The 139,082-nt window shown below is 53.5% G+C and overlaps 4 protein-coding genes across 17 annotated transcripts in view; 1 reads left to right on the plus strand and 3 right to left on the minus strand.

Annotated features, from left to right (window-relative positions):
- The first annotated feature begins 1,174 nt into the window (after positions 1-1,174).
- CPNE5 (copine 5) lies at positions 1,175-85,195 on the plus strand. Of its 8 annotated transcripts, none has more exons than XM_079148344.1 (22): positions 1,175-1,935; positions 15,936-15,976; positions 16,767-16,813; positions 36,421-36,524; positions 37,448-37,487; positions 37,696-37,772; positions 40,421-40,480; positions 42,441-42,491; positions 42,755-42,818; positions 53,067-53,170; positions 57,455-57,559; positions 65,218-65,259; positions 67,541-67,616; positions 73,203-73,256; positions 75,749-75,810; positions 79,917-79,963; positions 80,725-80,906; positions 81,942-82,069; positions 82,276-82,378; positions 83,077-83,134; positions 83,587-83,660; positions 84,773-85,195. In XM_079148344.1, the coding sequence occupies exons 1-22, from the start codon at positions 1,841-1,843 to the stop codon at positions 84,989-84,991; spliced, it is 1,833 nt and encodes a 610-aa protein (XP_079004470.1). In that variant the 5' UTR covers positions 1,175-1,840; the 3' UTR covers positions 84,992-85,195. The 8 variants fall into 8 exon arrangements, with proteins under 8 accessions (XP_079004470.1, XP_079004471.1, XP_079004472.1 ...); XM_079148345.1 differs by having other exon boundaries at positions 42,444-42,491; XM_079148347.1 differs by lacking the exon at positions 1,175-1,935 and adding an exon at positions 11,871-11,898.
- Positions 85,149-90,410, minus strand: LOC306665760 (galanin receptor type 2-like; the record flags this gene model as incomplete). The annotated part of the gene is made up of 2 exons (XM_079147383.1): positions 85,149-85,253; positions 89,550-90,410. The coding sequence occupies 2 exons, from the start codon at positions 90,408-90,410 to the stop codon at positions 85,149-85,151; spliced, it is 966 nt and encodes a 321-aa protein (XP_079003509.1).
- A 3,898-nt stretch (positions 90,411-94,308) lies between these two features.
- Positions 94,309-125,520, minus strand: RAB44 (RAB44, member RAS oncogene family). Of its 7 annotated transcripts, none has more exons than XM_079146350.1 (14): positions 125,419-125,520; positions 117,689-117,907; positions 109,846-109,957; positions 108,895-109,066; positions 107,596-107,742; positions 107,119-107,209; positions 106,763-106,858; positions 105,267-105,454; positions 103,264-104,726; positions 100,480-100,561; positions 98,812-98,926; positions 97,658-97,759; positions 95,711-95,787; positions 94,309-94,621 (listed from the first exon to the last, which is right to left on the minus strand). In XM_079146350.1, the coding sequence occupies exons 2-14, from the start codon at positions 117,893-117,895 to the stop codon at positions 94,531-94,533; spliced, it is 2,943 nt and encodes a 980-aa protein (XP_079002476.1). In that variant the 5' UTR covers positions 117,896-117,907; positions 125,419-125,520; the 3' UTR covers positions 94,309-94,530. The 7 variants fall into 7 exon arrangements, 5 of the variants coding, with proteins under 5 accessions (XP_079002476.1, XP_079002475.1, XP_079002477.1 ...); XM_079146349.1 differs by lacking the exon at positions 125,419-125,520 and adding an exon at positions 121,965-122,074; XM_079146351.1 differs by lacking the exons at positions 107,596-107,742; positions 125,419-125,520 and adding an exon at positions 121,965-122,074.
- Positions 125,521-135,636: 10,116 nt separating this feature from the next.
- CDKN1A (cyclin dependent kinase inhibitor 1A) overlaps positions 135,637-139,082 on the minus strand; it is an 8,163-nt gene continuing 4,717 nt past the window's right edge. Inside the window, exons 2-3 of the mRNA XM_079148782.1 lie at positions 138,640-139,082; positions 135,637-137,103 (exon numbers count right to left, since the gene is read on the minus strand). The exon at positions 138,640-139,082 is cut by the window's right edge and continues 13 nt beyond it. Of these exons, the coding sequence (XP_079004908.1) occupies positions 137,054-137,103; positions 138,640-139,082 (493 nt within the window). The 3' untranslated portion in view covers positions 135,637-137,053. The remainder of the gene's footprint in view (positions 137,104-138,639) is intronic.

Below are 139,082 nucleotides of genomic sequence, written 5' to 3' on the forward strand. Positions count from 1 at the left end.
GGTAAACAAAATCACTTGTCCCAGTAGAAGGAACGCATTCTTAGGCTTATCTTCTACTCTGGCTGTCCCTGATGTATTATGCTTATCTTCTATTCTGGCTGTATCTGATGTATACGGAATTGACTTCAAACAGGATATGGGCGCGTCCCCGCACAGTCCAGCTGCCAAAGGCAGGTCCAGAGGTGCGACGCTTCGGTCCTGCCTCAGACTCTTGGCCTCCTGTGCATCAGGTTTGGACAAGGTGGGGCGGTGGGCGCAGAAGTGGAGCTCCCTGTCAGCAGAGCTTAGACTGAGCCTGAGGAGGGGCCGCGGGTGGATTTCGTGAGGCAAGACTACGTGCGCAGTCTCTAGGAGACGTCTCAGCGCTGCCACCCCAGGCCCGGGAGGGCGGACTGGGACCGCGAGAGGCTCCCCTGGGCTGGGGGCCGCTGAAAGGCGCTCCAACTCTGTAGCTCCCTAGGGCAGGGCCTGGAGCCCCCCACACAGCAGGCGCTTTCTCGGTGGTGGCTGCACAGAAGCCGGGGAGCTCAGGCCATCCTCCCAGTCTAGTGGCAGAAGCTTCCAGACCCGGGGGCTGGCTCGGCCGTGTGGTCACGACGGGCGGGGGAGGAGAAGGGCGCTGGCGCATGGTTTAGGTGGCTGACTCCGCGAGGCCAGGGCCCGAGGGAACCGAGGTGGGATGGGGAAGCACCTACGAACCGCCCGAGGGCCCAAAGGCCCTAACTGGGAAATCAAGGCGCCCTCTCCCGGCACTGAGGTCCGCTCCCCACACACCTGCCCAGTAGAAAGTAAGTCCGCTTCTGGGAGAGACCCTGTGACCCTGTAACCCTGTAACCCAACCCGCCTTATGCACACGTTCCCCTCACCCCCGCCACCTGCCTGGACCCTTTTCAAACAGGCGCCCCTTGGCTCCCAAGACCCTCTCCCTCCCGCAGTACCGAGACCCTTGACCGAGATGGGGGACCCAAGCAGGTGAAGGCGCGCGCAACCCGGCCCATCTCTGGCTGTAGCTACCCATGCCCGCAAGATCTGGAGACGCGTCCCCACGCCCACCACGCACACAGACACACACAGGCTCACCCGCTCACACGCACTCACACCGCGCGCAGACCCCGCCCGCGGCCCCGCCCCGGCCCCTGCGGGCGGCCCCTCCGGCGCTCACGGCCCCGGCACGCAGCCCGCCCTGGGTGGCGGGAGGCGGCGGCTCCGGGCAGATTTGATTTTCCCGCAGTCCGGGCGCCCCGGAGCCGGAGCCCCAGCCGAGGAGGTGGCGCTCGCTGCCGCGTCCCAGCCCCGCCGCCGCCCGCGCGGAGATCCAGGGAGAGGCAGCGGCGCAGTCCGGGCGCTCGGGGCTCCGCGCTGCCCGCGCCCTGCCACCCCCGCCGCCCGCACCCCGCCACCCCCGCCGCCCGCACCCCCTCCCGCGCCGCGGTCCCCCACGACCCCCTCCCGGTCTCCTGCACCCTCCTGCCCCCGCCCACAGCCGCACGCCCCGCCACCCGCGCCCCTGTCTGCGACTCCGCGCGTCCCTCCCGGTGCCCTCTCCCCGGAGCCCCTCTCCGTCTCTCCCCGCTGCGCCCTGGCTCCCCGGGCTCCTGGCCCCTCTCCGCTGGGCCCCCAGCCTCGGCGCAGCGTCACCCGCGCCCCCTCCCCTCTCCGCGGCCCCCGCTCCCCCGCCCCCTTCCCTCTCACTTCCCACGCCCCCTCTTCGCGCTCTTCTCCTCCCCTGGCCGCCCAGCCCCGGCTCCGGAGTTGGGGGAGAGCCCAGGGCTCCAGTCGCTCGGAGGAGGCGTGAATCGCGCAGGAATTGACTAATTTGGGGTGGGGGGTTCGGTGGGGGATGGAGCAGCCCGAGGACATGGCGTCGCTGAGCGAGTTCGACTCCTTGGCGGGCAGCATCCCCGCCACCAAGGTGGAGATCACCGTGTCCTGCAGGTGAGCCGCCCGCTGGCCGGGTCCCCCTGCCCCGCCCCTGGACCTGAGCCCCGCGACCCCTGCCGCTGCGGCCCTCTCTCTGCGCGAGCCCCTTACCCAGAGTGTCCTCGCCTCCAGGATGCCCCCCATCCCACCCCGCCGGTCTGCCAAGAGCCCCTGCCCAGCTGTGGGTAGCGATGGCAGAATGGGAAGCCAGGCTGGGGTCCTAGCCCGGAAAGTTTGCACTCCAGGCTGTTGCTTCGAGGACAGCAGGAAGACATAGAAACGGGGGTCCAGGCACCCGAGTGGGGAAGGGGAGATACACCAGGGTCCCCGCTCAGGCTGCCTCTGACCGACACCTCCATAAATGGAGAAGTGAGAGATTTGCCCCATCCCTCGCAGGCATACCACCCTTCCCCTTCTTTGCTCCCTCGTGCCTCTCCTCCGGCGCTGCCCCAGCGTCCTTATCCTCTCCTCCCACCTCCTCACTGCCCTAGAACCCAGGATTCCAAAGCTTTCCTTCAGCTCAACAACAAGGAAAAAGGACCAGACTGACTCATTCATACTGAGGTGTGGATAACCCATAACAACTCGAAGTGACACCATTTAAAAAACAACAAAAAAATAATAACCTGGGTCAGAAACCTTAAGCCAAAGGCTTGGAACACCACGGTGAAATTTTAGAATGAGCAGGAGACGAGGAGGAGTATTTTTGTGGGCTACCACCCCCAAATCCTCCAGTCCTATCACACAGGGTTTGTGTTAACTTCCCTAAGAGCTGGGTCTCTCCCAGGTTCTTGTAGTTGTGGCGGTGGCTGCCCCAGGCAGTAAGAGGGTAGAGGTAGAGAAGGGGGATTTTTCCTAGTGCAGCCGCTCCATGGTTGGCTTAGAGTTACTGCCTTGCTGGGACAGTGAGAGGCACTGTGGCCCAGGCCCAGCCCACCTAGAGGTTCCACCAGTGTGGCATCCCCACCCCCAATAACCAATGGCATGGGAAGCTCTGGCTGCACCCTTGTTCCAAATCACCCATCCCATCTCCTATGTCACTATAGCCAGAGTGGCCCTGACCCATCCTTGTGGCCCCCCACCCCAGCCCTGCATTGCAAATTGAGATACTGATTGGCGAAGTGTAGGTAGAGCCGGAGACTCTGGTCTGGGGCTTGCCAGGGGGAGAGTCTCAGGGGACTTTCCTGAATTCTCAAAGGTGAGGGGAGTGAGGGCTGGTGAGGTAGAACAACGCAACACTCCTGCAGCCATGCCCTCCAGGGGGCTGCTGTGACAGCTTCCAGATGTCCCCACTACCTCCACAGCTGTCAGCTCATCTCCCAGGGCCTTTGCCTCTTGCCATTGCTGTGCTGGGGGATTCCAAATGGCCCATGAGCTCCAGTCTCACCTCCTCACCCATGAACACTTCCCCCTCCTGCATGTACAGCCCTTGGCCTTCAGTCTGCCCCTCGCCTCGGAGTCCTCCTGAGATCTTTCCCATCTCCAGGCCCTGGAACAGACTTTGTGTCCCCCATCCTGAAAAGCCCGGCCTTGTGCTCCCACTTGGAGGCATCCTCTCACCCGTTGGTTACGCAGCTCAAATCACTGCCTTCTGTGTTCCCTGGGCCCTGAGTACTCATACGTACTTGGGTACCTCAGGTGTGTGGATTTATCCCTGATGCAAAGCATCAGCCTGAGCATCGGAGGGCAGGGGTTCCCAACCTGCCTCCCTCACCTGAACCACCTCCCCAGTGGAGAGGAAAGGAGGCAGAAAGCAGAGGATAATGTGCTCGTGGAGTCACATCTTGTCATGGAACCTCTGATTCACTGCGTGGAGCAAACTTTAAGCCTCAGTTTCCCCATTTGTCAAGTCTGTATGTTCGTGGAGAAACCTTGCTCACAAAGGCAGCTCATTGCTTAGAACAGTGCCTGGCACATAGTAGGCCCAAGTGCTGTTGGTGGAACTAACTGGCAGGAGTAGAGGAGCGTGATGCACCCAGCATGGCGCATGTCAGTGCTCAGGAAGTAGCTACAGAGATCACTCAAGGCGATAACACTTGGTCCCTCCTGCCTGCTTTCTGGAAGTGGAGGTGTCCCGGGGATGCCAGTCTCTTGCATGAGAGGTACCTGGGATGCATCTGAGTTCCTGGAGTTTGTGGTTCTAGGCTTCATCCAGTGTCCATTCCCTCTTATGGGACACGATCTCTTGACCTGAGGAGGGCCTGACCAGGGCCCCGTTCCTGCTCTCCAAAAAGAGAGAGAATGGGGTCATGGGTTTTGGCAAGGAGAAATGAGGAGGGAGGAGTCATTTGGAACAGAGAAAAGGGGAAAAAAAATTCTTGGTGGCCTTGAAATTGTAGATCATCACTTTGCTTCACAGAGACCAACTATTCAGGTTCTAGAATGGAGAGAGACAGACAGGCAGACATAGGAAGAGGAAAAGGAGTGGAGAGGAGGAGGGAGAGATGCACAGAGTGGATTTCTCTAGCATATTCTTTACTCTGTGGTCACCTGCTAAAGGGTCAAGTCCCTCTCCCCTGCACCCTGTGGTCATCATCAGTGGGACCCAGGAGAGGAGGCTATGGGATGCCCCCTTGTGAGCATCTAGGTGACACCTGCTGAGTGTCAGGGAGCAGTAGAACAGGCAGAGGGGCTGGTGGGTGTGCACTCCAGGGGTTTAGAATGGGCATCTGGGGGACGGTGTTTCAGGGAAGGTATGAGTTGCCATCTCTAGTCCCCAGGAATCCCTCTCTCTGTTCCTTTCCCTCTCTGCTCTTTATAAATTCCTGCTTTCTGCTCAGTGCTGAGAGGAGGTCCTAAAGCGCCCCTAGCTAAGCAATGCTACCTGGTGTGGGGACTCACTCTGAGCCCCAGCACGGAGTCACCATGAGGCCCAGCCAAGTCTCTGCAGACAGCAGATGACCCTGGGATGGACTTGTTTGGGCCTTTGTTCAGGCAGAGAGCATCTCAGAATCAGCTCTAGTCCACTCCCAGACAATGATGTTTGTTCGACTTTGGTTGACTCCAGGCTGAAGATTAGAACGCCTTGGGTTATTTGGCACAGAGATTAAGAATGTGGAGCTAGGGATGTAGCTCAGTTTGTAGAGTGCTTACCTCGCATGCACAAGGCCCTGGGTTCAATCTCCAGCAACACACACACACACACACACACACACACACACACACACACAAAAGAATGTGGTTCCAGGCCGAGTGTGGTGGTGCACACCTGTAATCCCAGCAGCTCTAGAGGCTAAGGTAGGAGGATCACAAGTTTAAGACCAGCCTCAGCAACTTAGCAAGACCCTAAGCAACTTATTTAGTGAGATCCTGTCTCAAAATAAAAAAATAAAAAGGGCTGGTGATATGGCTCAGTGGTGAAGTACTTCTGGATTCAGTCTCTGTACAAAAAAAAAAAAAGATTGATGTAGATCCACCTGGGTTCCCCCTAGTGTTGTTCCTGTGGTCTTGGGTAAGCCACTTAACCTGTCTGTACCTGTTCCCTTCTCTGTAAAGGAAGCATACATATCAGTTATGGGGACTCACCGGATTAATCCATGAATACTGATTTGTGTCCATCTATTATTTGACACCTGGCATACCTAAAGATCTGCTTGATAGCTGGGTCCCAGGATGTGCGATTCTGGACACTGATCTAGAGATTTTTAGAGATGATTTGGGGAGTGGGTATGGCAGATGGTTTATGGAAGTAGATATCAGCAGACATTGTGGGAAATGTGACTTTAAAGACCCTTTTCCTTTGAGCCAAAAGCTGGTACTTCTCCTGATAGTTTGTTGCGAGGCTTTTTCTGATTTCATTGGCCACTCACAGATCCAGGTGAAATTTACTTGTCCACTGTTGGTTCCCTAAAGGCCCCATTATTTTTCAAGTCTCTTTGCATCCTGGACCAGCATGTGATATGTTGGTTAAAAAGAACGATTTGCTTTTTGTCCCCCATACTGGGCATTAAACCCAGGGCTACTCTACCACTGAGCCTCAGCCCCAGCTCCCAGCTTCCCTTTTTGAGTCAGGGTCTCACTGAGTTATCCAGGTTGACCTTGGCCTTAAACTTGCGATCCTCCTGCCTCAGCCTCCTGGGTAGCTGGGATTACAGGGATGTGCCACCCATGCCTGGCCAATTTGCTTTTTTTTTTTTTTTTTAATGTAACGGGAAACCTTTGCAGTTGGACTGGGTCCTGCGAGAAGCAATGCACAGTTCCACATGGTGGGCTCCTGAGCCCCAGGGAAGGGAAGAGCCGGGAGGCCAGAAGCAGCCTGGTCACATAGCCCAGCTGGCGTCTCTCACAGCTGCTCTCTCCCCACGGCTGGTCTGAGCTGGTGGGCAGCTGTTGTCTCTGCCCCAGAGATACATTTGCTGTCTGGACAGGTTGGAGTTTGGCCACCCTGGGGCTGAGAGGTGGCCTAGCTCTGGAGCTGCATCCCGGGCCTCTGGCCGGGGGTGGGGGTGGGGAGGGTGTTCTACTCAGAGTGTTTTCTTCTGACAGGCGAGGGGAGGTGGCATCGGGGATGGAGGGGCCTGGGGACATTGTGGCAGCTGTCAAAGCCATCTGGAAGGAAAGGGTCCATTTAACCACTGAGTATGCCCAGGCGCTCGTGCAGCAGAGCCAGGGAATAGTGAGTGCTTCCTACCACCGAGGTGCGTCTCGGGTTCATTAGGCTGCACCCCACGCAGCAGCCTGTACGCAAACAGCATTTTCATATGGTTCAAACTAAGATCATTACATTAGTTCTCAATTGCTGCAGAACAAATGACCACAAACCTAGTGGCTTCACACAACACGGACTTCTGCAGGTCCCAGGTGCAGGCTCAGCCGGGCCCTGGGGCTCACTGGGCTGAGGGCAGGGTGCGGGCGGGGCCGCGCTCTCATCTGGGCGCCAGGTCCTCTTCCAGGCTCACCAGTGGGAGCAGGATTCACTTCCTTGCATCTGTGAGGTTGGAGTCCTGTTGCCTTGCTGGTTACTGGGCCAGAGCCACTCCTCAGGCTGTCCTCAGTCACTGCCGAGTACCCACCCAACCACCTTTTTTTTTTTTTTTTTTTGACATGTGGTCTCACTGAGTCACTGAGGCGGGCCTGGAACTTGCAGTCCTCCTGCCTCAGGCTGCGGAGTCGCTGGATCACAGGTGTGCATCTCTGCACCCAGTGCCCAGTGCCTCTCGTACAGTATGGTGGCTTACCTCCTCAAAGCAGGGGAAACCTCTCCCAGGCTGCCTTGGCAGTTGTATCTAAGTTTACTGTAACCGCAAGGCAAGCATCAGATCACCTTTCCTATGTCATAACCCAGCCACATGAGTGACTGACCCACGTCCTGCCCACACACAAGAGGAAAGGGTTATTCAGGCATGTTCACGGAGAGCAGGAATTTGGGGGACATGTTACATTGCCTACCACAACTACTATATCTTTTTATCCTTGCAACAGTCCTAGGAAATCCATAGTAGAATTTCTCTTTTTGTTGACAAGTAAATCAAGGCTCAGAGAAGTTAAGGGACCTGCCCAAGGTGACTTAGCCAGGACATTTTTGGAGAAGGGGATCCGAATTCAGTTCCCTCAGACTTCAAAGCCATGATACCTTCCTGAGTTGGGGACGGGGTCTCTGTGGAGATCATGGCAGAGGCATGAGTACCAAATATGTAGGCATGATCAAGAGGCAGGCAGATTCTCACCAGGGACGGAGAGGCCTTCCTGGCTTAGGGATGCCTCTGACTCTGAGAGGCAAACCCAGAACTTGGAAATCCACAGGGGGCAGACACCAGCAAAAGTCACAGAATGGAAGCCAGCGACCTGTGGCGTCCAGACCATAAGGGGATAGCTTACCATCCCTCTTCTTCCAGCACACGGCCCTCCCTGCTCAGACCTAAGGTCCCTGATGGAGATGACCCACCACTGGGAATAGAGGGTAGGAAGCAAGTAGGGATATGAGACTGGAAAACTCAGAGAGGAGTCATTTCAGTTAGGTTAGGGATGCTTCAGCTGTAGATAACAAAATCTAACCTATAGTTGTTTGAGATATATTTGTCTTTTGTGGATTACAATGAGCCCGGTGGTAAGTTATCTAAGGGCTGGTTTTTCACTTTGCCATGAAGGATTCAACTAATGTTCTACTTTGCTATCAACCAAATAGTGGGCCTCATTGTTACAAAATGACCACCTCTGCCCAAGGCAATGCAATCACTTCCAGAGACAGAAAACAAGGCATAGTGCGGAAGGTTTCCCTGAAGAGTTGTTTTTATTTGAAAAGCACGGTCCCCCCAAAACCTCTTAGCAGACTTTCTATTTCAGTGGCCAAAGCTGGGTCTGTGTCTGCACCTAGACTTAAGACAAGGGTCTCCCTTCCCCAAATTAAGGAGGTGTCCTTCAGATCTGAACCAGTGTCACTTCTGTTAGGAAGAGGGTGGGGAATACTTGCTGGATGGGCAGCCTTGGCTTCTGCCTCAAAGAGGCTTTCCAAATGGTCCCGTAGGGCTGGGGTTGTGGCTCAGTGGTAGAGCACTTGCCTGGCATGTGTGAGACACTGGGTTGGATCCTCAGCACCGCATATAAATAAAGGTATTGTGTCTGTCTACAACAACAACAACAACAACAAAAAACCCCACAAGAACAAAAAACCACAAATGGTCCCATAGGCTGCCTGAGCTCCTGGGAGCTCAAAGGGCCCTGGAGCTGGCGTCCTGGAGGACTGAGGTTAGGGTTAGGGTTAGGGTTAGCAGACATACTGAGCCCCCAAGTGGGGTTGGACTGAAACCCCGACTCCACTCTTCTTTCTAGCCTGGTGTGACTGCAAAGCACCTCAGGTGCCTCTGTCCCTAACGCCACCTGTGCTGGCCCAGCTCAGAATCCAGAAAGCGTTATGCCTTTGGCTATTAAAGGACCCCAGACCAGACATTGAAAGCCGACACGTGTCCTGGCTTCCCTTCCCTGAGACCTCAGCTAGGTCATTTTTCTCTCTGTCTACAAAGTGGTGGAAAATCCTGGTCCTGCCCACATCCTCTAGGATTGTTATAAAGGTAAAAGAGATTAAGTGTGTGGAGTTTTGTGTAAACTAGAATATGCCAAATAAAGCCTAATAGTGATAACAGGTGTCAATACAGAACGTGACAGGCGCATTCCTTCACGTGATGATCAACACGGTCTGCGTTAGTTCCAGACACAGGTCTAAGTGCTGGGAATGATAGATAAACTCCCCTCACAGGACTCCCATGGAGGTGGAGTGTAAATACACATTTCTTATCAAGCTGCTGGACACGTGGTACACACCTATAATCCAGCAAGCGGGAAGGCTGGGGTCGGAGAATTGCAGTTTGAGGCCAGTCTTGGCAATTTAATGAGACCCTGTCTCAAAAAATAAGAAATGTTGGGGATGTAGCTCAGTGGTGAAGCACCCCTGGTTTCCATCCCAAGTATCACAAAGGGAAAAACATCTTACTAGTTAAATAATGTTTGATAGGGATAAGAGCTCTTAAATTTGTTGCCGTTGGTGATGCTTTAGACAGGACAGACAGGTGACGTTTGAACTTAGATCCAAAGGGAAGAACTAAAGAAAGGGTGATTTGAGTAAGGAGAATAGCAAGGTCAAAGGCCCTGGGGCAGAAAAGACCTTGATAGTCTTGCGGAACTTCAGGGAGCCCACTGTGACTGAAACAGTGGGAGCAATGGGGGAATGGAGGACGGTGAGGTCGGAGAGGGACTAGGGGATGCAGATCATGACCTTGCACTTATCAAGCATTTCGTTTATTATTCCAACAGCATCAGGAGTTCTGACTAACCTTTGAAGAAACCACTCTGGTTGCTGTAAGGAGAATGGACCGGTGAAGGGTGGGAGTGGTATGTCACTAGGCAGGCCGCGGGGGTCTCCATGTGAGAGGTGGCGGCAGGCGATGGCATGGGAAAGAGTGGATAGAGGTGGCGTGTGTCCTGGAACTAGAAATCTACAAGACTTGAAGAGTGGGACAGGAGGAGGCCCAAGGGACAGAGAGGAAGGAGCATGCTTCCCACATTCCTGTTTTAAGCTACTGGCGTCACATTCGCTCCATGAGGCCCCCATGGGCCGGTAAGGACACAGGCGAAGCAGCTTGTCCAGGGTGGCATGATTCCCTCCTGTGTGGCACCTGTTCCAGCTGGGACACGTCTGAGGCCAGAGCTCACGCTCTCTTACCTCGGGAGAGCCGGGGCCTCGCAGCTCGGGAGGGACAGATACTACAGGAGTTAATGATAAAAATGCAGATACCCCAGGAAGAGGCCGCTCAAGCCATGTGAAAACTGCTCTCAGGCCCTGGCGGGGTCACTGGCCCAGACGGTGCATGTGGGTGAGGAGCCAGCTGCAAGGATCTGGAAGTGGTGCTGGCCAGTGCCAGGGCTTCCTGCCTGTTGGGGAGCAGGGCCCATGGGAGCCGCAGCTCTGCCCTGTGGTCATCCACGGGCAGGACCCTGGGCGGTGGTGGGCTGCTGGCCTGCGTGGCTCGGGAGGGCCTGGTGTTTGGTAATGCACGTGCTCCCGGCACCTCGGAAAGGCCGGAGCTTCAGAGACGAACCTGCCCGGCCTGGGGGACAGGAGCGACACTCCTTCCTGGCGTTGCTGTGTAGGGGAAACAGGGTGTCCCGGGCTAAGTACCCAAAAGGGGACTCGGCACAGACCCATGGCTCCATAGAGAAGTGGGGTGATGCTGGTGGGCCTCAGGTCTGGGGGTCTCTGTAGGGTCTGTTGTGATTCCTGCTTCTGCCTGACACTGGCTCACCTGTCCCCAGTCTGCTACCCTAAAGAAAGGCTGTACAGCCAGGTGGGCAAGGGCACCAGGGCACTCAGGTCCTGTTCCAGCTGGGCACTAGGGAGCACCGAGGGGAGGACATAGGACTTCCCTAGTCACCGTATTTATTTTCCATAGGCCTTTATTGAGCACTTACTATATACTAGTGCTAGTTTACGACTTCTTATGTGCCAGACTCTGTTCAAAGACTATTGGTTTCAGAAAACCCCCAGAGGCCAGGATTGTGACTACGCCTTCTTTACAGATGGGGATGCTGAAGTGCAGAGAGGCTAATGACTTGTGGAGTGTACAACTCATGAGGGACAGAGCTGGTGTCGGCCCCAGCAACCAGTCTCCAAATCTATGGCCTTCCCCCAGAAGTTCGAGGGGTGTTTAGGGCGGGTCGCTGTGGGTTGTTTTCTTAACCTTTGCGACCTCTTGAATCTTTTTGGGACTCTGATGAGAACTCTGTGTGTGTGTCAATATGCCGCCCGCTTACAGCTCCAAGGGCTCCAGGACCCCCACTAAGGACCCCTGGTCCAGGCAAAGCCAAGGTTGTAGACTCCGCGTGCTCCTTCCTGTGTGGTAGCTAGGTCTTTGTGCATCAACCCAGCGCTTAGGGCTTTGTTTGGAGATGACCAGGAGGTGTGATGGCCACTTGGCCCAGCATCTCAGGTCAAGGGCAAACGTGTCTCCCCTCAGACTGGAGCAGCCCGGCCTCCCACCCCCACCCGCCCCCGCCAGCCAAGCCTCTCCCGTGAGAGTGCCCCTCTCCTTTTGGCATCAAAGACTCTGGTTCGCCTTCCAGGGCTTTCTCTCCCCTTGCTTGGGCCTCGGGGACTTCTGACCTCACGGCCTGGTGGGTGACATTTTCCCGCTGCCTCTATGTTGGAAATGACTCCTTGGGGGTGAATGTGGAGCGAAGGGAAGGCTCTGCTTTCCCAACCTCGATTTAGGGAACAAAAGAAGCCAAACTCCAGGCTGCCGAGCGGACAGCTGAAGGGTTTTATGCTCTTTCAGGGAAAAAAAATACACTTTGCCTGTTGGAAAAAAAAAATTTCTCTTTGAGCTCTCCAAAAACAGAAAGCAGAGAAAAAGCACTTGTGGTCTGGTCTCGTCTGTGCCTGGGGCTTGGGCCAGACTTGGGGCAGAAGGCCTGCTTTCCCCTCCTCCCCCAGGCTGTTTCTGACTGTGTGTCTCTGGGCAAGTCACTGCCAGTCTCCGAGTGGATCAGGTGAGGTTCACTGCGAAATCTTCTTTATCTTGAGGGTCTTCCAGGGCTGCTTGGGTGTGTGTTGTGGTCCTTGACTTAGCAGAGGCCCCAAGACACAGCATCTCAACATGTGGCATTTGGGTTGCTGCTGTCACTCACGGGCCACTGACGTGGAGCGCCTGTTTAAACATGACCTCCAGCCCCTGTTCCAGACCTGCAAAACCAGCTCTGAGAATGGGCCCCAAGAATCTGGGGGCAGAGGTGAGGCCAGGAAGTGTGACACTCTTGACGGCGGGGGAAGCCGCAGTCTCAAGCCCAGGTCCTGTCCGTGGGGTAACAAGTGTGTGGGGGCAAGTGTGGAGGCAAAGGGGCAGAGGATGTAGGGCACAGGGACCCTGGTGAGGGCCAGAGGGTCCTCCAGGAGAGACGGGGACGGGATGGAGGCTGAGGACCTCAAGCTGGGGTTCTGCTCCCAGCCAGGGGCACAGATTCAGCACCCACTCAGGTCAGTGCTGGAGTGTGGGTGGGGGTTGGGCTTCCTTGGACCAGCAAGGTGGCTTGTGTCACACTTGTCACCAGGTAAGTGTGAGCATCCACCAGAAGCCTGACCACGCTACTTAGCACCAGCCAGTGATGACCTCCAGGCCTTGCTAGGTCCCAGGTGCTGTGCATGGCCAATCTCCACAGCATCCCTGACCTGTGCTCAGCCCCACATTGCAGATGGGGATACCAAGGCTCAGGGAACAAGTCATCCATCCAGAACTGGGAGTGGACCCAACTAGTCCGCTGCAGAGTCCATGCACTTAGCCGTTACACGCCACAGCTAGGATGAAGTCCAAGGAGCTGTCCCTGAGCACGGCCCTGCACTGTCCGGGAGGGGACATTGACCCCTGGGCCATTCCTGGGTCTTCCCTCATCTACCCAGTGTTCCAAGCCACTCCTCTGTGCCCATACTAGGCTGGCCTGTGGCAGAGATGGGTCCTGCCCTGGAGGGGTGCGGAGCAAGGCAGGAGACCGAAGCGCCTGTGACCCCACAGCCCAGTGTGTGCTGAGCACCGTACAGGGGCTGCAAGTCCAAGGGTGGCCCCTCAGGCCAGGAAGGGCTCAGGGGAGAGCTGAGGAATGGCGTGGGTCAGTGACCAGAAGGGCAAAGCCAGGGCGAAAGGAGGAGAGGAACAGACCAGCAGAGGGCAGGAGAGAGGGTTGGTGTCACCCCTGGGTGCTGGTGGCTGGGGTGACCCAGGCCCCAGGACCACTGAGAGTCCAGAAGTCACTGGACAGGGAGCCAGAGAAACCAGGAGACAGGATTGTTTCTTAGTCCAGCCATGTGCCTCTGACCCACCTGAGAAGTGGGCAGGGCCAAGAAAAGCCCCTGTTTGTCTTTGAAGGCAAAACTCCATGTCTCCCCCCCATCCCACTCCCGGCTGAGATCCAGGGCCTGCACTCTCTCCCACTAGCTGAGACATGATGCAAACTGAGTTCCACACCCAAACTCGGAGGAGACACAGACCTTGGAGGAGTCTGTTGCCGTCTCTCTCAGACTCACATTCTTGATTTTTTTGGGTGGGCGAGGGATCCTGGGGATGAAACCCAGGGGCCCTTAACCACTGAGCCACATCCCCACCCCTGTTTATTATTTTTTATTTTGGGACGGGGCTCACTAAATTGCTGAAGCTGGCCTCCAACGCAATCCTCCTACCTCAGCCTCCCAAGTCTCTGGAATCACAGGCCTCATGCCTAGCTCACATTCCTGATTTGTAAAAGAGGTGAGAAAGGTGACTTTGGAGGTCTTTTCCAGCTTGAGCATTCTAGGATTTTATGTAGTTACAGAATTTCATTATAGAATTCAAAGAGAGCTGGGCACAGTGGTGCCGGCCTGTGGTCCCCGCTGCTCAGGGATCTGAGGCAAGTGAATGACAAGTTCAAGGCCATCCTGAGCAACTCAGTGAGACCCTCTCTGAAAATAAAAAGGCTGGGAATGCAGCCCAGTGGTAGAGCACCCCTGGTTCAATTCAGTCAGTCCACTGCATATAGAGACAGACAGACACACATAGCCAGCACTGGCTTAGTAGGGAAGTCCCCCCCAATAGCTCTTTATCAGCTCCTCACTCTGCCTGAGGTTCCCCCACAGCAGAGTCAGCTCTGTGTTAAGGCGGCGTTTGTCTTTCATTTGAATCAAGACAGACGCCCCTCCCCCAGCTTGCACACCACACTTGTGAGCGAGCGAGCCCCTGGCTGGAAATGACCAGGTGTGAGCATGACATCTTCCTTCAGACTCTGCCTTTGGGGAGAGGCCCCCAAAGGCAGAGACTGGAGCCGGGGATGGTGGCAGAGTTCTCCAGGGGCTGGTTTCCCACAGGCATTTGGGGATACCGCTGAGCATCTGCTCCAGGACTAAGCTGGGGTGACTCACAAGCACAGTCTGGGACCTCCCCTGGCATCAGGGTTTGTTGTATGATGGCACCAGGCTGCCGCAGCTCTCCTATCAGGTGCTTTTGACTTGTGCCTCAGGGTTGGGGATGGGTGGTGGGGTCGACTAGGGGTCAAGTTGCCTGACAGTCACCAGGCGTCTTTGGGGGTGGTGACTCGGGGTAAGGCCTTCTTCTAGGCCTTTCTGGCTCTGCCACTGTTGTGGGGCCTGGCAACTGCCTGCCCCTCCCTGGGCCTCAGTCTGCCGCTGGTCCCTGGGAAGGTGAAGGGATGACCACAGGGCCTCTGGGCTCTGGCATTGGGAGCAGGCTGTCATGGAGTGATAAGGACCAGGGCAGTGTCCAGGGTCACGGACACCCAGGGGAATTGTGGGAGTGGAGGGGAAGGCCCTCTTTCGACAGCTGAGAAGGAGGTGGGGCAGGGTTGGTAGGGCGGGGAAGAGACGGGGGACTGGCGCAGTGTCGGCAGGCCCTCAGCGGCTGCCCCTCAGCAGGAGGGCTCCCGGGTAGCTCCCAGGGAGCAGGGGTTGGAAGACTGACAGGACAGGCTGCTGGAAAGTGGGACTGAGCGGGTCTCGACCCTGGGGCTCGTCCCACAGGGCCTCTGGGAGACTGTGAGCTCCCTCAATGCTGTTCCTGGAGCCCCAGGCAGCTGGGTATCCCTCCCTTGGATCCTGCCCGTCTGGCTGAGCGCCACCCCTGGGAGCATAGACCTGCTGGCCCTTGCAGTCTGGCCTGCCAGGGAGAGCCCTCTGGAGAGAAGCAGGTGCGGGGAAGCCCTGCTGTGTCCAGGAGCTGGGAAGGCCCAGGAGGCAGAAGCTGCGTATTCAGGGCCCTCCAGGCTGAGGGGACAGGCTTGGAGAGAGGTTGGATGGTTCCCAGTCAGAGACGGAGTTTCCACCGGGCTGTGTTGCTCCCTGGTAGTATCAGATCCCCGTGGAATGAGGGACAGCAGATGTGTAGGACATAGTCGGACACAGCCTGCCCCATCTCTGCAGCCTGTGCTTCTACATCTGGAAGATGGGGCAATACCCACCCAGCACCCACCTCGAAGCGCAGCCTGAGAATGGGGGGCTGATACTTGACAACTCTTCTCCTAACCCATCCCTGGGGACTGGGGATAGGGGCTACTGGTGCATAAGGCAGGGCAGGTGGGCTCGGCCCATTCAAAGGCCTTTCTGTCCCCATCTGTCATCTTACTGCGGGGCCTTCCAGTCTGATCACGAGGGCCCATGTGCTAGGATCCTCTTGGAATGAGCCTGCGTCCCCTGGGAGGTGTCCTTCACTAATTCCTGAGCACAGATGGGAGGGTAGAATGAACTGGCTGAGGTGGAGACCTGAGGGACGGGAGGCCGGATGGACGCGTTTTGATTGCTTGGATTTAGTTATTTAGAGACCCAGAAGTGATGAAAGGAGGGGTTCTAGACAGGGCTGTGCATAGGGCTGATTGGCACGTGGCCAGGAAGAGATCTGCTCCCCTCAGGAGGGTGAGGCCGCCCAGCGCCTGGCTCTGGATGAAGGTTGGTCAAAGTTGACTGAAGGAGCCGCCCCCTGTTTTGTCTAAGAACAGGCCAGAGGCACCACCCGCCCTCCGACCCTGCTGACTCCTCCTCTCTCCCCCTCTTTCAGGAACCTCTTGGACAAAGACATGTTTTCCAAGTCTGACCCACGTAAGTCCTGCCCTGACAGCAACGATGGTCCCAATGACAGCGATAACCTATGCCTGATGTCAGCGTCCCGCGTAGCCCTGAGGGAGCGCTCAGCATGTGCCAGGCGCTGCTGTTGAGTGCTTCCCTGATGGAGGTGGAGAACTGGGGACCCTGCCCAGCCCCCAATACCTGTGAAGCCTCAACACCACCCAGCAGTTGGGAGGTGTTAGGTGTCTGGAGCCAGAAGGTCCCGGCCCCAGGGGAACCCCTACATTTACCAGCCCCTGTTTGCTGGGATCTGGTGGGACAGGCACTGATTTTAGAGAGCAGGGTTCTGGTACTGAGCATGGCTGCCCACGTATGTGACCTTGGATAAGGTCTTTGGCCTCCTCTGAGCCTCAGTTTCCCCATCAGTAAAGAGCGGCTGATGATAATCGGCTCCTGGGACCGGGCCAGGCGATTCGGGTTACCTCACCAGGCCTCGGCCACCCAGGCCTCCATCACGCTCACCTGCCCACCTGCCGTGCACCTCAAACCCTCGCTGTGGCCTAGGAAGGAATGGCTCCTGACCCCTGCCCAAACAGTGGCCCTTCCAGACTCGCTCTGGTCCAGGCCCCTCCCCCGTCCCTCTGAATTAGTGCACCACGAACCAACTGTGGCCCAGGCTGGGAGGCCAAGGCATTCCTCTCCTGCCCCGGCCCACCAAGCAGTCCAGCTGGAGCCTCCTGAGCACCCCGTCCAGCCAGGGCCCTCCCCGTCTGGGGTCCCCCCGGCCTGGTGTGTTAACCCACTGTTTTTCTCTTCTCTGCAGTGTGTGTCATGTATACTCAGGGGATGGAGAACAAGCAATGGCGGGAGGTAGGTGCAGACCCTGTCCCAGCCTGGAAGTGCGGCGTGGCCCCGATTGCCGTCTTTGTGGTTTCTCGCTCTGCAGAAAGCCCCCTGATACCTGCGGGACTGAAGCGCCGGGCAGGCTAGCCAGGCGAGCCGGGTGGTCTTGTCCCTGCTGCTATAGAGTGAGGCTGGAGGTGGCCCAGTCAGCTCCTGTCCTGGGGGACCCCAATCCGAGGGTGACAGAGGGAGTCCAGGTTCATCATGACCTCATTGGTGGTCCAGGACACGAGTTGCTCGCGGAGCCCTGTGTCTTGTTCACAGCGGGTCCTCTCCCCATGCTTCTGACTACTGTGAGCTGGCTTCAGTGAGTGGTTCCCAGCCCAGGAGCCTCTGGTGGCTCCCTCTGCTCTGAGGAGTCCCCACTGCGCAGCCTGGCTTCCAAGCACCCACAGGACACATTTTTGCCCCCTTTTCTCATTTCCCTTGCCCAGATCCAGGGCTCCCCATGCCTTTGCCCCTTGTCACCGACATATGAGCAGAGGGCAGACTTGAAGAACCACCAAGCCCTCAAGAGGGCACGGGGTCTCCTCGGTGCCGGAGGGATCCTGCTGAGTCATATTCTGCCCCTTCTCTGCCCGGAGCTGTGCATGGCTCCCATGTGGCACACCTGAAGTCCTGTGCTGGCCCATCTGACTTCCTCTGCCTGGCTGACCTCACCTCCCACTCCCAGCCCCTCCATGTTACCACCCCTCTAGTTCAGCCATGCAGGCCTCCTCCTGCCTCAGGGCCTTTTCACTTGCCTTCTTTCCTGAGTGGTTTTTTCCCACAGGTCCCTGTGGCCCCTCCATACTTTCCTGAGAGCTGGACTCCCATGTGGCCCTCCGGAGGCCTCCCCTGGCCCCCTGGCCTAACACCTCAGGCTCCCACTCTTGATTCCTCTCCCTTTTTTTCCTTTCTCCTTATCACTGTTCTCAGTCCACCGGGCCCTCGTTCGTCCACCTGCTTCATTCACGGCTTCATTTCGAGCCCCTAGAACAGTGCCCAGCACACCACAGGTGCTTCGCAATGGCTATCAAGGAAATTAGTGGGTCAGGGAAGGAAGCGGGTTCTCCCAGGCCCACAGGACGAGGCAGCTGCCCTCTCCCCCTTGCCTCCACCGCTTTTCCCCTCACCCAGTGGGAGATTGTTCTCAGGAAAAGACCGGGGGGTTGAGATGAGGGGTCCTGGAAGCCCCGGCCCCTGTTTGAATAATGGAAAGTGCTGCCCCTCCTTCCTGTCCCCTGGCCCAGCAAGCACGAGGTCTGGCCTGGGAGCTGAGCTGGCTTCCGTGGCCTTCCCAGTGACGGCTGCTTCTGGTGACCAGAAGAGGCGCATGCATGGGACAAGAAGGGCATTGATGGGACAGTGGCTGGCTCACCCGGGGTGCTCCTTCACCCTCACCTGGGAGGGAGGTCTGTGGGCTCTGGTAGAGAGGCTGCTTTGGGCCTCCACTGAGAGAGGGAGGGCACGCCAGGCGGGTGGCTGTGAGGAGCAGGTGCAGTCGCCAGGCTCAGGAAGCTCCAGAGAGGAGCGCTCCAGAAGAGCGTCCTGAGGAGATCCCCGCAAGAGGAGCAGCTCGGCTCGGGACAGGCGGGGTCCTTGACATGGGGCAGAAAAGGACTTCAGCACTTGTGAGTGAAGGCACAGATTCACTCAGGAAAGCAAGGGTAGCAAGGGGTGGGGGCTTGGAAGGGAGCGCCACGCTTCCAGGGCTCTCGCCCCGCTTTCCAAGGTACGTGAGGGTGACATCAGTCTGATGACCTCACGATGGTTGGTGGCTGTCTGGCAATTCTCAGGATTCTTAGGCTTACGTGGTCTCCATTTTCTGATCAATAGATAACGCTGGAAAGTCCCCTAAATTATAGGTTTCTTAAACTATTGACTCTCTTTGATTAATCTATTAGTTGGGAGATTAATTAACAGTGTTAAAAGTGAATTAATCTATTTATTTGGGGGGTTAATTAACAGTGTTAAAAGTGAATTTATGGTCAACTTCAAGATTTATAGATTTTTCAAAAACTTAGTGACAGGCCTGGGGGCCTGGGAGGGTATATGGGAACTCAGGCTAAAGTTATATTTCCCAAAAAAAAAAAAAAAAAAAAGTTATATTTCCCTGACCTTCCTTTATGTCTCCTTTCTACCTCTGGATTTTTTGGGGGAGGGGGGTGTTTATTTGTTTTTTTGGTACTATGGATTGAACTCAGGGGCAGTTAACTACTGAGCCACAACCCCAGCCCTTTTTTGTGTTTTATTTAGAGACAGGGTCTTGCTGTCTTGCTAAGTTGCTGAGGCTGACTTTGAACCTGCGATCTTCCTGCCTCGGCCTCCCAAGCCACGGTGATTACAGACATGCGCCACCAACTCCTGGCTTATGATACACAGGACGTTTTAGGAAAGACTTTGTTTCCCTCCCTCACAGGGATCGGGGAATAGTATACAAAGTGACCCACGCCCAGGTCCACGGGTGGGGCGCCCTCCCAGATGACATGAGAATAGCTAGTAAAGCTGCAGTAACTCAGATTTTATTACCAACCTCCCCTTCCTCAACGGTGACCTGGCTGGAACATCACCTGCTCTGCTCCATCCCATGCCCAGACTTGGCAGGAGCAAGTATCCGAGAGGGGGAATTTTATCTAGAAAACGTGGGAAATATTTCCACAGAGGCTGGGCTGAAGTTACTGTTTTACCCTGGCCAAGATGCCAGGCCCACCGAAGCATAGACCAGATCACTAGGGAAACATTTAGCCTACTTAAGTGAACTAATTACTTCTGAGGCCTTTTGGCTGAGCTTCTAGAAACCAGGAATGTGCTAATGTCTTGATGATTCATTAAGGAAAGTCTGGAAGGGCCTCTTCAGCAGGGCACGGCGTGGCGGACCGTTAATTACATTCTGTAATTGAAACTTGTCTCCTTTTGGTTCAGGGTCCCCAGGTGTCCCAGTCTTGTTGCTACGCCCACCTGTATGTGGATGTAGGGATGTCAGGAACACCTGTGCCTTGCTCCTGGCTCCAGCCCTGTCTGAAAGTGGCACCTGGAACCATTGGCTTAACTCTCTGAGCCTCAGTTTCCACGTGTAAGATGGGGTGCATCTGTGGCAGGGGAACCAGAGGCTGGAGGCAGTGCCTGGCTCCGGTCAGTGCTCCATCAACGCCATTCGCCACAGAATGTCAACCAGAGGGCCTGGGGCCTAGCCAGTCCCTCTCCCCCTCAGTCAGTATTCGCAACAGAAAGCATTTGCAGGGTGCCAGGCAGGGCTGGGCAAAGAGGGGGCTGGGTCCAAGGGATAGAGCTTCCCTGAAAGCGCAAGTGGGAACCAGGAGGTTTTCCTGCCCGAGTGGAATAATCTAAGAGGAAACCATGGAGGGGCGTATGGATGGAAAGAAATGGAGTTCAGGGGTGGCAGCGTTACCACATTCCGCTAAAGTGTTTTGACAGCTCATTTGGATGTTTTAAAATGGCATTTAAATCTGAACACAAGCATTGGCTCAGGGGCTAATGATGCAGAGCAAGGACAGTGGGGTTGGAAGGACTTCCCGCCTCCAATGGCTCAGCTTCCTGGTCCTCCTGAGGCAGGACTAGCTTGAGGGAACGGAGTCAGGATGCTGGACCTTGGCCGTCGCAGCATGTCCCCGGAAGAAGCTGAGGCATGCTGGGACACATAACACAAAGGCATTTAGCAAAAATGGTGGCATCTGCAAAGACACAGAGAGCGACCAGAATGTGCTCGTCAGCCCAGGTCCCGTGTCACTGGGGAGGTAAGAAAGGAGCGAGTGGGTGTGTTAGTCAGCTATCACTATAATGAAATACTGGAGATAATGAATTTATAAAGAGATCAGGCTTATTTTGGCTCAGTTTTAGAGGGTCTATCTGTGGTCAGTTGGCAGTTGCTTTGAGCCTGTGATGAGGGCGCTTGGCAGAGAAAACTACCCACAGGGCACACAAAGAGAAAAAAGAGACAGGTCCCACAGTCCCCTCCAAGGACATATCTCTGGTAACCTAAGCATCTCCCTCTGGCCCCACCTCCCAAAGGTTCCAGCACCTCCCCAGCAGCATCACCCTGGGGACCAAGCCTTCAGCCCATGAACCCTCGGGGCTCACTCAAGATCTAAACTACAGGAGTCAGGTTTAAGGAAACCACTGAGGGGAGAAGATCACAGGGTGGCAGAAGTGGGAGCCATGATTACTCCAAGCCTGGGGACACAGGAGGGGCAGCCCCATGGTGGCCTCTGGACAGGAGCAGGAGCCCTCGTGGAGGGACGGCCCAGGCTGCCTCATTTCTTCCCAGCCTCTGATCTCTGGCCAGTGCCCGCCTGGGTGGCACCTCACTAGAAGACCTCTGGCCACCACTGTGATCCACTCGATCAGCCTCCCCTGAATACAGTGGTGTGGCGAAAGGGTGGAAGCCGAACCAGAGGGACGGGAGAAGGGTGTCCAGTGCAGACCTCCAGCAGGTGAGCAGAGCTGGCCTGCAGCCGGCGAGGCCTCGAGACGGGAGGAGCCCGCTGAAGGTGGCCCTCCAGCCAGACTGTCAGAGCAGGAGGTGCCTGGCGCTCAGGAGGCTGACCCCACTCAGGGGAGGTGGTCAGGACCAGCCTCAGCCTCGCAGGCCACCCCTTGGGCACAGGCATCCAGCTGTATCTGGGAAACGTCCTGGGTAAGAGGGGGCTTCTTCCTTGTCTGGTTCTCTGTGGGAACCACAGAGGAAAGTATATCAGGAATGGAGACTTGAAAGAAAACTCCAGATTCATCTGTGACGGCCCCTGGAATGAAGGCTGCCCTTGCCAGTCATGGGCCATTCCCTCCACACTTGCTGGTTCATTGCCTTTTAGGAGCAGATCGGCTCTCTGATCTTGCCTGAGATGATCCTCCTGTGACCCGGGGAGTCAAGTACAGGCACAGCTCTCCAGGCTGGGAACAGACCCGAATTTGCACGAGGCCACAGACGAGCTGACCCTGATGGTGTGGACACGGCTCTGTGGCCCCTGGCTGCTGGGTTTCGGCTGATTTTAACCATTTGGGTCATTTTTATGCCTTCTGAGAAGGCTCCATCTTCCCAGCACCTAAATCTGTCACCACATTTTATGAAAATTGACTCAAGATGTAATTTTAGCCCAGGAAATCGAGCACTATTTGCATCAACCCCTGGCTGGGCCTTCTGCGTGTCCTGGGGAAGGCAGGATGGCCAGGCAGGAAGAGTCCAGGGAACACCCACTGGGAAGAGGGACATAAGAGGGAGACCCTCTAGGTTCTCCACGTGACAGTGGGATGGCAACCCCTGCCCCTCCTTTGCCAGGTGGCTGTCCTGACTGAGGACCCCTTGGAAAGGAGGGGGATGGGAATCTTGGAAACTTGGGTGTCTGGCTGATGGTCCCACACCACCCGGAGTGCCTGGGTCTCCAGCTTCCACGCCCACCCGTCCCTGCCAGAGCGCTGGGTGTGTCTCTGAGCAATCCCAGCTTATTGACCATTTTTACTCCACCCAGGAAGGATGGTTCATTTCTAAGCACTTGGAAGGTTGTCCTTGGGTCAGCCTGACACAGGCCTCCGCACAGCCTTGCTTCAGCAAGCATGTGCCAGGCACCGTCTTATTCTGTCCGGGCTGCTGGAACAGAAATGCTTAGAAGTGGCTTAGAAGTAACAGAAATTTATTTCTCACAGTTCCAAGGCTGGGAAGTCCAATGTCAAGGCATCCATAGATTGAGTGTGTGGAGAGGCCTGTTCCTCACATGGTAGAAGGGACATGAGCTCCCTTGGGCCTCTTATATGAGCACCAGTCCATCCACGAGAGTGCCACCCATGCCACCTAAGCACCTCCAAAGGCCCCACCTCTGACCTCATCACCTTGGGGATTAGGGATTCCATGTGAATTTGGGGAGGATACAAACACCCACGCCACAGCAGACATCTACTGGTCCTGGGGACACAAAGGGACCAGAGGCTCTGCAACCACAGGAGCTCATAGGTAATAACAAGACAGCAATAATCATGGCAGTGTATTGTGCCAGACTGTCCTGGCATGTCCCCTGTACTGACTCACACCAACCAGTGGGGGCGGGGGTGCAGTTCAGTGACACAGCCCTTGCCTAACACGCAAGAGGCCCTGGATTTGATCCCCAGCGCCACAAAACAACAGCAACAACAACCCACCTGGGAAGGGGTATTATTATTATTGGCCCCATTTCACAGAGAAGGAAATTGAAGTTCTTTATATCATCGTTTCCTGTCCCTTTACCAACCTGGGCATTCTGCCCAGAGCACACGTCTGTCAGGGTTCTTTCCAAAGTGTGTGTCCTGCACCGTCCCCTTCCCTAGCCCAGAGCATCATCGGCTGGCTCTCTCCTCACTGGGAGTGAGCTAGACAGTCGCCGTCCTCGCTTCTGGGGGCTGAGCATTCCTTCTGTGTGTCTGTTTCTGAGCATTACAGATGCTCCTCAATTTACAACAGGATCACACCCCAGGAACCCATTGTACATTGAGAAGATCATAAATTGAAAATGCTTTGGCCAGGCACGGTGGTACATGCCTATAATCTTAGCATCTCAGGAGGCTGAAGCAGGAGGATCGTACGACCAAAGCCAGCCTCAGCTATTTGGTGAGGCCCTGAACAGCTTAGTGATACCCTGTCTCAAAATAAAAAATAAAAAGGGCTGGGGATGTGGTTTAGTGATTAAGCACCCCTGGGTTCAATCCTTAGTACCAAAAACAAAAACAAAAACAAAAACAAAAAAAAAAAACAAGAAAATGCTTTGAATACACCTAACCTACAGAAGGTCCGGCTCAGCAACAGGCTGCCTTGCAGCGTCTTGTGCAGCGTCTCGTGGCTCGCCCTGGCGGTCACATGGCTGACGGAGAGCTGTGGCCGCTGCCTCTGCCCCCACTCCCCCTGGAGAGTCTTAGGCCAGGTAGTGCTAGCTCAGGAAAAGATCAAAATCCAAAAGGTGAAGCAGGGTTTCTACTGAACGCCTATCTTTTTTTTTTTTTTTTTTTTTTTTTGTGGTGCTAGGGATCGAACCCAGGGCCTTGTGCTTACAAGGCAAGCACTCTACCGACTGAGCTATCTCCCCAGCCCCACGCCTATCATTTTGCACCGTCATAAAGTAGAAAGATTGTAAGTCAGACTGTCACTACATAAGGGTTCAGGGAAGTGGAGGGAGAAGGGGACCTCAACTCAGCCTTGGCAGTTCTTGAGTTTTACCACAAAAAGGAGTTTCAGGATGTGTCAAAAGAGACACAAAGATTTGTTTAGGAAGCAGGGAGACTTATTCAGGAAGGCAGACGACAGGGAAGGATACACCCTCGAAGGGAGAAGGCGAGGTGGCCCTTGAGAAGAGACACATTTTTGGGGGCTTGGGCTTTTCTTTTAGAGAAAACTTTCTAAAGGCGAACGTGAGACGCAAGTGGGGTGACCTCAGCCTGGTGAGCTCAGTTCTCCCGGTCTCGGCACACAGGGCGTGTCAGGGTGGTCTGGTTCTCTTTAGGATGTCTAGGCTGATGTCATCCTCTCCACAGATAAGGTTCGGAGCGTATCACATCCTAAGCCTCTAACGATGTTTCCCTTGGCTTCATTTAGTCTAAAGAAAACGTGTTGCACCAGACGTGGTGGCGCACACCTGGAATCCCAGCAACTCAGGAGACCGAGGCAGGGGGATCAGAAGTTTGAGGCCAGCCTGGGCAAGGCAGTGGGACCCTCAGAGACGCCTCACTAAGTTGTTGAGGCTGGCTTTGAACTCGAGATCCTCCTGTCTCAGCCTCCCAAGCCGCTGGGATTACAGGCGTGGGCCACTGCGCCCTGCTGAGATGGAGTGTTTTGCTGGCAGTTTGGCAGCCAGGCTCATTGGCAAAAGCGCTATTCCCCTAGGAGCTGGGACCATTTTACAGATTATCTGGAACAATGGCTAATTAGGAGCCAAGATTTTTGGCAGGAAGTCTTCCATTGTAAGCTTGGTAAAGTTTCGTAGGCTGCTGCTGGCCTCTGGTGCTAGAGACCGAGCCTCGACTGTCCAGGTCTGAGAACCAGGTAGGCCTTTGGAACCTGGGTGTTCTCATTCGCTCGGCACTGACGCCCTCCCCACCCTTCCTCACCTAGAGGAGTTAATCATACCGGAAGAGGCCGTGGAGGTGACCAGGCCCCAGAGGCTGAGTGCCCAGGATATCACCTCTCACTGTTGGGTTTAGACAAGCCTCTTCCTCTCTCTGGGCCTGGTTTTCCTCCATCTATGAAGGGGTGTGGCCACAGAATTTTGGACTCTTGTGAAAGAAACTGAGAGACCTTTCCTGACCACGATGGTGGCAGGCCTGGTGTGAAACCAGACCCTGGGTCCCTCCCCACTCCCCAGGTTCAGACCAGTCTCCTCCCCAGTTACTAGGTACACACAGGTCCCTGTTTCCAGGGCCAACCTTGGAGAGCACATCCCTTTCCATTTTCTGTTGGAGTCACATGTACTCTCTCTGGTCTCTGATTTTAATCCCGGTGAACATGATTCATAGGGCCAGGGCTGGGCTCTGCAGCCAGGCTTTTAGAATCCCCAATTAGGGAGTCATCAGTAATATGTGGAAATTAATGGGGGAGTTTTGGCTGGGGAAGGGTGAATGGCTTGGGAGGTAGGGCCCAGTCTGTCAGCTCCGGCCTCCTCCTGTCCCAGCCAGCACAGCCACCAGGGGCTTTGCACCTGGGAGGATGGCTCAGAAGTTCCCTCCAGCTGTAATTTGTAAAAAGGCAAGAGCTGCCTAAATCTGGGGCCATTAAGAGGTTCAGGCTTGCAGAGAGCCACCTACTCATTACTGAGGCAGGCAGCCCAGGCGAGCACCACAGGACACTGTGCCTCGTCACTCCTGGGAGCCTGGGTCCTCCCTCCCCCATCTGCTGGGTGCAGGGCCCTTGCGACCTCCTGGAGGTTGGCTCCTTATCTTTAAAATGGGGACGATCGCATTATCATCTCCACGGGGTCACTGGGGGATTAAATGAGATCATGGATGTGTAGAAGTATTTTGAAGATGAGAAGTCACGATACAAAGCGGAAGGAGGAGGAGGATTTGGTGAAAGAAAGCAAGCTGAGGGAGGGGGCGTTGACAGGCTTCTGGAGAACTAGGGCGAAGCTTGGGCCAGGAGTCCCACCGACCCGGGCTTCTGTCACTGTCACGCCTGCTTCCTAATTAGGTGTGACCTTGGTGGGAACTCCCCACCCGCCCTCCCTGCCTCTGATTTCTCACTGGTTAAGTGAGAGGATCTGGGTCCTTCCAGCTCTGAGATCTTCAGGTCCTACGTCAAGGACTGCACATGCGGCCAGTTGGACAGAGGTGGAGACCAGGGACACTCCCCTGTAGACTGCAGAACCATCTAGACCCAAGGAAGAGTTAGCAAGATAGAAGGGACAATAGAGGCCTCAGGCTGGGGCTTAGAGAACTGTAGGAGTGACGACTGGCAGACAGGTCCCTTCCTCTTTCACACTGTCAGTCACTTATTGATTTGGAGCTCCCTGCCTGGGTTCAAAGCCTGTTCCTACCACCCCCAGATGTGTGGCCTTGGCAAGCTCCTCAGTCTCTTGGAGCCTTTGTTTAGTTTACTGGTCTGTGAAATGGGGACAATAACAATACTGCCTCATAAGGTTGTGATGAAGGTTAAATGGCTGGGCACAGTGGTGCATGCCTGTAATCCCAGCGGCTCAGGAGGCTGAAGCAGGAGGATCGACAGTTCAAAGCCAGCCTCAGCAACTTAGCGAGGCCCTGTCTCTGAATAAAAATTGAAAAAGAGCTGGGGATGTGGCTCAGAGGCTAAGCACCCCTGTGCTCAATCCCCAGTACCAATATATATATAAAATGAATTACTGTGTGGAAAACATGTAGTGCCATGCACACAGTAGGGCCACATGAGGGTTATTATCAGTACCGAAGACCAACTGGGCAGCAGGCTCTCCAGGCAGTGCTGCCTGCCATTCCCTTCCACCCTTGCCCTGAAGGAAGGAATGGTTCTTTTCTAGCAATGGGAAGATGCACCCCCTGGGGAGTTATCTAGATTGTCTCACCCAGATAATAAGCAAGAGAATCCAGGCCAGGGGCATCCACCTGGGTTCATGACCTGGCCACTACTATACAACCCTGGCTCCAGGGCTCAGTGCCTTTATAGCCCATAAGCATCTCTGGGGTGCTGTCCCCGATGCTGAGAAATGTCCGTGAGCTGTCTTCTGTTGCTGCCCCCAGCAGGTGGGTTGTGAGGAAGAAGAGAGGGCTTCATTCTAGAAATCTGGAAGCAGCTCTTCCCCAGCTGCTTTCTCTGATCTCCTAGCTTGTTTGAGCAGGAGCTGAGTGGCAGTGGTTTCTTCTGTAGGCCCCAGATCTCAAAGTAAACCTTAAACATATTACTTTCTTCTTGCTAACTGAGGCCTGGGTCATCGGGGACCTAAGTGTCGTGGGGTGCCCATCGGGGGGGTAGGACCTGGATCTTAATGGAGCTGGTTTATGGGAACAAGGGTCAGCTCTGCATTTCCTTCTCAGCAACACTCCACATGCTGAGAAAGGCTGAAGAGAATCCACTCACTTGGGCTCTGAGGGACCAAGCACAGGGAACCTTTTTTTGGAGGACAGAAACTTTTCAGGTAAGCAGGGAAGAGTAGGAGCTTATCACAAATGTTAGCAGTTAGGTCCAGGAGCATCTTAGGGACATGGTCGAGTTCAGAGACCTGTATCTGGGCCAGGGTTTGGGCTTTAGGAAGAACCAGGGTGTTCTCAGGGGTGGTGGCCCACATCTGTAATCCCAGTGACTCAGGAGGCTGAGGCAGGAGGATCACAAGTTCCAGGCTAACTTTAGCACTTTAGCAAGGCCCTAGGAAACTTAGCAAGACCATCTCAAAATTTACAAACATAAAGGACTGGGGCTGTGGCTCAGTGGTAAAGCATCCCTGGGTTCATTTCCCAGTACCAAAAAAATAAATCAAAATTAAAAATAAAAAAGGACCAGAATTAGCTCAGTGGTAGAGCACTTGCCTAGCATGCACAAGCCCTGGGCTCAATCACCAGGACTGAAAACAAAGCAAAACAAAATATAAACTAGAGTGCAATCACTAATTCACAGAGCTCATTTGATATCCCAGACTTTCTCTTCTGAGAATACCTTATAAATAAAATCATTTAAGCCTCCAACAACCCTACAACGTATGGATTAATTGTTGTTCCCATTTATAGAAGAGGAACCTGAGGAGTAGGTGAAGGGACTCAGCTGAAGTCATACAACCCGTGAGTAGCAGAGCCAGAACCCGTGAAGCCTGTTCCCGGTCCCCATGCTATGAACAGCTTCACTTTACTACTGTGTGTGGGAGACCCTAAGATCTGCCTTCAAAGCCAGAATCAGTGTGTTTTTTTTAAGCTTTTTGAAGTCATGCTTCTCTTTGAGACACTGATCAAAACCTCCTCTCCCCAGAAAATGCAGGCATGTACAGACAGACATTTGCATTTAATTTCAGCGTGGCACAAGCCTACTTAAAGCCCAGCTGCAGAGCCGCAAACCCTGCCTCTCATTTGCAGTTGACCCTCCACACCAGTCCACACTCTGGCCCCTGTGTGGATGGGGCCATGAGAGCCATTTTCTATAAAGTGAAAAAGGCTGGGCTGGTCCCTGGGGCCCTGGTCCCTGAATGTCTCCACTGAGGCCCTTAGAGACAGGCCCTTAGGCGGGACAGCAGTGCTGAGACCCTGCTCCCAGAGGGCTATCACGGGACTTTGGTTTCATGGCTGCATGAGCGGGAGCCCTGCACTATCTTGGTGACATGAATATTATAGGGTGGATCCGAGCAGAAAGGGGCGGGAGCCGGCACTCAGTTTATGTTCAGTTGAGCCGTAAACTATGTGTGCGGACGCGTTTGTGAGAGAGACCTGTCAGTCAGAGTCCCGCGAGAAAGAGAATTCTCGGGTGATTTCACTGGGGGAAGTTAATGAAGCGACTACATTCAAAGGCATGAGTGAGGCCGAAGATGACAGGACAGTGCAGCACCTGGATCTCGCAAGGGCAGGACATCTAGCAGGACAACAGGGACAATGGCTGGCAGGGACAGTGGAGGAGGGGGTGCTGCTGTCGTGGGTGGGAGGGAGGGCCTGCGTGAGCTGTAGTTCAAAGCTGCCCCTCCCAGAACCACCATGCTGGGCCAGCAGGAGTGGGGAGAAACCCCCACTGTCCCCTCCCAGCCTCCATGTACCTGTGCCTCCCAGTGGCCAAACCCAACTGGAGGCCACAGAGCAGGGACAGCAGGGTGATGCTGCTGGAGGGATGCCAGGACCCTCGGTGTGCAGCAGGGCAAAGCTGGGGTGGGACAAGGTGGGGTGCTGCAGCATCCATATCAGCCCGGGCCTGGTCGCCAGCCCCAGGACCCCTAGGTTGAGGAAAGGCCCAGGTCAGGACAGAGGCCACCCTCCTAGTCTCGGAGAGGGATGTGGGGCAGGAGGACCTTGCTTGCCTGGCCTAGATTTTCAATCTCAGCCCTGCTCCCGTCCTGAGGGCAGCTTGTCGTGACAGCCACCCACCTGCCCCTATAAATTCCAACTCTTTGGTGTAACAGAGCCCCTGGGAGCCACTTAATCCAGTTCCCCAAAGAAGTTTGGAGTCTGCCTCCCCTTGCAGGGTGGGCTGGAGGGGATGATGTGAATGAGCGCAGCTTCCTTGGTATTCAGGGCTTCATCAGACGGTAGGAGCCCCTGGGAGCACCTTTTGTGCATATCAGAAGCTTTCCCACTGGATTTTGTTGCCAGTGACAAGAAGCAGGGCTTTCCAGGCTTCCCTCCGTGTGTTTAGTCTTTTCTGGAGTCAGGGAGGTCCACACCTCAGCCTGCCCAGCCCGCAGCTGCCCACCTTCCCTGACAGTTCCCTAGGGTCAGAGCCCTGGGTTTCCCTCAGCCTTTGTTCATCAGAGATCCTGTGCTTCCCTGCGCCCCACATTGTGAGCCATGTGGATCCTGCACTCCAGCCTCAGATCCTGGAGTTAAAACAGGGGTTATTCCAAATGGATGGGAACGATGGCCAGGCATTTCCAGGGAGCTGGCAGAGTGAACAGGGCTTGTTGGGCTCCAGATCCAGGTGGTGAGAAGTTGACGCCCCTCTTCTTCCCCAAGCCGGACTTGGCGCCCATCAATTAGAGTGCGTGTCTTCCTGTGGGTCCCACTGCTGAGTGCTAATTCTTCATCCCTCCCAGTCCCTTCTGGCTTGAAAACAATACTTCTATGTAAAACAATGTAAAACAAGATATGCAGCCAAATTGATTTTTTTTTTTCTTTCTTAACATCAGTTCAGTTGTATTCTGGCCATCATTAATAGGTCCTGACACAGACCTGGTGGCTTCTTGTATTTTTAAAACCCAAGTTTTAGAATTTCTTCCCCTTCATTATTAGTCCAAGTAATGAAGGCCATAAAACACCTTTAGGGAGTCCCTAGGTTGTAGATTTAGCAGTTGTTTGTGATGTGCATATGTTAATTACCTCTGTGTCCTGGGAATGGAGCACTCTGCCCACCCTGGCTCACCTGCCCCCTGCCTGCTCCAGGAGATGTTCCAGGGGCCTCCCGGACCCCTCCCCTCCGGTTTCCAGGGGAACTCCATTTTCTTCTCAGGCAGAGATCAATCTCCAGGGAATTCCCCTCTGCTGAAGCTTCAAGTGCTATTTAAAAAGCCGCATCATTATCTTCTCTAATGGGTATTTTCCTCAGAGTCTGTGCTGGACTGGGCAGGGCTAGGTGGGGGGCTGCAGAATGGGGTGTTATCTCAGTGCTACCAGGTTTCCTGCCAGAGGTACTGGAGGAGGGTAGTGCATTGAGGAGAAGGCAGGGCTGTTCCTTAAGGGAGATTTCTTTGAAACCTGAGTATTTACCTAGAATTTTCCTCAAGAAAGCCATTAGGAGAATTTTTCCTTTTGTTTGAAGATAGGAAGCATTAAGAATTAGAGGCTGGCGCAATGGCACACACCTATAATCCCAGTGATTTGGGAGACTGAGGAAGGAGGATCACAAGTTCAAGGCCAGCCTGGGCAACTTAGTGAGACCCTGTCTCAAAATAAAAATATAAAAAGGGCTGGAGATGTGGCTCAGTGGTAGAGTGCCCCTAGGTTCAATTCCCAGTACCAGGAAGAAAAGAGAGAGAGAGAGAGAGAGAGAGAGAGAGAGAGGGAGGGAGAGAGAGAGAGAGAGAGAGAGAGGGAAGGAAAGGAGAACACAGGAACAGAGGAACAGAGGCTGTAACTTTGTAAGATTATTATGGAATTGAGGGATATGTTAGTCAGCTGTGACCAAAACACCTGACAAGAACAACTTAGAGGAGGAAGCCTTTATTTGGGGCTCATGGTTTCAGAGGTTCAGTTCATGGTTGGCCAACTTCATTGCTCTGGGCCTGAGATGAGACCGAGCATCATGAAATTCCAGGAGGGGCCTGGAGGAGGAGCCACTGAGCTCAGGACAGCTGGGATGGGGGCAGTGGGGACAGGAAGAGCAAGTAAGAGAGAAAAGAAAAAGAGGAATAAGAAGAAGAAAGAGGAGGAGGAGGAGGAGGAGGAGGAGGAAATGGCAGAAGAAGGAGCTGGTGGGGACAAAATACAATCCCCAAGGGCACAACCCCCAGCAGCCTACTCCCCCAGCCAGGCCCCACCTGCCTATCATTACCACCCAGTAACCCATCCAGATTATTGATCCATCAAATGGATTAATCCTCCTGATCATCGCTCTCATAATCTAACCATGTCACCTCTGGACGTTCCCACTTGCCTAACACATGAGAAGACACCTCCTATCTAAACCATAATGGGGTGAGACAGGAACTCATTCTTATCCCACCTGATGCCCTCCCCACTGCCTTGCACACAGTAGGCCATCTATAAATGCTTATGAAGTACAACTCATCTTTATTTGATTTTTACCGTGTGTGATGACTCCTGGCCCTTGGATGACGTAAAGTATAATGGGCTTTGGGGGGTCTAGCGGTGTGACCATGGGCAAGTTACTTAGCCTTGCGGATTCTCCGTCTCCTCCCCTGCTTAATAGGTAATAACCGTTGGGATTTTTGAAAAAATTGAATGAGAGAACTTGATGCACTTGATGTAGCGAGCGTTCAGTAGGGGCTCAGTACGGGTTAGTTTCCTTCCTTCCTCTTGCTGTATTCTCGCTCATTAGTGGCTCACAACTCCATCTGCTCATTGGAATCACCGAGGGAACTTTAAGGAAGCACCATTGTTCCCACTGAGATTCACATTTCATTGGTCTGTGGTGGGGCTTGAACATAGGTATTTTTAGGTCTTTTATTCATTTATTTTGGTATCAGGGATTGAACTCAGGTGCTCTTAACCACTGAGCCGCATCCCCAGTCTTTTTTATATTTTGTTTAGAGATGGGGTCTTGCTAAGTTGCTAGGGCCTCACTACATTACTGAGGCTGGCTCTGAACTCCTGCTCTTCCTGCCTCAGCCTCCTGAGCCGCTGGGATTACAGGAGTACGTGGGATTACCACACCTGACTGGGCATAGGTATTTTTAAAAAGCACCTGTCAAAGGATGTCTTTTTTACGAAGGTAAAATCTGACTCTCATACAAACATAATATGAACACATGACAAAGAGTTATTAAACTTGTTAATTAATAAGGAAACCAGTAAGATATAACCAGTTGAAATAAACCACACTCACACATATAGACAAGCAGGAATTCTGAAATCGATTTAGAATAGATCAGATCTGTCAATATCTATACATTCCACTGTGCAAAATGAACTTGTATTCACTTGATCAGAATCACTTTGTCCGTTTTACAGTGTTGCAGAGTAGCTCAAAGATCAAAGGTGCTCAAAGACGGAATCAAACTCCTAGAGCAGTATGCTAGGAAGGGCACACTCACCCTCTGCTTTTTTTCTGTGTCTTTCACACTTTCCCAGGAACTCCAACATGCAGTGAGGGGTGAGGGGCCGCCATGTACCTTTCTGGGTAGCTCTTTTGTCGTGGCCATCGTCCTAGGTTCAGGTTAATGTTCTAGTTATTAGTTTATGAGTTGTCCCATCTTGATAAAGAACTCTTCAGGTGCAGGGTTCACATGCCATTTATTTGCGCAACTTGGTACCAAGCACACAACCTGGTCTACAATGCGTGCTTAAAACTGTCATATAGTAATTGATTTGAATGACGACTAGGAACTAAGTAGGACAAGCTGTATCGTTCTGCACTTCTGATGAAGGAACTGGTTCTGAAAAGCTCTGATCTGATCACACAATTAGAGTGTGAAGTTGAGTCTTGAAGCCATTCATCCATTTCCTGGTTCAACCTTGATTCATTCCCCTGTTCATGTGTGCCTGGAAGCTGGGAGCAGAAGTAGCATCCCACAGGGAAGGGAAGAACGGAAGTTCAATGCATTAGACGAAGGGGAATGGAGGGAAGGGAGGGGGGAGGGGTGGGAAAAACAGCAAAATGAATCAGAACTTTCCTATGTTCATATATGAACCCATGACCAGTGTAACTCCACATGGTGTTCATCCACAAGAATGGGATCCTAATTAGAATAAGCTACATCCATGTTGTATAATATGTCAAAGTTCACTCTGCTGTCATGTATATTTAAAGAACAACAACAGCAAAAAAGAGTAGCTGCCAGTTCTTACCCTCCCACCCTATATCATGTGGCTTGAGGTCAGCAGTTGTTAGCCTGGTGACCCTGACAAGTCACTTAACTTTTCTGTCTTACTTTTGCTTGAGGTCAGCAGTTGTTAGCCTGGTGACCCTGACAAGTCACTTAACTTTTCTGTCTTACTTTTGCTCATCTCAAAGATGGGGGCATCTGCCATAAAAGCAAAAAGTGTGTAGTCGTTCCCGGAGCGTTGTATGTGTGCAATAAACATCAGTTCTTATCACCCAGAAGCAAGCCAGTGACTGGATTAGACAGTGTCGGGTCTTGGGCTGCAAAGATAATGAGAACCTGGATTCTCCTGCTGCCTGAGCAGCTCACAGGCCGGTTGGGTAAAAAGAGACTCCACAGGTCATCATCAGGCAGTGTGGTGAGTGCAGAGTCAGAGATTCTCAAGAGATGCTGGGGACTTGGGGCTGGGGAGCAGCACTTTCGGGAGGAGTCGGCCCATGCGGAGGAACTGAGAGGTGGGGATAGGAGGGAGATGCCTGCGATGACCTCAACTGGAGCCAGAGTGTAGTTCAGTGAGGGGTGAGGGACAAGAAGGCACTGAATCTAGTGCTGACCCCACACTGCCTTGAGTGGGAGGCTCCTTCTGTAGGTTTCTAACTTAATCTAGGGCAGAAGGGGACACTCAAGATAAGTTCCAGCTGCCCATGACCACCATGTGCACAAGGATCCTGTGTGCTGGCATTTTTATGGACTGCAAAGCCCCATTAAGGGACACTGATACTCAGGATTATTTGTTTATTGTGACAATTATTTCCCAGTTCCAAAAGGAAAAAAAAAAAAAAGCATGGTAATATATTTAGAAAGACTCACAATCTTTTAAAAATATTTTGTCTTGTACCTGCTTGTCTCTTTCATTTTGAGACTCTGGGGTACGATAATGAGTGAGGCCCCTGCCTTCCTGGGGCATAGAGTACGCTGGTATTCACTGTCTTTTTAGTGGTGAGAAAAACATCATGTACGATTTGGCATCGTAATCATTTTAGGTGTACGGTTCCGTCGTGGTAAGTGTGTTCACAGTGTTGTGAAATCAGGTCTCTGGGTCTTTCTCATCTTTCAAAACTGAAACTCATACCCACCAAACTGCCACTACTTAACCCTCCACTGGGTCCCTAGGAACACCATTCTACTCTCTTTTTCTATGAATTTGCTACTTAAGATACCTCAAATAAGTGGGATCATAAAGTGTTTGTCCTTCTGTCACTGTTTTCTTTCACTTAGAATAATGTCCTCAAGGTTTATCCACATCGTATGAATGTATGTGAGAGGATATTAGACAGCCCTTGTAGGGCTGACTAATATTCCATTGAAAGTATAGTGGTTTTATACTTTACTTTTTAATCCCATACATGTTTTTTGGAAATAAAATCTTGCCTAAAACGTCCTGTGTATCATAAGCCAGGCGTGGTGGCACACACCTGTAATCCCAGTGGCTCAGGAGGTTGAGGCAGGAAGATTGCAAGTTCAAAGCCAGCCTCAGCAACTTATCAAGGCCCTAAGCAACTCAGTGAGACCCTGTCTCTAAATAAAATACATAAAAGGGCTGGGGATGTGGCTCAGTGGTTAAGCACCTCTGGATTCAATCCCTGGTACCAAAAAAAAAGAAAGTCCAGTGCATCAAACAGAGAGCTACCTTGATGGAATTGTGGGCCTAGACTCATGCCCACTGCCCTGCTCTATGGCATGGGAAGCGTCCAAGAAACTTGGAGTCCAGTAGACCAAGTCTAGTCCAGCAATTCTCAAAGTAGGTCCACTAGCAGCATCAGCATCACCTGGGGACTTTACACAATGCAGATTCTCAGGACCCCCTCCAGACCTACTAAACGGGAACCTCGGGGAGTGAAGTCCAGCATCTATATTTAACGAGTCCTCTTGAAGTTTCTGATCTCCAGAGATGGAGTGTGACTTGCCCAAAGCCATTGGGGAGTTGAATGGGATTCTATTATTAAGTGTCTTCTGTGTACAAAATACTAAAGTGTCTACTCAAGGAAATCAAGAAAATCAAATCTCTGTATAGTAAAAATCCACTGCCAAGTAAATGACTTCAGAACTGTGGTGTAAACAACAGGGTCGGGAATCTGGGTGCAGCTTTGCTGGGTCCTACAGTTTCGGGTCTCTCACAAGGCCACAGCCAAGGTGTTGGCAGGTTAGAAGTGACCTGGCTTTGCCTGCCAGCTGAGTGGTTGGCTCAGTCTCTTGCTGATGAGCGGACTGACAGCCCCAATTCCCCACTGGCTGTTGGCCTGAGGCTTCCCTCATTTCTTTGCCATCCCTTCTATAGGGCAGCTCACGACTTGGCAGTTGGCTCATCAAAGTGACAGAACCAGAGAGGGCACCCAAGATGGAAGTCATAGTCATTTATAATATAAACTCACAAGTGACATCCTATGACTTGTGCAATGGTCTGTTCATAGAAGTGTGTCACCAGGTCCAGCCCACATGCAAAAGAGGGGGTTCCCGGGAGGCGGGGATCTTTCAGGAGACGGCCTCCTGCCAGCTGCTGCCTCGATCCTAGTGCTGACAGTCAGGGCATCACATATACACACTTAGGCGTGAAATCCTTTGGAGAAGAATGGCGGTCATAGGGTGGGCCCAAGTTCACTGGAGACTCAGAGAAGTAAAACTCTCTGTTTGGAGGAATCAGGAAGGCTTCCTGGAGGAGGTGACATTAGCAATGGGCCTTGAAGGAAAAGGGGACATGGCATGGGAAGGGAAGGGAAGGGCATGACCTGGGAGAGGGCAGGAGGCAGGTTTGTGCAGGGCCTGCTGAGGTATCCCCCACGGTCCGACTAGAGAGAGAAGGAAGCCACCTCGAGCTTGGAGCCCTAATGCAGATGGTTTCCTTGACTGGGAGTGGGTGGGGCAGGAGCCCAGGGAGGCAGGACTGGGACCACAGTCCAGTGCTCCTGGCCCAACAGCCAGGCCCCTGAGTCCCGCGCGCATCTTCTCCTGCAGTTTGGGCGCACTGAAGTCATCGACAACACGCTCAACCCTGACTTTGTGCGCAAGTTCATCGTGGATTACTTCTTTGAGGAGAAGCAGAACCTCCGTTTCGACCTGTAAGTGGAAAGGGGAGCCGGAGCCGGGGCTGGTGCTGGGGGAAGGGCCCAAGGCTGGGTGGTGGGCTACAGGACCTGGCTGAGCAGGAGTCCCTTACCTGGGGAGGTGGGAGGAGCTTTGGGGAAACCCAAGATTGGCAGGTTAAAAGTGACACTTGCCTGAAGTCCATCTCCAGTCTCACCAGGACATGGAAAGGGGGTAGAGCAGCAGGAACAAAGGCACCCCTCCCCCAAATTATCTCACCTGACTGGGGGAAAACACAGGAAGCCGCCTGGCTCCTGGGGGCTGTCCACTGAGGAAAGATCTTGGGGAGTCTTCTAGGCTCCTCCTCGTGCCCTTCCCCCCTCTGGAAGCTGAGCGATACTCACACCTCTTGCTCTGTGAGAGCATGTTCTGCAGCCCATTGCAGAGAAGTCACCTGGTGACATTTTGGAGGAGAGTGCTCAGAACGGTGGACTGTGAGTGCTTCGGCAGGAGCCTAGCACGGCTGTCTGGCTGCAGGTGGGATGGTTATGCCTCCCTCCTTCATGAGTGGGCAGGCTGGGCAGGCTGGGCAGGCCTGGGCGAGGAGAAATCATAGGGAAGGTCAAAGGCAAGGTCTGGAGCTTCCCTTGCCTGGGAAGACGGGGAGCAGCCACCTGTGAATCAGCGGGAGTGGCAGAACTCATCTATTTTATTTTTGCAGTTTTTAACTGGATTTAACATATTTACAGCCAAGTGTGCAGATCTCAAGCGTCTGCCCCAGGGTATGCTTTGACCCCCAGGGCAAGAGACAGGACATGTGCACCCGCTTCCAGCCCTCGCTCCTAGAAATAGCCACAGTGTCCCAGCCTGTTGGGGGCTTGGGGATGTGCTGATTCTACTCGGGCAGGTGTGGGCAGGACGTCCCCACCTGCTTCACCTCTCTCTGTCTTCCTTGTAGATACGACGTTGACTCCAAAAGCCCTGATTTGTCCAAACACGTGAGTTCTGCTGTCAGGGCCCTGACAGTCCATATTTCTTATGTGCGGTGTCCTGGGTCGGCCTCAGGCTTCACTGTGACAGTGTGTGTCTGATGCTGTGTCTTGTCACTTCAGAGCCCCCTCACTTCCATGGGCCAGCCGATGGGGATGGTGGCATAGCTGTGAGCAGGGCAAGTGACACTGGTCTTTTTGTCCCCTGGATACACAGGATTTCCTGGGCCAGGCCTTCTGCACCCTTGGAGAGATCGTGGGGTCGTCTGGAAGCCGCCTGGAGAAGCCCCTCACGTAAGTGTAGAAGGGGTACAGCCTTCTGGGGTGCTTACCCAGGCACGGTCCAACTTCCTGCCGCTTGCTGAGGGCTGGCGGAGGGTGGTGACGAAGCAGCCAGGCAATCACAGGGGCATTAGCAGGGTGATCAGGAATAAGGAGACCCGCGGGCTCTGCTCTCAGACAGAGGGTTTCTGGGGCAGTTATCCTGGAGAGAACCCAGGCGGGATTGTTCAAATCCCAAACTCCCGGAAGACACTGTCTCATCCACTTTCAGCCTCACCCCTATCATTGCACTGGTGGCGGGTGGGGGTGGGGGAGACTGAACCCCAGAGCTAGGAAGTGACTCGCCCAAGGCCATACAGGAAGTGGGAGAGCTCTCGAATTGGAACCCAGGGCTCTACTCACATAGTGGTTTCCTCAGATTGTTCGCCACTCACCCTAGGCTAGAGCTGAGGGCGGGAAGGCCCTTCCTGTCCTGCCCCGCTTCTGACAGCGTATGATGGGACTACAGGTGCTTTTAGGGGAAAGCAGTTGCTCTGAGCAGGCTCTGGGACGAGGAAGCCCAAAACTTTTCCTGGTGGAACCTGAGAGTGGTTTCAGGGACCTGCCTGGGCTAGCCAGGCGGGAGAGGTCACCTCTCTGTCTCTATTTCTGAGGAAGCCCCAGGGGCAGGGCCCAGGCAAGAACAGCCTGTAGACTGGGACAAGTGTCCAGGCCACAGGGGGAAACCTAGGTTTGGGGAGTTCTGAAACTTCAAGATTTGGGAACCTCTTTAAAAAAAAAAAGATACAAAATTCCCACCTGCTACCACTTGCCTGGAACATATCCTTAGCCATTTTTAATTATGATTTTATGTTCTTTCTCTTCCGGGGAAGGGGCTCGTGAGAGTGAGAGCAAGGGGCTCGGGACCATCTGCCCATCTGTTTCAGTGTGGACCTAGTGCTGAGTCTGCCTTGGGCCTTTGACCTTTACCACAGCCCCTTCTACCTGCACCCCCCCAGCCCCATGACTCTACTGGCATGGCCCAGTGTTGATGCCAAGGCATGAGTGTTTCTGTGCCCACTTGTCCATTCAGGTCTGTCTCCCTCCTGCTGCCACCTGGTCATAGCTTCTGGGGTAGGGCTGAGGGAGCCAGTCCTATAAGAGATGGCTTGGGAGCTGAGCCTTAAAGGGCTTGCAGATCAGAAACACAGAGGTTGATGGAGATGCTGGTGGAGGAGGTAGACCTTTTATCCCACTGAAGGCTCCAAGTTTGGTTGTCTCCATGACTAAATCTATTACCAGCTGCTGTTTACTGGGCCTCTATTCTGGGCCAGACACCGGGGTCAGTGTTTTGCTTCTGAAATCTGTACAGTTGGTGCTCAGTATCCATGGATTTCACATCTATGGATTCAATGAACTGCAAATGGAAAATAATCAGGAGAAAAAGTTGTATCAGTACTACATACAGACTTTTTAAAATTTCCCTTTCTTTCTTTTGGTACTGGGGAACAAACCTAGTCATATCCCTAGCTCTTTTTTTATTTTTAAATTTTGAGACAGGGTCTCATTTAGTTGCCCAGACTGACCTTGAACTTGAGATCCTCCTGCCTCAGCCTCCTGAGTTGCTGGGATTACAGGTGTGCACCACCACACCCGGCTCATACTACTTCTTGTCATTTTCCCCTAAGCAATATCAGGATGACAACTACATCCATAGCGGTAGCGGGTATCATAAGTAACGTAGAGATGAGTTAAAGCACCCAAGTGGATGTGTGCAAGGTAAATGCAAAAGCTACGTCGCTTTATATAAGGCACTCGAGCATCCGAAGATTTTGTTATGCAGGGGGGCCTGGAACCAACTCCTTTTAGACACTGAGGGACAGACCACCGTACTGGTTTACCATTGCAGTAAAAACTTCAGGCTAGGTGAATTAAATAACAGAAATTTAGTTTCTCACAATTCTTAAGGCTAGAAGTCCAAGGTGAGATGGGACAGGGTTGGCCTCTTCAGAAGCCCTGCTCCTTGGCTTGTGGATGGTTGCGACTTTCTCTTTGTCTTTTTGTGGTCCCTCCAAATCTGCAGCCTCCTTTCTCCTTAAAAGAACATCCGTCTTCTGCTTTAGGGCCCATCCACATGACCTCATTTTACCTGAATCACCTCTTTAAAGGCCCCATCTCAGTCATATTCTGAAGCGCTGGGGGTTAAAGGTTTTAATGTATAAATTTGCCAGGGACACAGTTCAACCCATATCATGATCTCATGTGACTCTTTCAGCAGCAGTGTCCCCATTTCACAGCCTGGACACTGAGGTTCAATGATGTACAACAGTGATTCTCAACCGTAGCAGGCATCAGGGTCACCTGGGACATAGATTGTGGGCTCCATGCCCCAGTTTCTGACCCAGTAGGTCTGGGTGGGCCTGAGCATTTCCGTTTGTGGCCTATTCCCAGGAAATAACTGGGGCTGGTTGTTCGGGGGTCCCCACTTTAAGACTAACTTGCCTGGGGCTTCACACCAAAGTTTGGGGAAAAGACCTCTCCTTCCCTGGTCTGTGGCTTTTGGTCTTGTTTTAATAACCTCCAGGCAGAAACTTGTCTTTAAGCATCCAATGTCAAGGGTTCTGGCCTCTCTGAAGCGGGATACTGGGCTCATGGCAGGCACTCTCTCCCTCTCTCCACAGGATAGGAGCTTTTAGCCTGAATTCCAGGACGGGCAAGCCCATGCCAGCTGTATCCAACGGGTAGGTCACCAGACCCTGTAGTCCTCTGATATTCAGCCTGCTCTGCAAAGAGCACCTGAGTCAGGTCTCAGTTCCTGATCCTACCGCTGTGAATTCAGCCCTGGTGAGGGAGACAGAGGGTCGTGGGTCCCTCTGCAGGGTCCCAAACGGAGACCCCCATGCTGCAGCTGGCCCCTCCCCCATCCAGGCCAGAGCTGGAGCATCCAGAACCCCAGTGGCTCTTGGGACTTCAGGGAGCAGGCTGGGGCTCCGAGTTCGGGACTATTTCCAGGAATGAGCAGGCCTGGGCACTCTCCATCCCTTCCTCTCTCCCTGGCCAGCGTGTCTGCCACCCTTCCCTGCTCCTCTTTATCCTCCCCCTTCCCCTCCGGTCTGGGTTTCACTGTTGGATGGCAGCTTCCTCCTCCTGCAGAGCAGACTCGGCCCATCACCCCCTTTCATATTTGCTTGCCAGCTAGGGTGACCAGCTTCGCCCCTCCATTCCTGGCCCACCCTGACCACGAGCTTTGGACTGGCTGCATGCACGTGTGGGTGGGGCAGAGCCCCCACGCCTTCCCTCTCCTCTCCTGGCTGGAGAGACCTGCCCTGGCTTCTTTCTCACACTGGCTGGGGAGGGTGGGAGCTTCTGCTGGGAGGACCCGACTGGAGGTGCCTCTGGCAGAAGTGCCATTTGGCTGGGTAAGCAAAGATCCCCTGGCCTTCTGGGATTGGCCACCAAAGCCACTGCATGTGGGACAGGACCTCCAGGGGACCTAGGGCTGGTCACCACCCAGGGAGAGTAGATAACAGCAATTGCAGAGGGAACAGAGTCAGAGAGACAGAGAGGGAGAAAGTCCAGAGGGAGAGAAGGAGGGAGAGGAAGGAAGGCCAAGCCTGTGGGAGCAGGTTGGGGCTGGAGAGGAGGGAAAGAAAGATCAGAAATAGAAGAAGGACTCAGAGGCAAAGTGAGGAACAGATGGAGAGACGTGGGGCGGAGGAGGCTGGTGTTGAGGATTCTCTCTGCCTGGTCACACAAATCATGTCTTTACTACCATGGAGCACCAGACCGGCAGGTGGGGCGTGCGCTGGGCAGTCAGCTCAGATGCTCAGGTCTAGGGGGACAAGCTGGCAGCACTGCACCTGCCCCGAGCAGGGGAGCAGCAGCTGTGGCCTGCTGGGGAAAGACCGGATGGCTAGTGAGCCCCTACCCTCCCGGGCCAGCTCCTTCCTCCCCTGCTTCCTCTCTTGGGAGCTGCTCCTTCCCAAAGCTGGTGCTGGAAAGAGCTCCATCAGTGGTTCTCAAAGTGTGTTCCACGGACAGCACACTGGTGGCCCTGGGGCTGGGGGGTGGGGGGCAGGGCGGGATTTTACCAGCTTTGCACAATTATGAAGCAAAGGATGCAGGGAGGGGAAAGACGTGCAGGGAGGTCCTGCTCTGTGCCAGGCACTGGACGTGCACATAGTAAAATGGATGCCATGATTACATTCACTTGTGGGTGAGGAGAGGAAGGAGCCGAGTCACTCCGCTGCTCACAGCCTGACATCTTAATCTCTCCCTCTCATTGGCCCCTGACCTCACCAGGATGTGTCCCACCTTCGACCCAGACATCACAGTGGGATGGGCTGGTGCCTGGGGGAAGGGGTCCCCCCTGGGTGGAGCTGCATCCTGGGACTTGCCTCCTGGAGGGGACTCTCTACCAATTGTGGCTCTTGTCCTTGCTGCCCATCTCAGTGAGGAGCTGCATGGTTGGCTGGAATCTCTCAACCCCAGGGAGACCCCAGCCAAGAATGCCAGGGTACACAGTCATGGGAGAGAGCCTGGGCAACAGCCACCAAGGGGACCCAGCCCTCCTGCCTTGCCCTTCTTGCTGCTCTCCCTCCCATGATGAATCAGAGTGGCTCAGAGCTGGAACATTCTGGGACTCGGGGGTCAGCTGGGTGCAGGGTGGGGTGGTTAGCCCACGAGGTCTTTTGCCCACAGAAGTGGTCTTTGGATGGAAAGTTTGAGAACCACTGATCTGGAAGCCTCTGGGTGAGTCTGGATGCTTTGGGGATTCTAGGACCCTGCTGCAGACACCAACTGCCCTGGTGGGCTCTCGGGGAGCAGGGGGTGGGACAGCTCTGGAGCTGAGGGTCTGGCCCCAGGAGGCAGTGCACTAGGTCACACTGCCACACGCTGTCTTCTCAGGGGCTTTGGGGCAGATCCACTGGACGGGGGGGCGGACCTGATTTCGGGAGTGTTCAGGTTTCTCTCTGTCCCTGTCTGGCTTTCCATTCTTTCCTCTTCTCTCCCAGTGGGGTCCCAGGGAAGAAATGTGGCACCATCATCCTGTCCGCTGAGGAGCTCAGCAACTGTCGGGTGAGTAGCAGAGGGACTCAGGATGGGGCTGGTGGGGGTGGGGCCGTGGCAGAGGGCAGGCCGGCCTCCCTGTGACCTGGTGTCTGGGCTCCCGTGTCTGACCTGGCTGGCAAAGAATTCTATACCAACAGGAGCTAGAAGGCGATGCCCCTTTTGCCCCTGCCCAGAATGAGGCCCAGGGCGGGAAAGGAACATGTCCATGGCAGAGCTGAGCCCCGAGCCCTGGTCCTCTGGCTCCCATGTCAGGGCTCCTTCCAGGCCCTGTCGCGTGTCTCTGAGCCAAGACTGCCTTGGCACCAGCGCTGGCCATGGAGGTCTTTCCAGTCATGGGCGCCTGTCACTTTTCATTTGTGTTTCTGGGGTCGGGTGACAGCCTCTGTGGGGTGGGAGGGAGAGAGAGTGTGTGTGTGCGCGTGCATGTTGGGAAGCCAGTCTGCAGTCCCAGGCAGCTCCCCCCGTAGAACTCGAGAGAAGCAGGGGATGGGGACATGAAGAGGTGGCTGAGCACCCCAAGAAGGGACTCGGGGGATCTGATGGATAATAACACTTACAAATATCACAATGATGATAGATGTTTGTCAAACGATGGGATTTTTTACATGACTTATATCACCACTCCTGATAATAACCCTCAGAGGCAGGTACTGGAATGTTACTCCTGTTCTATAAGGGAGGCTAAGTCACCTTTTCAAGGACCATAAGAAACAGTCATGGATCTGATCCAGGTCAGCCTGATTCCAAAATCTGGGCTTGTCCTCCAAACCCAGAGGGCAGCACAGGTTAACTGGGAACCGCAGGTGGGAAGAGGTGGGTCATGGGGAGAAGAGGAGGAGGCAGGGATAGGGGCTGGAGGGCAAAGTGTCATTCCAAGGCACAGCCTGGGACATCCTGGGTCAGGGCTTCATTGGGGCTAGGAGGGTTGAGGAGGAAAAACCAGTCTTTCTGACTTCTGGTCAGTGCCACTGTCCTATCAGTACTGGGGACTGAGCCCAGGATGTTCTGCTACTGAACTGCATCCCCAGCCCTTTTTATTTTATTTTGAGACAAGTTCTCACCAAGCTGCCAAGGCTGGCCTTGAACTTGTGATCCTTCAACTTTGGCCTCCCAAGTAGCCGTGATTACAGATGTGTGCCACTGCACCAGGCAAAACAGAAAAAAAAAGTCTTAATTATGTATTAATTCATTTGAAAGTAACACTCACTGAGCACAGTGGCACATGCTTGTAATCTCAGCAACTCAGGAGGCCAGAGGCAGAGGATCACAAGTTCAAGGCCAGCCTGGGCAATGTAGCGATAACGTGTTTCAAAATAAAAAATAAATAAAAGGTCTGAGGATGTAGTTCAGTGTTAAAACTGGGTTTGCCACCTTAGTTCAATTCCCAATTTAAAAAAAAAAATATTTTTCTCAAAAATAAGTGTATTTTCCAAAACAAATTCTTTGGTGAGAAGAGTGGCCTTATTTTACACCCCCACAACCACTCCATTCCAGTGCTGGGAATTTGAACCCAGGGCTTCCTAGGTGCCTGCTACTCTTCCACAGAGCTCCCTTCCACCCGTTTGTTTTACAAATCTCTTTAATGTCCAGCTTCTTAGAAGACAGCCAAAGGAAGTAGGGGTGCAGCTCAGTGGTGAGCACCTGCCCAGCAGTCAGGCCCCAGGTTCCATCCCCAGTACCACACACACAAATAGACAGCTGGATTCTAACATCCATGTCTGCAGTCAATCTGTTGTGATATCAGTTATGTAACCTCTGGAAAACTCTGTTTTGCATTATGATGACAATAGTTTTGACCTTGGGGACCCCTCTTTCCCCTCCCATCTCTGCAGAGTTCTGGTCTAAACTTTGAGAACTGCTAGAATAGAGGCATGAATAGTGTTGGCTAACATTAAGTAATTAAGCAATTATTCTGGGCCACACACTATACTAAGTGGTTGTCTCATTTATCTGATTTGTTACAATATATAATATGTACTATATAATATCTGATGTATTGTGATCCTCCATTTACAGATGAGGAAACTGCAGCACAGAGAGGTTAGGTGACCTGTCCAAGGTTACAGTCACTGAATAGATTTTGAACCCAGGCAATCTGGTTCTAGAGCCAAGGTCTTTAGCCACTAGCCATGGAGTCACGAACTCTGCTTTCAGGGGCTTCCAGTTGGAGAATAAGACAGATGAAAACAGAGTTGATGATACAGGGCAGTATAGAGATGACCCAAGAAACAGCTGCTCGTTCTGGGTGCTGCTCTTCCTGTTTTCCTGGGTGGCTCTGGAGGAACCTGACTGCAGGAATCAACCTCACCCACTGTGTACCCAGCAGGCGGCTTGCTGCGCAGTAGGTGTTCATTGAGAAGCTACTGTGAATAGTGACTGAATAGGAAGCACAGACCAAGTGTTTAGCAGCAGGTAATGATGGAAACTCCTACACCTGCGTCCTCTGAGGAGCCGGCTGCTCAGACAAGGGAGCGAGCCGGTTGAGTCCTGCAAGGCACAGAGTCTCTGCTCCCTGGGTTGAGTCCCGCAAGGCACAGAGTCTCTGCTCCCTGGGCCTTGGCTTTCCACCTGCACGTTAGGCCTGAGGGGTTGCTGTGGAGGAAATCAGGAGGGTGGCTGCCTGGCAGGTGCCTGGGAGAGGTCGACTCTGAACCTCTAGTAACCTCAATTCAGTTTTCCCCAAGCTTCTAGCCTAGCTGGTGGCTTCCTCCCGGTTCCCAATTAAATAAGGTAATAGACGCGCGCGATAGCGCTTCAGAAATTCTAAAGCCTGAGACAATGAGGCTGCTGTCCTGGGCAGCACTCCAGCGTGGGTCAGCGTTCGGTTAATACCCGGGGCCCTCCTCCCCTCCTCCCTCCCCTTTTCTCCCTTCTCCTCCTTCCCGGACCGCCCGACCCCCTGTTCCCTGATCTCAGCTGTTCCCGCGCCAGGGGGTCTGGGGGCTCCTCCCCGGCTCCTGAGGCTGTCAGCGCCTTTTCTGGCACATCTTTGGCAGAGTTGCCTTTCCCTAGAATACTTGCAAGGAAAAGAGCCTAATTCCCAGCATCTGGCTGAATTAAAATAATTACCTCTGAGCGGCTTTGCTTGGGTCTTCGCAGCTCAGCATTCAGTGGGAGGATCAAAGCAAGAGGGCGGAGTCTGAGGGCCGGGTTCCACCCCCGCGGGGCCTCCTGCCCCGAGCTCCGTGCTGCCCACGAGGACCCTCCCTCCTCCCGAGGACCGCGTGGGCGGGCGGGGACCAGCGGGGATTAGCGAGGACTCCAGCCTGTCCCCGGCTTACTTTGATAGGCATAGAAAAGCCTGGCTCTTCCGGAATTTAAATGCTAAGAAAGTTTCTGCAGATCAGTATTTGCTCCCAATACTGTTCGGTGGTCCTTGCTGTCCAAGGGATGAGGTGCAGCTCCTGAAGGGCCTTTGAACTCACCCACATTTCAGACGGGGGATGCAGCTCGGTGGTAGAAGGCTTGCCTGGCATGCACAAAGCTCTGGATTTGATCCCTAGGACTGTGCCCAAAACAAGCAAGCAAAGAAATCGCCCCAATTTCTTTATGCCCAGCGGCAAAACTACTGGAAAATGAAGAAAAATTTAAAGAATAGAAAAATCACCCAGAAATAATTATTGTTGACATTTTGTTTTGTTTCTTCCAAAACTTTTTTTTTTCTGAGTGTACACGTATATTTTTCTTCTAATTGATATTACTATCGTACCTAGTTTTTATATTATTATTATTAATTTATTTTTTTGTGGTGCTGGAGCCTGAACCCAGGGCCAGCTAGGCAAGCTGTCTCCAACGCAGCCCATTTGGACCAGAGCAGTGGTGTAGGTTGCTGACAGACCAAAGAAGGTGCGCAGGAGACAGCGTGAGGCACATGTGACTTATTGGGGAAAGTGTGCGGGAGATTCGTGACATCTCCAAGAAGAGTCTGGTGGCCCCAGGCTGACAGCCCTCTGGCCTTGCTATGCTTTGCCAGGCAGCGCCTCCTCTCCCTGAGAATGTTTTGTCCAGCGGGCCGGCTGGACGAGTGACAGGTATCCTTTCCACAGTGCCCCAGCTCTGCACCTGTCCCCCTCTGTGAGGCTGCAGAAGCAGGGACCTCGTCAGCATGAGTGGCCTTGCAGGACCAGCATTCCGAGGAGCGGTGAGATCCTGGCGTTGGCACAGGACGGAAGCTTTCTCCAGATAACACTACCTTGCCCTAGTTTCCAGTATGCGTAAGAGAAAGCCAATGTCCCCCAAGATAATATGTGTCTGGACATTCCAGCCCAGGCTTGCTCTCATTGCTCCCTTAACTTGGCTGGGTTTTGGGGAAACATAAAGAGGACAATCAGGGAACAGCTTTAGGAACTGTAGACAAGCATTCTACCACTGAACTGCATCCCCAGCCCAGCGTCTAGCTTTATAGCCTTGGTTTTCCTCTGTCATTCGATGGTCTTAGAAAACATTTAATAGCTGCATAAAAGCCAGGCGCAGTGGCGCACGCCTGTAATCCCAGAAGTGGCTGAGGCAGGAGGATCATGAGTTCAAAGTCAGCCTCAGCAACTTAGGGAGGCCCTAAACCAAGTCAGGGAGTGACACTTGCCTCTAAATGAAATACTAAAAAGGGCGCAGGATGTGGCCCAGTGGATAAGTGCCCCAGGGTTCTAGCTCCAGTACAGAAAAAAAATAAATCCACATATTATTCCTTTTTTGTATGAACGAGCCGTCATTTATTGAACCTATTCTCTTATAAGAAACAAGATAAGCAATGCTACAGTGAACATCCTCATGTTCTAATTGCGCTCCAGTGATGGATAGTTGGTTTGAATCAGTATCCTAGACACACAGGTTTACTGAGGGGAGGGAAAATGGGCCATCAGAGGTCTTCAGCCTCTGAATGACCAAATCAAGAGGTGCAGCTGATTAGAGTGTTTGGGAACTGGGTCATTAAAACACGCTCACCTCCACATGTGGTCATAGTCCAAACATGAGGACAGCAGTCTTCCAGATCAGCTTCTATGCCCAACGCCTGGGTTAGAATCGACATTAGCCGTTAGCCTCCATGTCTTCAGGGTCTTCTCAGGCCTCCCCAAGACTCCAGCTTCTCCAGTCTTATCCCAGCCACCTGAGTTCTAGCTTCTCCCCTTGAAGTCCCTGCTCCGGGACTCACCCCCAGCTCCAGGTTGCCGTCCCTCCTGCTGGAATACTGAGTTTCAGAATTGTGGTTAAGGATTCCTTTTCTGTTTAATTATTTCTTCTTCTTCTTCTTCTTGACTAAAAAAGGACAATGTGCTAATTCTAGGAAATTTGGAAATTCTGACAGACCTTAAAGAGAAGACAATGAGTGTCACCTGGGTCCCGCAGTTTATTTACAAGGGTACCTCGAGGTATAACATGTGTGGGAGGGGCAAAATGATAAAGAACTGGGGCTCTGGATCCAGACCAAATGCCAATGGTTAACTAGCTGTGTGCTCTGGGGCAAGTTACTTGACTTCTCTGTGCCTCAATGACTTCATTTGTAAAACTGTCTTCATTTAAAATTTTGATATTTTGTTTATCATGGATTTTTGCTTGCTCTGACCCTGGGGGCTGCCAGCAAAACCAAGCCAGATTTGCCTTTTGTTCTCCTCTTCTGGGTGTTGCTGACTTGTTCCTGGCCTTCAGCCCACCTGCTGACCCCTGGGACTGACCTCTGACCTCCACAGCAGTGCTCCTGAGGCAGAGAGGGGGAAGGTGCCAGAGGAGGCCAGGCCACTGGGAGAGTAAGGCTGTTTGCTGTATTCTTCCAAGCAGCTCAATTAACATGCGGAGAGATGCAAATTGAGGCAATCCTGCTGTTTTAGAAGAACTTAATATGTTTTTTAAAAAGATGGGGTGAAAGGCAGAAATTGCAGGAAATTATATACTGCAGGAGCGGCTTTATCTTCCCAGGCTGATTCCCAGGAAGCTCCTGGTTTGGGAAGAGCATCTCATGTGCTCAGAGCCCTCTCTCAGGCTGAGGCCGACACCCTCCACCTCGGACCCTCGCCAGAATTTGCTGCTATTCAGCTGGCCCCCTCCCTGGCCTCTTCTTGGGTCCACATAGTTATGGAGGGTTTGATGCCCATTCACTCACCACACCGGACAGGAGTCTGGGGGAGCCCTGTCTGTAGGACTGTTAGCATAACCTGGGGCCACCCTCAAAAGAACAGGCAGAACAGGGCCGGGGTGGGGTTGGCCAGGAGGATGATAAGTTCAAGACCAGCCTGGGCAACTTAGTGAGACCCTGTCTCAAAAAGAAAACGGGCTGGGGATGTAGCTCCGTGTCTCCAGGACCCAACTCGCCCCACCCCACAGGGCCTGAGCTTGCCCAGCATGCGCATGCCCAAGGCCCTGGGAGCTTCACTCCCAGCACTGCAAAAAAGAAAGAAAAAAAGAAAAACAATGGTCCCAGACAATGACACATTCCTGTCTCAAGGACTTCCCGGTGGAGTGGCCCCCATCAGGACGAAGCTTGCCATGGTGTCAGACTCAAAATCTCTCCCAAGGTCTGACTTGGCCCCAGCGGATCCTTCAATGGTGCCACAATCATAATGAGCTCTTGGCCGAAGTACCTGGGCCTAGATTGTGTTGGGGAGGGCAGATCAGGCCGAGCAGCGGAGCCATGAGATAAAGCCCCTCCCGGCAGCGGCAGCGCCTCCCTTATCTGCCATCAGCAGGGAATGGGCTTGGCACACGGGTGGATTTTTCCAGTTAGCTGAATTTCAGAGCCAACCTTTTCTTTCTTTCTCTTTTAATTTTAACTAGTTTGCACGGAGACCTTTCCAAATGGATTTCACACTTCCCTGACTTCTCCAACTGAGGTTACAGAACATAATTAAACTTATCTTGATGATTCAGGGTCATCATTGAGAATCTCAGTTATTTATCTTTGGAGCCAGGCTGTCTGGCTCCGGTCCCGGCTCCTCTTTTTAGCTGTGTGGCTTCAAGCAAGGGCATTAGCCTTTCTGTGCCTCAGTTTCCTTGTCTTTAAAATGGGAACTATGAGAGTACTTCATAGGGTTGTTGAGAGGATGAAGTGAATTAAAGATATAAAAATAGTGACTGTCACATACTAGAACCTTCTTCTATTGTCATTTTCATAAACGACGGTTGACTATTGGCAATTATGTGGGCCTTGTAGCAGGTGGCACTCTGCAAGTGGCAGCTGCTGTTCTTACAGCTGCCCTGTGTTAGCCACTGTGTAACCGGAACTGAACACATGCCACCACCTCTGGTCCTCCGGACAGGCTTCTGTGGGGGTGTTGTTATTCCATTGTACTAAACAACAGAGAGGGTGAGTTATCGCCCCGGCTGCTCAGCTCTGGTAGGTAGCAGAGCTGGGATTCCAACCAGGTGGTCCTGGGCTCCTCTGAGCTGTCAGGTGCTGTGCTGGGACTCTGGCTGTCCTGGAAGTTATGGTCTATCAAGGTCTTGCAGTTACTTTTTGTTTCTTTGTTTAAACTGGGATTGAACCCAGGGGTGCTGAGCTACATCCCAAGTCCTTTCTATTTTTTTTATTTTGGGGCAGGGTCTCGCTCAGTTGCTGAGGCTGGCCTTGAACTTGTGATCCTCCAGCCGCAGCCTCCTGAGTGGCTGTGTGCTGCCCCTCCCAGTTGCATTTGTTTTTTATCTACCAGCTTCCTGATCTTGCAGGGCCCTGAGGAGTCCTCCTTCGAGGCCAAACAAAACAAACAACAAACAAAAAAACCCATTTGCTTTTCTGGATTTTGTGGCATCTGTTGGGCTCTTTCCAATGTGTGCGTGTACTTTAGTCAAACTGTGTAGGTCACCTGTGTTCATTCAGGTGAGAATATCCCCCAGGGGACTTCCAACAATGTGAGAAGTCATTGTCATAAGCAAACTGTGACCCAGGGGGGCTGCAGGGACCCTGGATTCCCAGACTGCCCCCTGAGCGCCAGTGCTTCCCCCCAGGACTGGCTGTTTCGTGTCCCCAGCTGCTGGCCCACTCCAGTATTCATGTGGCGTCGACACCGAATCTAATCTGCCAGGTTTAAAAGGACTGGGGTGTCATCCTGTCCAGCATGTGACTTCACTGATGAGGAGACCGGGGCCCAGAGGGCGTGAGGGACTTGCCAAAGGTCATACAGAGCTGGGCTGGACCTCGGGCCTCCAACTTCCTGGCGGGCTGTCCTCCTTGCTCCCGGCGGCTGCTGGTGCCGCTGCAGGCTGCCTTGTGGACAGGAGCCAGGGCCCGCTTCCTGGGCAGCTGACCTGTGCAGTCACACAGGGACCTGCGCTCAGCTTACTGCTCTGCCATCACCCCCTCGCAATTGCTGGGCTTCTCTTCAAGCCGCCACGTTTCCCTCCACACTGGTCCCCAAGTTTATATGGGGGGTTCTGGGAGGAGCCCACCGGGTCCCAGACCTCCCACCTTTCCAGTCCAGGGAAAGGATGTGACTCCGCAGGGAGGCATTAAAAAATGCTCCCTCCAGCCATCTGGGAATAGACTTGGAACTCTCCTGGGGAGAGTGTGTCTGCACTGGGCCTTGGAAGCCCAGAGAATGTTCTGGATAGTAAGAGTGAAAACTCAAGTCTAGCTGCCTGGGTCACTCACCGTGGGACCTTGGGCATGTGGCTTATCCCGCGTCCTCCTCTGGAGAATGCAGAAGTCGGCGGAATGACTCGGGGTTGTGCCAGGTGTCCAGGCGCCATGTGGCCCCTGGCATCTAGGACGTGCTCAGTAAGTCGGCCATTCTCTTAACTCTGGCCCGAAGTCCCAGAATCCTGGAGGCTCAGGAATCTGGAGGGATTCCTGGAGTTTACAGGGCTTTGAAAAACCTGCGGTTCAGCTTCCGTCTCCTGGGTGATGCTGAGAGACTTAAGAAAAGCTGGCGATACCTGGGCACTCTCTGTGCTGCCACGGAGAATCCAGTGGCGCCCATCCTCAGGGGAATTCAGTGGCACTTGCTGCCCAGGCCAGCCCAGAGTTGAAGGGGATCTGCAGATTCTAAGGAAATGAAAGTGAGTCGGTGAGACTCGGTGGGCTCTCCCTCCGGGCGAGTGGCGAGCTGGGAGTGATGCGACTTTGTAATCGCGTTTACACAGGTAACACAGGTTTGAAGTTCTGTTCTGCCAGTTACCAGCTGGTTACCTAACGTTCCCCCCCCCCCATTCATAAAAAGTGACAGGGGACTGTTTTGAGAACTGAGCAGGTAAAGGAATGTCACAGGGAGTTCTAGTGAACGCTCCTGAGTGAGAGCCAGTGGAGGGACGCTCTGAGTTTGCTGTCATTGGATGTCCTTATGGGAAGGCATGTGAGAGACTTGGGGGGGGCAGGGACCGGCCACACACACTGAGGGAAAGTGTTCAAAGAATAATGACAGCTCGTATGCACAGCACTTAATGTGTACCAGGTGCTCTTCAGCATTGTACCATTAATTCTTTTCATCCTCATGAGCCTCTGAGGTAGGCCCTGCCCATGACTCCTATTCTGCAGGAGCACAGAGCACAGAGAGGGTGGTTAACTTTCCCTAGTCCCACAGCTAGTGAGGAATGGTGCTGAAGCAGGCAGCCTCCTCTGCACCTTTGGAGCACATGTGGGTTCAGGTAGAGTAGCGAACTGGGGGGTCAGAAACCGGGCTCTGCTTGGTGAGCTTGGGCAAGTTTCCTGCTCTGAGCCTTTGGCTTCTAAGCTGTTAAATGGGACACCGTCCCTGCCACATCCACCTCAGAGTGTTGTGTGGGCCTCTGGTGACTTAGGGGGTGTGGACAGGATGCTCACACTACAGCCTCCTCTGGAACCATGCTTGAGGGAAAGAAGCATGGGAACAGAGCAGAGTGGAGGCTTCTGGGCCAGCAGATCACACTTGGAGGACCTTGGGTCGGTCAGTTTCCCTTTCTGGGCTGCTCAGGGAGACAGGAAGGCTAGCGCTCATTGGGGACTGCTGCACCCGTGCTCTGCTGCCCGCCTCACACCCCTGATCTCACCTTGTCCCATCACCCCCATGATCCCCAGATGGCAGGGGGAGACGCACTGCACGTTACCTACCTTGCCTGAGGTCACCCAGCTAGGAGGTGGCAGAGCTGGGATTCAACCAGGCGGCTCCAGAACCCTGCTTCTTCAGCTGGGCCACTCACCTGCTGACCGAGGCTGGTGGAGTGAGCCCTCGAGGGGGAGCCCGGCTTGGCGCGGGCCCTTCTGGACCCAGCTGGTGCCTGGGATCCTCCTGCTGGCCGGGCCTTGGGCTGTCTCCGCACTGAAGCCTCACGTGCCTGGCCTCCCTCCCTCTGTAGGACGTGGCCACGATGCAGTTCTGTGCCAACAAGCTGGACAAGAAGGATTTCTTTGGGAAGTCTGACCCCTTCTTGGTGTTCTACAGGAGCAACGAGGACGGAACGTGAGTTGCCAGCGACACCTGGACACTGTGCTTCTCACCACTGGCTTTGTCCTCGGGGCAGGGCCCGTCAGGGGGCGGGGGTCCTGCTCTTTCCAGTGCCCCACCGCAGGGCCCCTGGGACCAGAGAGGAAGTGCTTGTCATACAGATGGGATCAGTGAGGAGTGAGGACAGCCTCTAAGCTGGGTTTCCACCATGGTGGGTGCTAAGTGTGTTGGGTGGGAGGTAAACACAGGGCTGGGGCCAGATTAAGGGGCTCCGTCCTCCGCAAGGCCTCTGACAGCCTCTGACGTGTTTACACAAAGTAGTCCCCATCTCCAAGCCCAGCCCTCTGAATGTCCCCATCGACCCCCCCCCCAACGCTCAGCATGGCAAAGCTGGACCCTTGCCCCCACCTGGCCCCCAGTTCTGCACAGACTTCACCTAGAAACCCCTGAGACTCTGGGGCCTTGTTCCCTCCTCTCCTCTCCCTAGGGTAGAAGCCACCCTCGGTGTGATGGAAATGTACTTAACACTTGGGCAGATGTAGGTCAGCAATATATACAGACAGTTTCTGGGTACCTAGGTCTCCCCCACGTGCTGAGTGACCCCCAGACAAGTTACACCCCGCTCTGGGCCCAATTTCTCCTCCATGAATGAAGCATTAGATTAGGTGGCCCCTAAACAGCAGTTCTGCGGGGGCGGCGGCCACTCACTGCTGGGCTTCCATGGAGGAGGAAGGATGGGGCCAGGAGGTTAATTAGAGCCCCTGAAGGGCTGGAAATGGCTTCTGAAGGAGAGGAGCAAGGTGGGTCCCGGGCTGGGTGGGGCAGGGAGGGACCCAGCGCCCCCAGGGCAGAGTTCCTTCCACACCCCCGATTCCAGTGTGTGCGTGTGCGTGTGCGTGTGCGCGCGTGTGTGCGTGCGTGTTGGGCGGGCAGCAGTCTCAGGGAGGAGGTGTGTTTCATTTGCAGCAAAAACTGATTTTTAAACCTGAGCTACCAAACGGGGGAGCTGAGGTGTGATCATTTGCATGACAAAGGAGTCTTTGTCTCCGCGGAGGGCTCCCCGCAGGGTTTCTTTAAATAATTCTTGTTGACTTCTTCACTTGGCTCCGGTGGGGGAGGCGAAGCCCGGGTCCACGCCGGCCCCTTGGGACGGGCAGAGCCCAGGTGCCCGGGCCTGCCCCCTGCTCCGGACCGGCCGGGCAGGCTTGGAGCAGGAGGGCCTGCAGAGGTGTCTGCGGACGGTTCTGGCAGGCTGCGTGGGCCGCGGGGAGCTGGCGGGGAGGGAGAGGCTCGTGACTGACATCCGAGCAGGTGGGAGGTGCTGCGGGCCGAGCTGCGCGGCGGGTGCGGGTGCGCGTGCGGGGTGCGCGCCTCGGGCGGGAGCGGGCGGGGCGCACGGCCGGAGGACAGCTGGAGACCGCGGGGGACCGAAGTTGAGCCCCCTCTCTGGTCGTGGCGCCACGGATCCCCAAGTGTGGGAAATGGCAAAGAAGCTGTCTGATGGGGAGCCCGTGGTGGTTTCTTTAGGGGCAAGTTTCTCCTGAGGTCGGGGCTGGAACTTTCCAGGAGGGATACTACTGTTCCCCTAGGGGAGCCCACCGGGACCTGTAGAAAGGGACCCTGGGGCTGCCAAACGGTGGGCCAGTATGCAGGCGCCCAGGCAGGGCGGAGGCTGAATGGGGAAGAATGGGTCGTCTCTCCCAGGGTGTGGAGAGAGAAGAGTGGAAAGTTTGGGGGAACACCTCAGTCAGGAAGAGGGGAGGAAGGTCAGGTCAGCAAGGGACATCAGGGGAGTGAAATGTTCTGCCAGCCAGGAGAGACTGTAAAGGAGGCACAGCCAAGCCCCTGGCCTCCACCCTCCTGCAGCTGCCCCTGCCTCCTCTGGTCAGTGTTAGTAACTTCTCTGCCAGCCTTGGAGGTGTCAGGAAAGGGCCTGCAGCTTGGCCTGGCACAACCAGTTACCAGCTGAGTAAGTTTAGGCAAGGCTGACCCAATAGAACCTTCTGGAATGCTTTCTAGCATGGTCCCTACCACCCACATACAGTTACTGAGCATTTGATTGGGGCAGGTGCAACTGAGAAATGTTTCATTTAGTTTCATTGTAATTAATTTGACTTAGTCACATGGCTGGTGACTGCCAGCAGGGACAGTACAACTATGAACCTACATAATCTCTTGTCTGTACACTGGGGACAACTGTGGCACCTCTCTTTTAGGGATGCTGTGAGGATGGTATGAGTTAATATATGTCATTAGAAAAAGGCCTGGTCATGCCTAGTGTGGTGGTGCACAGTTTATAATCCCAACTCGGGAGGCTGAGGTAGGAGGATCACAAGTTTGAGGCCAGCCTCACCAACTTAGCAAAACCCTCAAAATAAAAATTAAAAAGGGCTGGGGAAGTAGCTCCCTGGTAAAACACCTCTGGGCTCAAAACAAAAAAAGAAACAGGAACCAAAAAAGAAAAGAAAAGGAAAAGGCCTGGAGGCATTAGTGAATGTTCTTATTCCCACTTTATAATGAGAGGGAAACTCAGAGAGGGAAAGACACATGCTCAGGGATGCGTGGCTGGCAAATGGTGGCCCAGGGACTGGGGCGCCCGTCTGTCTGACTGTTGGGTAGCACTCTCTTGCACCAGTGCCCCCAGTATGTGTCCAAATGCAATGAGCTGAGGGGTGGGATGGCCACAGGAACCACTTCCCCAGGAGGCCCCCCGCCAGGGCGGTGCAGCTGGGCAAAGGTGTGGATTTGGCAACGAGCCCCCCACTAGAGAAAAATCGCTTCCGGAAAGAGTGAGGTAGACACCAGACGGCACAGGGCCCAGGAGGGACTGAGTGGGGAGGAAGTGGGCTTCCGGCTTAGAAGAGCTGCTGGGGGGCAGGGTTAGCTGCCAAGGGGAGGGGGAGAACTCGGGGTTCAAGAGATGGGGTGCAGGGAGGGGCCGCCCAGGTACCTGGGACAGCCAGGGAGCCAGGGTGGCTTCTTTGCTGCAGGACCCTCCCTCCCTCCCTCTACCACCCTGCCAGCTCCCCACCCAGACGCCCTGTCCCCATCCCTGTCCTCGCCTCCAGCTCTGGGGGGGTGCAGGGAGGTCTCCCACATGTATCTCCACGCTCCTGTGGGTGGGCGAGGAGGAGCTGAACAGAAACTCTGAGCCACGGTGACAGGAGTGACATTTTGACTTGAAAATTGCCAGAGAAGAAATGGCACAGGCTGTGTGGGCTCGGGCGGAGCCCAGCACTTACCCAGGTGACCTTTCTAAGCTGGGTTGTCGCTGGGGCGGATGCCTGGGAGGCCTGCTCCAGGTGGCAGGGCCCGCCACGCGTGGGGCGGGGGCGGGATGCTGTGCGTGCGGTTTCCCCGGCAGGTTCTTGAATCTGGTCTGGAAAAGCTGAAGGGGTCCCAGAGACGATCCAGGTCATCCCAGGGGTTTTGATTTCCTTGTACTGAAATGTCTGTGGGAGCTATGGAAGCTTCCCCTGAGAAATAATTATTGATGCCTTAAAAAAAAAAAGTAATTGAATACCTACTAAGTGCCAGGTCTGGTTCCGGGCACTCGGGTTACGTCAGTGATCAAGAGAAAAACCGTATTCTGATGGAGGCTTCGTCTTAGGGTCAGATCACAAACAGAATGAACGAGGGGAACACAGGCAGTGCCACAATGTCAAATGGTGACAGAGGAAAAGAAATGAGAGGGAGACCAGGAATGTCAGTGTCAGGGTCACAGGCTGCGGGTGTTGGACACGGTCATGGGGGAGATTTCCCAGAGGTGACGTCTGACGTGGAGGTAGCGAGGGGATGAGCCGCCAAGACGGAAGTGGGGGAGAATGTCCCAGGGAGGGGAAGAGCAGACACCTGCAACCCAACATCCAATTCCAGCTACGATTTAAGGGACTGACAGCCACGAAAGTGCATTGAGACTGATCCTTTCGTGGGTCTCAGGTGAGGAAGCTTTGATAGAGGCCAGCCTCCTGGCGTTTTGAGTCAGGTGAGGAAGTGGAGGCCCAGAGAGGCTTGGTCCAAGTCACACAGCAAGTTGGCCCCAAGCTGGGGCTAGAACCAGTTCTCCTGAAACCCCAGGAATTGCCTCCCTCCAGGCCAGGTCCCCACCGGGTGCAGGTCAGGCAGTGGCCATCTAGTTTCAGCCCAGCTGCTGCTAGTAACAGGCAGCTCGTCCCCTCCAGAAGCCACTGTCCACTGTCTGGCAGCCGCAGATGTCGGCTGACTGACCCCTGTTAACCTGGATCCTGCTGCTCTTGGCTTCAGGCTTGACAGCCTCCCTCTCTCTGTCTTCTTCACCAGGTTCACCATCTGCCACAAGACCGAGGTCATGAAGAACACCCTCAACCCCGTCTGGCAAACCTTCTCCATCCCTGTGAGGGCCCTCTGCAACGGGGACTATGATCGGTGAGCAGGGAACATGTCCCTCCTTCCTTCCTCCCACACCAGGCCTTCCCCAAATAGGAGAGCGAGGGCCTGCTCACAACAGTGTGGACGGGGCCTCCTGGCATGGCGCTATGGGCATCCCACGCAGGCGGGGCTTGGTGAGCCTCCCCTTCCCCGCCACCTCCCAGTGCACCTGCCTCTCCAGGGTCCCACATCTCCCACCCTGCGTCTTCCTCCTGGTCTGGCATCCCCATTGGTGCGAAGCTCCTAAGGGTGGGAGGATGGGAGACCTAGACGGGTGTCCCCAGATGGGTGTCCCTGGCACCCTGGCCTGTAACTCAGCAGCTTGTCTTCTCATTGTTCCCCAGGGAGGGCATATGGCAGCAGAGTGGGGGTGAGGAGCTAGATGCAGGCAGAGGCAGCTGGTCCCCACCAGCCTTAGCTCCTGGCCAGGGGATTCTGCTGTCAGGATCCGGGGACACTCCCTGGCAGCCAAGTTGCCGTAAATGAGGGGTGAGGGAGCGGGGATGAGAGCTCGTGAGGTATTTAGATTCCGTGTAGCCTACTCACGTGACATGTCAGCTGTCATCATCGTCATCACTTGGTGTGATTTTCCAGTGTAGATACCAGATATCTCGTTTCCAACCCTGACTCTGTGAGTGAAAAGCACCATCAACCTGGGCGAGCTTTGACTCTTTTCTTTATCTGCAAAGTAGGTGTGAGAACATCTGCCCACCTCCAGGGTGGCTTTCAAGTTCACACAGCACAACCTATTCAAGGAAGAGCCGTTTGCATGAAATACCAAATTCAGCATTTTGTCCACAAGTGTATTGTGGCCCTACTGTGTGCCAGCACTGCACCAGATGCCGGGAAATCAGCAGGGTACAAGGGCATGATCTCCAGCTTAGTCGCAGAGGCAGGTGCTAATCAATCATCCATTGCAGTAAGTGCTGGAGAGCATGGGGGTCATGTCAGATGGGAGCTATAAGGTCCCCTGGCATGGTGGCACACACCTATAATCCTGGCTACTCAGGAGGCTAAGGCAGGAGGACCGCAAGTTTGAGGCCAGTCTTAGTAATTTAGAGAGAACCTGTCTTAAAATAAAGAGGGCTGGGGGTGCATTGAGTCATAGAGCGTGTCCTAGTGTGTGAGGCCCTGGTTCAGTCCCCAGTACTGCACGCACATGAACTTGTGCAGGCCTAAGTTAAGTCAGGAGAACCATCCAGTTCCCAGGCGATGGCTCCAGCTCAGCTGGGCAAGCTGGCCAGGGGTCACCAGCAGGGCTGGCCAGCAGCTTTGAGGAAGCTAGAACTCCCCTAGCTCACCCCACAGGGACATGGTGCCTACACAGACACAATGGGGTACCCCCTGGCACCGGTATGTGTGGTGGGGTTGGTGAGTGGATGGATGGCCTCCAACACCCCAGTTTCCATCCAAGGCACGAGGTGGCTCCTTTTCTGCCTCTTGGCTGAGACAGAAAAGCCACAGTCTGTTCCCCAGGAGATCATTGAGCACCTCCTAGATGCCCAACACCAGCCTTTAACTGTGCGACTTTCCGGGGGCCTTTAGCTGTGTTTCCATCTCCTGGAAGCTTCTGGTCTAACCACTGGGCGCGCTAATGAACAGATATTCCAGTCAAACAAAGCCTGTTGCCTGGCTGGCTCGGTCCTGGGGCTTCTGGAGTGGGTGGAAGGGGACAGTGGGGAGGGAAGGCACAGGCAGGTTCCCACCTCCCCTCCCAACGTGGGCCCAGCCTCCTCTCCAGGATGGCCAAGCTCATTCCCTTCTCCATGGCTGGGCACAAATTGACTGTGACATGATTGACAGCGGTGTTAATCCATGGGGCCAGGCGTTCCTCGCCAGCCCTGTGAGCCCCAGCCTAGAGTAGCCCTCGCACCCAGGAGCCACTCGGGAGGTGCTGCACTGGGAGGCCCCCCAGGCAGGAGAGGGAGGGCTCGTGTGGGAAAATGAGGCCACTGTCTCCCCTTCTGAGGCCCCTGGGAGCCTCACAGAGCACGCTCAGTTTAACCCAGCTGCAGTTCTCCCAGCCAGCCAGGAACCCAGTGCTGCACTGGATGCTTTGGGGGTGTGCTGGGCTCTTAAGCCCGAGCCTCCCTCTTAGCTTCAGACAGGCCATAACAATAGCAAAGGCTCCTATGGCACTTAACCCTGGGCAGGCCCTGCTCCGAGTGCTTACACTGGTGAGCTAAGTTAATCTTCCTACCAAGGAGCAGCTCCCTGGGAGCTCTCCACACAGGCCAGGAGACTGAGGCCCAGAGAGGTTAAGTGACTCGCCTAGCATCTTACTGCCAGCCAGTGGTGGAGCAGGAGTTAGGACCGGGCTAGCTGACTCAAGAATCTGTTTTGTGTGTTTGTTTTTGTTGTTGTTGTTTTGGGTACTGAGGATTGAACTCAGGGGCACTCCACCACTGAGCCACATCCCCAGCCCTTTCTTATAGTGTATTTAGAGACAGGGTCTCACTGAGTTGCTTAGCTGAGTTGCGGAGGCTGGCTTTGAATCCGCGATTTGCCTGCCTCAGCCTCCCAAGCTGCTGGTAATACAGGCGTGCACCACCGCGCCTGGCTTGGAACCTGTATTCTTAACTCCCATTCCCTGCTACCACACAGCGAGGACGTGTGGCCACAGGGCCGGGGCTGGGCATGTGGAAGAGGCTCTCGAGTGTTTTGCTCGGGTCAGGGGCAGGTCGACTCTGGGGCCTGAGGTAAGGAAGCAGCCTAGAGGTAGTTTTGGTCTTGAAGCCTTAACGGTTCATTTGGATTGAACCCCAAAGGATTCAGAGTGGAGCGAAGGGAAGAGCAAGAAGTGAGATGCAGACAAAACCGTTCGGAGCTTGGCGGTGTCCCCAGCAGAAAGAGGCAGCGTGACTTGAGCCAGATTCTGACCGACAGAACACGTTACGTGGTTTCTTGTAAGGCCTATACCAACCCATTTACGAAACATCGGCTTTCCTACATTATGAAAACTGTGTTTGTTGTTTGGACGTGAGATGGTGCTGTGGAGAGGGAGAGAGCCAGCGATCCCGGCTTCAGTCCTCACCGGAGTGGCCCCTGCGGGCCGCACACAGCTGAGAGGGCCTGGGAGAGAGGTCTGGGAGTTCCCAGGATGGGTGGCTGAGGCCACAGGCCAGGAACAAGGAAGGAGAGGAGAGAGCCGAGAGCAGGAAGGGGTGAAGAGGGGGCCATTGCTACCAGGAAGCAGGAAGAACATGTGGGACCCCTTGTGAGAAAGAGGTCCAGGAGGGCGAAGACCCAGAAAGGGCAGTTTTATGGGGGTGATGGGATAGGAAACAGCAAATCTTATTGAAGTTGCACAGGCCAGGCTGTGTCGAAATTGTTTTAAATGTATTATCTTCCTTTGCAAATAATCTCCGGAGGTGAATATTCACTCACGATGTGCCCATTTTACAGATGGGGAAGTGGAGGGCCAGTGGTTATGTAACTCGCCAGAACAAGGAGGTACATTTCCCTTCTGCGGAGGTTGCCTCTGGGCTGGTTTGGGGTCCTTGCCTTGCTGTTCCATACAAGGCCAAACTGGAATAGGCCAACTGAACAGAGCTGGAGTCAGAGTAAATGGTGCCAGACTCAGGGCCCATCCCCCTCTCTGGTGGGGTAAAAGGGAGTGATGACAAGAAGCACTTCCCCTGTCTTCCCGGAATTTGGCCTCCCTCTCTTCTTGAACATTCTGTGACGTGAGGATTTGCCCCTGTTAAACCAGATTTGTTTGTGCATTGAATGAGTAAGGGAGTCCTTTCTGAAGTAGGAAGAGGAGTCCTCCGAAATCAAGCGCAATGGGGCTCTAACACCAACTCAGCTTCAAGCTTCCTTCTGGCCCCCTGGACTTACCAGTGGCTTGTTCTTGGCCTCCTGCCACATGCTGAGCACCCAGAGGGACAGGCACAGTACCAGGCACTTCACAGTGACAGGTGTCTCAGCATTCCCCGTCTGCATGTGCAGAGGCTAAGCTTCAGACTGGAGGTACAGCCCAGGGTTGCACAGAGCCAGCCGGGGGCCAGGAGCCCTGATGCGGGTCTCTGCCTGCCCTGGCGGAGGCTGGGTGCACCTCCTCGCTGCAGCCTCTCAGAGCATTGGACTGACTCAGTCAGTTTAGAGCAAAGCCCTCAGGGCCTGTCAGCTCCAGGGACTTGTAAGCAGTAAGGAAATGTCCTTTTTCTTGCCTGGGAGAAGCTCATTAGGAAGAAGACCTTGCAGCTCCTGGCCCAGAGGCAACTATAGTTAGACCTGACTGACGTGCAGGGAGGGGACCTGCCAGCTGCCTCACCCCTGCAGATCTTGAGACTCACACACGCCTGGCTCTGCCGTCCAGCTCTGGGAATCCAGAGGTCCAGGACACAGTTCCTGGCCTTGACACCCACCAGCTGTGCGGCTTAGGGGAGCTGCGTACTCTGGACCTCCTTTTGTGTTTTGTAGAACAGATGTATTGTCCCCTGCATGGCCCACTGCACAAAGTCGCTCAGAAATCTCAGCTCAGCCAACCAGTATTTATGGAGCACCTCCTGTATGCTGGGAACTGTTCTAGAACAGTAGATGCAGCAGGAAACAATCAAACAACAGCTTCTGGACCATGGAGTGGACGTTCTCATGGTGACCAGGAATTGTTTGGAGACACTTGGAAAACGGGACTGGGTGTGTCCGACGGGAACAGAGGGACATATCAAACACTGACTGTAGTTTCTTTCATCAGCACCTCCTTGCTGGTGGTGCGATGAGACAATCCCATTTTATAGAATCAGTGGAGTGTCCCAGGGATAAGCTAGCTGCACACACACAGCTGGTCCCCAAAGGAGCTAGAACTGCCCAGGCACTGGCCCCAGGACAGCTCCTTCCTGACCATCTCCCTGTTCTGAGCCTCCTTATACCAAATGAGATAGTCCCGTTGTGAGCTGCAGAGGCCGGTTTTGTCCCCATGCAGGAACCTGTTCTCGTGGGTGCCATCCTCAGAAGTCACAGATGGCCTGACACAAATCTTTGTTAGGCCTGTGCTGAGGGGCTGGGAGCAAACCTACAGGTCACCAGTGGCACCTGCAGTGCCCTGGGGCAGCCCAGCCAAGGCCAGACAGTGACAGAACTTAATTGGAGTTGCCAAAGCCACGTCTGGCCTCTCCCTGCAGCCTTCCCTGCCTCTGGGCACCATTTCCCTCACCCTCTTCCCCCCAAGGCTGGAGATTCCAGCCTCAGAGCCCACCTGACCCAGGCTGCATCTGCCCTGGAGCCTGGCCTGACCCTCGCTGGGCTTTTGCTCAGGAATCTCTCACTCTGGTCTCGGCCTTGACTGCAAGTTCAGATCCTTTGATGAACTTTTAACAATCCCCATACCCAGGCTGCACCCTGAACCGAGTGGTTCTCTGAGTTAAAGCATCCACATCAGTATTTCTGAAGTCCCCCAGGGGATCCAAACTGCAACCAAGTTTGAAAACCAGTGCCATAGTCTGGAGGAGGTCAGTGGCTCCAGCTGCACGTTAGAACGTCTCGGGGAACCTTGAAGAACTACCTGGGCTGGCGGAGCTCAGGGGTGGAGCACTTGCCCAGAGTTCAATCCTAGAAGGGCAAAACAAAAACAAACCAACAGAATGCACTCAGGCCTTGGTTCTGTGCAGATCGATTAAATCGGGCCCTCTGAGATTTTTGTGAATATCCAGACCATGACTGGGGACATCCTCTACCCTCTGAGCATCTTGCTATTACTGATCTAGTCCTGAGGGCTGGTGGCCAGAAGCGGTACCTTTGCTGGGGTCTTGGAGGGGAGGACTAGATGCAGCTAGGCAAGGGCAGGGAGACTCATGTTAGCCTCGTGGGGCAGCAGCCAGAGCCCCAGGCTGCTTTTGTCCTGGCTCAGACGGTCACTGGCTGTGTGACTCTGGGCATCACCCAGGGCCCTTAGGGTTCAGCTTTGCCATCCGAAATGAGGAGGCAGAGGATGTCACTCCAGAACATGACAGCTCAGTCACTAGGGAAGTCTTTAAAACCTGTTCCTGGGCCCTGCCTGCCTCCCTCAGCGCTGCCCAAGATCTGAGTCTGAGAAGTTGCTTGTCCGCAAGCTCCCTGGTGATTCTGCCAAGTGGCTGGGCGTAGCAGGCTTAAATGCCATTGAAGTCACTTCCAGCCTTGTCATTCCAGGAGCTGCAAGTGGCAGAGCCTGGGTACCCAGGCTCAAGTGTCCCCCGATTTAAGTAAACTTTATATGACAACCTATCCAAGTGAGGTCGTGCGATACGATGGAGAGAAGAGAGGTGCTTTCGCAGACAGCCTCCCAGGAGGCCGGAGTTTCCAGGACCGCTCTCTGCGGCTTTTCTGCGAGACCTTCCTTATTCCTCCTTGAATGGGTTTTTGTGGCTCAGGGAGGCGAAGGACATCTCTGGGCCCACAGGTGGGGGTCCAGCAGCCTAGCCTAGGTCATCTGAATCCACATCCCAGCTTCTACTTTCCAGCTTACCAGCCCACCTTCAGGGGCTTAGATTTTATTTTATTTTCTTTCTCTCAATAATTCATCTCAGATATAGTTTTAAAAAAAAATTTAAAGAATGTCTTTAAATGGTGAACTTTGTGTCTGTCCCATTTTACTAGCGTTCTGGTTTACAAAAATCTAGTCTGTGTACAACCCATCAGGCCTTCGTTCATTCTGGAACAGTTTCTGCGGGTGGATCAGTATCCTGCCCGCCCTCCCCACCAGAAGAGGCTTATCTGAAGGGAAATAGCGCCTCCTTCTGGAGGTCACAGATCCCCAAGGCCGACTCCTGGCAGAACCAAGGATGGGCCATGCCCTGGGTGAGATAAGGGGATGTTAATAGAAGAGCTAATTAAAGCTTCCCAGGTGACCCTTTGAAGCTGAAAACTGGAGAACCCTGTCTTCCTGCCCCTCTCCTGCCTCCCAAGACCCTATTTTGAGAGCCTGGTGGCTCCCTGGTCCCTGGGCATCCTGAGGACAGAGCAACTTGCACCAAGGGTTAACCAGCAACCCTCCACCTCCCTCCTGCCTGTGGTCCGCTAGCCTGTTGCCATGGGAACGTGGCTAAAAATAAAATGGGCTCTCAAAGCCCAGCCCTATGCATAGGAGTCAAAACAAACTAATTAAAGCAGCCAGGCTAAAATGTGAAGATAATTACACCCTCACTCAGGAGCCAGTCTTGGAGATGGAAAAGCCCAGCAGGCCATCCCCAGTCAGAGCCGTGGGCCCATCCCAGAGCTGTCTCCTCCCACCAGCCCCTTGGACCCAGGGTCCTGCCAAGAGTCTCATGATCCCTCCCCAGAGGCCTGTGATCAGGCCACATTACCACTATCCAGCTCCGCCCCTGGTGAACACATAGTATGGCTTCACGTGAAGCTTGTGCTCCATCTGGGTGGCCAGGAGGAAGGTGGGGTGAACTGAAGCCTCAGGTGATTTTTTCCACGTCTTCTCTGAAATTCCAGGAAGTCCCCCTACCTGGCTGTGGGGCTGCTTCTGTCCCTAAGACCTTTGCTGAGAGGTCTCAAGTTCACCCCTAGTCTCTGGGGGTGCTCCCTCCTCACCCGGGGGCCCTGGAGCCTGGAGGGAGCTCCTTGTCCCTCCTGGTCCTGGAGTATGAGGAGGGCCCCGTCCTCAGGACCACATGGGTGTGGGGACAGGGACAGGCCCATCCCACCAAGGGCTCTTTGTCTTTCAGGACCATCAAGGTGGAGGTGTATGACTGGGACCGAGATGGCAGGTAAGGGGCAGGAGGACAAGAGGAGGGAAGGTGAGTGGGGCGGGGAGCTTCACCTGGAAAGAGCTGTGCCTGAGGCCCCAGCCTTGGCAGCTCTGGGGGTGAGGGAGGGTCCCCTGTAGGAAGGCCTGCTGCCCCAGTGGCTCGTCTCCACCTCTGTTCTGCCGAGGCACCAGAGGACTTCTGTCCTGTAAGATATGATGCCAAGGGCAGAGAGGCCCCTTTTCCCCCAGGTAGCTGCCCAGTGACCAGCAGTGCCCACAATTCCCACGGTGGGCAGAACTTAGGATTTTGTGAGGTGCTCCTGTTCTTGGGCTCCCGCTCATGTTCTCTGCGTGAGGCCCTGGGCTGGGCGTTGCCGGGTGACCGTGTACAGAAGGTGCACTCAGGCCTCAGGCTCCCTGCAGTCTCGTGGGGAGCAGAGAGGAGGGACCAGGCTGCGGATGGCTTGGTGCCCATGAGTGGACTCAGAGCCACGAGGCTGTGGCCGGCGGTGGGGGGGGGGTTCCTCCATGGGGTCTTTGGGAAGCCAGCGCCTTCCCCTCTGTGGATCCAAGTGGCCCCAAGGAGCAAGTGTTGCTAGGAATTAAGAGATAGGATAGGAACAGGCCTCTGGAAGCTCCAGTCCAGCTTCCTCACTGGCTCCTACTTGTCTCTTGAGTTACATCCAAACGTGTCATCCTGACTTTTTGACCTGTCCCTGCTGTGGTAATACCCAGGGGTGACTCCAGGACTTCACAGCCCCATAATCACAATTGGTGCCCTCAGAGTGTGTGATGTGGATACAGGGCATTGCCTCATCTTGTTTTAAGAGCTATGCAAATGTAGCTAGCTGCAAGTGAGACCCAGACCCGGCTCCCCTATGCACAGCTGCGGTGGCTGCATGGCCCCCGCATGCCCTCTCGCCTCTCCTCCCACATCCTGCCCTCTCCTCCATCTACCTCACTGCCAGACGGTCCGCTCCATGCCTGGATTGTGATTTGCCTCATCTCACCCCGGCCTTCCCTATGCTTCTTGGCCTGGAGTCTTCCATGTCAGCTGGGGAACAGCCACCAGGTGGCACTGGGTCCTGCATCAAGTTGCTGTGGTCAGAAGGCTGAGAACTGTACCTATGTAGTCAGTTATAGTCCATGTCTGCATAATGTGTCAAAATACACTCTACTGTCATATGTGTCAATCAGAACACACACACACACACACAATGCATTGTGAGCTTCCAGGCCAAGGCCCAGGACTCCTCATAAAATTCACCTCTGCCTTCTAGCAGGGACAGAGAAGTCAGAGGGAGCCTTTGGGAGCAGAGTCAAGGGGAGTTCTGCTTTGTACAAGCTTTTGCTGCATTTTGCTCTCCACATCCAGAAGATGTGGTCACTACGGAAAGTATGCCCAGCCACTTGGCTGGCTATGGCTTTGTCTCTTTAAAAAATGTCATCGGATGGCGGGAGCTGGAGCTCAATGGTAGAGCACTTGCCTAGCATGTTTGAAGCCCTGAGTTCCACCCTCAGCATGGAAGGGGAAGGAAAAAAGCAAAAAAGCTGAGTGTGGTACACACACCTCTAATCCCAGCTGCTCAGGAGGCTGAGGCAGGAGGACCCATTGAGCCCAGGAGTTCAGGACCAGCCTGAGCAACATAGGGAGACCCTGTCTCAAAAAAAAAAAAAAAAAAGCAAAACAAACAACCACAAAAACCCATAAAACTGTTATTGGAAAAGATGTCAAATACCCACGAGAATAGAAAGAAAAGTTTAATTAATACCTTTAAGCCCATCATTTGAATTTGACAATGATTAAATTTCACCGTATTTGCTTTATCTGTGTTTTGCTAATGTCGTTTCAAGTGAATCATAGCATGGCATTTTACCTTTAAATATTTCATTGGGAATGTCTGAAAAAGTACGGACATTTTCCTACATAATTTCAAATGTCATCACCCACCTGACACACTGAACAATAATTCTTGAATGCCATCCGATATTCATTTCATATTCAAATTTCCCTCAATTGTCCACCAAATATCTTTTATTACCAGCTTATTCAAACAAGAATCCAAGTAGAAGCGGGTCCCATTCCTCCAGGATCCTGTTCTTTGCCAGGTGACCCTTGGGTTTTCTTGCTCCATGAGTGACACTGGGCTCTCTTCCAGGGACCCAGCTTCGCTCCTGACACATGTCCCTTGAGTTGAGGCCCTGGAGAGTCGGAGCCAGGGGAGGGACTCCTGAGAGGCTGGGCTGGGCAGAGGCTGCGTGCATGGGGCCTCTGTCTCAGCAGCCATCTTCCCTTGCAGCCATGACTTCATTGGGGAATTCACCACCAGCTACCGCGAGCTGGCCCGCGGGCAGAGCCAGTTCAACATCTATGAGGTGAGGTGTGCCTGGGACCTGGGGTTGTTCTGATGATGAGTGGCTGGCAGCCATCATAGTGGGACCACAGTGAGCTCTGTGCTGGGCGGGGGGGTTCGTGTGTGTGTGTGTGTGTGTGTGTGTGTGTGTGTGTGTGTGTGTTTTGCGGTACTGAGGATCAAACTGAGGGCCTTGTGCTTGTGAAGCAAGCACTCCACCAGCTGAGCTATCTCCCCAGCCCTCATGTGTTTTCCTGTGAGGTGCTTGTCATGGTCTCATTCTGTAGTTAAGGAGGCAGTCCCAGAGAAGAGTTCTCGCTTGCCCAAAGTCACATGGTTCAGTAAAGTGGCAGAATCCAAGGGCAAACAACTGGTGTGTCCCCCATCACTGAGTTCCTGAGTCTCCCTACAGAGCCTTTCCCCGGGGGGTTGTGGGGGCAGCATAAGAAGATTCTGGAGAGCTGGGGGTGGAGCCCATGCTTAGCATGTGCAGGCTCTGGGTTCTCCCAGCAGCAAAAATAAAAAAGGTTCTGGACTCGAGACCCGAGGTCTGTAGAGCAAGGTGGGCCTGTGCCTTCAGTGGGAATGACTCCAGAGCCTGTGGACACCTTACATTTTCCAGAGAGAGTCCGGAGCTTCCTTAGGGCTGGAGCTGGAAGGCTTGGAGAAGGCCCTGGACCTCTCTGGAGGGAAGGGCCTTTGCCCTCACAGGACAGTTCTGCCGCTGTCCCCGCAGGGACACCTCCGCACCTTCCAGACTGGCTCAGCCTCCGCTCCTCTGAGGGACCTTCCTGCTCCTTCCAGCCACTCTCACCTCCTATGCTTCCTCCCTCCCCTAAACCCCCACAGCTGTCCCAGTTCAAGCCAAGCCACACAGGTCCTCACAACCCTGATAAGCGCTGGGGTCCGCATCCTGACTCCGCCACTTCTAGCCCGGTGACCCTGGCTGAGTTCCCAAACCCCTGGTGCGGTTCCGAGCAAACTGAGAATTAAGTAAGGTAATGGAGCAGCGCCCGGCCAGGAGGTCTGCGCTGGCTTCCGATGTCATTTGCTGGGCGCCTGTGTGCCGGGAGCTTGGGGCCGTCATACTGTGCTGGCGCTGACCCCAGGCTAGCAGCTCTCGACCAGAGAGCTTGAAGAGCTGGCTTGGAGTCCCGCGGGGAACCCGAATCCTTCAGTCCCGTCAGTCCCTTCCACTCCCTCACCCTGGACCCCTGTTCTCTGCTGCCTCCCCTCAGCCCTCTGGGTGCTGCTGGGCACCCACTAGGTGCTTGCTGCGTGTTCACACACTGTGCGAGTTGTGCAGATGGGCACAGCTGCATTTCCCTAAAGGGCTGACGCAGTGAACTGCTTTGCTTTGTGCACCTACAAAGGAGGAGCTGTCTGTCCCTCCCTCTGACCCAGGCGGAGAGGGGCAGACTCCACCCTTTGGACTGGCTTTGAGGAGAGTCTTGGGAGGTGGGGGGAGAGGTCAGACCTGGAGTTTGGCTTCGGAAAGTGCTTGCCAGGCTCAGAAGAGGCCACGCTCTCTTGGGTGCAGAGCAGAAACATGGGGAGACCTCATTTCTCTGTTGATTCCTGCTTCTTTGCCATCAGCAAGAGACGTGGCGGTGTGAGAAGCTGATTCGCCACCTTCATATGCCGAAGGGCCACTAAGTGGAAAAGGAACTCAACTTTGGCAGTCCCAGGGGAGGCTGTGCACCTTGTGGGGGTGTCACTGGGAGGTCAGGTGGGCTGAGGAAGACCTTGCTATAGTCAGAACTGCTTTAAGGGGAGCTGGCTGCCCACCAGTTAAGACCCCGCCTCGGGTCCTGGCGTTGCCCTGGGTGTCAGACTCTGGGTCTAGCTGTCTGCTGATCCCTCCTGGACTCGGCCTTCCAGAAGTGAATGGTTGGCTAGCCTCCCTTAGCGCTGCCCTGCTCCTGGTCAGCATCTCCCAGGTGCCCAGCACAGGAGGCCACGGCATGCTGGGAACCATTCTGAATATCTCCCGCCCCTCTCTCCACATCTGACCCGCCACTGAACGCTGCTCTCTGCCACCTAAGCTTTCCGACGTCTGTTCCCTCTGCCTCAGTCTTCCAGCTCTATCTTTATCGTCTCCCCTGTGCGGGTCTTCATGACAGGCACCCAAAGGGTTCTGGGGGTGACCGGAAGTTCTGATGGCAGCACGTCTTTGAAGCCTTCTGCGTTGCCTTTACATTAGCCGTATTCCACATTGCCGCCCAAAGATGACTGTCCAGTGTTAAAGCAGATCTCTGAAGTGGGCACATGAATGGTACCACGTGGCTCCCCCTCCTGTCTGGAGCCAGGTGCGGTGGTGGACACCTGCAATCCCAGGGACTGAGGCAGGAGGACAAGTTCTAGGCCTGAGCAACTCCCTGGGACCCTGTCTCAAAATATGACAAGGGCTGGCAGTGTGGCTGTGTGGTAGAGCACACCCTTTCCACCCCAGAGTGCTCCTGGGGCACCCTGTGGCTATGACCTCTTTGCCGTACTGTCCACTCCCATGAAGGCCATGAGGTCCTGAATAGGTGGGGCTGTGTCCCTCTCACTGCTGTATGCCAGAGCCATTCAGTACCCTGGTGCACAGGAGAGCAGACCCCAGACCTGTCCTGTGGGGCCCTGGTGGCCTCCAGTAAGGAAAGGAGGCCTCGTGGAGTGGGGAGGTTCCCCCCGGGGCCCCTAGGGGGCGCTGGTGCCCTGCATGGAGCTGGTGGCAGCCACTTAGGGCTGGAGAGGCGGGCCCCTGGGGGAGGGGTGTGCTGGGGGAGCCCAGGAAACCTGTGGGTAAACAGATCTGAGGAAGTGCCCACTTCACAGAAGATCTGAGACCCAAGCACTGCTTTGACATTAAAGGAGGACAGCTAATTTAAAGATAACACGGAAGCCTTCAAAGAAACGTGCGCGCAGCCAGGCCTGTGGGCCACACCCAGAGCCCAGGAGTCTGTGCTCACTCCCAGCTGCAAGGACCGAGGACCGCTTCCCAGCAGAAAATTGAGACACAGGAGGTTCTAACTGCTCAGTGCCCTTGGGGAAGGATGGGGGGACGAGGCTGGCCTCATCGCGACAGCTTGCTGAGTAAGCTCTTCCCCAGGAAGGTGTGGGGAAGGGCCTCAGCCTCTGGGTAGTCGATGCCTGTGCAGGGGCATCCCCAGCGCTAAACAGGGTGCTCCAGGTGACCCTGGCCTTCTCTCCAGGCCCAGTTTTTGCTGTGCTTCTTGCCAGTCGTCCACCTGAATGTCCCACCCGTGCCCAAATCCATCCCCTCTTGTCTTCTGGATCACCTCGTCCCTGCCTGCTCTCACCTCTGCAGCACCCCCAAGGCCCAAGATGTGTGGCCACTTCTTTTTATTTTTTTATAGTTGTGGATGGACAGCACGCCTTTATTTTATTGTTTATTTTTTTAATGCGGTGCTGAGGATTGAACCCAGTGCCTCCCACGTGCTAGGCCAGCGCTCTGCCACTGAGCTCCAGCCCCAGACCTGTGTGGCTGCTTCTTGACAATGCTGTACTTGCCACAGCTGACCACGTGTCCCAGCACCCAGCAGGTGTGTCTGTCACTGCCTGTCACCTGTATTACTGTGGTGCAGTAATAGAAGCAGTTATAAAAAATAATATGGCACCTACTGCATCCCAGACCTGGTTCTGAGTGCTTCACTTACGTTGACCCACTTAGTCCCCATTCCTTTCTGTGAGGTAGGTGCTCTCTATACCCATTTTACAGATGAGGAAACTGAAGCATACAGAGATCAAGTAACTTTCCTAAGGTCACACAGCTCTCAGGTGGCAGAACCAAACAAGTGTTCCCTGGATGTCCCTCTTCCTCCTCCCTTGCACTCACCTCTACCAGGTCTCAGCATCCGAGAGCCTCTGTGATCTTGTCTTCTACCAACCTAGAGGTCATCGGAGTCCCCTGCTGGCAGCCGGGGGCCATTCAGACCTCGCTCTGGGCATTCCCGGCTCTCGTCTAGCCAGCCCAACAAACTGTTTCTGCAACCAAACTGGACCCCAGTTCTGGGCTTCCCCCCAGCATCTCCTCTGCCAACAGTCTCCATACCCAAAGCCTCCCGTCCCTCAGAGTCTGCCCTCAGTGCCACCTGCTGCTGCAGGAGCCTTCACTGACCCCCTGCCCCATGGTCTTTCCTCCCTCGACTCCCCCACTTTACCCCCCTTTTGTGGTGGCCCTCGTCACTTACTGCCTTGAAGATGTGTCTTCTTTCTGGAACAAGAGTGACAATTCTGGGCAAGAGGAAGTGGTATCACCCCCACCCTGTGAACATATGTCGAGAGGATGCTTTTGTGTTTTCATCTGGACTCACTCCTGCATGTCTGTGGCATTGGCTTGGGGGCAGGAAACCTGGTTTCCAGTCCTATCACCCCGATGGCTGTGTGATCTTACGCAAATCACTTGCTATCTCTGTGCCATAGTTTCCGTATCTCCAGAAGTAAATATCAGTACTCAGAAAAGATCACAGTTTAAAATGCAGCTACAGGGCCCTGTGGGACGCACAGGCGACATGGGAGAGGGAAAATGAAGTTCAGCAGGTGGCAGGGCTGGTGTGACCGTCGCCTTGCTCTATTTGATGGGACAGGAGGGAAAGGCTGTAGACTTATCATGTTAAAAAAAAAAAAAAAAAAGAAAAGAAAAGAAAAAGGAGCTGGTGAGGCGCAGGGAGGGACATGGATGCAGGAAGAGTCCGTCCTGGCAGGAGGCTCCCAGGACAAGGTTGCCTCCTCCTGCAGCCCCGGGGGCTCAGCCTCAGCACGCTGACATTTGGGACTGATGGTTCTCTGTGGCATGGCTGTCCCGTGTACTGCAGGAGGGTCAGCAGCATGCCCAGCCTCCACCCACTCCCCAGTGGTCACCGGAACTGTCTCCAGGCATTACCGAACAACTCCTGGGGGGCAAACTTGCCCCTGGTTGGGATTTCCGAGTTATCCCATTGGGCCTTTATTGTATACCTACTGTATGCCTAACACTGTGACAAAGCATTTGACCACAGGTCTGGGTTTGGAAGTTAACACTTACAGTGACACAGATGGCACATGCCTCCCAGAGACTTGGGAGGCTGAGGCAGGAGGATAGCAGGTTTGAGGCCAGCCTCAGCAACTTCATGAGACCCTATCTCAAAATAAGTCAGTAAAAAAGAGCTAGGGAAGTAGCTCAGTGATGGCGGCGAAGGAGCCTGACTGTGCGTGGAGGTGGAGATCCAGAAGAGAGCCCAGAGGCCCCCACGGCAGCCTGCAGGCCAGGTGGGACCAAGGGAAAAGAGGGGGCGCTTGAGGTGCAAGGAGCAGCCCGAGCCAGCACGAAGGGCAGGCTCAGACAGGACCGCTTTGCGACACGGAGCCTTCTTTTGCTCTTCAGTGTGGAGGACATGTTTGGGGCAGCGGTGGGCAGGAAGGTTAGCTAACAGTCCGGCGTGTTGATGGTGGACTCCGGGGCTGACGGGGCTGCAGCTGCGTATCTAAATGCCGGCCTCCCGCTGACCTCCCTCAGCCACGCCCCTGGCCTCTGTGGCCTTCGCACCCACACTGGCCAGGTCAGTGGGAGCCCAGGGGGCCCGTCCCCGACTGCTCAGAAACCATAACTGGTCTGTTTCTACAGGTGATCAACCCGAAAAAGAAAATGAAGAAAAAGAAATACGTGAATTCCGGCACGGTGAGTAGCCACCCCCTCTCCACAACCGGCCACGGCGCTGGGTCCCAAGCTAGGTCTGGGGACACAGAGCCTCTGCTGCCTGCGGTCACTGCAGAGGGTGGGATTGTGTCCCTGAAGGACTGTGCAGATAGGGCAACAGTCCCAGGGGTGGACGTGCAGACCTGATAACAGGCGTTGGATTGGACTGAGGAATCACAGAGAGACTGCGGCAGGACTTCCTGCAGGAAGAGGAAAAAGAGCTGTTTGTGGGGAATTCCCCAGTTGGGTGCTTTTCACAGGTCATTTCCCTGCGAGGCAGACGTGAGCACCCGCTTGTCATGAAGAGGAAGCAAGGCTGCCAGCAGGAAAGTGACTCAGCCAGGGTCACACAGCCCGAAAGGCATAGAGATGGGATCAGCTCCACCTTTGACTCGAGGCCTGACCCCTGCTGGCAGCTGCTGTGGGCACTGCTCCTGCTTGACCACAGCCATCCTGGGTGACACCCAGGTCCAGGGGCTTCTGAAGGGTGGTCTTCAGAATATTCGTGCACTTTTCAACACATATTCTGAGTGCTGCCACGCACCGAGCTTTGCTATAGGCACAGAGTACAGCCCGGAACACGGCAGACCCAGGCCCTGACGCTTCTGTTCTGGTGGGGGGACAGAGAGAACAGACATGCACATTTATAAGTACACACACATACCACCTGTGACGGCCATTTCCCAGTATTTCCCAGTCTGCACCAGAAAAAAAAAATCGTCCAGGATCCAGGGTGCCTGTGAATATACAGATGCCTGGGCCAGTTCCAGGGTCCCGTCTTAGGAGCTCCAGGCCAGGACTCTGTTGGTGCTTCTCATTCCTTACCATGTGCGGAATCCCTGGGGATCTCATTAAAATGCCAGCAGCCACCACACTTTGAGAGTAGCAAGACCTTCTTATTTTTGGTACCAGGGATTGAACCCAGGGGCATTCAACCCCTGAGCCACATCCCTAGCCCTGTTTTATATTTTATTTAGAGACAGGGCCTCACCATTGCTGAGGCTGGCTTTGAACTCTTGATCCTCCTTTCTCAGCCTCCCGAGCCGCTGGGATTACAGGCGTGCGCCACCGTGCCTGGCCTGAGCAGCAAGACTCTCGAGTGTATCCAGACATACAGTCCCAGAGCCTGGGAGTGGCGGGTGGAGAGGGTGGCCGTTCCCTGGCTGCAGGTAGACTCAGGTGAAGCGGTGAATTCAGATCTCTGAAACCTGCTGTGGTTGGCTAAGGGCCCCTGCCTGGGCTGCAGGTGTCAGAGCCCCCAGGGAGCCGGGTCCCCATCATCAGAGGGGGAGCTGCTGCCGGCCATTCCCTTGAGTCCGAGTCACACGCTCAGGAGGTTCAGCTGTCCCTCCAGGTGCCTAACATCGTGAATGGGGACACCTGGGGCCCAGCTCGCCACCGCAGACCCTCCCTTTGTTCAGGCTAATGGCTCCTGGGCCCCACACACCCAGCAAGCTGGTGTAGGTGGCCAGGGCTCCCAGGCTCCCAGGGACACCGGTTCTCCTCTGTGCGAGAGGCCCTGTCCCACTTCCCTGCCTGGAATGCCCAGTGTCATGGTCTCCCCGACCTGAAGCCCGTGTCGTAATGAGCTGCCCGTTGCTGCCTGTCTTGGCAAAGCAATGCCACAGCTGCCAGGGGCGGAAAGTGAGAGGCGCCCAGACAGGCTGCTCCTGAGGGTCTTGGGTCTGAGGGAGGTGGCTGAGAGATACCAGAGCGTTGAGGAGGAGCAGGCGAGGCTTAAGATAAGCACAGATGAGAGCCCCTCTCAGGGTCAGCAGAGGTGCCTGGAAGCATGGAGCTGGTCAGCATTGGCAGGAAGACCCTCTTGCCCTCCCTGCCCCACCCCAGGGTCCTAGGACAGGACAGCCAGCACCCGTTCAGAGAACACTTGTGCCCTTGGCCTGGGCCCCTGTGCTCCAGTGACAGATGGGATCCTTTAGGATGCAGTTTGACATCAAGATTAAGAGTGCAGGCTCTGGCACTGATTATAGGTATGGTGGCGCATACCTATAATCCTAGCAACTCGGGAGGCTGAGGCAAAAGGATTGAAACTTTGAGGCCAGCCTCAGCAACTTTGCAAGGCCCTAAGCAACTTGGCAAGACCCTTTCTCAAAATAAAAAATAAAAAGGGCTGGGATGTGGCACAGTGGTTAAGCACCCCTGGGTTCAATCCTTGCTGGTGGGGGCGGGGAAGAATGCAGCTCTGGAATCAGACCCCATGCTCAGCTCCCCACCCGCCACATCCTGGCAGAATTCCTAAGTGTATTATGTCACCTCTTGGGGCCTCAGTTTCCTTGGTTGTAAAACGGGGATAGTAATAGTGCTTCAGAGGGTCGTTAAGGGCATGGCATGCAGTAATGGGGCAAACTGGCTCACACCGAGTGCTCTATATCAACGTCGGTTGTCACGTGGTGTCAGGGACCTTCTCCCCACCCCTGTGCATCCCACTAACCAAGCTCCCTTTTGTTTTCAAGGTCACCCTGCTCTCCTTTGCCGTGGAGTCGGAATGCACCTTCCTAGACTACATCAAAGGAGGGTGAGGAGAGTCAAGGCCCCGGGGAGGGGGAGGGGCGCCCGCTCTGACTGGAGCCCCTGGCCCTTCGAGTTCCTGGCGGAAGCCTGTGACCCTGGGCTCTGAGCACACCCCCGTGTCTGACCTGAGACAGCTGCTCCTCCAGAGCCCTGCACACCTCTAGATTCTGAGCTAGAAAGGCCAACCTGGGTCGTGTCCCCATGTAGAGATGGACCCTGGAGGTGTTAGGGACTCCATGACAAAAGAACCAAGGGCTTGGGGAAGTAGAAAAAGCCCTGGACTAGGAGTCAGGCGATCCCAGCTCTAGGCCCCTCTTTGCCATAAAGTTGCTGGACTGTTTTGGACAAGTCACTTTCCCTGCCTGGGTAGCATGTCCTCCCCTGCGCACAGAGATTCTGTGTAGTGGGTGAGTTCCAAGGTTCCCTCTGGCTCTGAGTGTGGGGACCTCTGATCTGTCAGGGCGGGGCCGTGATTGCTCGCTGTTTTCAGGGATCATCTGTAAGGGGCAGTAGGATTGGGGGAGGAGCAGGGGAAGGTCCCGGGACAGCAGGTGGTCAAACACGAGTTTAAGGAGCAGATGGGACCAGAGGGGATGGCATCTGGGCCCAGACAGGCAGTGAAGCATGGCCTACAGCTCGTGGAAAGAGCTGACTCTAAGGGGAGGGCCTGCCTGGTATGATCCCTCCCGGGATGGGTGCCAGGCCAGGGCGTGGGCAGCTGAGAGCCCACAGGGGCAGGCAGGTGAGCGACTGCACCTGCCTGGAAAGGAGACAGGCAGGGGCAGCTGCCAGAGAGGTTCGCCCCGCCACGCCGGCACTTGGCTGCCTGGTCCTCCAGGGCAGAGGGAGAAGTCAGGCCACGGGATGACAAACACACTTTCCCAGGACTCGACTCCCTGCATCCTTGAGCTTGCGTGGTCTCAAGGTTGCAAGCTGTCCTCGCCACAAGCACACACACACACACCCTTCTTGCGTCACCAGAGGCCTCTGGCCCTTCTTGGCTGGCCCCGCTCCCTGCCCTGGCTCCCATCCCCCATCAGGACTGCTGCCATTGAGCAGGGGCCCCTGCATTCCTGGTAATCCTCAAACCGTTTCCATCCGTTCCTCCTCTCATTTGCATCGTGCCTGCCACTGACAAGCGAGGGGCGAGGTGCGGACCTCACCTCCATGTCACACGCCTAGATGGTGGCGGGCTCCCGCCCTCACAACTTGCTGCCTTTGGTTCCACAGTGATTAATCCTGGCCCTCCCGGCCCGTCACTGGCAGACGAGTGTGATGGCCTTGGAGATGGTGAGCGAAGGGCCGCCTGGGAGGGGCCGCCCTCAGGCCAGGCCACCGCAGCGCTGGCACCTTTGCCCAGGGTAGATTAGAGCCCGGAGCCAGCCCTCCCTCCCCGCGCCTCTCTCTAAACTCTCTGGAGAACCCGAGTGAGCGAGCTGGCTCCACCAGCGAGAGCCTGGCGTGCATGTCCGGGCAGGAAGCCGCTGGAGGCATTTGTGTAGGGATCCTCTCCCCCTGGTCCCTGGCCTGCTGCATGCACCCACCCGGACCCCAGAGGAAGGTGTGGACACCTGAGCCCCGAGGCAGAGGACGAGCTGGAGCGACTGGGCTGCAGGGAGCAGTTTCCTACCGGAGAGGCTGCTTTCCAGTTGCTTGCTTCCCCCTCAATGATTTTTAGGACTCAGAGCAGGACAGAACTATCAAAAAGTCGGAAAAGGCCCTCACCCTGTTTTTGGAAGAGCCAGCCCAAGGGTACCTCAGCTGTTGTCTTGCAGGAACCACTGGGAGCAGGGCTTTTACCCTCTAGATATCTCCTTCCTCTAACAAAGGCACATGGTCTCCCACACTGAGAGGTGACAACAAACAGCAGAGAGAAATGAATAGGGCAGATCAAAAGCTGGAGTGAGCGATTCCCAACCTCAAGGCTTCATTCAATACATGCTTAGTTTTCATCTCTGGGATGGCCCAGGTTGGGTGAGGAGATGATCCACACAGTCATTCAGGGCTCCAGGCTTTTGTCTTCCTGTGGTCCCTTCTACCCTGGAGACAATGCTCTACCCCCAGCCTCCGGGAGAGGGGGAAGAATGCATGTGGTGGGGGAGATCTATCCGGCCAGCAGACTGACTTGAGTCTCCTGTTAACCATGTCCTCGACCTTTCTCAGGGACAAGGGTCCCACGAATAGCAGCGCAGCTGTGATCAGGTGGAGTCAGCTAGGGTTTCTGGTAGGGACCTTTTGCCAAATGCAAGTGAGATGAGGTCTGCCTCCTCACATGCCCCGTAGCCCCAACTCAGAGCACTCTCCCCAAATGTGATCCCGCCGCCCCCTCCTCAGAATCCCTGGATTTTTGTTAAAGGGACAGATTCTGAATTGAAATGTCTGGACTGGAGCCCTGGAATCTTCTCCCTGGTGATCCTATGCTCACTGCATATGAGAACCACAAGACTAGACTTCATTAGGGCTCAAGTATTGATCAACTTTGTTCTGTCTGTATCTGGCACAAATCCTGGAACACAGCCCTCAGAGAGTGTCGACCCTGAATCTGAACCCTCAAAACTAAGTTCATTCTAGAAATTTTTAAACATATGCAAAAGTGGAGAGGAGGCATAATAAACGCCCAAGGCCCTTCCCGCTGTCTTTGTCAGTCACCAGCACAGCCAGTCTTATCCGACACACCCTCCCCGTCATCCATCCCCAGAGGTGTCAGACTGTCTCTCTAAAATATAGGGACCCTAATCACTAAAATAAACCCTAATCCATAATTGGTAATAATACCATAATCACTAAAAAAGTCAAACAGTTCCTTAGTACCAAATATCTAGTCAGTGTTCAAATGTCCCCCATTGCCTTACAAAGTTTTTATTTTAATTTTTTTTAGTTGTCGTTGGACCCTTATTTTATTTATTTATGTGGTGCTAGAATGGAACCCAGTGCCTCCTGTGTGCTAGGCAAGTGCTCTACCTCTGAGCTGCAGCTGCAGCCCCCTCTTATAAAAGTTTTTAAAATTGTTCTGGTTGAGTCAGGAATCTAGGCAAAATCCACATTTTGATTGGTGGATTTATTTCTTAATTCTCTCTTCATCTGTTGGTTCCCCCAAGCACATGAAGGGCTTGCTCAAATAGATTCCTGCATCCTTCAAGAGATTGTGACTCAGGAGGTCCAGAGAGGACCCAAGATTCCCAGGTTCCCACCCAGGTGACGCGATGCTGCGGGGCCTCTTGTCCAGCGTGGACCTCTCTCCCACTTGGGCTCCTCTGTGGTTTCCCCCAGGCTGGATTTTGCTGGCTGCATCCCACATGGTGTCATCTAGCATGTGCTTCTTTCCCTTGTATCTTTTTTTTTTTTTTTTTTTTCCTTTTTCCCCCTCTTTGGCTTTGGTATGGGTATTGAACCCAGAGGTGCTTTACCACCAAGGCACATCCCCAGCCCATTCCATTTTATATTTTATTTTGAGTCAGGGTTTCATGAAGTTGCTTAGGACCTCGCTAATTTTTTTTGAGGCTGGCTTCAAACTTACGATCCTCCTGCCTCAGCCTCCTGAGTTGCTGAGATTACAGTGTGCACTACCACGCCTGGCTGTTTCCTGTATTTCCCATAAAAACAAAGAAAAAGCTTGGTAGATAACCCCAGAGGCTCAGTCAGATTGCTTGGCAAGACTGCTTCTTGGGTGGTATCCTGCCTGCCCTTCCCTCAGGAGACGCCTCATGTCTACTTGACTCTTTTTAGTCACGTTTTAATCCTGAATCTGACTCCAAGTTAGACTAGAAACCCATTGAGGCCAGACCTCACGTGGCCCACTCAGGTGGACCCAGAGGGCAGGGTTCAGGGAGGAAGGGAATGACCGAGGCCTTGTGCCCACACAGAACAAAATCACCTTCCAAGAGCCTTCGCGCTGCCTGACTTCCGACGCACAGCTCAGGGGAGTCCTCTGGGGGAGGCCTGAGTGGGGTCAGTGTCCCAGCCTCTCAGAGCTGGGAGGAGATGAATGGCTTCCCCAGGGCACGTGCCTGGAGAGGGGCAGCCAGGTTCTCCCCTCCCTGCCCAGCAGCGTCCACCCTCCCACCGCCCTCCCTCTCTCCAGGTGACTCCTGGCTGTTCTCCCTCTTCTAGGACCCAGATCAACTTCACGGTGGCCATTGACTTCACAGCCTCCAATGGTGAGTGGGGGATGGGCAGGGCAGGGGGAGGAGCGGCTCCCTAGGGCTGTGGACGTGGACCTGATGGAGCCACTTCCTCCACACTCTCTGGCCGCTGCCTTACCGAAAGAGGTAGTGAAGCCTGGAGGACCAAAGACACAACCAAGATGGCAGCGGTCTCCCTAGGTCAGACCCCTAACCTAACACATCTGGGCTCCGGGCATCAGGCCCTGGTCTTGCCCTCCTCCTGCGTGTCAGAAACCCCTCTTAGGGCTGCGGGGCCCAGCATCACGGGGTGCTGGCAGAGCTGGGGGGCTTAGTAATTGTAACAGGGATGACACTTACACAGATAACACCGGCTTCATTCTCTGCACTCCTCGGAGGTGGGAACTGTTATCCCCGTTTTACTGATGAGGAGACTGGGGCTGAGGTTACGGAACTCAGACGAGGCCACACAGCTAGTAGGAGGTAGAGGCCACGGGGGTCCCTTGGTCATCCGCCTCTTAATGGTCCGGTGAACCCAGCTGGTGAGCTGAGCAGGGAGCATAGGTACCAGGATGGACGGAAGCTGGGAGGCCCATCAGGGGGCTTCAGAGGACAGTGGCCCTGTGGAGGGCGCAGTGAGGTGAAGGCCCAGCGGCTAGGATGCACTGAAGGCTCCAACATACGGTGAGAGAAAAAGGAGCCAAGGATAGGTGTACATTAGGGGGCCCTTCGACACTCCCTTCTGCATTCTGAGCCTGGGGTCCAGGCCAGCGAATGTCCCGTGTCCTGTGTCGCAGGGAACCCCTCACAGTCCACGTCCCTGCACTACATGAGTCCCTACCAGCTGAACGCCTACGCGCTGGCGCTGACTGCCGTCGGGGAGATCATCCAGCACTACGACAGCGACAAGATGTTCCCTGCCCTTGGCTTCGGAGCCAAGCTGCCCCCCGACGGCAGGGTGTCCCACGAGTTCCCGCTGGTAGGAGGTCCCCGGAGGGTGGGCTGGGTGCTGACTAGGCTGGGGGCGGTGAGGAGCCTGGGAAGGCGTGGCCCTTCTGCTGGGCCTGAGGCCCTGAGGCACAGCTGCTGGGGGCTCGGTGGCCCGCTGAGCATAGGGGCTGGTGTCAGGCCCCTGGAAACCCACTCCTCACTCTCCCTCACGTGAGCGCCTCTCCTCCAAGTCTGGAGCTGCCCACGGCTGGCTCCGGCCTCCCTGTTCCTGAGAAGATGCAGGTGGAGGGGACCTAACCCCAGGGACCCAGAAAAGAAGATAAGGGGTGGCTAGAGGTAATTCCAGGTGCTCCCGAGCTGGCGCTGAGATGGGGTGAGGAGGGTTCCCCTGGGGCCACAGACCTGGCACCGTGTGGGGCTCCTTGGGTCTTGCAGCTGAAACTCGGACCACCTCCCTTCCTCCCATGAGTACGGACAGTCAGTCGTCACCGCTTAGATCCCTCCTATGCCTGGATATGCCAGAAGCCATGCTGGGGACACAGCAGCCACCAGCCCTTCCTGAGTTAGTCGTCTGAGGGTGCAGTGGGTTTGCAGTGTCCCTGGGGGACACACCTGGCTCTCCAGGGCTTTTTTTTTTTTTTTTTGGTACCAGGGATTGGCTTGAGCTCAGGGCCACTCAACCTCTGAGCCACATCCCCAGTCCTTTTTTATATTTTGTTTAGAGACAGTCTTGCTGAGTTGCTTAGGGCCTCCCTAAGTTGCTGAGGCTGGCTTTGAACTCACAGTCCTCCTGCCTCAGCCTCCTGTGAGCGGCTGGGATCACAGGCGTGCACCCCCACTCCGGTTCTCCAGGGCCTTTTTGAGCAGAGACTGGGCGAGCAGCAGCTTTGTTCCCAGCTCCCCTGGAGGGCAAGGAGCAGGTTTGGCCCTTCAGGGTGGCCCTGGGGGTCCTTCCTTTCCCCCAGAAGAGCCTAGCAGAGCCCAGGCTGCTGGCTGTGCTCCCAGAGATCACCACCACCCTCCATCCTCCCTGGGCTCAGCCTCCCCATCTTCTGTGTCCCAGAACGGCAACCAGGAGAACCCTTCATGCTGCGGCATCGATGGCATCCTGGAGGCCTACCACCGCAGCCTGCGCACCGTGCAGCTCTACGGCCCCACTAACTTCGCCCCCGTGGTCACCCACGTGGCCCGGTGAGTGCGGGGCGGCAGGGCCTTTTGCTTCACCTGCCATCTCTGGATCGTGCACCCTCTTCCCGTGGACTCCCCTTCCAGTGAGCCCTGACTCTGAAGAGACCCCTACTCTCCAAAAACCTGTCCCCACCAAAGTTCGGGGTCCTCGTTGGGGAATGCAGGCCAGGGGCCCAGGAGAGACAGTGGCCTTTGCCTGCCCCACCCAGGAACGCGGCGGCCGTGCAGGACGGCTCCCAGTACTCCGTGCTGCTCATCATCACCGACGGGGTCATCTCGGACATGGCGCAGACCAAGGAGGCCATCGTCAACGTGAGCCGGGAGGGTGGGGGGCGCGGAGGGAGGAGTCGGGGCCCAGGGACGAGCCTCCTTCTTTAGGGAAGCACTGGGTGGGGGCATGGCTTCTCTCCCAGCCCCCATCCGGTCCTGGCTGCTGGCTGCAGTGTCTGCTGGCACTTTTGGGAGGGCTAGGGTGGGGGGTCTGGTGGATGAAAGCGGCCCTGGGCCAGTGAGGTCTGGCTGCTGAGTTCTGTGCCCGCCTCTCAGTCACACCCGGTGGTCCCTCCCGCCAGAGGCCTGTGGCTCCCTCACTCACCCATCTCCAGCTGGGCCAGATAGAGGAGGTGGTGGGCCCCGGGCAGGGGAAGCCATGGTTCCGCCTACTTGGTGGTCTCCCAGTACGAGGGCCCAGCCACAGCTGCCCTGGTCCTTCCTCCAAGCCGCAGAACAGAGGGGCCCACATGGTGAAGCCCAGCAGCAGAAGAGGGGCCGGGTGGTCACAGAAGCAGGCTTGTGACCCATTCCCCTCTGCCCTGTCCCCCATCCCTCCTTCCTGGGCCTTGCCTGGGTTCCCTTCTCCCTCTCCCTCCCCCTTTTCTGTGTCTCCCTCTCTGTCCTTCTCCCGGCCTTCTTTGGACCCACCCTTCCTGCCCCTGTCTACCATCTCCCCTTTCTTTCCACTGGCCTCTTGTGGGGTCTGATCTTCCCCCACCCACCCTGCTGTCTCTTAGGCTGCCAAACTTCCCATGTCCATCATCATCATCGGCGTGGGCCAGGCAGAGTTCGATGGTGAGTCCTCTGGTCCCCTCTGTCCTCTCTACCCCTCCCCTCAGTGTTCCCCAGAGCCCCAGGGCCCTGTGAGCCCAGACAGTGTCGTGCCGAGGCGTGTGACTGTCCGGGTGAGCTGCAGACATGAGGGTGCATTTGTTTGCGCAGACAGGGGTGTGTCAGGGTGTGCGCCCCACGCCCTCACCCCAAGGCTGTGGTGAGGAGGCCCCAGCCGCTCCTTTCTCCTCCAGCCCTGGAAGCCCAGGGAGGGTGGGGAACAGAAGCCCTGGGCAGGGATCACCCTGGGCTCGGAGGTTGGGCTCCTCCTGCCTCCTGGCCTTGGAGTCCTCATCTCCAGCATAGGGGCATGGGCACATGGTCTCTGTCCTGGGGTAGCCTGGGATTGGAGGACAACTTCGCAGACCTGTCCTGCCATTAACCCCTCCCACTCCATGTCGCTTCTCCCCACGCAGCCATGGTGGAGCTGGACGGGGATGACGTGCGGATCTCCTCCCGGGGGAAGCTGGCAGAGCGGGACATTGTCCAGGTGAAGCCCAGACCCTGCCTGCCTCACGGGAAGTGCAGACTAGACCTGCTGACCTCCTGTGGGCTTCTGTAGGCCTCCTGGGGAGGGGTCCTGGGGGGAGGCACCAGGAGCCCCACAGTGGCCTGGCCACCACAGAAGGGAACAGGAGTCTGTCCTTCCAGTCACACTTCTCCCTGGGCTGGGCTTCTCCCTGCTGTGTCAGTCTCATCCCTCCCATTGCTGGTGCCCCCAGAACCCAGGATGCTCTGCCAGCACCCTCTGAACCCCCAGGTTTTCCTGGCCAGCACTTCCTGTTGTTTTCTGCCTGGTGGTCTCCCAGTGACACGCAAACCCCTTGAAGGTGGAGGTGCTCTTTAGTGTCACCACACCCTACTCTGAGGGAATGGGCATTGCTGGGTCAGTGAACTGGTGTCTTCACATCTCCACGCAGGATGCAAATGGAAAGAGCAGAGGGGCCCTGACCTCAGGGAATCCCATCAGCCAGCCTGAGGAGGGCATTCTAGCAAGCACAGCCCCTTTGAGTCCCCTGCATACCACGTCCCCAGTACACAGGCATGCAGAACCAAAAAATGGACATTCTCATAACCTATTGGTTTAAAAATTGGAGAATGTATAGAGCGCAAAGATAGGGACTGGAACCCAGAATAAGAGTGATCCAGGAGGAGGGACCAGCATGAGCAAAGGCCCTGAGGCAGGAGTGAGCCCATTGGGGGTGCCCCAAGGAGGAGGCCAGAGGGGCCTGACTATAGGTATTGACCAGATTAGCCCCAAAGATAGGAGGAGAAGGGGACCAGGGAGACAGGGCTCTGTTGGAGAGTTAGGAGGGGCTGGGGTCCAAAAGGGGATTAGTGAAATGTTTCCCTGCACCTTCCAGGTGCTCAGGGGGTGCCCAGAGTCAGAGGTTAAGGAATGTCCTTGAGCCATGGAGCCTGGCATGAAATAGGCACAATGAGTATTTCTTCAGTGACTATGACAGTCCCTGGGGGAATTCACCCAGAGGGATTGAGTGGAGTGGGCAATGCTTCGGAGCAGGTGGGTCCCGTCCCCAGTCCTAGAGATTTGGGAGGGCCAGGTCCAGGAAGCACCCCCTGACCCTGCCGTTCTCCTGCCAGTTTGTGCCCTTCAGGGACTATGTGGATCGCACAGGCAACCACGTGTTGAGCATGGCCCGCCTGGCCCGAGACGTGCTGGCGGAGATCCCGGACCAGCTGGTGTCCTACATGAAGGCGCAGGGCATCCGCCCGCGCCCCCCGCCCGCAGCGCCTGAGCCGTCGCCCCCACAGTCCCCGGCCCGCACGCCCCCTGCCTCCCCGCTGCACACGCACATCTGAGCCTGGCTGTGCAGGCACGTGGCCGGGACTGGGGAGGCCAGACGGTAGGCAGAGTCCCCAGACCCCTTGCTGTTGGCCCACCCAGCCTTTTGGACATCGGGGTACCTGGGAACTGGCAGGGGCGGAGCCTTTGGAGACTCCTCCCAGTTTTCCGGCCTCACTCACTGCCCAAATCCAGGGAGGGGTACGGATGCCGCCGGCTTGCACGGGGTCGGAGTCCAGGCTCAAGCCCTTTTCGTCCTGATACGCCTCCGTAGTGCAGCTAGGACGGTGTAAATGGGGATAGTGGCGAACCCCTCGCCGACTCCAGGTGACCCTATCTGCTCACCTACCACCCTGAAACCTGGCCTGGGCCCCTCCCAGCCTCCTGAGCTGTCTGCTCCTATCCCAGGTCCCCCTCCAGTTGGCTCTCCTGTGCCCTATTTCCAGTGAACCCCTGGGGGTAATGCGTCTGCAGGAAACCCTGCACCTGGGACCCTCCCAGGAGCACCCTATGCCCTGGCTTTGACGGTGGCCCCTAGGCCACATGCTGGGTCCGGAGTAGGGCCTTGTTATCAGAGCCCTTTCTGGAACCTCTGGGGTCTGGTGTGGTACTGGTTCCAGACACAATGCCTGGGCCTCTCCCTGGTGTTGGCCGGAGGCACTTTCCCAGCTGACTCCTGGCTCCAGGTGTTCCCTGCTCCTCCCAGGCTGCCCAGGGCTCTTGGTGCCCACTTGGCAACTGTCCACCCAGAGGCCTCGTGCCCTCTGCCCTCCCAGCTCATGGGACAGGAGGCAGGAATGCTGGGCTCCAGCCCTGCCCACCCCTGTCTGCTGTGGGAACCCTTCTGCCTTCTGGGCCTGTTTCCACATCTGTATGGTGAGAGGGTTGACCAGATAGTCCCGGGTTTCCTTCTGTTGCGACTTCCATGTCCAGCTCCCCCGTCCCACTCCTCACCAGTGCGACCCTTACCCCAGGCCGTCTTGGCTCAAGGGTCACCTTGTTCCATTCTGTCACCCCAAGTACACCCCAGTCCTTCAGACTTGGGCTCCTGCCCCTGCCGTGGGAAAGGCGGGAGAGGGGACCTCCCCCCCCACCCGGCCGCCTGCCGCCAGCCTCTGCCCACCTGGGGTGCAGGTCTTGCATGCCGTCCTGCCGCATGGGGCTCCTCCGCCCACTCCTCTCCCGGGACCTGGGTGGAGACCAGGCCCTTCTGGTGGCTGCCCTCCCTGTCATGCATGGTGGTAGTGGTGTTTCTGTCTGGTCCTGTACCTGTCTCTGAGACTGTCCATGTGGAATTTGCCTTAAACTGAAGTAAATTTGGTTCTTTTAGTAGAGTTACTGGTTTTCCTGTCTCCGTAGCATGAGTGTCGCTGGGTGTTGGGAGCCCAGCCTCTCCTCTCCCCCTACCCCTCTCTTCAGTTTTGTTCAACAAGGGTTCACTGAGCACCTGCCTGCCCTAGGCTGGTCTCTGTGCCAGGCACAGGGGATCCTGAGTGGACAGAAGACCGGCCGTCTCCATGGGGAGCCTCCAATAACACCAACATCAGGGAGAAGCACAACAGCACATAAGCAAATAGGATCATAGTGCAGTTTTGGGTGGTGATAAGAGTTACAAAGAGAAGTAAGAGAGAGTGGCAGGATAGATGGTGGTGGAGGGGCATTTTATTTAATTAGTTAACATTTTTCTAGCATTGGGGATCAAACCCAGGGCACTTTAACACTGAACTACACCCCCAGCCCTTTTAAAATTTTTAAATTTTGAGACAAGTTCTTGCTAAGTTGCTGAGACTGATCTTGAACTTGCAATCCTCCTGTCTCAGCCTCCCAAGTCATTAGGATTATAGGTGTGTACCACCATGCTCAGATAAAGTAGCATTTTAGATGAAGTGACTAGGAGGTGGCAGTTGAAGTGAGCTCTAAGGAAATGAGACAGGAAGCCATGCTGACATCTAGGGAAAGAGGGTTCTAAGTAAAGGGACTAGCAAGTGCAAAGGTCCTGAGGTAGGAGCTTGGTGTTTTTGAAGGAGAACAAGGAGGCCGATATGGTTGGAACTAAAGAAGGGAAAGTGCTGGAGATGAGGTCATGGAGGTGAAGAAACCTGAATGCATAGGGCTGTGTCATCCACCATTAGGCATGATTTGACATTCACTCTGGTGAGACCAGGGAACCATCGAGGAGATGAAAGGTGAGTACGTGATCAGATTCTCTAAAACCTATGGATGACTTTATTGCATTTGATCGCTGGTTTACTCATCTCTCAACAAGTATTTACTGGACACTGAGCCAGTCCCTACTCAGTGAGACACTGAGTCACATGCAGTCATACCCTCAGAGGAAGCCCTCATCTAGGGAAATGAGGAGGGTATAGTGCCACCCAGAGGTATTGGTGCCAGACTAGCAGACCAGGGCCTCAGGGGCACCAAAAGGGGGCTTCCAGCCCATCCTGATTCAGTGGCCACGTGCCCACGACAAGTTCCTGTTGCTCTGTGCAGGGGGGCCTTCTCTTCCCTTGGAATTGTGCAGTCCAGCGGAGTGACGGCCAGGCAGTGCACAGGGTGTGTGTGACACACGCCCTGGGCTGCTACTCTTCAGGCACACGGTGAACACTGTCCTCCTCCTGGCCTCCCTTTACGTTAAATCCCAGTAGCCATCAGGGCCCAGGATCACAGGGAAGGGGGACTTCTGTCTTCTCCCAGCAAGTCTGCCCTCACATTAGCCCTGCAGGCTGTCATTCCGATCGTGCACATCAGAAAGCATTCAGTACTAATTATACCAAAAGTTTGGGACTTATTTACTTGTGATGATTTTATAGTAAATTAGAGCTGATTCACGGCTGTCCCTGTAATTAGGTGCCCCTGTGACTTGCATTTCTCTTTGAGTGGGAACAGGGTGGGGTCACAGCTCCGGAGAAGGGAAGTTCCCATAACCTGTGGCCCATCATACCTCAACTTGGGCACCGTGGGAAAGTATGGAGAGGAGATGCCGCCCAGAAGAGAGATCGGGGTTCAGAGGTGCTGCCCCAAGACGGGACACCGAGAGCACCTTTTCTGTGTCTGACACTGCAGCCTCTCTCCCGGTTCTTTCCCAAGGTGTGTTCCACAGAACTCTGGTTCCCCGGCAGGGAGTTTGGGAAACCGCTTCCTCCGAGCCCCGCTGGGAGAGCGTCAATGGCCTTTAGGGTTTTCAAGGCTCTGACAAGTTCTGTAGCAAGGAGGCAGGTTTGACTGGGTTCAGTCTGCTATTTCCCAAGCTTTCTGACCACAAAGTCGGTGTGTGTGTGTGTGTGTGTGTGTGTGTGTGTAGCTGACAACACTCTTACCAAGCAAAACATGCTGCCTTGAGTAGAAACGATCTCTGCAGTTCCCAGGCCAACAGGAGCCTGAGGACTGTTCCAAGGAGGCTGGAGGCAGGCCACAGAGGGCGGGAACTTCCCGAGGAGAGGGGTGGGGAGGAGGACACTGGAGCGAAGGAAAGAGCCTCTCCAAGCCACCTTGGGAGGGGAACCCACACGGAAGAAAGTGGATGCTCACAGATTCATGAGCCCAGCTTCATGGCTCCGGGGTTGACTTTATTCTCGTTCCATTATGAGGCTGAGGGATGTGTGGGACCAAGCCGGGGGAGGGGCAGAGAAGGGTGAGGCGATATGGAAGCGCCTTCCTGGACTCTCCCCCTGACCCTGCCGGGCTGTCCGTTCCCAGGTCACTCCTTTACTTCTCTGCCTTTGGAAGCCCCTCTGACCCCCTTTGATTCACTCATCTCAAATGCCTCTGAATTAAAAGAATGAGAATCATGATAGTGATAATGACCACAATTTTTTTTTTTTTTTTTTTTTTTTTTTTGGTGCCAGGGATTGAACCCAGAGGTGCTTAACCACTGAGCCCCATCCCCAACCCGTTTTTATATTTTGAGACAGGGTCTCACTGGTTTGCTTAGGGCTTCCCTAAGTTGCTGAGGCTGGCTTTGAACTCATGATCCTCCTGCCTCAGCCTCCCGAGCCGCTAGGATGGCAGGCGGGTGCCACACTCTTACACACTAGGCTCTCTTCTAAGCACCTTACTGTGTCGAGTTGGTTCATCTTCCTAGCTGCCCTGCGAAGGAGGTACTCTTATGACCACATTTTACAGATGAGAAAACTGAGGCACAGAGAGGTGAAAAGTCTTCCTAAAGTTCATCCAACTAGAAAGTAGCAAAGCCGAGAGGTCTCCGAGCCTATCCACCTCGTTACCTACAGACGTGAGCTCCACCTGAGCCTGTGTCTGTCTGTCTACCTGCTGGGCCACCCGCCCCTGTGGCTCTGTCTCCCTCCTGGTAAACGGAAGGTCTGGGCTCTACCATCGCTAAGGCTCCTCCCACCACCCCTGAATCGCAACCCTCCCAGCAGCCTCTCCTCTTAGACTCCTGCCACCCCCCGCAGGCTTCCTGGGGGCTCTGACATGGCCAGGCTGGGTGCTGTCCATCACCGCAGCAGTCCCTCCCACCCCCCTGGGATGCCCTCCTGTCACAGGCCTGCAGAAAAGTCCCCTGAGTCCTGCCCGGAAGGGGCGGGAGAGGTAGAAGCAGAGGAGGGGGCTGACAGCACAGTTGGAGTAGGCCAGGATGGTGCAGAGGCTGGAGGCCACGAAAGTCACCAGGGTGTCAGGCAGGTGGCCCGTGGCTGCCACGTAGCTCAGCACAGAGCAGGGTCCCCACATCAGCATGAAAACCACCAGCACCACGAGGATGAGTCCTGTGTTCTCCTGGTGCTCCTGGACACTCTCCCCCCGGGGACCTCGGGGCCGTGTCCGCAGGAGCCAGCCCACGTGGCTGAAGGAGCAGCCCAGCCCCAGGGCGCAGGGCAGGAAGGCCAGGCCTCCCAGCAGGACGAAATAGCACCAGGTCCGCGCAGGGCTGAGAAGCAAGAGGCAGGCCTGGGCCTCGGGGGCCCCCACGGTCTGTCCCTCCACTGTCACCCGCTGGAACAGCCAGTTGGGTAGTGATGCGGTGAGACCCAGGACCCACATGGCCCCACAGAACAGCAGGCGGGCACCCAGACTGGCGGGGAGGGCCACGTCAGGCCAGACCACAGCCACGTGGCGCAGAAGAGCCGTGGCTACCATGCTGTAGAAGGTGCAGAACATGGTGGCCGTGTTGGCGGCCTGGCTGGTGGTGCAGACAGTGGGGCCCAGCCACCAGTCGCGCCGGAGGAAGCTCAGCAGCAGCACGGGCACCACGCAGCCCAGGAAGAGCAGGTCGGACAGCGTGATGTTGACCATGAGGCCATTGGTCAGGGCGAGGAGCGGGCGGGGCGCGCCTGGGCCCCGGCCCAGCACCAGCAGCATGAGGCCATTGGCCAGCAGCCCCACCAGCAGGATGAGGCCGCAGGCGCCCGCAAAGACGGGGCGGAGCAGCCGCTCGGGCTCCCTGAGCCCACTGGTGAGCGTGGCGTTGGGCTCCATTCTGTCTCGACACAAAAGGGCGAGATGGACATCAGACCCACGGCCACCTCCCTGCCCCTGGCCAGCCCACCTCCTTCCACACCTCTGCCCACAGTGTGCCCTTGGCAGAGGCCAGCCCCACCAGCCCTGCACACCCCCACGGTCCAGGCTCCGTCCACGCCCAGGCCCCATCCCGACTGCCCCTCTGTAGCCCTGACCTGGGATGTTTCTAGATGACTCTCCACCCACTTCCCTCAACAGTACAGAAAAGAGGAAATAAAGCAAACTGCGCCTGGTGGCACACGCCTGTGATCCCAGGGGCTCCGGAGGCTGAGGCAGGAGGATCCTGAGTTCAAGGCCAGCCTCAGCAATTTAGCAAGGCCCTAAGCAGCTCAGACCCTGTCTCAAAATCAAAAAGAAGGGCTGGGGTTGTGGCTCAGTGGCAGAGCACTTGCCTGGCATGTGTGAGGCCCAGGGTTTTATACTCAGCACCACATAAAAATAAATAAAGTAAAAGATCCATTGACAACTTAAAAAAAAAAAAATTAAAAGAAAAAGGACTGGGGATGTGGCTCAGTGATTGAGTTCTCCTGGGTTGAATCCCGGGTACCACACACACACACAAAATAAATACATAAGTAAAATAAAAGGAAATAAAACAGATCAAGAGCAGCTGCACCAAGGACTGAGACTCAGGTCATTTTCATTTTGTTGTTACTAATTTCTTTCTAAAATGTCTGCAGGGAGTGTACATGTTCTTATAATAATATTTACTTATTTATTATAAATAATAAAATACATTATTTACTTTTAAATAATATTTTATGAATAATATATTTGTATATCATGTACTTAAAATATATTATTTATAATAGTAAAATACATTTTAGTTTTCATAAAAACAAAATCGTGCCCGACCTGCAGAAAAGGCAGACTTAATCTGAAGTTCAAATGGGAGAGTCCTTGTGAGGGGCTGTGGGAAGGTCTGCCGTCCCCACCCCGGTGCCCAAGCTTGTGGGCACATTGCGGGCCACCAAGAGGGTTTCAGCAACACTGAAGCCTGGGTCCTACCTCCAGAGATGTGATGGGCTTTGGGTGTTTTTTCCCCTGCTAGTGGGGATTATGCCCAGGGCTGCTTGACCACTGACCACATCCCAGCCCTTTCTATATTTTATTTTGAGACGGGCTCACTTTAAGTTGCTTAGGGTTTTGCTAAGTTGCTGAGGCTGGCCTTGACCTGCGGTCCTCCTGCCTCAGCCTCCAGAATAGCTGGGATTACAGGCGCGTGCCTCCACGCCCGCCCGGTCTTTGGCATTTCGATAGATTCCAGGTGATTCTAAGGGATAGACCAGCATGGGGACCACGCCCCAAAGTTGTCTTGTGATGGGTCCCTGACAGGACAGGGGAGCTGCAACAGGCTGCCAAACCTCCCCCTCACCCCTACCGTGTCCCACAAGCTGAGGACGTGGCTGGGACCCAGGGGCTGCCACCCGCACAAAGGCAGGCCCGGACAGTGGCTCTCCAGTTAACTCAATGACCATTTCCCAGCGTTCCCTCTGCCCCAGGTTCTGGGGCCAGCAGCAAAGCAGACCTCCCCAAGGGGTCTTGGAGGGAGGGAGTCTCCCTCCTCTGTCGCCCACACTGGTGGCTGGGACAGGAGGCGTCCTTCCTTCCCTTCCCAGCTCAAAGCCAGGCCTGAGGGGTTTCCAGGAGCGCCCCCTACAGAGCCGTCTGAGTTCTGCAGGCTGCCCCCCAGCAGCTGAGGAGGGGCCAGAGGGGCTTCTGTAAATTCTGACACCACCACCACCCTGGGGCCCACACTGCGAGGGACTTGGGGAGAGGGTCCAGCCCAGACACCCAACGGCCTGGATGGGTGGACACTCCAGTCCAGCCACTGTCCAGGACTTGTCATCGCCTTCTCCTCTCTTGTTTCTGGCCCAGGCCCTCCAACAACTTGGAATAACAGGGCCTGTGTGTGCACACACAGGGGTGTGGAAGGTTGAGGGCCCAGAGCCCTGCTCTAAGCATTCCCGTAAGAAGCTCTGTGACCCCAGGGTTCAGCTCGTTCCCACAGGAGCCTGGTTTCAAAGCCTGCCTCCAGCATTTACTAGCTGTGTTACTATGGGTGAGTTACTCAATCTCTCTGTGCATCACTTTCCTCATCTGTGAAATGGGGGTAATCATAGGCCCAGTTTCCTCAGGGTTGATGCAAAGATTAATTGAGGTAAACGAGTTCGTTGCTTAGAAGCGTGCCCGGCACACAGTAGGCACTGGGTGAAGGTGGCGGCTGTTCTGCCCCTGGGTCCCTCAATTCTAGAGCTCTCTTCTTTAATACCCTGCCGGCCTCCATTCTATCCCTGTACTTCCCCTCTCATGTCACGCCCTGAGCCGTCAGCCAGCCACCCCCTTCTTTTCTTAATCAGCTTCAAGTCAAGTTGTGGTTAGAGCCCACTCAGGCTGAGAATGCCCTCAGAATTCAACACCTGCCTGGAAGTTTACTCTGGAGTCTACCTCGAGTCCTTCCTGCTGCCGTCCTCACCCACCTTGTGCTGCTCTGAGGTTCCTGTGTCCTGCTTGCTGACTTGAGTCCTTTGACACTGAGAAAGGCTGGTGGCCCGGCCAGCTGTGCTCTGCCGGGAAGGTGGATGCAGCCGGAGAAGGCCAGAGGGGGTCCCTGCAGGGGGGCTGCAGGCCCATTCCTGCCCTGGCTCCCCCAGGACTCACACCTTCCCTGTTGTCCTCATTAACTCCTGGTCCACGGGACAGAGGAGTCGGTGCTGTCTGGACCCCGGGGACAGCCATTAGCAAGAGCAGGGCCTGCCCCTACTCTTGCTACCATCTGGAAACTGCCCTGAGCCAGGGGGCCTCTGGGGCCCGAGGAGACGAGGAGACGCTGGGTTGAGAAAGAATTCGGGGAGGGTCTGGGAGGGGGTCGCTGGATCCCCAGGCGTCCCAGTCAGTCCGGAGGTGGAAAGGGGTCTGCTGAGAGCACTGAGTCCCACCGTTGCTGGAACCTTCCCCAGGTGACACTTCCCCTGGCCTCCACTTGTGGCCTCCCTGGACTGGAGGAGGGCCAGGGCCCGAGCAGGGACTGTGGGTAAGCAGGAAGGAACAAGGCTCCGTCCTCCACCTCCCGCTCCCCTCCCGCTGCCTGGGTGTCTCTCCAGGAACCTGGGCTTTCCTCTGATTCAGCTGGGGAAGTCCCCAGCGCCCCGGCGGTTACCAAGCACCAAACTCAGCACCCAGCCCCCCGGACACTCGGTCTGAGGTGAGCGTCGCTGTGGTTACCGGAGAGATGCGTCAGACCTCGCAGCAAACAGAGGGCAGGAGAGAGTCCAGCCCCCGCGGCGAGGCTGTCTCTCCCAGACCCCCAAACACACCTCCCTGCTGTGTCCCCTGCTGCCCTCCAGGCCCGACAGCCACATCCTAGCCCCCCCAGTCGCACGCATCCAGGGAGCCTCAGCTCGGGCCTCAGTGCTGTGCGGTGGACACCGAGGCACTGGGGCAGGGAGTGGGACCCCCGCCGTGACCCTTCAGAGATGGATCATGGCGAAAGGGACGGGACCCAGGCTCAGGGAGACGCACCGGGACGTCAGGGGCCATCAGAACGCCCTCTTCTCAGGAGCCAGATTCCACTGGGAAGAAACCCCACTGTTGCAAGTGGAAACAGTTTGGGTGGCCCGACCCGTGACCATCCACGGGCACTTGGTAACCAATAGGCTCCGTGACTCAGGAACCAGCACCAAAGCCAGGGCCTGGAATGGCTTCTCTTCCTCAACTCAGCGTCTCCCGCCCCCGGTGTATGAGGAATACCTACCGTGGCAGAAAATCTGAAAATACAAGCAGGTACAAAAAGAAAAGTGTCACACCCCCACAGGTGACTCTGCCACCCAGAGATGTATTGCCAGGATTCGGTGTCTTTTCCTTAATCTGGTTTTCTAGAATTTTCCACCCCACCCCCACCCGCCTTATTTCACTGGGCGAAGTCCTTTGGAGGGTGCCGTCAGAGATGGCATCTGAGTCCTGATTTGAGGAGGATTTTCCTGAACTTTCAAGCTGGTCCCCAGCCGCTGCCCTGTCCAGGAAGGCAGGATGGGAGCTGAGGGACAGGGATCCCCGACAGGTGGGGTGGGACAGGAGGTCAGAAACAGCAGCCAGCTCTCTTGGGGGGCCTTTCAGAGGCCACCTCCACCAGTGAGCCCTTCAGGCGGTCCTCCTGCACCTTCAGTGACCTGCATGACAATATCCAGGTGTTAGGAGCAGCGTGGGGGCCGTGGGTATGGCCGGGCGCAGAGGCTGCTCCCAGCTCCCTCCTCCCCGTGCTCTGGTCATGGTGCTGGAAAAACGGGGCCAGGGAGAACGGGGACCCTCTGCCTCTTTTCTGGCATCCGTCCAGGCCCACTGGGCACCAGGCGCCACGTAAGGGATGCTGACGGGGACAAAGATGCTGAGGTTACCTGCTCTGGGTGTAAAGGGCAGACAGGGAAAGGATGATCACAACCCAGGAAAGGAGCCAGGTAGGGAAGCGGGTCTGAGCTGGCACCGAAGCCCTGGGCAAGGCTGGCCCGCAGAAAGGGGTTCTGGGCAGAGGGCCGGACTCAGGTCAAGAGCACGTGAAAGAGGCCCGTTCGTCTATCTGCACGGCGCTGTGGCACTGTGTGCCGGGAGCAGGTGCCTTGTCTCTCCCTGGATGTGCCAGGTCTCTTCTGGCGGGAGGGGTCGGTCGAACCCAGTAGAGGAACAAGTCCCTGCTTCCCGGACAGTCAGAAGCAGCAGGCCCGTGCCTGTGCAGTCATGGTTTGTCCCAAGGGCGATGAGGGACCCGGAGGAGGTCTGGGAGGGTTTCGGGGTAGCTGAAGCTTGGAGCGTGTTGGGGGGGTGCAGGGGACAGGGCCCTGGAGACAAGAAGCTATTGCAAGCATTTGGATTTTATTCTTTTTTAAAAATTTTTAGTTGTAGATGCACAGGCCATCTTTATTTTTATGTGGTGCTGAGACTCGAACCCAGTGCCTCACATATGGTAGGCAAGCGCTGTACCCCTGAGCCACACTCCCAGCCCTGGATTTTATTCTTAATCCACTGAAGTCACCAGAAGGTTGGGAGCAGGAAAGGGACATTCCCTCTTCCAGAAAATCAAGGAACTGAGGCTCAGAGAAGGACAGAGTGAAGCTGGAGTCAGGAGACCCAGTGCCCGCTCCCTGTCCTACCCACCCCAGGGGCCACCTCCTCAGGGCCTTGCCTGCCCAACAGTAGCCAGGGCTGGGACCAAGGCTGCCCCAGAGGATTCTGGGTGGGGGCGGGAGGTTGGGGGTGGCACTCACCGGGCCAGGTTCACCATGGGCTCCAGGATGTTGTGGCCCAGGGCAGCGCTGCACTCCCCAAAGGAGACCCCCAGCTCCTGCAGGCAGACAGAGGGGCACAGGGGCCTTGGGGAAACGGCGGAAAGGCCAGGCACAGCCCTTGCCAGAGTCCTGCCCAGAGCTGCCTGAGCCCATCTCCATGGGAGACTCAGCCCCAGCTCAGTGGGGTCCACCACCCTTCTACCCTGGTTAGCCAGGTGTCAAGGGCACCACCCGAGACAGTCCACAGCCTTCAGAGTGACAGCAGGAAGACAGAGTCCCAAATGAGGCAAGTACTCTACACTGAGCCCAGCCCCCTGAGGACATTTTTTTTTTAATTTTTTAAGTCGTCAATGGACCTTTATTTACTTATTTATATGCAGTGCTGAGAATGGAACCCAGTGCCTCACACATGCTAGTCAAGCGCTCTACCACTGAGCCACAACCCCAGGCCTCTGGGGACATTCTTAATGGTCAGTTACGTTTTTTTATTTCACAAATATATCTTCGGAGCTGGGAATGGTAATGCCTGCCTGTAATCCCAGCAGCTTGGGAGGCTGAGGCAGGAGGATCACGAGTTCAAAGGCAGCCTCAGCAACTCAGAGAGGCCCTAGGCAGCTCGGCGAGACCCTGTCTCTAAATAAAGTATGAGAAAGGGCTGGGGATATGGCTCAGTGGTTAAGCACCCCTGGCTTAAATTCTGGGTACCGAAGATATATATATATATATATATATATATATATATATATATATATATATCTTTGGGGGAATACTGGAAAATACAATATTAAAAACTCTAAACTCAAAAAATAAACCAACGTTAGCATGTGGGGGGACATTTCCATTCTAATTTATTTATGTCCCTTTTAAGGTGGGGCATGGCTCTCTGTCACTGTACTGTCCGGTTAAACCATATGAATGGCTGCCTCTGTAGGCCCCAAACTGTCCCACACTAGCAATTTCAGATGATTCAACTTTGATCCAGATTGCGCATCTGCTTTTCCAGCTTCACGTTGTATTGTCAGCTTGCCCCACGCCCTTAAATATTCTTTTAGGGCAGAATTCTTAATGGCAAACCCTAGGCTCTCTTATGACCCTCCACAGTGTAATCACCAGTCACTGCCAAATGTTTGCTCTTGTAAATAACACTGTAAGGAACATCCTCAGATAAACATGCCGATCATACATCAGAGGTGGGTATTTCTTCCGAATTTCCTTAGGGACAATTATTTCTGATTCTTCCCTTAGAATAAAGTGCTATAGAAGACGTCACTATGCCAGAAGGATGAGCTGCTTACTGCTTTTAAGAGGGAAAACTGCTGCCAGTCAGAGCCACCACGGCGACCCCAGGATTGTGAGAAATGAGAGACGCAACGGGAAGGAATCGCCCAAGGGGCTGTCAGAGGGGCCAGCAGTGATGTTTTTTCCTTATTATGCTCCAGGTTTTCTAGGATGTGATTAAATCCCATTTGTAAATAAATAGCATCCACTGTCTGCCAGGGAGGCTTTTGATGTAGTCTTCCCAAGGAAGGATTTGAATCTTAAAATAAAATAAATTAGAAGGGCGTATGCTAATTAGAGAGCAGAGATAAATTTAAGATTTGGGAATTTTAAGTGAAGCTTTTAAAACCTTTTTACTCTGAAGATTTTTCTTTTTAAAGGTAGTTGGGCTGTTGTGTGGGAACTTGCTAATTCCATGGTAAGGTTCAACGTCACACCCTTAACAGCCTCAGATTGGGCCCAAGGCTGGTCTGCAGTGGCCCAGGGTGGGTGGGAGGTGGAGGTGGTCCACTCTGACCATGGGGCCGAGGCAGGAATGGCCAGGGGTCCTCTTCAGTGGCACAGGCCAGGTTGACCCCTGTCCACTAACTGCTGGGGAGATGCCCACCCAGTCCAGGTGGGGAGACGGGTCGCCGCCTGGGCGCTTACCTGGGCCAGTTGCCGCCCGGCTTCAGTGGGCACTTGCCGCTTGTCCTCACAGTCCATCTTGTTTCCCAGGAGAAGAACGACCACGTGGCCTGACCCTGCATCCTGAGCACAGAGCAAACACCTCAGCCCTCTCAGTGTTGGCCAGGCCCAGACATGCAATGGCCGTGCCCACTCAAAGCCCCCAGAAACGGACAGGCTGCCCTCCCATGTGTCCCCCATGTGTCTCTATCACACCTGCATCCTTCTCACCTGGACCTGCCCCACTCCACAGTGAGTCTGCCCCTCCTCTGTGCCAACAAACAGCTCACCTACTTTCTAAGGCCAAACTCTAGGGCACCTCCTCCAGGAAGTATTCCTGGATTGCTCCCACCCCAGGCCCCTTTCTTCCTGACGGTGCTTGATCACACAGGCTGCCTTGGCACATTCCCTAATTATTTCATTAATGATAATGATAGCAACAACAACTTCTGATAACTGAGTGCTTGCTGTACACTAGGTGCTGTGCTGAAAGCAATTATATTGGTTAATCTTCAGAGCTCCCCAAGGAGAGAGGTCAGGAGATGGAAGTTCAGAGTTTGGATGGAAGTTAAGTCGTTTGTCCAAAGTCACAGAGTTGGGGTGCGATAGTTGGGATTCAAAGCTAAGTCCCGTCAGGCCCAGAGCCCAGCTCCCCTCCTTACGCTTTATCTCGTCCTGCTTCTTCTGTGTTTCTTCACTAACTAGACTTTGGAAGAGAAGCATCGTGTCTCGCTTCATGCTAATGTGGTTCACGTATTAGCTCATACACATTGCAGAGTTCTAGTATATATGTATTAAGTATTTTGGAGAAAAAAATCTAGACATGTATGAACAGATGAATTTTCGCATCATCCTCAGTTGTTAGGAAGAAGACATTGCAAACACAGCTGCTATGTATAGAAAAGAAATGCTTATAGGATAAAGGAAGCAGTTTGGTTTGGAGGCTGTACTGTGTGATTGTGGTTTCTTTGTACTATTGCACTCCTAGCTCATCCAGTCACATACCCTCAGTGTGTGGTGTCACTCACAAGGCTGTTATGTCATTTGTAACCCTGAGAGAAGAGGAGGGGTGGACAAGATGCAAGGTTCCTATAGACTCCCCAAACTGGAACCAGCCCTGGCAGCTGTATGCTCACCTGTAGACAGTCCAGCCAGTAGCGCACGTGGGCAAAGCTCTCCTGGGAGGTGACATCATACATAAGCACTACCCCATCCGCCTTGCGGAGCAACTGCCGAGTCAAGCTGTGGTACCTGCCCAGAGAGTCTGCATGAGACCACGTTAGCATCCTGATCCCGGTCCTGGCCTCCAGGGCCCTCAGCCACGCCCTCTGCTGCAAAGTGGCCCATTGACCTGTTAGCTGCTATGACTTCCCAAAGACAGTGCACGCGCCTGCTTTCCCTGTTAGGTGGTGGTAAAGGGCAACTTGACAACGTTCTCGTGACTCAAGTTTCAAAAGGTACTGAAGGGCACCCTCCAGAAATTCTCCCTCCCTCAGACCCATTCTGCAGCCACCAGCCCTGCTCCCAGGAGGCTGGCAAGCTTACCAGGTTCTTAAAAAATTTCCAGTGTGTGTGTGTTTTTGTGGTACTGAGGTGTGGGTGATTGAATCCAGGGATGCTCAACTACTGAGCTACTCCTCCCAGTCCTTTTTATTTTTTATTTTGAGACAGTCTCACTAACTTGCCCAGGCTGGCCTTGAACTTGCTGTCCTCCTCCCTCAGCCTCCCGAATGACTGGGATTATAGGCATGCGCCCCCATGCCCAACTTTCTAGGGGTATTTTATGTATACACACACACACACACACACACACACACACACACACACACACATTTTACACAAACACAGTGTAGCCTAGCACATCCAAGGCCCTGGGTTTGATACATAGCACAGAAAAAAAATAAATAAAAACAACACAAAACACTCATCATGTTCATTAATTTTCAGTATTCTATACTTGTTTTTTTCCAGTTAACAAGATGTCTTTGAGATATTTTCCGATCAGTACATAAAGGGTCCTCAGTCTTTTTTGGAGTTGCATAGTGTTCTATCGTACAGATTGACCCTCATTTATTTAACCAGTCCACTGTTGAAGGTCATTTAGATTGTTTCCAAGATGGGTTTTTGTTTTGTTTGTTTTTAGTACCAGGGATTGAACCCAGGGGCATTTACCCACTGAGCCACATTCCCAGCCCTTTTCATTTTTTAATTAGAGACAGGGTCTCACTGAGTTACTTACAGCCTCACTAAGTCGCTGAGGCTGGCTTTGAACTTGCAATCCTCCTGCCTCAGCCTCCGGAGCTGCTGGGATATTGGTGTGCGCCACCATGCCTGGCTGTTTACAAGATTTTGTAAGATAAACGATGTTGCTATAAACAGTCCTGGCCCTTTGTTATTATAGTCATGTATATAATTATATATACATTTATAATCTATAAAATGAGTTTCTAGAGATGAAATTGCAGAGGCAAAACACATGTGCCTTTCAGGTTATGGTCACCAGGTGTAAAATATACCACTAGGAGTATTGCCTAGGTGTAAAGTGGAAGGCCAGCGTATCCAGAAGGACAGGCGACTGGTGGCTGTCTCCTGTGGGTGGTGTTGGGACAGCCCCAGCCCATGCCCTGCCAGGTCCAGGAGCCTCTGGGTTGGCTGCCCTGCCTCCCAGGTGTGGGTCTGACCCAGGCTCCTCTCCTGACATCCTGAATCCTTCTTGGGCGGCTGCCGCCTCTGGCCCATGATGACAGGTCTGCCCTCCGCCCAGGCCACCCAGGTGTCCAACAACTGACACACAGTGCCACTACCTCTCCTGGCCAGCCGTGTCCCAGAGCTGCAGCACAAAGCACTCCTTGTCCACCAGCAGGGTTTTGACCCGGAAATCCACTCCTAGGACACACAGAGCAGGGTGAGGCCTACCTTCAAGTCACTGCCTGGCCCTCTAGCCAAGGCCTGCCCCGATAGACACCTGTCCCCAACACCAGCCACGCGTGTTGGAGCCTGGCTCCCCGGCTCCCAGCGTGCTCTCCAAATCCCAGAAGCCTCACAGGCTCCCCATAGACAGGCACCCGGGGGCAGGGGTGACAAAGGACGGAGCCCTGGCCTTGGGGGTGACCAGGCCATCCCCTACTGGTTGTGTGACCTCAGGCAGTTCACTGCCTTTCTCTGAGCCTCCCTTTCTTATCTACGAGGTGGCAATTTAAAAGCTGCCCATTGCAGGGTGCTGGGAGGTAGCTGGCTACCGTGGAAGGCTCAGCCAGGCTTCCGATGCTGCAGAGGTGACATTTTTTATCATGGTAAATCCTCATCTCCCCTCCCTGTGGTCACCGTTCCAGACTGTCCACGGGAAGATGGTGGCCAGATGGAAATCCCAGGAGGGTTCGAATCCTTGGGTGCCCCTTCCTACCCATCCCCCACTTCTCAAGGAAATTGGGAGAGGCAGTGACGGGAGGGCTGCTTGGTCCTCGTTCCACCCGCTTTCCTGCAGAGCACGCTGCAGGCCACAGACCAGCTCACAGAAGGTGGATCTCCTAAGCCATGGCCGGCTCCAGCCTGAGCTGGCAGCCACCCTTCTCTGGGTTTCTAAGGTGATACCCACGGGCACCTGCTGCTGTCTCCCCAGCACCGCAGACCCAGCCCCTCCCTCTGCCACGTGCTCCACCTGGATGAAAGCTGGGAAGCCTGACCCGGCCCAAAGTCTGTCTGCAGCCTTCACTTCTCTTTGTCGCTTTTTCCTCTCTATTAACCCCAAGGAGTTAGCATCATCATTATTATTATTATTACTATTTTGTTACTGGGGATTGAACCCAGGGGTGCCTTACCACTGAGCTACATCCCCAGTTCTCGCTTATTTTATTTTGAGACAGGGTCTCACTAAGTTGCTGGCCTTGAACTTGGCAATCCTCCTGCCTCAGCCTCCTGCGATGCCGGGATTACAGGCGTGTTCCAGGACGCCCGGCCGCAGCCTGCTTTGATTCTGTGGAAACTTCCTACCACATAATGACGGGGAGGAGCGCGCCTCAGGAATAAGACGCGCAGGGAAGGCACCTGGCCAGTAAATGGTAGTTCAGGGGATTCATAATGGTGGCCTTTTAGACCCTGCGACCCCACTGCACAGGGCGAGCCTGTCCCGGCTCCCAAGGGACAGGCATCTAACTAGCTGCATCTAACTTGCTCCCCGCGCCAGGATCTTGGGCAGAGACAAGCTGCCAGCAAGTCTCAAGCCCCTCTAGTGAAAGGGCGGCCACTGAGCCACCAGCCTGGTACAGGTCCTGTGCACCCTGGCCTGACATGAAGACGTGTAGGGCTCCCACCTTTGTCCCCAAACGGGTCTCCCTCTCATTCCCACGAGCTCGCTTCTACGCGACGCCCAGTGGCCAGCTATCCAGAGAGTTGTGCGATGGGAGGAGACTTCCGCTCCAGAAAGCGCTTTAGGGCACTTCATTTGCAGGAGCCACCGAATTAGACATTAGCAAATATTTACTTATGATAGTAACAATAGCTAACATTTTTTTGCACACTTATTATATGCCAGATATTGTTCTTAAAGCTTATCGCGAATTAACTCGACTAATCCTTACAACCACTATAAGAAGTTGGCATGACTGCTGTCTCCGTCAGCAGAGGAGGATTTGGGGGCTCGGGAGGTGTTATGGTTTGGATCAGAGGCATGTCTTGGAGGCTTGGTCCCCAGGCCGGCACTCCTGGGAGGCAGTGGAAACCTCGCGGGAGGTCTTCTGGTCCCTGGAGCACGGCCTGGAAGGAGATCTGGGGGCTCCAGCCCCTCCTTCCCTTTCTTTTGTTTTCCTGCCATGAGGTAAGTGGTCTAGTTCCACGACTGGCCTCCTGCCAGGATGAGCTGCCTTATCACAGGCCCAAAGGCAATGGGGAATCGACCATGGAAACCTCCAGCCTGTGAGGTTTATAAGTTGATCATCGCAGGTATCGGCCGGGGCCTGCCCAGCACATGTGAGGCACATGGGTTCGATCCTCAGCACCACATAAAAATAAACAAATAAAATAAAGGCACCCTGTCACCCACAACTACAAAAATTTTTTTTAAGAAACTAATTTGCCCAAGTCCACATCCCTGGTAAGTGGTAGAGCCAGGATTTGAAGGCAGACACCTGCGAGCCTTCTCTGCCACATATTATGCCACATAAACTCTACCAACAGACTCGCTGAGATATTCAGCTTGCCGGGGGACTTGCTGCCAGAGCGTGCAGACTGGCCTGGGGCTAGTTGTGATCCCATCCAGCTGGGCCCTGCAGTGGCCTGCCCACGCCACGTGGGTGGAGACGTGCTTGTGTTCACCATCCACCAGCACTGGCACCTAAATTGCAGGGTGCTTTGTTGATGGGTCACATTATAAGCTAATCAGATCAATGCAGAAAAAGCAAATTACCTGTAATTAGAGACGGTTAGTGAAATAGCAAGATTATGCCCACATAAAATAAGGTCTAAAGCAGGGCCCGTGGCCAGGGCAGAAGCTGCCGATTCCTCGCGGGTGGCTGGCTCTGGGCCTGCTCCACCTGCCTGTCCTGACCCCGGGGCCTTCCCTCCCGCCAACGCCCTCCCTTGCGGGGCCTTACCCACAGTCGCTGTCAGCCCTGCGGCGAAGGCATTGTGGTGCAGCAGGTGCAGGAAGGAGGTCTTGCCCACGTTGGAGTCTCCCAGGAAGATGACATGGAAGAGGTAGTCAGGGTCAGCTGGAGGATCTCTGGCCATGGAGTCCCCCAGGGATGGGGTCAGCCCGGCCTCCCTGGAGTCAGTTCCCCGGTCCTCAGGCCTGCTCTCTGCCCTCGGCTCCCTGGGTTGAGAGGGGCCTGCTTCTCCTTCCACCAGAACAGTCATGGCTGGGGGCCTGGGGTGTGCTTCCGGCTCAGCCAGCACGGGGAGGTTTCCAGTGGGCTCCTGGGACCCTGCTGCAGCCCCGGGCGGAGAGCCCCCTGGAGGGGACAGCTGCCCAGGAGCAGGGGCTTCTGATTCCCCAGAAGCCTGGGGTAGGTCAGTTGGGGGAGGGGCATGCAGAGGATCTTGCTGGGGGGACTCTGGATACCCAGGTTCCTGGCCAGGAGCCTCAACTGCCTGCTCAGAACCAAGGTCCAGACTGCCTCGGGCCACTGGCTTTCCTTCCTCAGGCTTGGGCTCCTCTTTCGGACTCTGGAGAGGGGAAGCAGGTAGCCCACCTGGCCTGGGGGCCCGGCCAGGAGCCTCTCTTAGTCCCCCAGGCCAGCCCTCCTGCCTCCCTGGGCTCTGCTTGCCCTGCTCCAGCCTCCCTGTGGGAGTCTGACCCGCAGACGGCAGGCCCCGGGCAGGTGCAGCTGACCCCTCTGTGAGGGCCATGGCCCCCTGGAACCCTGGGCCTGGCTCAGAGCCCATGGCAAACAGCTCCTGAAGGGCCTCTTGCTGCCTAGGAGGCTTGGCTGGGGCAGGCCCAGGGCCCTTGGCATCTGCATCTGGGACTTGAAACTGTTTGCTGGCACCAGCTGGGGCCTGGGGAGGGGGCGCGTCCCCCGGCGGAGCAGGCCCATCCTCTGAAGGAATGAGCCCGTGGAGTGCAGCTGTCACCAGGCTGCCCGGCGCCCCAGCTGGGGCTCCCAGACTCCAGGGGAAGTGGGCCCGGGGTCTTGGTTCTGGCTCACGGTTCGGTTCTGGCTCACAGATGGGTTCTGGGTCATGGGACTTGACGGGACACTCTGGACTAATGTCCCACCCTTCCAGGTCAACTCCTTTCCCATCCTTGGTGCTGCAAAACACCCCAGGGGGGCTCCTTGGGGCCCCATCTGGATCTGAAGATGGCTCCTGACCAAATAGCAAAGCATGGGACTTGGAGATGGAGATCTGCCTGACCACGCGGGGAGTCTGGGGGCCTGAGGTGTCTCTTGGGGTTGGGGGCGGGCTCCAGGAGAGCTGCAGGGCTTTGTGCGGAGGGCTGCTAAAGTTCAGGAGCTGGTCCCAATCATCGTTGTCTCCGAACAGCTGCTCAGGCAGCGGGGGCTCCTCAGGGCAGACCGCCGGAAGGCCTGGGGCCTTCTCACTTGAGCTGGGGACACTGGGAAGGAAGCGGGGAAGTGAAGCCAGGGGAAGGTCAGGTGGAGATGGCGTCACCCCTCTCCCCCCACTGACCTTCCCATGGCTGTCTCCTCCAGTGTCCCCACAGACAGCCCTTCCCACCTGGCCCTGTCTCTCCACCCTCCCACTCCTGAGCCCTCATCCCAACGCCCTCCTGAAGCCCGTCCTCCAGGAAGCTTTTTCTGATCACTCTGGCCCATCCTACACTGCTGACTATAACAAGTAGAGCGAGTGTCAGAGATCCAGCACTGCAGCGGCCCCTGTGTGTGTGTGTGTGTGTGTGTGTGTGTGTGTGTGTGTGTGTATGCACATGTGTGTCTTAATCCCAGTTGTGTGGTTTTGGGCACAAGTCTTTCCCTTTTCTGTGCCTCAGTTTGTTCATCTGAGAAATGGGCATGATTAGCTCAGCTTGGCAGGGTTGCTGCAAGCATCAAGGAGGGAGGTTACGTGTGCATTGCACGCTCACCACAGCCTTAGAGAACTGGGCCTACCACCCTGCCCAGGGGTGGCAGCCACTTACCTGGGCTTCTCTTCTATCTGCCAGGACACTCGACCCCTGGCAGCATCCAGATGCCTCCTGGTGACCTGCAGCCGACCCTGCATCTCCTCCAGCTGCCCAGCCAGGTCGTCCTTGGCCTCCCGAAGCTGCTGGTTCTCGGAGTTGGCCTCCTGCTGAGTGTTACTGAGGTGAAGGAGCTGGGCCTCCAGCTGCACAGGGGGGAGGGGGAGAGGTGCAATTGCCCTCCAAGGCCACCTGGGGAATAGATCCCCTGCCCTCCTCCTGCCCAAGCTCCAGGAGAAAAATACAAGATGGTGGGGGGTCACCCCTCAAGGGCCTCGTCACTTCCCTTCCTTCCACACAGGGGGACATGTGACATGCAGGGCACGAGGAGGGACCTGCGTCATTCAGGCACACCTGCCTGGGCTCAAGCCCCACACGGCTGCTCCATCTGGGCTGCAAGGGCTCCTGACCCAATGGCAAATCACAGGACTCAGGAGAATTGTGTGACCACCAGCAATGGAGGTAGAACTCTCACTATGGCTTCCAGGACCCTGCAGCCAACACCGCCTCCTTTCCTGCTGCTGCCCTCCCTCTGTTCGTTCCAGCTCACAGGTCCGCTTGTGGGTCCTTGTACACTCCTACCCCAGGGCCTTTGCACCTGCTGCTCCCCCTGCCTGAACTGCGCTTCCCCCAAATACCACAAGGCTCAGCCCGCAGCTCCTGAGGTCTGTACTCCAATGTCAGCATCTGAGTAAGGCCTTGCTTGTCGCCCCCCTCAGCTCATTTCAACTCCCCCAACCTCCCCTCCCCCTCCCCTGCTTTCCCCATGCCTCACATTCCCATGCTGTGCATTTTATTACCTGTCCCCTTGACTACATGGTACCTCATGGGCAGGGGTTTGTCTCTCATGTTCCTCAAAACCTAGAACAGTGTCTAGCACTTCATAGGAACTACAGGGTGGAGGGAAGAATGGTGGGGGGGGGGGGGGGTGCAAGGAGCAAGACAAAATGGCCCCATGAGGCTCAGAGATGTTAAGCACTTGCAAAGTTCACTCAGCCAGCATTGCAAACCAGAGACGAACTTCCACCTGGTCACCAGACTTCTCCAACAGAACTTGTGTTTGTCCAGTGCTTTCCCGGTTCAAAGCACCTTTCCATCTACTACCTCATCTGACACAAGCAGCCTAGGGGATACCATGGATGCAGCTACCCATTTTACAGATGGAGAAACTGAGGCCAGGAGAAGCCCCCCTCCCTCTGGTTTGGCATGGCTCCTCACTGGACCCTCAGGGATTTGGACCTTCTGCTTAACTGAGAACAGGGCCCAGGACACCTCTTTCCCAGGGACAGTGCTCCTAGGAGAGCCCAGGCCCAGTGAATCCTCCGATCAGGGTGGTGGCTTCAGACTGACCTGCCCAGTCAGGATCAGGGAGCGCTGACGGACGGCCCAACAAGATAGGCGTCAGGGTCTGGGAACCCTCGGCAGTTGGGCATCCACACAGTCCTGTCACTCACCTCCCTCTGGCCCTCGGCCAGCTTCTGCACCTCTCGCTCCTTGGCCTCCAGGACCTCCTGCATCTGGGAGCTGAGGGCCAGGCCCCGGGAGTCGCTCTGTGGAGTAGACAGCGCAGGCCTGCCCTGCACACGCTCGCACGAGCCAGCCAGGCTGGGCTGGCCCTCCCAATGCATCTGCTCCACCCCACCCAGGCCAGGGGCCAGGAGGTCCCCAGGTTGCAGCAACAAGGAGGCTGAGACCCAGAGGATGCAACCAGCCCTGAGGACAGGGGCACAGCCCGCTTCCAGCAGCTCTGCTGTCCACTCCTCAGCCAGAGGAGGAGCCGGGCAGGGGCGACCGGCCCCAGGGCGCGCACCTGGGCCTGCAGCTGCTGCCTCTCCCTGCTGATCTGCTGCTCCATCTCCTCGTAGAGCTGCCGCACCTCGCGCTGGTGGTCAGAGTCACGCCTGGAGGGGCAAGAGAGGGGCGCCAGGCGGCCCCTCAGCACCCGCACGGCTGGCCCCTGCTGCCAGGGCAGACTGAGCAGTCATGGTCCCTGTCACCCTGAGAACAGCCATCTGAGCACTCTGACATGGGTCACTCCTCTGTCACCAAGACACTGGTTCCCCTGGCCCTAGCCCGTGGTCCCTGTGCACCTTTCTTGGTCGACAACCCCTGGCCCCTAACTCAGACTGGCAGGGGAGCACCTTTCAGCCCCTGGGTTCCTGCGCACGCTGCAGCCTGGTGAGCAGTGACCCTGCTAAGGGTTCTGTCCCCTCCGGCAGGCTCCCGCAGCCCTGGTCCACCCGCTCCCAGGCCTGCCGCAAGGGGCCAGCGCGCGGCCCTCGCTCACTTCCTCAGCGCAAGCTCCAGAGCCTCCTTGTCGGCCCCAACCTCCTGCAGGCGGTGGCTCATCTTGGCCACCAAGCCCTCCAGGCTGCCTGCCAGCTGGGGCTCCTCCTGCCGCAGCTTCCCCCACAGCTGCCACAGCTCCGTCTGCCTGGGGAGGGGAAGCCACCAGAGATCAGGGTCAAGGAGGCCAGGAAGCAGGGGACCCTGCTCCTCAGTGTCCATGGCAACACTCCAAGAGACCTGGACACCAAGTCCATCAACACCTTACAAGACACAACTCGGATGTCACCTCCCCCAGGAGCCTTTCCTGGGGGCACCGTCTCCTTCCTGCGTCCCCACAACACTGTCTCTGTGATCAGTGACAAGCAGCAGGGTGGAGGACCGTGAGCCAGGGCGTCCATCTGCCTCCCCTCTTCTTCCACTCTGGCGCTGTGTGATCTTCTGCAAATCGAACGCTCTCTGGGCTCCTTTGTAAATGGGGAGGCCCACACCGCCTGGCAAGGTCACTGGGGAGTGAGAGACACGCCCAGTGAAAGCACCAGCTCAGGACCTGGCACGCGGCTGGCTCTCAGATCCTGCTTTCACATGGATCTCTAATTAAGTCATGGAGACAGATGCCAGAGGGCTGAAACCCAGGCCAACCTGCCGAGCGGGTAAATGACTGCCTGCTCCCCCTGCCCCGCCGGCCTACACCCTGGGTCCCACCCTGCCCGTCCCACACACCTGGCCCCACCCTCCAAGTGCCAGATGTAAGGGATCCTGTCCTCACAGAGCCCTGGGGGTGGGGTGAGCAAACCTGAGTGAATGGTGGGGACGCTCATGGTCCCCAAGACACTTGGAGGATGTGGAGGGGCGTTTCCTTCTCTGAGCAGGAGAGAAGCCCGCAGGCCCGGAGCCTGAGCCACACTGGACTAAATGCCCTCCTGCCTCCAAACCAGCCCAACCCAGAGCATCACCACGCCTGGGACTGAACAGGGCCCTTTTTCTGAGTGAAGAGAGGCACCCTCAGGGAGACCCCCAAGGGCTCTTGGGAGGCTGACACCCTAACTCCCTGACCCTCGTGGGAAGGCCCTGTAGGGCAGGGCGAGGAGGGAGGGTCAGGTGGGGAAGGTCTCCAGGCACCCTCGGCACGTGCTTCAACCCCTCGGTAACTCCGACCCCATTCGACAGCCAGGGAACGGAGGTCAGAGGTCAGCCACCTGCCCTGGGGCACACGGCGGGCAAGTGGCGAGATCTGCACCCCACTTGCCCCTTTGGCTCTGTGTCCAGGAGAACCCTCACGCCCACCACGTGGCCTTACTCAGGAAGGAAGTGGCTGGTTCCCAGCTGCCCCAGGAGGGCAAGGAAGGCCTCCTTCTCCTCAGCGTCTGCCTCCTCCAGTGCCGGGAAGCTAGCGGTCGCAGGCACCCGAGAGGGAGACGGTCGGCTCCTGTGGAGCCTGTGGGTGCTCGGGCTGGAGCCAAAGATGTTTTCTGTGGAACAAAGGGGAGCAGGTTGGGGTGGGCCCTGACCTCCCACCCTGCCCTGCTCCAGTCCTTGAGGAAGGAACTAGTACTGTGACATTATACAGCGCCACCTTCCTGCGCTCCTCATTTCAACCTTGGTGTCTACTCAGGGTAGGTGCTTGATCATCTGAGACACCCAAAGACTCGCTGGAATCCATGCTACAGCTCCCAGAAGCCGACAGATTCTTCATGCACGCAATCAAAGGTTATTTATTGAGCTTCTACTCTGTGCTGATGTCTGAATCAGGCAAAATCCCACCCCTGGTAGAGCAGACGTTTCCAGTAAGGGTTGAAAAGGACACTTATTTTTAAGCAGTTTTGCTAAGTGAGCCAAAGGAATAAAGCAGGTGATTTCCATCAGGAGACTAAGGATAAGCTACTTTAGACAGAGTGGCTAGAAGCTTCCCCGGGGAGGTGACCTGGAAATTGAGATGTGAGTAACAAAGAGAAAGTTCTGTGGGTTTCCAGAGAAGGAAGCTCCAGGCAGCGAGAGCAGCACGTGCGCACCTCCAGCTGCTCCCTGGGGCCTAGGATTCCCTTAACCAAGCAGGAGCAGGAGTGTTACCATCTGCCTGCGGCCTCAGGGGCAGATGGGAGGCTTTAACCCACCTCTGAGGCAATGTCCAGGGGAGTCCCTGATCTGCTGGGGACCAGAGGAGTGAGCTGTGATGGGGTCGCCCTTCCTGCCAGCCCAGCCACAGCACACCTCTGGGGAAGTCCCTAGCAGCCCCCCAGGTTAGACGTACTGAGTCCAGAGCTGAATTCTTCAAGGGAGAGCTGGCCCCTCTGCTCCATGTCCACCCAGTCAAAGATCATCTGTGGCTCCTCCTCGCTACCCAGGAAACTGAACTTGGAGTCCTGGAAGGAAGGCGTGAGTTGGGCGGCTGTTCCCACAGTGAGGGGCTCTGGGTGACCCTCAAAAAGGGGACGCATTTGTCCTCAGTCCCACTTCCCATCCCCCAGCTTCAGAGATCTCCCAACACCTGACCCAGGGCCTCCCCTGAGCCCCCAGTATCACCCAAGGCAGCCCCAACAGGCCCCACACCCTTGCCCTCTCTCTCGCCAGACTCAGGGCTGGGGCTGGGGCTCAGAGGTAGAGCGCTTGCCTAGCACGTGTGAGGTGCTGGGTTCAATTCTCAGCACCGCATATAAAGAAACAAATTAAATAAAGGGTCCATCAACAACTAAATAAAAAAAAAAAGAATCCAAACTCATCTGTTCTGAGTCCCAGCCCAGTCTCAATGAAGGACAGCAGTTCATCAGTTTCAAAAAATTATCTGAAACTGGAAAATAAGTCACAAAGGTGGATAGCATATCCCTTTAGCATCAGAGGGACAGGGGCCAACCACACATCTTCCAGACTAGAAGGCGGACTTAGTTCAAGTCATGGGACTGATTCAAGAACTCAGAATACATGAAGTCACATGTCAACATGTAGATTTTATCCAGGAGACACATAAATAATTTTTATCTGATGGAACAGAAAACTCCAAGATTTATAGCCTGTTGAACATTAACCAGCTTTTAAATGTCTAACTCAGCAATTTGATTCAAATGTTTTTGTTAAATTGCCTAGATTTTAAAATGTGCTTTGAATCATTTGTAACATTAATTAATGAGTTAAATCTCTGATATGAGTGTTTCTGTTCATTTGTTTTTCTTTCTTTTTTTTTTTGGTACCAGAGATCAAACCCAGGGGCATTCAACCACTGAGCCACATCCCCAGTCCTTTTTATATTTTATTTATAGACAGGGTCTTGCTAAATTGCTGAGGCTGCCTTTGAACTCGCGATCCTCCTGCCTCGACCTCCCCAGCCGCTGGGATGACAGGCTGCACCACCACGCCCAGCTCGGATGTGCATTTTTTTATGTTCACCTCTAGGTCATGAGTTGACCTTCTGGAAAGTTATCCTTTAGAGGATCCACCACCCAAGAGACTCACCTGGCAGAGCTATGTGCGCGTGCGTGTGTGTGATTCAAAAAAAGCCTTTTACTGTTATTGAGAGTCTACATTGCCAGACAAGTATACCTCATGGGCTCTTAGAATCCAGGTGTTTCTTTTTTGACTCTCAGAAGGAATCTAAATATAACAGAACTTTGAATTCACCAATTCTGCTACTCTAATTATTGGTTTGTTTCCTTTTTGCTGATTTTGTGGGTTTTTTATTTTAATTTTTATTTGTTCTAATTAGTTACACATGACTGCAGAATGCATTTTGATTTGTTGCACATGAAGATTTCATTTTTTAAAATATTTTTATTAGTCATTTAATTTATTTATTTATATGCGATGCTGAGGATGGAACCCAGTGCCTCACATGTGCTAGGCAAGTGCTCTACCACTGAGCCACAAGCCCAGCCCAGATTTCGTGTTTTTATGTTGGACTGCACATCACTGTTCAGCTATTATCGGTTGGTGGCAGCGCTGATGGGGAAGGAGATGTCATGATCTATCTAGGATACAAGTGCCTTGGGTGGAGAGATAACAGAAAATTTGGTCTGCTCATCTTTTGGTTGTTGTTTGTTTTTCTATTTGTGACCTCAAGTTGGCTAAGAATTGCTATGCACAGGAAGGAGAACAGCAGCTCGTGGAGACCTGGACTGGTGAGGTTTTGTGTCTCTGCATTTACTTGTAACCTGTAGGTTAAAATTATAGAAATGAAGCCACACACTGTGTGTGTGTGTGTGTGTGTGCGCGCGCGCACACGCGCATGTGTGTGTAATTCAAAAAAAGCCTTTTACTGTTATTGAGAGTCTGAAATATTTTTCTACCTGTGGAAGGAATTAGTAACTTAGGGTAATATGTCTCTTAAGAGTGTTCTGCGGGCTGGGGAGATAGCTCAGTTGGTAAAGTGCTTGCCTTGAAGCGCAGGGCCCTGGATTTGATTCCCAGCACCGCAAAAAAAAAAAAAAAGTGTTCTGCATTGATTGGTTTATGGAGACAAATACATGTTTGTGTAAGTCAATGTTCTTTGAAATAGGTAATAAGAAAACTGAAATTCTAATGTTATAAATATTCTACACTTAAAAAATCATATTATAGAAACTGCTAACTCAAATTTTAAAGAACTAGGTTCACATAATTAAGGTGGATTATTGAATACATTAAAATTACTTGTTAATTTTGGTTTATAGAACACAAATAATAGCTGCTTTCTCTGTTTTATGTTAAGTATAATGTTAATATCCATTCTGTATTTTATAAAATCTTCATTTATTTTTTTGTGAAGAAACTAGTTAACCTGAATTTCTTTCACTTTATTATGTCTCACTGATGAAATAAGCCAACATCATCCTTGAACATTTGTTATTGTTAGGATTATAAAAATGTAAATATGTATTCAATAACTTAATTCATTATTTTAACAAGATCATTTTATGTAAGCAGTATTAATTTTATAGTGTCTCATTTTTGGGTGGCAGGTACTGGGGATTGAACCCAGGGACAATTAACACTCAGCCTATAGTGTCTCATCTTCGACACAATTTCTAAGAGCCTCAGGTAACTTTAAAAACCTGAATTTATATTCAGTTACAGTAATAAATAATTTTTAGTTACTTAGTAATGTTGAAGAAAATTTAATATTGAACTTACTGAACTATATTCGTTGATTGCTAAGCAAAAATTTAAGTTTATATCCTTTGACTTCTTATTTTTGCACATGCTAGAAGGTCTCAATATCTTTGAGTCATGTTAATGAATTCATTTTTGCCACTTAGAAAAACTGAGGACGGCAGAGACCCAGACGTTTGCAGGTTCATACCACAGCACCTTATCCACAACAGCCCCCAACCGGAAGCAACCCAAATGCCCATCAGTGGATAAATGGACAAAGTAGGCATGGTATCCACATAGAACGGAATACCACCCAGCTTTAAGAAGAAAGGGAATTCTGAACACGAGCTTTCACATGGATGAACCATAAGGACCGCTAAGTGAAATGAGCCCGTCACAAAAGGACTAATACTATATGTTCCCACTGAAGTATCTAGACAGCTCAAAATCAGAGACAGAAAGGAGAATAAGAGCTGGGTGCTGTGGCTCGGGAGGCTGAGGCAGGAGGATCTCAAATTCACAGCCAGCCTCAGCAACTTGGTGAGGCGCTAAACAACTTAGCAAGAACCTGTGTCTGAATAAAATACAAAAAGGGCTCGAGATGTGGCTCGGTGTCCCTGAGTTCAATTCCCAGTACCCCAAAAAAAGAAAAAAAGAAAGTTGAATAAGGCCATCAAGGGGTCGGGGTAGGGAGGAAGGAGAGCAGTTGCTTCATGAGCAGAGTTTCATTTTGGGAAGATGAAAGACAGTTCTGGAAAGGGATGGTGGAGATGGCAGTGCAGGGCTATGAATGCACCCCTGAACTGTACACTGGAAAATGACTAAGTGGTAAATTTTATGTTCTGTCCACTTTGTCATAATTTTTTTAAAAAAAGTGTGACATCTACGTGTGGCTGTAGAAAGTTGTGTTATATGTGTTGGTGAGCTTTGCTCGTCTAATAAAATGGATGTGTTCGATGGTTCCTGATTATTTACCCGCCATTCGTCCTGGGAAACAGAGGTTAATGACATTGGTTAAGAGCATTAATCACTCTGTGTGCTTAAGACACCACTAAGAGCAACAGTGACAGAGACACAATCATATCTGTGAGGAAAATGGAGTGTGGGTTTGCTTTCCAAGGGATCAGGCAAGAGGTTTTGTCTGAAGGTAGAAAAGGATAAAAATAAAATGTGAATAGATCCAGAGGTTTGCTGAAAGGCAGCTTTATTTGCCTAATTTATAAGGCCTGAAAATTAGCTATGGAATGTATTAACATTTTGCCAAATTTGATTTCATTACGATGGGTTTAAAAATAACAATAAACAAAAGCACGAAACATTAACTGCCATGATATTCTAAAAAGGTGAAACTAGAATTTGTCTTCATCTCTATTAAAATGATAAGTTGGTCTCAGAGTTCTCAGCAAGGGCCACTGTGGGTCAACAATGCCGGGCGTGGTAGTGCACACCTGTAATCCCAGTGGATCGGGAGGCTAAGGAGGGAGGATCTCAAGTTTGAGGTCAGTCTCAGCAACTTTTGTGAGGCCCTAAGTAATTTGGCAAGACCCTGTCTCAAAATAAAGACACAAAAAAGGTTTTGGGATGTAGTTCAGTGATTAAGTGTCCCTGCATTCAATCTCCAGTACCAAAAAAAAGGGGGGGGGTGTGTGACTATTTTTCTCTATGTAAGCTACATATATAACATTCTATCTCACTACAATCATTTCTGATTTGTTTTTTCCATATCATATCCTAATTTTTTAAAAAACAAAAAGCAAAGTCACCTCCCTTATGAAAGAGCTAATTTTTCTTATAATCATATTACCTTCTCCCTTGTTTATTTCGAAGTATTTTATTCAACTATCACTTTAAGCTAGGTGACCAACTGCTGTTTCTGGGACTCCCAGGATCCTGTCTCAATCTAGGCTCAGATGTTCTCTGCCAGCTCTTTGAATGTTGCCTCCCCTAAATGTAAGGGGGGTGGGGATTAAAATAAAATATCCAGGTTATCTTTCTCTGTATTTCTTGAATATGTCAATGCTATTATAAAGCATCAGGGGAAGGACTGTCAAATCAGAAGCCATGTTCCTCCTGGCCCATGCTAAGTTTATATAGGCAAAATGTTATTAAGATAAATATTTCAGCAATGTCCTGCTCTGTGGGGAGGCCCTGGAGATTCCATGGTTTTTTGCTACCCATGACATGTCCTTGTCTTCAGGGGAAGCACTGAGCAAACCCTAGGAAATAGCTGGTCCTGCCCTGGGTGTTCTGCCCTCTCTGCTCTGGTGTTATTAGTTCCTGTACTAAATCGCCACAACCTTTCTGTCTAGTACTTGACAGGTTTCTGCTTTCCTAGGAACCCCTGAAGGCTCTGCTATGTGTTGCAGGTCACAGCTTGGGTCTTCAACAAAAAGTCAAAGACCATAGAAAAAGGACTGTTTCAGGTTCTATGAGCTATTTAAGCTTCGCTTGGATACGGGCTTCTGGGCTGACATTGGATGACTTTCAGATTGACCTAGTGACCTGAGGATTTGCAGGGCTCTTGAGTCCAAATGCAGACAGCTTATCCAAGATCCAGCCGAACACAAATTAATTCCATGACTCAGAATGAACAGCTGCAGGAAATCTCCTTGTGGTTATTTGTTGGGAAGATGGTTGATACTATCTTTTATTGTTCTACTTTAGAAGATCTGTAAGGAAGTTCTTTCTCTTTCTTCTGAGCTGTTTCTAATCCTCAATTTGGTAGTTCAACATTTGTAAACTGAAATGAAACATTTCAAATGGTATCTGAATCTCACGGCCTCCTAATGATTCAGAGACCAATGCTTTTATGGAATCTCTTTACTTTCAAAAGCAATATAATTATATGTGCAAGTTCAATAGAATTTGGCCTCTTTTTTTACTGGGATATAATTGGATAAAACAATTGTGAGCCAGATGCAATGGTGCACACCTGTAATCCCAGCTACTTGGGAGGCTAAGGCAGGAAGATTTCAAGTTCAAGGTCAGCCTGGGTGAATTAGTGAGACCCTGTCTCAAAACAAAAAATATAAAGGGGATTGGGGATTATTTCAGTGGTAGAATGCCCCTAGGTTCAATCCCCAGTCCCTCCAAAAAAAAGGGGAAAAAAAGCAATTATAACCAAGGCCCTACTTGGGATGTTGCTTTACACAGTGATCCTCATTTAATCAGGGAGAGCAAAGCCCTCTCAGGAAGCTGTTTTGGAACCAAATGATAAGGAAGGTCAATTCCTGGCAAGAAAATCTGGGAACTTCAAGAAGAAAGGAAGCCACTCAAATCTATAAGGGCCATCTGCTGGAGAGAGCATCTTGGGCTTGATTTCCTACCTTAGGATCGAGGTTGAATGACAACTCATCCCAGTTTCCCAAGGACTTTGCCAGTTTTAGCAAGTAAATCCCCACATTCCAGGCAGCCCGGCAGTCCTTGGAAAACTGGGAAAGCTGGTCACTCGATAGAAGGGCAAATTGCAGGTGCTTTTAAAGTCCAACCTAAGATGCCATATGAAAACTTCTGAACAGAAGCTAAAAAGGCCTAATACTGCCAAGTCTTGATTTTGCCAAAAATTCAGAGGCCCATATACTATATACTCTTGTTGCACCTATGCAAATAATAAAACCAAACCTGATCAAATCTTTCATAGATCAAAAGCTAGGAAATTATTCACAATCACAGAAAAATTATCCGACATGTGGAAATAAGACAAAAAGGTAGGGGCTAGGATTGTGGCTCAGTGGTAGAGCGCTTGCCTGGCATGTGTGAGGCACTGGGTTCGATTCTCAGCACCGCATAAAAATATAAAAATAAAATTTAAAAAAAAGAAAGGTAGCACATCCTTTCAATATTACATGGAGGCAAGGATTACCACACATTGTCCAAACCAGAGGAAAGACTGAGATCATCGTATTGTTTATATTTAATTAAAAGTGCCTGACTCACTGAAATTACTTGCTAGCTGGAAGATTTCTGTCCAGGGAAAAAGAAAACAGTTTGCGTCTAGTAAAACAAAACCCCCAAAGATTTATGGCCTGTCGGATATTAGCCATGTTTAAAACTGAACTCAGCAATCTTAAACACTTTTCTGTTAAACTGCCTATAAATATCCTAGTTGCTCACGAGCTCTTTGAACGAGTCAAAACATCTTCCTATTTCCCTTATTAATTAATAATGATAAAAGTAAATTAGACAAGACCTTTGGTAAGTGTCGATTTCATATTTACTCGTCTTTTTTTTTTTTTTTTTAACCTTTTTGAAAAGTGCATTTCAATAGCAGCTATTCACACCTTAATGTGCCCTTGAAGGCCAGTTCAGAGGGGGAAAGGACTAAAGTCCAAGCCTAGAACAGCCTAGAAAAGCAGGCCCCTCAAGACTTAAGCAACCCATGCAGGCCCTCTTGCCATGAATGAGGAGAAAGCAAAACAAAATCAGTCAACCTCAGTCTGGGTCATAGCTAAGACTCCTTACAGAACACACGACCATTGCTGATCTTATGTTTCATTAAATTCATAATCATGGCGAGGTGTGGCAGCACGCCTGTGATCCTAGCAGCTCGGGAGGCTGAGGTAGGAGGATTGAGTTCAAAGCCAGCCTCAGCAATTTATCATGGCCCTGAGCAACTTAGCAAGGCAGGGTCTCTAAATAAAATATAAAAAAGGGCTGAGGAGGTAGCTCAGTGGTTAAGTGCCCCTGGGTTCAATTCCCGGTACCAAATAATAATAATAATAATAAAAATAATAAAGTTTGTAGCCATCAATTTGGTTTGATTTTCAGAGTTCTGACTGCTCTGCAGTATAAACTTCCTGCTCAAAGGGCCTGAAATTATGTCATTGGCAAATTACTTCTTTGGTTTAAAATCCTCTCCTTTGTTGAAATGCAATGTTTCTGAAAGAGGCTACCCCATAAGCCTGATCAGTCATCCACACGTTGGTATAAACAAGTCCCTAGTCTTTTCTGGGAGCCTGTGCCTTGCCAGGATAGGAGGTCTCAGGGTCTGCAGAAGAGGGATTCAGGAGTTAGGATGGGGGCCTTGAGCTCACCGCCAGGTCCTCGCGAGTGACAAATCCCCTCTCTTTGGCACCACAGTCCTGGAAGAAGGCCTGCAGTTCTGCATCTGCCTGGAAGGACCAGGACTCTGGCTCTGGAGTGACTGGGGCATCCTGGCCATCAGCTGGCTCTCTGGTCTGCCGACGACGACTGGAGCCCAACTTGCGGCCTTTTCGAGATATTCTCTGTCCACTTTCCATGGTGCCTTGGACCTGGGGACAGAGGAGAAGTAAGGGAATGCTGGGTTTCTGAAGAAAATCAAAACCCTCTCCTATCTTCCCATCGCCTCCAGAAGAAAATCTACCATCGCCAACCAGCCACGCCTGATCCGTCCCTGGCTGGGCTCTCTGGCCTTGTCCCCCATGCCCCTTCAGGGCCTCCGGTACCTCTGCCTGGAATGCATTTCCCTGCTATCCAAACGTCCCAGTCCTTCAGCTCTCTGCTCGACCATGAAACCCTTCTCTGACCATCCTATAAAGTGGCCCCCCGGCAGTTGTCCTAGTTTCTGATCTACAGAATGTCACCCAGTTCCTTCCCAGGTCTCTCCTGCTGCTCTGCCAGCTCATTTCTGCATATCTTGGCAGCATCGAAACGACTGATGCTGGCCTCCCCCTCACTCAGCCGCGCCTCGCCGAACTTCTCCCTCCTCCCTCGACACACGCATCCGGAACCCGCACAGCAGAGCTCTCGGGCTGCCTGGCTCTCAGGATCTTGTATGACATGCCTCCCTCTTCCTTCCTCCTCACAGCCTCGTGATCCATGGGGACCCTGAGGAAAAACTGGTGGCTCCAGGAATGCCAGAGCCCCCGCTTCTCCCTTCGCCCCAAACTTCTCCAGTTCCCTCACCCCTAGACTAGCTCACGCCCTCCCTCGAGCCTCAGAGGCTGCCTCCCCCAAGAAGCCTTCCCTGCAGCCACCCTCATGCTTCAGGCTCGGTGTCCCCTTGTCTGTGGCCTGCTACAGTTTGATTGTGTCCCCAAAAGTTCATGAGTTGGAAACTCAGCCCCCCGCGGGGGGTGCTGGGAGGGGGCCTGACGGGAGGCATTTAGGTCGTGGGGGCTCCGCTCTTAAGAATGGATTCCAGCTGTTTGGCGGGAGCAGGTCTGCCCATGTAAGAGGGGGTCCTTATTAAAGGATGAGTTCAGGCCCCTCTTGCTCTCTTGCCCCTCTGCCTTTCACCCTGGGATGACACAGCAAGAAAGCTGTCACCGGATGCCAGCTCTTTGATCTCCTAGATGTCTGTTCTTTATACTTAACCCAATCCACAGTATTCTGTAAGACAGGCCCACAATGCCCTGGGACCCCTTGATATGGATGCATCTCAGTCCACACTGATCCCAGAACCTTAGTACATATTAGGGGCTCATCTAAGAGACATCAAGCTCATTGATTGGGACCCCTTCATCTGTTGCCAAAGGCCTTAGTTCAGTCAGTTGACAAGAATTTTGAAAAACAAAGATTCTCAAATTGAGGACCCCAGGCCAGGGCAAGGGAGGCTGGGCCTGCCCTCAGGGGGTTAAGTCTGAGGTGCATGGAACTGTAAAGAGTGGCAAGACCCTGGTGTGCCCTCAGGGTGGCTTCTGCAGGTAGTGGGACAGGATTTGGAGTAGCAGAACCTGCCCGTGCTTCAGGGAGGAGAGGCCACTCTGGGCTCTCACCTTGGCCTGTTATGATTTGGATCTGGAATGTCCCCCAAAGGCTCATGTGTTAAAGATGTGGTCCCCGTGCACCAAGGTTCAGAGCAACTGAATCACGAGGCTCTGACCTCACAGTGGATCAATTCATTGAGGATGAACTAATCGACTATTGGAGGTGGTGGGAGGTGCAGGAGGCGAGGTCTGCGGAGGAAGGAGGTCACGGGACGTGCCCTGCAAGGGGTCATCTCCCGGGTCCTTCCTTTCTTCTCCTCTCCTCTCCCCTTCCCTCCCCTTTTCCCCTCCCCCTCCCCTCCTCCCCCTCCCTCTCTCTTCTTCTTCCTCCCCCCTCCTCCTCCTCCTTCTCCTCCTCCTCCTCCTCCTCCTCCTCCTCCTCCTCCTCCTCCTCCTCTTCTTCTTCTTCTTCTTCTTCTTCTTCTTCTTCTCTCTCTCTCTTTCCTCCATTGCCACCCCCCCTCCCCCATGCCCTCTCCACCGTGATGTTCTGCCTCATCCCAGACCCTCAGCAATGAGCCAGTTGACCATGGCCTGAAACCTCTAAAACTAGGAGCCTACAGAGATCTTCTCTCCTTTAAGTTGTTTTCCTCAGGTATTTTTTTCACAGTACAGAAAAGTTGATGGGCGCAGGGCCAAAGGCTGGGTGGAGCAATCCCAGGGCTCTGCTGCAGGGACAATGGGCTCATCCACAGGGTGGGGACCACTATGGGGGCTCCCCTTGGGCCAGTCCCCTCAGCCCGCATGGGACTTGCCTGAAGCAGTTCCTTCCCTGGAGAGGCCCCGAACTTCAACTGAGGTGAGCCTTCTCTTTCCTTCCCACTCTCTCTCAGCCTTCGAAGCCTGTTCCAGAAGCAGTTTAAGACCTTCCATGAAAAACTCCAGCAGTTCACTGGAGCCAGGCGCTCAGGGCTGGGGACAGTCAAGTGTGTGTCTCTTCCTAACTCCAAGAATTTGAATCTGCCACCATGGGAGTGATCACACCCTGGGGTCAGCCCAGGCTTCACTCAGGGCTGTTCCCACCCAAGCACAGTTTGCAGCATGCCTTTCCCAAGAAGGCTTCCTTCTGCTCCAGCCCTCCTGAGCTCTATCATGCACTTAAGTGACAGCATTTACTAAGTGCGAACTGAATACCAGCACAGAGCTAAGCAGGGCCTGTCATGGTCTGTTTCCTTCAGGCCACTGAGGAGAGGTGCCCTCCCTCCTGGCAGACTCGATGCAAAGCCAGGGCGCATGGTTTGGCAGATGGGACATGGATGGGATTCCCGTTCCCACTCACAGCTCTGGCCAGGCACTCTTATGCAGGTTACGACCCACACAGCCAAGCAGGGCCCCTGGTCTGTTGGTACAGGTGTGACTGAGTCTAGGTCCCCTCAGGAAGCACCCAAAGCCTCCTGCAGAAGAAGACGCAAAAATTATAGTGCAGCCTGGATGGATCAGCAGGCCTGTGAGCTGTGCTGAGAGAGACTGGAAAGGAGCACGGGGGCCAGCAAGGAGGGCTTCCCGGAGGAGCTGACCTCTCTGAGCAGTGGCTCCAGGCTGGAGGCATCATGCTTAACCCAGGATCCCCCATGGTGCCCAGCCTGCTCTGGAGGGACAGGCATTGGGCTTTGGTTATTCGATTCTTCCTCCCCTTGAGGTGGGGGGACAAAAAGGACGGTCAGTGTAAATAATAAATAGTCCGGTTCCATTGAGGAAATGGGGGCTGGTTGGAAAGGAAGTCAAATGCTAATACCGCCAGAGCCCTTCCCCCTCCAACCTGTGGGACAGTAACCTGCCCCCAGGGAACTGATCCTCCTGTGACGGGCTGACAGATCTGGCTCCAGGAGAGTGTTATAGGCCAGACTCTAAGGGAAATGAGTGGACAGACTCCGTTTTGCTCCGAAACTCCATGTTATGTAGGAAATGGGCTTCTCCCACGGGAACACCTGCCTCTGTGCCCATCATCAGTTACTTAGAGTGACATGTTTAGCAATACAGAATGACAATTCTTAGGTAATGAAAAATTGCTCTCTTTTGATTCCTATGGCTCCTAAACAATGTACCATGTGAACAGTAATTGTGTGGATGTTAGCAACCATTCTTTGGTTTGTACCTAGGTAAGGGTCAGTTTGACCCACTTCTCCCTCTGTTGATGATCTCATGATGTTAATGTGTAATTTCGAATCATAGCAACAGACACTTATGATTGATGTGATTTTTGGTATAAGAACCCCTACAACCCTGTGGTTGGGGCGGTTCTCCCAATAGCCATTTTTGGGGCATTGTGAGACAGTCAGCCAGCCGGCTTAATAAGGACTCTCAGATTTGGACTTCTCAGTGGTGATCGGGCTGTTCTTAAGTTGTGCCCCGTAACTCTCCCTGCAGGAGCTGTGGCAGTTGTTGATGGACACCTCCTGGCTGCTCCCTTCCTGCCCGGGATTGCTCTACCTTTCAGTCCACCTTTGGGTCACCTAGGTAAGACAGGGGAGAAGAGGAACATGGGAACAAAGGAAATCTAAGATATATAACAGGGGCAGGACATCGCTGCTCTTAGATACCAGCTCTGGATCCCCTTCTTCCTCCTGGGAGAAGCCTGCCTCTGTTCTGTCCTGGAAACACAGCTGGTTTCTACGCTCACCTCGCTGTCTCCGGTGTTCAGTCTTGACATCTGGGGAAACGGAACTCGGCCCTGATCCTTGTCACAGGCATCAGCTCCCTCACACTGTGCCCTTGAGGGTGGGACATGCTACCAGACCACAGAAAAGACTTGAAAAATAGAGATTCCACTTAAAGGGAAAAAAAAAAAAAAAAAGTGGGTACAGCGGCATGCACCAGTAATCCTGGTGACCCAGAGGCCGAGGCAGGAGGATCACAAGTTCAAGGCCAGTCTGGGTAACTTAGTGAATCCCTCATCAACTTAGGGAGGTTCTGTCTCAAAATAAAAAATAAAATTAAAACTATACTGGGATGTAGCTCAGTGGCAAAGCACCACTGGGTTCAATCCCCAGGGCCTGCCCCTCGTGGTCAACATTCAAAAAACTAAAAAAAAGGCACCTAGCCAGTCACAGTGATGCACGCTGGTGATCCCAGTGCCTTGGGAGGCTGAGGCAGGAGGATTGCAAGCTCAAAGCCAGCCTCAGCAACTTAGAGGCCCTGTCTCAAAGAAAAAAAACAGAAAAGAAAGAAAAAAAAAAAAGAAAAGAAAAAGGGCTGGAGATGTGGCTCAGTGGTTAAGCGCCTCCAAAAGGAAGAAATGACACCTAAATATAACGTGATCCTTAGGTGGATTCCTTTTCAGAAAAAGTGGGGGAATGGGAAAAACCAGGGAAATGTGAAAATGGGTAAAGTTAAGCTGCTACTGAGCCACGAGGAGTCTCAGGTTTGATAAAGGTGCGGCAGCCATGCTGGGGAATCTCCTCCTCCTTTAAAGGCAAGGGATGAAGAGTCTTCAACTCACCTCTAAATGACTCTAAAGAAATACACAGCAAAGGACAAAGGCGTGGGGTGGGGTGGACGGGGAAATTCAGCCCCAGCACAGCACAGTTCACTGTGCTATTTGATCAACTCCTCTTAATGAAAAGCAGGGAGGGAAAAGAGCCAAGAACAGTGAGACTCCAGGGACTAGAACAGGAAGGTCCCTCCACTCATCTAACTGTGCTTCACCCAGAATTTCCCACCCTCTCACTGCCCACATCCGTCCACACCCAGAAAGCCATCTCTGTTCACTGCCCCTCTAAGAGGGGAGCCATGTGGCTCTCCAGGGACTAGTGGGGCTTATCCTGACACCTCTGGCCCTGTTGGTTATAGTTAAAGAGAGACTCACGGAGCATCGGATGTGGAAAAAGGGCCAGAGAGAGGGAGTGGGCTCTGGTCATACTGCTTGAAGATCAGACAGACCTCTGACCTTCCCAGTTCTACTGCTCATTAGCTGTGTAACCTTGGGCAACTTAGCCTCTCTGTGCCTCAGTTTTCTCACTGGAAACATAGTATTAATATCTACCACACCAGGCTGCCATGAGGATTAGACTAGATAATTAAAATTGCAACACTCTTTCCCATTCCCCAGCAGGGCCCATCTCCCTTTCCACCTGGACTTTCTCTTAGCACTTGTCACCATCCCAGAATAGTCTTTTACTCATTTATTTCATAAATTCCCATTTCCATTTACTGAAATACAAGCCTTCTATGAGAAGGATTCTCTCCGGGCCACTGCATCATCCCAAATGGCTAGAGCAGTGTTTGGCATACAGCTGGTGCTCATCAAATACTTGTTGAATATATAATGCATGACACTGTTCAGCGCACAATGACACTGGGTAAAGGTAGCAATGACAACATTGGTGCTGACATGGACGAGGAGAAATTCTATTTGAGTTGTACAAAAGCCAGGACCCATGTGGACATGATTTATCCCCATTGCTCAGATGGGGAAACAGAGGCTTCCAGAGGCACTGAGCTGCCCAGCCATGATACCATGGAACTGGCACTAGATTCTGCACTCCCCGTCCCTCTTGGGATGAGCTTATCCAAGACAGTTACTGGAAAAGTGGCCTTGGAGTGGGCAGAGACCCCTCTAGGGGTCACAGATGCCAGCGGAGCTGCCCTGGGAGGGACGAGGGCTTCAGAGCAGGCCAGACGTGGTGGCTGTGCTCATGTGTGTGACTCAGTCTCGGTACTTGGAAACTCAAAGCACTTTCATGTGCATTTCCGGCAAGGCAGATAACTAGCTGGAGGAGCAAGATAAGATGCCTAGCGCGGAGGCCCCCAGAACCTGAGCTCCAGGCTGGGGATTCGCTGACGTGGGTGCCGTGTCCCTGGGTCTGTCAGGCTCCTGCACGGAGGGAACTTAGAGTCCTGAGATAAATTCCCGGCAGCCCCGTCCCTGAGCACCGGCCGCTGGTGACAGGGCTCTCAGGAGTTCCCAGCCACACTGCGCCTCCGCGGCCTGTCTCCAGCAGTCTCCCCACATTTCATGGGAACGAACTCCACGGGACACCTCCCTGGGCTCCCTCCCTGCTGGGGACCTCAGGTCTGCCTCTCAGGAGGGCACTCAGCCACCCACCTTCTCTGGGGCAGGAAGTCAGCAGATGCCCCCCCACCAGGGCTGCCTCAAAGTCTTCCTGAACCCTTGTCACCATCATGGCGCTCACATTCAGATCAGTCACAGGCCCCTCATGGCCTTGTAGCACAAAAACAGTCTGTGTCCCCTTTGTGGCCAGGCACGGCCACTCCGAGCCCACAAATGCTTGTGCACAGGCATGCTCCCTCCCAGGTCAGCGCCTCCCCACACTGCCCGTGGGCTCTTAGCCGGACACGACAGCTTCCTGTGCTGGGCATGTACAGAGGACCCCTTCCTAGTCACTCAGAACAGCCCCCTGGAGTCAGCCAGCAGGGGTAGCCTCGGCCAGCACCCCCTTCTCCACAGTGCCCTCGGGGATCCCTGGACCTCACACCCGAGCAGAGACGCTGGAGGCCAGGGACGCTCCAGTGGCCCCTCAATTCCACTGGCTCTGCCACACTGCTCACACCTAGGGTGAAGCAGAACGCAAGCGCCCGCAAATCCCACGCCCAGGTGTCTTCAGGAGCCAGCTCCCCAAGGTGGGGTTCGCTGTGGGACTCAGGGGAGCGGGCCCCACAGGCTGTCCCTCAGGAAGTGGGGAGCCACCAAGAAGGAAGGGCCAGGGGCACCGGCAGATGGCAACATGGCTCCTGCAGGGCCTTAGGGCCATTGCCACCAGCCTGGCGCAGAGGGGCCAGAGCCAGCATGTGCTTCACATGCCACTTAGCTCAACAACAACAACGATGGTCACTGAGCCCAGGTTCCCCAAGCGGGTGGGCCACCTGGGGCCTTGATCTAGCCTACTTACCTTCACCAACGGAAAAAGCCAGTGACCTTGTCCAAGGTCACCCAGCCATTAAGGGTAGATGACCCAACCAGTCTCCTGCCCCAGTGCCTTCCACCAGACCTCACAGAGGGCACCAAGTTCTCTGCCTTTGGCAGCCTTGCCGTGAAGACAGACTGGGGCTGAGCCTCCTTCCCCACCCTCTTCCCTCCAAAGGAAAGAAGCCTCGCGGGTCCAGGCAGCTCCCACCTCTCTAAGGCTCCCCTCCGCAGCCCTGTGCTCCTGGACCTGGTGACGAGGACCTGGTGAAGAGGCGGCGGCTGCCCTGCAGAGCCCACACGCTTGGGACTGTTAACTGTCTTGTCTCTTGCTTCATCGCTCTTTCCGTTCCCCAGCGAGCCAATCTCCTGTGGTCACCATGGAACTTCCTGCCAAAGGGACCCCTGGCTGCCCCTTCAAAGTCTCTTTTTTAATTTTTATTTATTTATTTATTTATTTTTTAGTAATAGGGATTGAATCCAGGGGCACGTAACCACTGACCACATCCCTGGCCCTTTTTTGTATTTTATTTGGAGACAGAGTCTCACTGAGTTGCTTAGGGCCTAAGTTGCTGAGGCCGGCTTTGAACTCACAATCCTCCTGCCTCAGCCTCTCAAGCCGCTGGGATTATGGGCGTGCACCACCATACCTGGACCTTTTTTATGTTTATTTTGAGGCAGGGTCTCACTAAGTTGCTAAGGCTAGCTTTGAACTTTCAATCCTCCTGCCCCAGCCTCCTGAGTAGTTAGAATTATAGGCATGTGCCACCATGCCTGACTACATATAGTCTTTTAGGTGGGCATATTCTAAGAAAATATTCAATTTTCTGCTTTGTTCTTGTTTTTTGGGATACTGGGGATTGAACCCAGGGGTACTTTACTATTGAGCTACATCCCCAGTCCCTTTTATTTGTTTATTTTTATATTTGAGACAGAGTCTCATGAAGTTGCTGAGACTGGCCTCAAGCTTGCCATCCTCCTTCAGCCTCTGAATCACTGGGATCACAGACATGTGCCACTGCACCTGGCTCAGTATTTACTGAGCATTACTCTGTGCCAGACACTGTGCTGCTAAGTGTCGAGGCTACAAAAGTGGAAGAAAAACCTCGATAACATCAAGTTCAATAGTGACAATGGCTAGGAGGAGAAGCAAAGCAGAGTGGAGGGACAGAGTGGTGGTGTGTGGTGCTTTTTATTTTGCATTTTTTCTACTCTTAGTTGCAGGTGGACACAATACCTTTATATTATTTATTCATTCCCATGCGGTGCCGAGGATCGAACCCAGGGCCTCATCCACGCCAGGCAAGCGCTCTGCCACCGAGCCCCAGCCCCGGCCCCAGCCCAAGGGAGGTGTTTGAAACAGGGCAGTCAGTTCCTCTTCCGGGGATGGTGTCAGAGGTGCACAGAATGGTCTAGCACTGGACATACCGTCAAAGGCCTTCCTACCAGACAACCTCTAACAAAATCAGGCTGCCCCGAACCCCATAGGTCATAGAATTGTTTACCTTTATACCAAGAAGATTGAGAAAGCATCAAAGTCTGCATGTGGTACAGACTTGGAGGGGTTTGTGCTGAGACCTCTTATGAGTTCTTAGCTCCTGTGCTAAACGTGTCTGTGACAGGATGAAGCATGCCGTCCTTAACATGGAGCAGAAAATCATCGTGAGAGTGTTGGAACACAAGCAGAGTCAGAAAGCCAAATTTTTTTTTTTTAGTGAAGCTTCTTTGAGTAACAAAAGGTCAAAAAGCAAAATAATAATAAAAGTGGGGGCCAGGGGAAGGCCCGTCTGAGGAGGAAATGTTGGAAGAGGACACGTGAAGAAGAAAATCTGGAAAGAGTGTTCAGGGAGAGGAAACCGTGCGTGCAAAGGCCCTGAGGCCGGAGCATGCTTTGTGTGCCTGGAATGGGGTGACAGCGTGACTGAAGCACATTGAGGAGGGAAGACTGGAGACAAGGTTGAAAGTAACAGGTGTGACCCTCAGACCATGTAAGGACCTGGGGTTTTTTTGTTAGATAGAAGCCATTTGGAATGTGACATGATTCAACTTGGGTTTTTTGTTTTTTGTTTTTTGGTTTTTTTGGGAGTGCTGGGGATAGAACCCAGGGCCTTGTGCTTACAAGGCAAGCAGTCTACCGACTGAGCTATCTCCCCTTTGTTTTGTTTTATTTGGGTACCAGGGATGGAACCCAGGGGCACTCTACCACTGAGTCACATCCCCAGCCCTTTTCATTTTTTTATTTTGAAACAGGGTCTCACTGAGTTGCTTAGGGCCTTGCTAAATTGCTGAGGCTGGCCTCGAACTTGCAATCCTCCTGTCTTAGCCTCCGGAGCTGCTGCAATTACAGGCAGTGATAGGTGTGGGAACCATTACCATGGGGTCTTGCAGTGGGGAGAGAGATTGGATTCAGCTCTCCCAACTTAGGTTTTAAAAGGATCCCTCTTTCATTCTAAAATTAGACCATAGACAAAGTCAGGGAGACCAGTGAGGAGGTGATTCCACTAATTCAGACAGGAGGGGATGATTTGGACAAGGAGGCCAATGGTGGAGGAGGTGAACTCTGGATATATTTTGAAGGCCAGGCCAATGGGCTTTGCTGAGGTTTGGGGGCAAATGCAACCAACCATCCTGTTCTCTGAGCACAGGGTGAGGCTGGCCCAGCCCCCAGGAGCATCCTCATTCCCCCCATCCCTGTAGGCCCAGCTCAGCCTACCCTTGCTAGTCCTTGGCATCTGTCCCAGGGTAGAAGACAGGGCAGACTGAGCTGACCAGCTGGACAGACCAAGTGCTAGGAAACAATGTCAGATCCAGAAACTTTTGGAAACGTTGGAGCCAATTTTAAAATGCAGAGTTGCTGGACTTAAATACACTGAGCTTGGAAACTAAGTTTCACAAAGTGGCACATGAACAAGGGTCAGAGGCAGCGAGAGCATTTTACAGTTAGCCGAGTCTTCACACTTGCTCATTCTCAATTCCCTACAGTTGCTTGAATTCACGTCACAGTTTGGCAAACCCCCGAAGCAAGCTACCTCTGTTCTGGGGTATGGTGGTGAAACCTGGGGCAAAGCAAGGGGACCCTGAGATTTCTGCCTCCAGTTGTGGCCTCCAAAATATCTCTAGCAGGAACGTAGGCAGGTGGAAGGGCCATAGGAGACCTGGGCTAGAGAGCTGGATTCAAAACTGTGTTTGTGTAGCACTTTCCGGAAAATTGAGAAAATCTGAGTTACATCAAAGACACGGAAGGGGATTGGTCCCCGCCAGCCCCCGTAGAGTTGTCAGCCTGGCACTTCTCCTTTCTGGTTTATCAGGCAGGCAGCGTGACCTGCAAACCTCACTGTGGACCTCCTGGCTCCCTACCACTTCCTAGGGGTGTGACCTCAGGCCACTGACTTTATCTTATTGCCTCAGTTTCTTCATCTGCAAAATGGAGATGGTGCCCACATTATAGGTTTGTTATAAAGATTAAAAGATAGGCACCACATAAAGCATTTGGAATGGTGTCAGGCAGATGATAATCAATGTCAGTTGTTATTATTTGTGCAATTGTTGAAAGAAGACTCAGTGGGAGGTCCTTGGATAGCTCCCTCCTACCAATCTACACATGGCCTAATCCTAAGTTACGACTGATCGCAGGACCAGTGTCCTGGGAGCTAGGATGAGTGGGGTAGGGTCAAGGAATGGGGTTGGATTTAGAAGACCAGTGTTCAGCTACAGAAGGAAATTCAAGAAATGGTGAATCATTCATTCATTCAAATAATGTTTATTAAACACCCACAATGCACCAGGTGCTGGGATACAGCAGTGAACAAAATAGGCTAAGACCAGCTTTCAGGAAGCTCACAGTTCTGTGGGAGGGTGGGAGAGCGGGGAGCCACAGTGACTCTGTGCCCATGTATTCCCCCCAGCACAGGGCTGGCTGATGGTTAGTAACAGCAGGCGCTGCTGGTGCCTCAGCCCACGTCCTCCAGGACCGTGTCTGTGTTCACCTGAAGTTCTGGTGCAGTTTCCAGAAGGCTAAGAACTTCCCACCCTCCCTTCCTACCTGCATCCCTCAGCAGCATGGGAATATGCTCTACCCTATGAGGAGCACCCCAAATGGACCCTAGAAACAAACCCTAAATCCGCAAGGGCAGTGTGATAGATGAGTATCCCAGACAGAAGGTTGGGGCTTGTTCCACATGCTTTCCTCAGGCTCGCTGGCAGCTTGGAGCTCCAGGGACACTCGGTAGAGCTTGCCCACCAACGCTTTGTCAACCTTTCCCTCTGCTCTCATCTCTCCCGCTGGTGCTTCCAGGAAGGGCTCCCCAAGTAAGTGACCTACACAAAAGTCCCTATTGCAGGTTACTTTGGGGAGAGAAAAAATTAAAGATAATTGGTACCAGAAAGGGCAGAAAGCAGGATGGGCTTCTAAAAATGGGCCCCTCATCAGTCAGAAGACAATAAGGACACAAATGCTAGTGACAAATGGGGTGATGATAAGGCCTGGCAGCCTGGGCCATCCCAATATCAAGACTCAGCTGTGTGCAGGGGATCGGGATGAGGACTGGGTGGAATTCCAGAGGCAACACTGATTTGTGCAATTAGTCTGACACTTGAAAGATGTGGACAGTGGTAACTATAAGGATTGTGGTGTTGGGTGACTTGCTAACTGTGAGAAGCCTTGAAGAAGATAGGCATGGCGGGGCTTCCTGTAATCCCAGCAACGCAGGAGGCTGAGTTGCGAGCTTAAGGCCAGCCTCGGTAACTTAGCGAGGCCCTGAGCAACTTGGCAAGACCCTAACTCAAAATAAAAAAGAAAGAGGACTGGGTGTGCTGAAAAGCACCTCTGGGTTCAACCGGAGCATGTCGTGGGTGACAGAAGAACTTCATAACAACGTTCTGATTCTCGTCTCTGTTGCCCACGGGCAGGGTGTGCCGAAAGTCAGGCTCAGGATCTGATTGTAGCGATGGAGGAACTGCCAAAGGGGCTGAAGGCACAGCCCGGCAGGGCTTCTATCCTGGGATCAGGACCTTTTCAGGGAAAGAGTGGGGTACTGGGGCCTGAGTGGAGATGTGTGGATGGGTAGACTTGAGAATCTTGCACACTGGCTTCTCCTGAATCCTCCACGCTGCAGACCCCTCCTTTAGGAGAGAGCATCCCACTGCCCAAACGCCACACAAAGGACTCACCTGAGGTAGATCCATCACAAGGTGTGGCTTCTCTTCCTCAAGGTCCATCCCTCCTCCCCTCATTACCTGTAGACCAGAAAACATCTCCTTAAAGGGCAAGAAGGAAAATATTTGAGACTTATCTTGTGGACTAGTTGTCTTTGTTGCCACCACTCAATTCTGCTTTTGCACTACCTAAAACAATAGTGCAAAACAGCCACAGGCTGTTGGTAAGGTGTGCACGTCTATGATCCAAAAACTACACACACATACACACACACACACACACACACACACACACACACCAAGCAACTGGTCCACAGAGCTGTGGTTTGCCCACCTCTGCTGTAGATCAGAATGAGAGTGAGGTCTTAATATTACCCAAGCAGGAAAGTAGAGTCCCTCTTTTTAGAAAAAGTAGTGTCTTCACCGAAAAAACTCTAAGTCTGGCTGGTTATTAGTAGGAACAGGAAACACATATAGGAGGAGATCTGGAGAGGGTGGGGTTGGGGAGAAGTGCAAAGCTAGATAAAGAAGGGTTTTTGGAGGCACTTTCTCTTGACTCAGGGTTTTTAATACCTCGGTAACCACCGCCGGGAGCTGGCTGAACACGGTGCTGAACTGGTCCTTAAAGCTCACACACGACACCAGCGTGTGGTCAGTGAAGCGGCGACGCTGACGTCGCCCTAGAAGGAGAAGCTGGCAGGCCCAGAGAGGGGGCCCAGCAGAGCCTCTCTTCCCGAAGCCAAAGAGGATGCACCCCTGAGAGGAGCGCCGCAGCTGTGCTCTCCGAGCCAGGCTGGCTGAGGGGATGCCACTACGGCACCATGGCCACTGTCAATGGAGACGTTAAGATTCTGAAAGAGCAGAGGCCGCAGGAGCCACTTAATCATCACAACCAAGGTGGACACAATTACAATAATGGGCAGCAAGACCCGAATGGTAACCAGGGGTCCAGGATGTCCAGGGCTCTGTGACAGCGGCGCCCCTAAGGGAAAGATGGATGTGCATTCAGTGAGAGTATCGCTTAACTTACCCACAAAAGATTCAGGATGAGAAAGGATGTCATCAGCTGCCACGATAGAAGATCTCTGTCTCACAGGTTCCAGATCTGAGCCAGGACCCGCTGGTGGAAAAGAAAGACCCAAAATGCCACTCAAATAATATTTCCAACCGGGCGCATTTTCGCACGCTTGTCATCCCAGAGCTTGGGAGGCTGAAGCAGGAGGATCACGAGTTCAAAGCCAGTCTCAGCAAAAGCGAGGTGCTAAGCAACTCAGTGAGACCCTGTCTCTAAATAAAATACAAAATAGGGCTGGGGATGTGTGGTTCAGTGGTCAAGTGCCCCTGAGTTCAATCCCTGGTACAAAGAAAAAAAAGTTGTTCAGTATGGCAGTGAAAACCCAAATCTTTTGGGGTTCATTTGATGTAAGGTCTGAGTTGACTCTGGTTCCAGCTGAACCAAAATACCACTTTAAGCCACCTTTATCAGTCCAGAGACCCTGCATCTTATATAAGAAAAAGTAGGTCCAAATCTTCAACATGTCGGCCTAGGATCAGACTTCCTCAACAGGACTCCCATAGCACAAGAAATAAAAGCAAGAATCAACAACTGGGATAGATTCAAACTAAAAAGCTTTCTCTCAGCAAAGGAAACTATCAGCAATGCGAAGAGAGAGCCTACAGAGTGGGAGAAAATCCTTGCCACTCATACTTCAGATAGAGCGCTAATTTTCAAAATATATAAAGAACTCAAAAAACTCTACACGAAGAATACAAAAAACCCAATTAACAAATGGGCTAAGGATAGGAACAGACGCTTCTCAGAAGAAGATCTACAAGCAATCAACAGATATATGAAAAAATGTTCAACATCTCTAGTAATAAGAGAAATGCAAATCAAAACTACACTAGGATTCCATCTCACCCCAATTAGAATGGCGATTATCAAGAACACAAGCAACAATAGGTATTGGTGAGGATGTGGGGAAAAAGGTACACTCATACCTTGCTGGTGGGGTTGCAAATCAGTGCAGCCACTCTGGAAAGCAGTGTGGAGATTCCTTAGAAAACTTGGAATGGACCCACCATTTGACCTAGCTATCCCACTCCTCGGCCTATACCCAAAGGACTTAAAATCAGCATACTACAGAGATGCAGCCACATCAATGTTCACAGCTGCTCAATTCACAATAGCCAGATTGTAGAACCAACCAAGATGTCCTTCAATTGATGAATGGATAAAGAAACTGTGATATATATATATATATATACATATATATATATATATATATATAAAACAATGGAATATTACTCAGCCATAAAGAATAATAAAATTATGGCATTTGCAGGCAAATGGATGAAATTGGAGAATATCACGCTAAGTGAGATAAGCCAATCTCAAAAAACCAAAGGATGAATGATCTCACTGATAAGCAGATGATGACACATAATGGGGGGTGGGAGTGGGGCAAGAATGGAGGAAGGAAGTACTGTATAGAGGGTAAAGAGGGGTGGGAGGGGTGGGGGGAAGGGAAAAAGTAACAGAATGAATCAAACATTACCCTATGTAAATTTATTTTTACACAAATGGTATGCCTTTACTCCATGTACAAACAGAGAACATGTATCCGATTTGTTAACAATAAAAAAAAAAAAAAAAAAAAAAAAACCTTTGTAGTTGAGGTGGAGGGGACATACAGTTCAGGTGACAAAAGGAATCCTGGCCAAGTGAATCCAATGAGACTACTGACCCCCTCTGAAGTCATTTCCTAGCACCAGTGTGCAAATTGGGATGGATATATAGAGTAGTTCCTCAAACTCTCACCTTGTCCTTATTTGTGCAAAAATAGCCATTATGGAAAGAAATAGAATTCTCTGAATTTATGGAGATAGGGAATCAGAAGCAATATCACCTTCCAAGTGAAATTGCAGAGGTAAGTGAGACCCTTAAAGACTTAAAGGATGCAGAGGTGGTCCCCAGCATATCTCCATTCCACACATACCAATTGCCCCTGTAAAAAACAAATGAAAGGCTGGGGTTGTGGCTCAGTGTAGAGGGCTTGCCTAGCATTCGTGAGGCACTGGGTTCCATTTGCAGTCACTGCATATAAATAAACAAATAAAATAAAAGGTCCATCAACAACTAAAAAAAAGTTTTTTTAATGAAGTATGGAAATTGATGATTAACCACAATTTCCCACCCTACTCTCAGCCATTATATCACATATGGTATCTTTACTAGAACAGTCTACACAGCCTGACTATAAGAAGCCAATAATAGCCAGACATAATCCCAATGCCTGTGGTCCCAGCTACTCAGGAAGCTGAGGCAGGAGATTGCAAGTTCAAAGCCAACCTCAGCAACTTAACGAGGCCTTAAGCAACTCAGTGAGACCTTGTCTCAAAATAAAAAATAAAAAGGGCTGGGGATGTGGCTCAGTGGTTAAGTGTCCCTGGGTTCAATCCCTGGTACCAAAAAAAAAAAAAAAAGGGGGGTCAACCATGGGCTGGGGATGTGGCTCAATGGTAGAGCACTTGTTCAGCATGTATGATACCCTGGGTTCTATTCCCAGCCACACAAAAAAATTAAAATTAAAAAAAAAGAAGTCAATAATGTCAAATGCATTCTTTTCAATCTATATCAGAAAAGAAGATTGAAAATGTTCACATTCACATTCCCTACCAAAATTCAGAAATGCCTCGCCTTCATTAAGTATTAAATGATCAGATGAATTGGGACATTGTGGTAAAGGACAACTTATATCTTACACCTCCTACCACTTTTTAATTTGGATTTTGGAGGTGCTACAATAAACACCACTCCAGCCCACTTATTGGAAGATGTGGTTGCTGCCACCTTCGAGTAGACTCTAGAGCAGGAGAGGGCCCTGGGATAGGCGCACGCTGTGGGAGAAGCACCTGGGTCATACAACCTAGCATATCCTCTGGTACTGAACCTGTCTGTGGGTGGAGACAGGGAGAAGTCTGGAAAGCCCCAAGGGGAGCTTCTCATCACAGGGTCTGGTGCAAAGCCACGCCCTGTACCAGTGGGAATCGTCACCATCTCAAAGGTAGCTCTTGGCCAAGCTGCAGAATCAGAAGCAAATAAATGGCTATTGTTTTTAGCCACTAAGTCTTGGGGAGGTTACTTATATATAGATAATCAGCGTAAGCATGTTACAGTATTTTGTGCTTTTTAATATTGTACAATAATTTGCTATATAAATATACCAAAATTTACAGTTCTATTCTTCAGCCACGGACACTTCAGTTATTTCCAGTTTGGGTCTATTATGGATAATGCTGCTAGAAACACTTTGTATATCTTCAGGTAGAAATAGGTACTTATTAGAGAACACACCTAGGAAGAAACATAAGGGAGGGGGTGTTCATCTGCAGTACTGGGGATTGAACCCAGGGCCTTGCCCATGCCAGCCAAGTACTCCACCACTGACCTACACCCCAAGCCATTTCACCTACTTTGGAAAACTGAAAACCCAGCACAAGAGGGAAAAATAAAGTTGACAAATTTTATACTTCCACCTGCATTCCTGTTTCTCCTATCTTTGACAGCACTTAATATTATGAGAGGGCTGGGGATATAGCTCAGTTGGTAGAGTGTTTGCCTCGAAAGCACAAGGCCCTGTGTTCAATCCCCCCCTACTGCAACAAAAAAAAAAAAAAAAGAAAGAAAAAAGAAAAGAAAGAAAGGACAAACGTTGGTTCGATACTTTGTGGCAAGGACATAGTGGTATCCTATTGTGTGGGGTTTTCTTTTTTCTTAGGGATGGAACTCAGGGGCCCTTAATCCCTGAGCCACATCCCCAGCCCTTTTTTATATTTTACTTAGAGACAGGGTCTCACTGAGTTGCTCAGGGCCTTGCTGAGCAACTTTTAATCTGCATTTCCCCGATGAGTCATGATGTGAAGCTTCGATATATTCTTTGTGAAGACTACACAACGGACCGGAATATCGACAGTGGTGATATTTGCAGAGGTGTGATAATTTTGGTTTTATTTATTTATTTATTTATTTATTTATGATACAAAGTCTGTTTGCTAAAGTTTCCAAATTTTAAAAATTTAAATGTTTAATTAAAAAAAATGTTAGGATGCTACAGATCGAACCCTGTGCTTCACACCAGCTGAGCAAACATTCTTCCACTGACCTAGGCCCCCAGGCCCTTAAAAATTATTTAATTATGAAAACCACCCCAGAGCACTCCACCTGTTTGTTCTTATAAATGACACGATGTAATGACAACAGCAATATTACAAGTAAAGTCATTCATTAATGTTTATTGAGCACCTGCTGTATATCCAGCACTGTGGGAGGGGATGTGAAGGACACAGAGCGGAACAGGACATAGTCCCTGCCCTTGGGAGGTTTAGAGTCTAGGTAGAGATGGGAACCAGAGCCCACGGGGGCCAGAGGAAGCAGGCCAGGCCAGGATGGCACAGGAACTGGACCCACTAAGTGCTTCAGCGCCTCCAGGGGCTCCATGTTCAGTGCTGGGAAAGACAACCACTCCCAACTCCGCCTCCTATTGGTCTACTTAGTGCACCAGCCCATCTCCTTGTTCAGCTGCTGCTCAAAGTGCAATGAAACTTGGAGGGATGGGGCAAATGAGGAGGGTCACTGGATGGGTTCCAGGGGCTGGGGTCTATCCTAGAAAAATCCACTCCCCCTACCACACCCTAACATGGAGCGATCCCTGCTCAGGGAAGCCTGCCTGGCCACCAGGACCCCGATCCCCAGAGCTAACAGAGGAGAAGGTGGTTGTTGCTTGAGCTGCCTGAGGTAGAACTAGGGAGCCCTACTTCCTGTGTGTCCTTTTTCCTTCCAGTCCATGGAGTTGTGGGGGTGGGGGGGACAGGCACCCAGAGTTACAGGACATGGGGGAGAGGAGAGCAGCAGAGGGGCCTTGAGAGCCAGTTGAGGCCCCCCAAAAAGTAGAGGGAAACCACCAGGAGAGAAGCCCAAACACTGAGGTGTGCTCCCAGGGATGGCAGAGGGGGCCTCCGTGGAGGTGGGGAGCTGCTCCAGGACCCACCTTCCCTTCCCCTGCCACAGGCCAGGGGTGGGCATCAAGGGCCAGGAGGGGTGAAGTACCCAGCCCTGTTTTAGGCTGTGCCCACTTCGCAGTCACCCTGCCCAACCTTAGAGGAGGTGAGGGGACGGCAGACTTCTTTATGACACCCTCCCTTGGCTGGGCCCCCTTCAAAGTGCTATCTATTTACTTCTCAAATTAAAGGAATTCAGGTCTGAGAATCCACAAAAGGGGCGGAATCACAGACTGCTCATGAGACAGTGAGCAGAGGGAGGGAACAGGTCCCTCCCTCCAGAGGACCACCCAGTGGGACAGGGTGAAGGAGGAGGTGGCTAGTAGGAAGCCAGACCCCCCCTTACCTCCACCAGAGGAGATGGAAGAGTATAGGATGAAAGGTTTTAAATAATAGTTCATATAATAAAAGTACCCAGCACTCTGATGAGCCTATCATTCTACTGCCTAATTTTTCTTTAAATAATTCTAATGCCAGAGACTGGGGGGGGGGGGGGGGAAGGCTGGGTATGTACATGAGGAGGAGTTTAAATTAAAACACAAATAATAATTAAGACGCACAAACTGAAGGACTAAGGCAGAAGATAGGGAGGGGGCCCCCGCCGGGTCTAGGAGTATGAGCCTCCAGGCGGTTCAGGGCTTCCTCTTGGAGAAGATCCGCCGGCGCTTGGAGTGGTAGAAATCTGTGGGGAGAGAACAGACATCAGCCAGGCTGGGAGGAACAGGGCACTGAGCTACTGTCCAAGACAGACTGAGGAAGGGCTGGCGTGTCCCTCCCTAGGCCGGAGGGACACACTGCTAAGGAGGAGGAAGAACTTGGAAACATCCACTGTTTCCCAGGGGGTTATCCTAGAGGACCCCATGGGCTTTCCAGATGTGACGCTAAGGACACCAACACCCATTGGTCTGTTCTCAGCCAAGTCGCCCAGTACAAGAGTCACTAGCCCTGTGGTTACATGAATTGATGAAAATCAAATAAATGAAAAGACTCAGTCCTTCAGTCACACCAGTCACATGTCAAGTGCTTAATGGCCACGTGTGGCCACTATAAGGACTACAGCACTGGGCTCTTCTGTCATTGCAGAGTTTACTGAACAGCACTGATACGGGGATTCCACAGGATCATCTGAGAGAAGTGTTCTGCATTATGTGGGCCCACACAGATGCTGTTGTTATCATTATTGTCATCATCATTCTTTGTCCTGACCAACTGCAAATATGCCAGGGGATTTCTGCCTTTATCCCTCGGCCTCCGTTTCCTCACCTGTAAAATGAGGGTAACATGGCATGGTGCCTAAGGATTGAATGAAGGCTTTGGTCTAGAACCCAGGGTAACAAGAATTCAAATGGCAGCATCCTCCATTCATTATCTGTCAAGCACCCACTATGGGCCAGACACTGTCTGTCCTAGGTGCTGGGGATCTGGCAACGAACAAGAGAGATGCAGGTCCTGGTCAATATCTAAAGAGGCCAGTATCCTAGTGAGGCAAGGTGACAATAGACAGCCAGGCAGGCAGGAAAGGGGAGGGCAGCGAGCTGGGAAAGGGAGCACAGTTTGCACAGAGTGGACTAAAAATTAGCATTCATCTTCTCTCCCCTGCAAATTCACGGTGGGACCTTAGACAAATCACTCTACTGCTCTCAGCCTTGTTTCCTTTCCCTATAAAGGGATTGAGAGGGCTGGGGATGTGACTCAGTGGTGAAGCGTTTGCCTAGCATGCATGAGGCCTTGGGTTCCATCCCCTGTACTGGAAAAAAGAAGAAAGGAAAAAAGCAGCAAAAATTTGTGTGTATTTGTGGGGAGGCAGGCACTGGGGATTGAACCTAGGGATGCTCACCACTGAGTTATGTCCCCAGCCCTTTTTATTTTTTACTTTGAGACAAGGTCTCACTATGTTGTTGATGCTAGCCTCAAACTTACAATCGTCCTGCCTCCTGTCACTAGGAGTACAGGAGTGCACCCCTGGGCCCGGCTAAGAATGTCTTATCATGCAGGCTTGCTATGAGAATTCAATGAAATCCACCTTAGAGGCTCTTGCCTGGAATGTAATTATTTCCCAATAAATACCACCTAATTGGTCTTGGTTACACAATTGCTGTGTGACCTCAAGCAGGTAGCTTCCTTCCTCTGGGCCCGTTTCCCTTCATCTAAGGCACAAGCTGGACCCGTCAGCTCAGCCCTTAGGAGTCTGGGAATCTTCCCCTACACCTGTCCTCACCTGTCATGCTGGTCTGCCTCCGTTTTCGGCCCCCTGAGGTTCCAGGCCCAGCAGGGGACCCCTCAAGTTGCTCAGGGGAGTGCGGCACGAGGGTGCAGGACAGTGACAGGTTCACAAGATCCTCCTGAGATGTCCCCGGCAGCAGGGCAGTTGAGGGGCTGGGCCGCTTGCCCCCTCCTAAGTCATCCAGGCCACCCCGGGACCCCGGGGTCAGGTAGAGCTTGGGCAGGCCCAGGCCCCTCACAGGCTCCCAGGCGAAGTCGCCCTCCAGCGGTGTTTCCGTGACAAAGTCGAAGTTCCACCGCTCACGGGCCTCCTGCAGGCAGCCAGCCATGAGGGCGTCGCAGTCACGGCGCAGTTGCTCACTGTCCACTGGGCCGAAGAGGCGACGACAGGCCTTGCTGCCACGAGGGATAGGACGCGCGTCCCCAGACGGCTCTGTC

Source organism: Sciurus vulgaris (assembly GCF_902686455.1).
Source record: "Sciurus vulgaris genome assembly, chromosome: 7".
NCBI classification, from domain to species: Eukaryota; Metazoa; Chordata; class Mammalia; order Rodentia; family Sciuridae; genus Sciurus; species Sciurus vulgaris.

What these genes read in the sequence shown, in the direction of transcription:
- CPNE5 (XM_079148344.1), top strand. Translation starts at nt 1,841, where the DNA reads ATGGAGCAGCCCGAGGACATGGCGTCGCTGAGCGAGTTCGACTCCTTG. An exon ending in AGAACAAGCAATGGCGGGAG is followed by an intron (nt 16,814 to 36,420) that starts GTAGGTGCAGAC and finishes CTTCTCCTGCAG; the next exon opens with TTTGGGCGCACTGAAGTCAT. An exon ending in GACTGGGACCGAGATGGCAG is followed by an intron (nt 65,260 to 67,540) that starts GTAAGGGGCAGG and finishes CTTCCCTTGCAG; the next exon opens with CCATGACTTCATTGGGGAAT.
- RAB44 (XM_079146349.1), bottom strand. Translation starts at nt 121,994, where the DNA reads ATGTCAAGACTGAACACCGGAGACAGCGAG. An exon ending in CAGATAGAAGAGAAGCCCAG is followed by an intron (nt 104,727 to 105,266) that starts GTAAGTGGCTGC and finishes CTTCCTTCCCAG; the next exon opens with TGTCCCCAGCTCAAGTGAGA. An exon ending in AGGGCTGACAGCGACTGTGG is followed by an intron (nt 100,562 to 103,263) that starts GTAAGGCCCCGC and finishes TGTGTGTCCTAG; the next exon opens with GAGTGGATTTCCGGGTCAAA.